The sequence below is a fragment of the Lytechinus variegatus genome, chromosome 4, assembly GCF_018143015.1.
Source record: "Lytechinus variegatus isolate NC3 chromosome 4, Lvar_3.0, whole genome shotgun sequence".
NCBI classification, from domain to species: Eukaryota; Metazoa; Echinodermata; class Echinoidea; order Temnopleuroida; family Toxopneustidae; genus Lytechinus; species Lytechinus variegatus.
In genome coordinates this window covers 21,903,902-22,048,080 of record NC_054743.1, presented here as the reverse complement: position 1 = coordinate 22,048,080, position 144,179 = coordinate 21,903,902, and the positions used below count along the sequence as shown (strand labels likewise).

Below are 144,179 nucleotides of genomic sequence, written 5' to 3'. Positions count from 1 at the left end.
ACAAAAATATGAATTACAAAATAAACAAGTACGCATAAACTGCATAAATAATTGATAAATTAATTCATTGATACACCAATAAATAAATCCATAAATAAACAAATAAATGAATGAAAATGAATTAAATCAAACATAAAACCGAAGAAATCAAAACAAAACAAATTAAGATATATACCAAAAAAACTGAATTGTCTCCTAAACTATTCACATGCGCATAAAGTTTATAAAAAAACAGAATTCTAACGCCTACCATGACATTATACTTTTTCCTAGATGAAGAAATGACACTCCTTCGTCTGAGCTACAAATGCTGTACAATCCGTTTCCTGATTCTGGATGTCAAACATTATGCCACCTCTTGCGCTGACACGTGAAAGTGGATCTTTTGTAAACTCTTGAATACCTGCTTCCGTCTTCCTCTTTGCTCCACTTAGAATGCCCCAATCACACGATTCCAGAACAACCGATTGTATACCATTCGATGTAATGTAATAGTATTGATCGGCCAGGAATCTGGTTCCCCGATGTGACGGTAGCTTAAGTGATGCTGTCATGATAAACTGTTGTCAGTTGACAGCAAAGATTTCTGGGTCAGTGAGATCGACTTACCCTCACCTATGCAAGGTAGGCTGAGCCTCACAAGTACCTGTATACCCAGAGGGATGGGGGGGTGGAGTGGTAGAAAAAAGGATGGAGGGGTAGGGAGAACGGAAAATAATATGAGGGGGGATGAGAGAGAGAGTATAGGGATTTAGAAAGCAAGAGGGAAGAGGGGGCGAAAGAGTGAGAGAGACAGGCAGACAGAGAGGGAGAGTGAGGGGTCAAGATTGAAAAAAGTGAAACTATACCTTTGTATAGAAGAGAGAGAGCGAGCAAACACAAATGTTAAGTATATTTGTAAAACGTAAAGAAGGAGCAGGAAGAAAAAACGATCCCCCCGGAGTCTGGTAATTCTCAATTCACAGAAACTTTTTCCTTTTCAATTATTTAAGAATTTAGGGGGATCTGAAAGAGTGGGATTTAACACAACTTTCTTTTTATATATATGCCATTCAATAACTGAATGACACAATTAAGGGTTATACTAATTAGTATAACTTTCTTAAAAAAGCCTAAAACACATTTTGGAATCACAAACGTTTCGTATCAACTCCTATAACAAATAAATCAATTCTAGGAAATCGAATTGTGACAGGTAAATGAGTTTTGACAAGCTTGGCAATTCTTGTCCTCATCGTTTAATTCATTGCGAGAATTTATTTTTATACAGCATTACAACCTGGAATAAGCATTAACCTCGTTCTGTAAATGATTTAGGTTGGATAACACTTCACATTGGACACGTTGAAAAGGTGTCATCGTTGATATCTTGGGGAATTACTCATTATGAGTTTAGAATTAGGTCTAACTTATTATATCTACATATGAACACGAATTATTCTGGAAAAGGTTATTACGTGAAGCGACTTTCTTGTTTTCTAATAATTTAACACACATTTATGCACTGTCTGCATCAACATCCGTCCTTTCTGATTGAAGCAACTCTTGTTCAGTAATAGCTGTAGTTCATTATTTAACATTCAACGTTTCAAAACATCAGAAACACTAAAATATTAAACTTATTCAAAATATTTATTTCCTTGAAACCAAATCACACAAATATAAGTTTACAAAACAAATTAAGAAAAGAGTCACTTTATTTTCTGAATTTTAGATTGGATCGTATATCAAGAGTTATAATTTTTTTTGCGATGACATACATGTATTTTGAGAAGACAATTAGAACAGACACCATGATTTATTGATCTCTCCCTACCACACACACACACACACACACACACACACACACACTCACCCACACCTACACCCTCCCTCGCACCACTACCTATCCCCAACACCACCACAGCAACACATAATTAGGTATTGTCATACATTCTACTGCGTTCGCCTCAATGTATCCATAATGATGCCTATTAGTTTTATCGCCCCGTAAAAATCTGTAAGGAAACAAACAAAAATGCATGAATATTGCACAATTCAACCCATATTTTATCATAATCATAATTCAGCGAAAAGCTTGAAAACCACAGTCGACCGTACATCGCGCTAATGTACAATTCCAGAGGACAATGACTTCTGGTAGAAAGAACATCATGGTTTTATAGCTTTGATTTTCCTGTCATTAAATTCCATACCCATCTCACGATGGTAAATGTTCACGACCAAGTTAATACATTGGTATGTGAATTTGGTTTTAGAATGGCCCATTTGCGTACGCAAATCAATCCGAGAAGTGGGGCAGGGTGAGATTTGGCATGGAAAGCGCCCTCACAGTCTTCGTACCGTTCTTTCCACACCCTAAAATGTCTCCCACACAGTGATCTTCCTTATTTATCTGTTTATTTCAATGTTCAGAAGCTTTGTCGAACATTTTTTTTAACCCCCCCCCCTCCAATTTTTTCCAAAACCATGTACAAAAAAGTAAAAATGACCATAAGATTGTGATTTTGATTGTGGTCAGCCTCCCACTTTTGGCTCACCCCCCCCCACTTTGAAAACCGTTCCGCGGCCCCTGTTGTAAACCTCTTTGAGGCCTTTTCCTTCCAGTTTCTGTATACCTTTTTTCCACTAAAGAACCAACCTGTCTTGTTCAAACTTTGCAATCAATGGATGCATGCCTGTGTCTCTGAAATTGATGACATGTATTTATAAAAAAATATATTTAAAAAAAAAATTATGGAATTTTTTTCTGTGCCTCTATGGTAATATTCATAATTTAGTAGGGCCGGAAGATAGAAAACCAAAATTATGTTTTATTTTCAAATTGATGACAGAAAGCAAGCAACGGAAACATAACGTTTTTCATATAATCATAATAATACTCGATTAATTCGTGGCGAAGTTAAGAGTTCTTTTGTGTTTGAATGGAAATTAAATGTATTTTCCATTGTGTCTCTGCAGAGGGAATGACATAATCTCATTAAACAGACCTAGAATGGTGTGAATTCATTAGTGGTTTTGGGTAACAAGGTCTGATGCGTTATTATTTTCTTCACGGAGGGGGGGGGGCTACACTTCCCAAAACCCTGAGGAATAATCATAATGTAATTTATTTGCTCTACTGATACTCACCAACCGATTTGCAATGCATACGGTTGAACGCAGATGTCAGCCTTTATACGCATGCACACGTTAAAGCAATACAATATTTGTCCTGTCGCTGGAAGAAAAAGGGCGGGAAAGGAACGTGTCTCGGTGCCCTCGAAGACGATCAAGCAATTACCATGGTAACGGTGACGTCAAAAAGTAAGAAAATATTTAACAGGTTTGATAAGAGCCCAGTGGTTTTAAAGAAAATAGACATAATTACAATCCAAGAAAATAGACCCAACCGGGTTATTACAACAAACAACTACATAAAACAAACAGGGAATCTCTTACATGATATAGTGTGCGGTTTAAATCGATTTCTCGCCGTGGCTTTGGGTGATCTGAGGCAATAGCTATCATTTCATGAAAGGCAATGCCTCTGTTTTGATGATCACACTGCCTATTTTTTTTTTTCTAGATAATAGGCTTAATAACTTCGCAGCTTGCGTGGATTTTAACCTTTTTATTCATTTTTTTGTATAGGCTTAGCCACTTTTATTCCGTGAAAGTGATTATTAAAGTTGATTGAGAGCGGTTCATCTTGCTAAGGAATTATTAGTGATCTGGCAAACAGATTTTCAGGTGTGATCATTTATGACCTACATATATAACCTGATTTCGAGAGTGCTATTTACATTAATCTTTGTTCGAATATCAATCTAGATCACCATAAACATTTGCTTTTTCAGTTAACTTTGTATGGTAACGCTGTTAAGAATGACCTATGGTGTGATTCATATTAAAAACATGCCTTATTTAGATTTCAGGTATCTTTTTTATGCTAGTGATTAACATAATTCTTATTTTGTTCATCATAATTTTGATGTAATGTAAATATAGTCCTATCATGTTAAAGGAGAAAACTGATGTCTATGTGAATATATTATCAAACGATAACTAAGCCCAGTCAATATCATCATTACTGCCTGAAAACACGACGAATGTGCTGATTTTAGTAGAAATCATCGTCATTCACATACTAAAAGGTACATTCAATAAACAATTTCGCTTCCTTCGTATCCTAATGACCAAAATATTCAGAACCATATCGCCATTTTCATCACCATCATTACCACCTCCACCACTACCATCATCGTCGTCACCACCACTACTACCACCCCATCACCATCATCATCGTCATCCTCATCATGTGTCCATCATTTTTAGTCCAACCTTCCAAATCTCATCCCATGATTACCTCTCCCGGACCCTTTTTTAATCTTCCGTAATCTTCCTATTACATGTATCGTCCTCCCCTTCCCCTCTTGCTCGTCGTAAAATCACCATTCTATCACTGTCATAAAAAATGTGGTATACCTCACCCATTATTATCCAAATCATCATCCCCATTTCTCTCCTACTCATAATGATAACCCTCACCAGTATAGAGATAGACTGCTTGGGCCCATGACCCTCCCCCCACAACCAAAAAATAAAATTAAATAAATAAATAAACAAACAACAACAAATAAATAAACAAATGAATAGATAAATTACTTAATAAATAAGTGAATATATGGGGTAGGGGGTGAACTTTAATTGTTGTTATCTTGATATTATACATAAAATACAAAATTAAATGTTTGAATTAAAAAGGTTAAAAGTGGCGCTCGCCTGATTCGCTCGCTCGGCGCTTTTTAAACTTTGCCCCATACGCCATATCTGGTCCGCTCATTTTTTGTGTATGTTCGTTTGTTTTGTCTACACATAATAAGCATTATCATTCGAGTATTATCAATATCAATATCATCGTGATAAAAAAAATTAATTGTGGAAAAGGAGGGAAAATTTAGAAATGAATTTTTCTACTTATTTCCCCGAAAATATGGTAAGTTAAAATTGGTGAAGTTCCGTTTTCTTACTTTAACGCACCCTCCCCCCCAAAAAAGTACATGTTAGTCAGGTTTTGCATGCAATGGCTATATTTAAGGTGCATGTACATACGGACAAACCGGAGCTGACAAACCTTTACATGCATATTTGAAGATATTATCACAATAATGAAGCATAATAATTGCTCTATAAACGGGAAATAAATTCGAATGTAAATGAAAGTGAAACCCATAGTTTTCTATTCAAAGTATGAAAATTTGTATCAAAAGAATTGCTACGAGGAAAGTCTACAAGAAAAGGATACGAAAATCACAAAACTATGATCATGCTGATGGATGGTATGAATATCTAACAACGACAATGGTCTAATTCCATCAGGAGCTTTTAGCCATTCTTCGGAATTTTTTTTCTGACAATATTTATTTCAAATATGTTATAGAAATGGACCTCCCTTTTTAAGTATTTAGTTCGAAGATAAAGCTTAGTCCTATATAGATCCCAACACTTGATTTATACTCATCAGTATGCTGTTAATTTCCGTCAGGACTTTTTGTAACTGCCATTTATAATTGTTTATTATTGTTTCAAAAGGCTTTGATTCTAATTTGTCCTCTCTGATCCCTGGTTCGTTATGTCAATAAAATTAGTATAAAGATGCTTCTAACATTACGAATTGCGTTGTTTCATCTGCATTAAACGGCAATAAAAACAGAACTAGAGTAATCCCTTGGTAGTAAAATGGACTTGTATATGCTGAAAAGACATTTAGGAAATGGTGAAAGCATGCACGACTCTTCAAAAGGCTATACTCGATTGAATATCATTGCCGATTTTTGATACAGGAAACATATTGCAACGTCAGGTGAAAAAAAGTTGTCAAACAATTATTGCTTGTACTTTACACTTTTCGCGCGATGCGTCACTCTTAAGAGATTTATTAATGGACTCAAGAGTAAAAGAAAACACACACACGTGAAGAAAAGCTTCAACTTGCTCAATGGAGCGAGGAGTAACGAGCAGAAACAATGCATACTTTGCAGTAGGGCTATACATAATCGAATATTTTCAAATGTGTAGGAAAGTTATCGCATCCAGCACAGACAAGGCGCCTGATAGGCGCCTTTCAAGCTATCATGTTAAATTGCATCATTGATTGGACATATATTTACATTTATAGTTGGGGAAATTGCCAAACAAGATATTATATACAGTCAAAAAGTTTGTGGGAGGGGGCAAGATAATAAAAAATAAGGATCTTGACTTTATTCTGTCCACCCCTCGCCATCTTTCCCAAATTAAATAAAATTGTGGGTCAATGAACATTTTCATTGAGTATGTATAGGCCTCCATGTGGAGTGTATTGCAAAGCTACGATCACGGTGTTTTGATTTTTTTCAAGTTGTACATATATATATATATGCATTTATTACTAGGATAGTAGGATTTTACATGTTATCATTTTTATCAGTGAAAATCATTTCCTAAATGTTTCATGAACCCCCCCCCTTTATCTATGTAAGATGTGGGGCCTGTTGCAGAAAGAGTTGCGTTTAAACGCAAGTTAAAAAATCAATTGCAAGTCAAAAATGCGCGCTGTTGATTGGTTGAAAATCAAGTTGAGCGTGATTTTTAGAGTTGCGTTTGATTGCAACTCTTTCTGCAACGGGCCCGTGAAGGTGTTAAAACTTTTGTGGCTTTGCCATCATTGTAACTACCATGAAAACATTGACTATCATTGGTTGATGCACCCTGTAACCATGGTATTCGGTTTTAACGAAAGCATCGTTACCAAAATTTTAAAGTCTTTATGAAACGGGCCCATATCTATGTTAGATGTGAACATGCTAAATACTTATTTTGAAGGACTTTTGTTTACACATTCACTTATTTTGCTATAAAAGGCCAATCAAGTTCTTATGTTTACCTGCATGTATGAACACAGCGTAGCCTTATCGATATGCTTAAGGTCTAAGTACCCGTGAAGCCGACTATCATGATTCAGAATAGAGGAATCTACCAAGAGCCATAAATTATACCCCCCCACGTTGCCTGCTCCAGACGTCCAAAATATACACTGTCACACACCAAGTGTAAGATTACCACTGCAAACCCTGGCAGGAGCCTATTCTCATGCAAGTTCCCAATCAGTCACAAATGACAGCCCAGTAAAGTCGGGTTTTGTCAATACGAGGCTAGTTTGGCTCTCTCCATGTTCATGGTCGCCCGCCGCTCGCCGATATAGGCACTGCTCTGCCACAAATTATGACGTCATCGTCGACATACCTCGACGATGGGCCGAATTCCCGGCAGGCGCAGCAGCCGCACCAGCCCCGTAACACTAATCAATATGGGATATGCTCCTCTTCCTCCTCATCTCCTATTCTCGATGTCTTTCCCTTCTTCTCTCTCCCCTTCTCCTTCTCCTCTCCCCTTCTCTCCTCCGAACGTCGAATCTCTTTCATCCTCGTATACATTACGGGGGGTAGCACGAACGCATCTCAAGACATAGAGCTTGTATCGGTATGCTGGCGAGTGAGTCGCAATCCTATATCCACCGACCATTTGGAATACAATTAAACTACGGCGGACTATGCAGGTCCTTTTTTGTGTGTTTTCTTCAAACTCGCTACTTTAGGAGTAATAGAAAATGACCGCCGGAATCGGAGATTAGTTTTATCTGGTTGGGTCGATGTGCACTTGACGTGGAATGAATTATTTTGTCAGGAGTTGGATATGTTGAGCTGGAAATTGCCGAAGGATACTGGAAGGATCTAAAGAATTGGTGAGTGATAATGGTGCAGTTCATAATACAGTGTATAATCATAACAAACTTGATCTCAAGACCTCAGTGTATTGTATACAGTAAGACAGCAGTGTGACTAACATATCCTTGATATTTCCGTTTATCGTAACCTTATTTCATTTAGCAATAACAATGATTTTTTTTATCACCAATACTCCATATTTTGGGGATAATTATGGTCATGTTATAATAATACAAACTTGTCTCGCGTAACGTTCATATACTCTAATATTTTCAATGTAATTTAAAATGAGCATCATGAGCATAATAAACTTTTTACCCTTCCCGGATGTTCTCTGTTAAAATAATAAAAAAATCTATTCAAAATTGTTATACATATCCACATACTCATATCATGTTTGTACGTAGGTCTTATAGATACATCGAATTCGTATCATCAATACTATGTTCTATTTACATAACTGTTTACTTTAGCATCAGGCATTGGCCTATACCTACATGTAATTCGCTTTACAGAATGCACATTTATTGTACACTGTTTGATACTCTCGGTTTCATATTGACAAGAAATATTTTCATCCACAGTAATAAGGATAATGAGTGTTGTAAAATTGAAACCCTGTGATATATTGGAAGCACCTGAACAGGTTGTTTTGCTAAGTCACTACCGCAACATGATAGCAATTGTTGTACACAATGATCCCAACGTACCAGAATTTCAGTTCATTTTGATAGTTTCCCATTATCAAACAGAACATAATTCAGCCAACTCATCGATGAATTATGTAAAAGGTTTAGATTAGCATTATCTAAAAATAAATACTTGCATATTTCAAATAATCCTTTGTTCTCTCATCAATTTCATGAAACATCATCTCAATCTTGCAATTTAATGTAACTAACCAATGAGTATTGATATAAGTAGTCAAATCATCATGTAAATTATGCCCCTATTTTTGTACGATCTTCATAAAAAGAAACAAACAAAACGTAATGTTTTTTTGTATACGAAATGAAACTACACATAAGCTTAAATGAATTCTATATATAAGGGTTGGTCAAAATAACCAAGTTTTATAAACCAAAATTCTGATTTTAATCAATAAATAATTGTTGGTTGATGTTCACCATTTAAATCGGTCGGACTCGTATTCAAAAACCCATTGGCTATTTGGACAAAAAAAATCTGGTTTATTCACACTTTGCATTTGAACACTTATAGAGTAATTTTGAAAATAATTATTTTGGTTCTGTATTCAATTTCTGCATCTTGTTACATAATCATATTTCATTGAATTTTTCTACCAGTGCAATCGAAATAAATAAAATCATTAAAACAAATGCAGTTGCACGCCATCATGGTCTTTAGTAGCCGATACTGTTTGTTTTTCATTTCAATGGGATATTTGTTCTCAGTTAAACCACCCTTTGTTAATCAAAATTTATTCTGTCACTAACCGAAATTCCATCTTTCAATGAAATCTAAATTCAGATGGGGCATCCTTTAACTTATCGCTTCATGACACGGGTCAGACATCGATCCTTTATCCGTATCATCCCGTGGGATGGTTTAGCGTAAGGTCGTGTGTGAGAAGAGAGTTCAGTCTTTTGAGATGGAGTGTGGCGCATGATATTATTCACAGCGTACATTTCGAGCAGGTGCTTTGAATATTCTATCCATATTTATGTTGTATATACTGCGTTCATTTCGACATTTTGTGGGGTACATTTAGCTTGTTGATTTCGTAAATTTCCATTCATCCATTAGCCACGTGCTTGCCATTCATTAACTGACTGAATGAATAATGTTGCCATTTTACAAAAAACACACACTCACACACACACAAAGAGAAAATAATACAAGTGTCAATAATATTGTTGTTGATTGGCTTTTCAAGGGCTCACATTAAAAGAGAACATTCACAAACAAAAGAAAATCCTACATATTCTTCATGTAGCAGTTTAACATGCATGTAGCCTATGAAATTAAAATGAATTTATGAAATCTGAATACATTCAACCAATAGAAATAAGAAATTGATTTTATTTATCGTAAATTGTGCATTGGTTTATTCCTCTTTTTCATAAATCTGTGCCTTTACGACATAATGGCGACACTTATACTTGTTGTACAATGAACTTCGAGTGAAGTTTCCCTATGGAAACCGACTTCTTATAGTTCCATTTTGTTTCGAATAATTACGGTTATTAATATTACATGGCGTGATCTCGCAGATTTGATGATTCGCTTTAACACTTAGTCTACGTCTAATCATCTTATCTGATTAGAAGTCTCCAGACCAGTCCCCTGTGCGATGTAAACTGATTACTTTAATCCCACTTTTACAAAGGAAAAAACGACCCTGCAGATTTATAGTCAGTTCAGAAAATGTGGCATTGTTTTGGTAGATTACATAACAATATTATTCAAATCGATTATAAAAGGGGAAAAACAATGCGGGAAAATGAGTATGATAGAAATAATACTGCAGTATTTCAACAAATTTGCCTTAAACCTGTTGTTTGCCGTTCATAAATAGGTGACTGAGTACCCTTTTTATTTTATTTCTTTTCAAATATTTCGGGGAAGAAAAAGCCCAATCCTCTTTTTTTTGGAAATTCCTGGATCTGCTAATGATCTCCATAATGCAGCCACACCAAAATGCCTATTCTAAAGCGACAGATGATACACCATTCGAAATAATGTAATGGTTTTGATCGAACTGGGGTCTCCATGGCCGTTTCTTTAGTGGTGTTACTGTATCTTTGCCCATCATGCCTTTCACAGACGAATCAAATAGAGCTTCTTCCGCCGTTGTGTATGAGCAATGTGCAGTTTTTATTATAACTCACCCAAGGTCTCGATTTGGTCTATATTTTGTGATATATATACGGATCTGGGTGATTTGCCCCAAGAAAGACTCATGCTCCTACGCGGTCCAAGTAGCAATAATAATTATTATTGAAGCGTATCTTGCAATTTTATGAATTGGAATAAGATAGAGATCAATTCCGCTGGACAGATGGCGGCAGGCTACCTCCGCTTCTGGTAACGATCGCAATGGAAGGTATCGATTAATAGACAAGTCTACCGAGATGCACCTGTATCACGAGATGCCCTGAGATGAATCACGTGACCTTTCTCAATGAGAGGGTCGAATGGGGTGTCACTGTAGATGATGAAGTTTATGACATGAAATTTCATGAGACCCCATCTCGCCCTATATCCTCCTGAAGCAAACAAATATGATCCTACTTTTGACATGTTCGACCTACTTTGTGCGCATAATATGCGTTGTCGAAATTGAGAATATACATTAGTCCATGTGATTTCCTTTAAAGTATTAATGTAGTCAGTGGGGCAATGAACCAAAACACTGGCAGGGGCACAGCCTGGCGTATGAAACGAAATTGACCCCTTAAAAAAAGAAGAAGAAAAATGATGACTTAGTGAATTGTGTTTGATCTTATTTGTATTCTTTTTTTTGTTAGTTTATATGGTTCTGAAACTTTTTTTCCGGAGGGGGGATCCATTGTCCCAAGCCCGCAATCTATTCTCCAGTTTCAATCACTCAGCCTTTTCTCCAAAACATTAACAATATAAGCATATACAAAATAAAAATTGAAAAAGGTGCCTCTGCATTTACTACTTCGTTATATTCAATTGTCTCTCCCCCCCCCCCCCCCATTTTATCCAACAAAATGTATTACAACGAAAATGCATTAAGACATTTCACTTGGTCTGGCATTTTTTTTTCTGCACATGAAGCAGAAGCAGAGACCGAATATACTTCCTCGACTTTGAATGTCACGAATTTCTTTTTTGCCTGGTTTCTCTATTTTCTCGTCAAGGATTTATTGATGCGGTGTTTATTAATGCAATGAAGTGCACGAGCGCTCCGGAATATTGAGATGGAGCCAACCGTGTGATATAACCGTCAGTTATTTAACACTTTTTTTTTACTTAAAGCTAAATGAAAGTAGTTGCAGTAAAACATTGATTTTGTGAGAAAGTCTGTAAAACCAAGTTACTATATCATCGTGGATCTTGATCTGGTACAGTTATAAACTGAACTTTGTGAAATCATAAAATCTAAGCTGAAAAACGATTACATTGAAGATCGCCAACACAGATAGGCACACGTGGGACAGTGTTTTATTATTGCTGGAATAGAGACCCGACGGAAGTGACCGAATCCGCGCTTATTTTGCTTATTTCTCAGCAATATTACACAATTTCTTCTAGAATCCTTTGGTACATAATTTTTATACATACAAACAGACACTTTGGTGGTTATTATATTAGATTCTGTAAAAAGTCATTTCGAGATCGTTACCACAACTGGCATTTATCTTTAAGGTAAATTCATTAAATGGCTAGAAGCTCTTATCCTACAATCTCAAACTAGTTTAACCACCCAGAAAGTTTGTTCTAATATGAACCTACCATCATCGGTTAAGAAATCCCAACTCCATTTGCATGCAATTTTGTTAAACCAACGGTCATACTTTAATTTTTAGCTCGGTTAAACTTTTCCAAGGGTGCATATCGACCACTGATTGCAGGTAAGTGTTTCATAAAGCTGTTCGTAAGTTTCGAGCGACTCTAAGAATGACCGGTGAACCTTCCTTATGCGCTAAATAATCATCAATGCAAATTAAATGGTGAATATCATTCACCACAAGAAAAAAAAATCACCAGTCGTTCTTAAAGTCGCTCTCAACTTACGAACAGCTTTATGAAGCGGCCCCAAAAACTTGAATTGGACCCGCATGTTGTCACCTGTTAGTTTGTTGGGACCATAAAATTAGTTGAGGCGTTCTTATTGGAGTGGGGGTAGAGAGTTGATCAAGATCTTCGTTTTGTATTACCGAGGGTGTGACATCTCTAACACTAAGTATTTTTTCAGCTCGACCTGTGACAGACCTCTCTAAATCGCCCCTACATCCAACCAAAACAAACCTGTAGATCTCATGCTCCACTTTCACCAAAGATGCCGGCCCCATGCCGACCGATCAAGTTGAGGGTAAGAGCAATATAATCTTAGTCGGTCTGCAGTCGGTTTCCACGATGATTGTAAAAGCACTATCAGTATGGTCTTTCTGAAGGTTGACTTCCACCTACTTGTTATTTCTAATCTTACACTCCAAAATCCACTACCACCGTGACCACCACCATCCCACTGACCATCCCTGGACACACCCCCGCCCCTCCTGTACAGACCTCTCTATATTCGTAATACCCGATCTCTGTTCACAGCCCAGTCATGAGTGACCTATACTTAATGAGGGATAGTATAGTCATGCTTGTCATCACATTACCATTACGCTTGTCTTATCATGATCTCTGTTTTGCTAATGCATGGAAAGGATGGCGTCTTAGGTTTGATTGAAGATATGCATTGCAAGACATGCTAATTTAGCGCACGGGGTGACCAGGATAGTTGGATTTTAAGTTACTTTACTATGGGTGGCGTAGGGGGTGCACTTGGTGCACGTGTGCCCTCCCGCTGAGGCAGAGGAGTTCCGACACTGGCAGAAAAAACGAGATTTGTACCCCTTCTCCTGTTTCCAGCAACTGATTTTCCAAACTTTAGTTCTACCTCCCCAAGATGTGCACCCCTGTACCACTTTAGTTCCACTAGCTCACCAGGATGTGCACATTCCCGTGCTCAAACCAGCCTATCACCCTTGGCATGCTTGGGTTGGATATGAATTGCCACATATCTTTCAATATGATCAAGATCACATTGAGCATGATGAACAAGAGAAGTTGCAATGAGCTGAATCATCATTATTTTAGTAAATATGACTGCAATTTAGAAGAGATGTCTTAGAATAGATTCTGATTTGTTAAATTTTCCTTTGAAAATAATTATGTTGGGCTCCAGTTGGCGCTTCATAGTCTTGACAATCGATCATGGCTGCGTCGCTCGAAGATCTGGGATCAGCGTATGACACGGACCCAGGAGTTTGTTTGTTTGTTAGTAGTTGCAGTAAACACTGATTTCATGAGAAAGTCTGTAAAACCAGGCTTAATTGTCAGTATATCATTGAGGATCTAGATCTAGTACAGTTATAAACTGAACTTTGAGAAATCTTGAAATCTACGCTGTAAAATGTTCACACTGAAGATCACCAACACAGATAGGCACACATGGGACAGTGTATTAATATTGTTGGAATAAAGACCCGACGGAAGTGACCGAATCCGCGCCTATTTTCCTTATTTCTCAGCAATTACACAATTTCTTCCAGAATCCTTTGGCACATATTTTTTTATTCATATAAAAAGACAATTGGGTTGTCATTATATTAGATTCAGTCAAAATCATTTTGAGATCGTTACTAAAACTGGAATTTATATTTAACGGACACTTTAAGATCCTTTTCAGTTGACTTTGCTCACGTGGTGTATCGGGTAACCCTGCTTAACAGCACCTTGGTGCTGTCCGTTGTCACAACTTAACAAGACTTCAAGTTAAAGTCTGCCCATCACTTTTAAGACAGACTGTCTTTGTTTTGTGACATATCATTGCCATGTCCTTGACTTAAAAGAAGTTTTAATTAATTAAACCAGTCCTGACCACGGGGAAGCCGTCGATATCACAATGTGTAATACATGTATGAGAAAAAGCGAAAATTACCGTATAGTTTTTATAGCAAAATGAGCATGCTTATTACACAAACCAATGCACAAGTTAGAAAACCTTCTCATGGACATAACAAAAATGTATCAATGATGCCATGGCTGGCTTACTGTATTTGAGATTGATTGGATCGAACGCAACTTATATGTGAGATGTAGACCATTTTTTATCACCATCAGTTTTCATAAAATTGCTCGTGATACAATGCAAAAACTGCTGTGTTAATCTAACACCAGTCCGGAATCTATATACATGATGTACGACCACACCAGAGAAGTGTTGAAACAACACTAAGATTAAATCGTTTTTAACACTAATTGGTGTTATATAAACGCCTATCTGTAATCCAAATCCAAACTGGCGTTGTTACCACACTTCTTTGTTGTGCTCATAATTCCGGACTTGCATTAAGTCAACACTGCAGTATCTGCAGCGCAACATGCATACTGCCATAGGATAAAAGGCATTGCCTAGATCTTAAAGCTCGTGTATAGTTTTGGTAAATCCACCAAAATGCACCTATCACTATTCCAATTCATTGCTAGCTAATATGAATCGATATGCCCTATAACAGTTATGATGTGGAGGATATGAAATGAAAATGTGTTTTACAGGATAAATTTGGCGATTTTACATGGAAATTTAACTTGATCGGGTCACCCGATCAAATTAAAATATCTGTGTGTTTTTGTCTTTCAATTAAATCCTATTCCAAATCATGGAATGGGCTGAAACTTTCAAGATATGTTCTTTGTCTGTAACTTTTGAATATCTAATCACTAAATTTATAAGATAAGTGCTTGAATGCCCATTTTTTTAATTTAAAACAAGCATCGCCGAGAGAGGGCGCTATATATCCAAGATTTGAATATTTGAAATTTTCTCAGAGAAGTGCAGTTGGAAAAATATCTAACGGTCTCTACGCTTCAGTAAGACTGTCATATTAGATGATATTCGATTATCAATCACATTATTGACCCTTAACCAAAGCTTTACACAGGCTTTAAGAAAGTTTTGAAACGCATTGTAAAGACAACTATCGTGCTTTTCATCATTTAGTTTTAAATAATATCTATTAAAGAGGGGTTTCTGTTAAAACATTCGAAAGGTCAGGTCACTTTAGCTGAATCCATCACGTGTAATAAAGATCGGTATAGAAATAGTCCTATACAAGTCATGTAGTCACTGGCAGTGGCTTGAGAATCCAAGATGCCAAGTGTTGTTCTAATTATTGTTGATTTTAATACTGTTTTATCTCCATTATTCCCCTTCACCCTGTAAAAGCATGATTGAAGTGGGTGTATATACGTCACCGAGTGGGCGAGGAGGGATTTATATAGAGAGTGTCTAAAATCCGCTTATTTTTATGGGATTTTCTTAGAAAACTGGGTGTGAGCCGATTTGCTGTGCTTGCATGTGTATATGATAGTATTATCTGATTGATGTGTCTTATTAAGTTTGAGAAAGTCAATTACTCATTTAGCTGAATCGAGACAATTATTGATTCATAAACAGTGAACTGCTGCTTATATAATTTAAGATGTTGTCCACTTAAAAAGATGTTAAAACACGGCAAAATGGCCAAAACATTTTTAAAAGCGATTAAAATGATGTTGTACATGTATTACCTGATCATTCAGTATTTTGAAAGATAACAAGAGCAATTTTCAGGGGTAAATACCTGATAACCCTGTGTTTATGAACAGTTTTAAGCAGTAAGGTAGTTGGAATTCATATGGTGCCTTACAGCTATCATTTTAAGAATAAATTTCACCAACCGGCACAAACTATCGTCATCACCTTTATGTTAATTAATATAGTGTAATAGAAATAAGGTGAGGTACATTATTAATATTAACGTCCGATATTCATAACATCAAGCCAACCTATTCTCGTAGCCATCTATGTTCTCTAAACATTGTCTTTCTGAGGTATATACTACTGCGTATAATTAAAATGTATAGCGAGACTATAGGTCACCCCTCCGGGCAGTCTCTTCACATCTACGGCTGATCAGCGGTCAGTCAAACGGTCCGAGCACGGGCTACTTTCCCGCCTGCGGTGGTCAAGCGTGCTTCAGTCGTATACTCCGACCACTGACCATTTGTACCAGTGTGTTTACTCACGTAAAGATAACAGTGATTATTTTAGACGCCTTGTTTCGGCTGCCATATTTCTCTGGATGGATCGTGCGCTGGCAGCTGGTTAGGTCGCGTGTTTAGTGAGAGGTCAACACACTCTCCTTGCTGAATAGCTAGCGTTACAGAGCATCCATCACGGGGGCTCATCCTGCAAGTTAGGAAGATGCGGTGCGCCCCCCCCCTCCCCATCCCCTCAACCCTTACCATTCTCTTCTCTATTTGCCTGGTGGGGCGGTTCTGATGTTCATGTTGTTCTCTGTAACCTATTCTCGGGTGAATACGGTGATCGTGAACCTGCATTGATCATGTTGATCGAAACTACTTGAGTACCTGGAAAGCTTATATACTCCCCTTCCCTGCACAGTTTTGTAGAACTGCTTCTAGACATCTTATACCGTGGGGTGTTCGTGTTGTGTAGCATTTGATCAGCAGTGTGTTGAATATTCACCTCACTCTTTATACCTGATCCTGTCGTGGCATAGACGGCAACATTTAAACAGCGCTGTGAGGCTAGGAGAGCTTCAACATTAAATCCATCAATGGTTTCTAATAACAATTGACATGGTGGCGGATTGCACTTGACTATATTCAAAGTGTGCCAAACATACCTGTCATACAGGACATGACTGTCAGAGGGAATGTTGGAGAGATAGAAGGAAGGAGAAGGTGGTATGGACAGGAGAGAGAAAGAGAAAGAGAGATAGAGGGAAAGAGAGAGATAGAGAGGGGGAGAGAAGGGGGAATGAAAAGGAGGGATTTGGTAAAGAGAGATGGCTTGTTTAACAGGATTTATGTTCTTAATTTCCCAATACTACCACCTCATATCCTAATGCACCACCACATTTTATAGCCAAATACACCATAGAACACATGTGCCACAAGGACAATTTGATAAAATAAATATTCGACCATACGTTTCTTTACGAAATTGTGTTCATTTTGGATTGACCATTATCATGATAACTCACTTGCTTATTTCATCAATAATTACAGTATGTCCCGCGGTAACATCAAAGTTTTCAGGGCGAGTATTTATTTCATATCACTCTTGACGTTTTCCATCGTTCTTTATTTATGTAATAACCATTATACGGTGCTTACCGAAATTTGATGATTGTACTATATAAACTCCATTATGAAATTGCTCTGTTCAATTCCGATCGAGCATAGATTCCTTGTGAACAAGACGCAATAGAGTCAGGAAACCTAAACCTTCTGCACCCCAACGGTCCGTACTAAAGCCTGGAATTATTCCACTCTCCCCTGTTATTATGCCTGCTTTCTAGAGCACTTTCTGCAAATGTTTTATTGACTTAACCTTTCATTGCATGTTTCATCCCTCCTGCGTCCATCCCTCCGAAGATACATTGTGTTTATGACATATATGTGGATGACTACTTGTCCTGGTTCTTTTCTACTAGGTGATCCAGGTTAGCGTCTCCATGAGGGGTGGCTTGGATATTCAGGGTAATGCGGTATACTTAGCGCAATGAACCACAAATTTAGTAGGGATACAACTCGGGGCAAAATTTATAATCATAAGATCGGGAGCGAGTGAAGTGCAGGAGCACCTTGTTTAATGCAAATATACGGTAGTATTGTAATGGATTTTTTCTACATGATATTCAGATAATTTTCACCCTTTACCTTTTCTTTCTTTCCTTTCCCACTCTTTTTATTATTATTATTCTTATTTTTTTTTTTTTTTTTTTTTTTTTGGGGGGGGGGGTAAACTTTGGTGTGTTTTTTGGCCCATACCCGCTGCAAGCTATACTGGGGTAATGTACCATTTTTTTTTCTGGAGTGTCACTCCTTCATTTATTATTCTCTTTCCGGGAGAACTGTAGCTACATGTACATGCATATAATTTTCAGCCTTTCCCAGACGATCTACACAAATGCGCCCCCCCCCCCGAACTGCATACAATGTGCATGAGATCTAGACGCACCACCTTTGTGAATTATTTTGCGAATGTTCATGATACCCAGTCCCTCTCTCCATTCAAACCCTCGTATTTCAAAAGGTATGTTGATAATGCTACCGATGAGGACTGATGAAGGGGGTGTTTTATTTCATCCAGGCTGTTCAAAATGTCTACCGGATACGTGTGATAAACTGATCCGTTTGTTTACTCCATACTTCAACATGCCTACAGCCAGGCGGTGATTGCACATTTTCACATTCATGATTTAGTGGGATACATGGAGGTAGTGCGTTTCACGATCATCAGTATAGTGGGATACATTAGAGTGGCATCCGATGAGGAAAGTCATTCATTAAGATTTGAATATTTCACGTGTGTCTGAATATAAAAAAAATATTGCTTAATGTTGCTAGTTTGTAAAAATACTTTTTTATGGTTTAATATTATATATTGCACAAAGAATGGATGTCCTCTCTATTATATATAATATTATGACAATGTATAGTCAGGGATATAGTCTTGCTGAAAAGAACACAGTGTCATACAATGTGATCACAGTGTGTTCACATAGAGGACCATGTCAAAATATTATTCACACTGTTAAAATTCAACAGTCTCTGTGGACACCTACAGTGTGACTGTTCACGTGATCGACAGTGTGAACATCTGACGGTTCAAATGCTCAAATTTAACAGTGTGAAGGTGATTCCACAATGTGTTCCACACTGTGAACATACTGTGGACACACTGTTGGACACTGTGTTCTCTTCAATAGAGATATGTGTATGGAGTGAAAGTGTGTTGAAATGCTTAATGTGAAGGTGATTTCACATTGTGTTTCACACTGTGAACACACCGTGGACACACTGTTGGGCAGCGTGTTCTGTCCAGTTGGGATGTGTATATGGAGTGAAGGTGTGTTGAAATACTCCAATGTGAATGTTAATTTACATTGTGTTCCACACTGTGAACATACTGTGGCATACAATGTGAGACACTGTGTTCTTTCCAGTAGGGATGTGTGTATGGAGTGAATGTGTGTTAAAATGCTTAATGTGAAGATGATTTCATTGTGTTCCACACTGTGAACACACTGTGAACACAATGTTGGACACTGTGTTCTCTCGAGTATGTATGTGTGTATGGAGTGAAGGTGTGTTGGAATGCTCAAATTTATCTATGTGTAGGGGATTTCACATTGTATACCGCACTGTGAACACATTGGACACACTGTTGGACGGTGTGTTCTCTTCAATAGGGATATGTGTATGGAGGGAAGGTGTGTTGAAATGCTCAAATTTAACAATGTGAAGGTGATTTCATATTGTGTTCCACACTGTGGCACACATAGCGGGACACTGTATTTTTTTTTCAGTATAGCCTATAGGGAGAATCAACACTCTAATATAAGGTAAGGATATATAAGGATGCAATTCCAATTTAATGTGATATTTGATATTAGATGAAGAGAAAACCAAATAATCAGAAATGGCAGGGAATATTCAGTAATAAATACATTGGTTGAATGAATGGTTTTTATATTATCTTTGCATTACGCTGTTTTTCTCATATTCATAGCCCAACATTGCCTCCAATTGCATTTGACCTTTTTAGCCTGTAGCGTTTCCGAAATCCACACAGACGTACGTGGATATATATAAGCAGGTCTTTTAAAGGGAACGATGCTTTGGGTTAGATATATGTTGTTTCATTTGTGTGGTAACTTCAATGCCTATTTTATGTCATATGAACTCATGTTTTACTATACAATTATCCAACCCGTGTTTGTTCAATGGATATTCTGAAAGGCAAATTACAGCTGTGAATGTTATAGTGAAAGAATTTTCAAAATTACTTCGTGAAAATATTAGACTTTGTAAAAAGCGAGTAATTTATGATATACATGTACTTGTATAAATGTAAATATGCATGCCTAATTGATGTAAACAATACACACTTATTATCAATATTCATTCATTAATATTCAAGCCAATACACAATAATGACTTAATGATGGTCATCATTTTATACACAGACATACATTTTCGTAAGCTATACAGAAAAATACATGTACTAAGATTTTTCTACGTCTAGATGACGCCCCGCCCCCGCCCTGGTGTGCAATTGTGAAGGAATGCTCTCTTTTTGTATTGATAATATTGTGACTAATTAATCGACTAATCAGTTCAGTGCTCTTTTTCGTATATCATTCTCCTTCAGTCTGATTAATAGCCGGAAAACTATCAAAAAAAAAACAACACGTAAATGCAAAACCAAACTATATAACAATTTTCAAATTATACCCAAACTCGATTCCTATTTTCACTTTAATATCATACAAGTAAGATTGAGAAATGCATCATTAACATTGATTATCTATTAATAAATAATTATGATGAATCATTGTATAAAGATTATTCATAGACCTTTATAAAAAAAAAACAATGGAGAATCGATATAGCCAAGTTGACTAGGCAATCGCTCAAAAATTCAATTCTTATTAAGCATGTTTTTTCTTAATCAAAAATAAAATAAAATGAAAAATGACGGGGCTGAATGCCGACGGGAAATGAGTTCTGATTGTCACTCGTACATGATACGGTTCAGACAAGCGTGAGATATTTGCGTTTCAATACTACTGATGCATACAATATAAATGACATGTAGGGGAGCTACAAGGAGTTTTATAAGTAAACATAGTGAAAACGAAAAGAAAAGATTTTCCTTACCTTAATCTGTTTAAGGATAAGAAATATCACTTATGTGTTTCCGTTAAGTGTCCTTAAGTGTCGATGGCTTCGATAAGAAATGTATATGTTGAAAAAATGGCTTCCATAATATTTGTTTTATTGGAATATCAAACTCATAGACTGCTTGATATAAGGCTCGTCATGCAGATATGTAATTTTGTATAAACAGTAATATCCAATGCTTAAATACTAATGACTTTGTGTTTATATCCACATGCAAAAACAAGTAATAGTAGGGAGTCACGTCTGAAATTTCTGTGGACATGTTAGATGTTTTTGTTAATCAAAGCTTTCATACGTTCAAGACTAGATCTATACTGTAATACTGGTATTCGAGATATTCACCGTTGCTTTTCCCAACCAACATGTAGTAGGTTGCTTTCCGCATAATCTCACTCAGCATCAAGTCTATAATCAGAAAGATACCTCGGGCAATGAGGTGCCAAGTGGGGTGTGTTCTTAATACTCATTACAAATATGGAATACCTTGAATTCGAATTTTATAATGTAAGTCTCAATACATTTTGACATGCGCGAATAGTTATGGTTATACAGTGTCACTATGACAGCACATGGTCAAATTGTTTTAGATAATGCAATGTAGAAATAGTAGTAGTAGTAGTAGTAGAAGTAGTAGTAGTAGTAGTAGTAGTAGTAGTAGTAGTGGTAGTAGTAGTAGTAGTAGTAGTAGTAGTAGTAGTAGTAGTAGTAGTAGTAGTAGTAGTAGTAGTAGTAGTAGTAGTAGTAGTAGTAGTGGTAGTAGTAGAAGTAGTAGTAGTAGTAGTAGTAGTAGTAGTAGTAGTAGTAGTACTAGTAGCAGTGGTAGTAGTGGTAGTAGTAGCAGTAGTAGTAGTAGTAGTAGTAGTAGTAGTAGTAGTAGTAGTAGTAGTAGTAGTAGTAGTAGTAGTAGTAGCAGTGGTGGTAGTAGTAGTAGTAGAAGTAGTAGTAGTAGTAGTACTAGTAGCAGTGGTGGTAGTAGTAGTAGTAGTAGTAGTAGTAGTAGTAGTAGTAGTAGTAGTAGTAGTAGTAGTAGTAGTAGTAGTAGTAGTAGTAGTAGTAGTAGTAGTAGTAGTAGTAGTGGTGGTGGTGGTGGTGGTGGTGGTGGTGGTATTAGTAGTAGGAGTAGTAGTAGTAGTAGTAGTAGTAGTAGTAGTAGTAGTAGTAGTAGTAGTAGTAGTAGTAGTAGTAGTAGTAGTAGTAGTAGTAGTAGTAGTAGTAGTAGTAGTAGTAGTAGTAGTAGTAGTAGTAGTAGTAGTAGTAGTAGTAGTAGTAGTACATGTAGCAGTTGTTGTTGCTCTTGTTGTACATGTAGCAGCAGGCGTTTTTTTTGTTGTCGTAATTATTGCAGTATCATTGTCATCGATATTATTGAAATTTGGCATCATGATCAAAATGGCATTAAAACGAATAATCTGCATTAGCATATACCCTCTTTTAAACAAAAACATATTGAGTTTATGTCATTCATCGCTAGGAGAGCTGCTCGCATGTGACGTCTCAAAACCGAAACTTTGAAAATCCAAATTTCTGTTAATTATAATGATCTGTTGTTGTTTTCTCCCTACTTTCATTGAAAAAAATACTTTACGCCAGAGTGAAATTCCCTTTTAGTGATACTTTACTAGGGGTGCCTTAAGACATACATTTTCCCCATTAATAGTTCAAAGCACAACATTCGAAGCACACTTCCCCCCCCCAAAAAAAAAAAAAGAAGAAACAAATTGAGCGTACAACAGCAACATGATCATCAACAGCAAGATCGTCAGTCTTGTATTCTATGTTGGTATGAATCATAAAGAAATGCGTGTCTAACCTATCTTGCACTGTATTGCTGTAACATTGAGTATCTCCATGTCTCGTCTGCATATAATTATATAATTATATTTCATATATGTCTCATTCTCTCGTATACCTTCAAAGATCACGTAAAGCAAGAGCAAATATCGCATGCAGACGAGATATGGAGATACTCGATGTTACAGCAATATAGTGCAAGATAGGTTAGACACGCATTTCTTTATGATTCATACTATTATATTTGCTATAAGCTATGACCAGATTATTTAGTGAGGCAGGATAACATTCTAGCATAAAATACAAGACTGACTATCTTGCTGTTGATGATCATGTTGTTGTTGTAGGCTCATTGTGTTTCTTCTTGTCTGGGGGGGGGGGTGCTTTGAATTTTGTGGTTAGTTGTTGAACAGTGACCTATAAAGGAATCAAGAAAATAACTAAACAAGTGGATTACATATTTGTGAATGTTGTTGTGACTATTTATCCGTGTGAAATTAAGAATGATTTAGTTGAATAGAACATGAAATAACGAGCTTTATTACACATCATGCACATATGCCTACTCAAGTCTTGCACAACCTTAGCATAATAATGAAGAAAATAAATTATACTATGCAGAATTCCGTGGAACGCTAGAATGATAAATGTCACTTCAGACGTATACGAGTCATCCAGTCATTCACGTTCGCAAGAAAAATATCATTTATCAGAAATTGAGTGAGGGAATTGTCATATTTTCATATGAAATGAATACATTTTCCTCATCATTAAACTTCGCTTACACCAAAGGAAATCATGAAGGAAGTCTCCATCGCAACGAATCGACAAATGAAATATTTTCGAGATATATGATCTGAATAGACGATATCATGACGCTGTACACAATCTTCACTTGCCGGTCATAAAAGAGGTGTCGGTCATTGTTGACATCTCACAACTTTGTTATTTAATCATGTATTATCATTGTATTATGATTCCTCATCGCTTACATGAAATGTAATAAGTGATCGATGGTTGAGCTGAGGGGGGGGGTGAAGTGGCAAGCACTGAATGAAGGGGCGTGGGGCGGGGCTGGGTCGTATGGCCCGATGAAGTTCCGGGGATGTCTTATTGCATATGAAAAAAAAAATCAGCTTAGATTTCTGATTCATTATATCACTGTATACTAGATCTACATCTATGATGTTATTGATAGTTAACCTTGATTTTACAAGCTTCCATTTGTTTATCTTTATTTTTCAGTCAAAATAACCAACGCAAGCCAGTTTAATTCGCAATGAAATACCCCCCCCCCCCCAATTACACTTTACTGCGTCAAAACTAAGAAACACGACTGTCTTAGTCTAGCAATCCTATAGAGCAGAAATCTCTCCATTATCCCTCCCCTTCCATTCGCCAAGACTTTGTGGTAACATAATTGTTACACCTTATGAATCCCACGTCAAACCAGAGCGTTGGTGAGATAACACTGGTTATATCAAATAAAACCAATGCGTACGAACAGGAAAATGTATCATTTTTGGTATAATTACATTTTTCCGGCGTCTAGTCTTTGAATCCGTCTTCCAATTATTCCGTAGATTGGAATCGGCTGAAAATAGAAATGTGATCAAAATGGCGATCTCATCTCATTTCAGAGGTTAACACAAAATGAACGATTCGAATTATATATGGAACATGGAATAGATGGGTCAGTCGACAATTACGGAGACACTGTAAAAACTCGCGTGGGTAAAAAAAATATGGACTTTCCAATTTAAGCCCCGAAAATTATTTTGTTTGTTTAAATAATCAATAAAAAGTTACTTTCATGACATTTGTGATGTCTGCCAAACCATTGGAAAATCAACGTCTCCTTTTTAATGTTCTAGTGCTAAAAAACCTGCGAAAAAGGAGGTTTGAAGTGATGCTTTAAAAACATTTTCTGTTTCTATACTTTCTTACTTTTGCTTTTGTTTTTATACAAATGATGTATGGAAACCTACTAGAACATAAATTTTTTTCGGGGATTGGCTCAACGTAACAATACATTAACTTTAGCCCCTCTCCCAAAGTATCAAAATCATCATAAATTTTGGTAACCAACTAATCAATCTTTTCCAATATTTTGTTCAGATATATTATATTCACCGACACTTTTTGTGTGGGTGTGCAGTATTGTAGTTGTTCGAGTTTAATTTATAATTCGTAAACTTTTTTTTATGAAACCTCTTTTTTAATGCTTTATAGTGTCATATTTTAGTGAAATATTTGCCCGACTGACTTTCCTATTTTTTATTTTAAAATCCAATGATGTTTTATTACGTTCTGTTTTTCCATATCCATCCACACATCTTGTTATTACCGATGTGAATTCAACTGTTGTACTGCAAACCTGCCGATTATTCTAATGAGGGAAGGGCAGACGCGTGGGCGGCAATTAGTGCCACCCTCTCTCCCCCGGCTACAACCGCTGAGATGCAATCAAAAACTTACTTAAAGTTAATGCAATGAACTTTGTCTTCCTTGAATATATCAGCATATTTCAGAATGTTAGGTCTTGAAGACTTAACTTATACTTCTGATGGCTTTGCCCTTTTTACCAAGTTACCGGCCAAATTTCCCTTTGACTGTACGGATTTTATGAGTGATGTTGTCGGTTTTGTACGAGATAATAAATTGTGAATCCGTGCCCAGGTGTATAATACGGAATCTTGAGACACTACAACACTCATTGAGTCATCTTTGTACAATTTTAAAAAAGTCCTTGTTACTGTAAAGTAAGAAAGTGTCTAAGTGAGAAGATCTGCATGTTCTCGTCACTTTCTGTTTTTTTGTAAAAATAAATCTTCCCGATTACTGTCAATTAGTAAGTGAGAGAATCTCCATCGTCGCATCAATTTCTATCCCTCCTTTTTTATGCGCGACGGCACACTTTATGATACCATGTTAAGTTTGAACATCCGTTTTTACCTCCATGGTTTAAACCTTCTCAGTCTGTCCACAGTTTGCCTTCAATCAAGAAGTTGACACGGATTGACAAAAAGGCCGGAATAAAATTTACCCAAGACTTTCACGTTAAAGGCGTCAACAAGAACCCTCGGCAGCACACCGCTAATCTATAGTCAGGAACAGGTAACGCTATTTCGAGTCTTTCCACACTGCGTCACTAATTACGCATGCTGTGCCCGGTCGGACACTGAAACATCACGCGTCGACAACTAAGACAACAATACAGTCTTGTAAGATTTCGAGTGTTCGTCGCCGCGTTGCCGATTGAAGGAATCGCTCAATTGGAACGTCGTTTCCGATTGTGAATAAAATGGAGAGAGAGTCAACAGTGGGCGATTCCCAAAGGGCTGTATCGGCCAGACTGCCCATAGGCACAACGAAAATTGGAGCATAATGATACATTGTACCCTTCACAATAACAACATGGTAATAAGTTATTTGATCCCAACGCCGGGAGCAATATGTCCCAAGCCCGGTGACATAAATCCTAACGATTGATCGTACGAATGACATCTACGATTGATTACATTGATTCTTGTGTATGGTCAATCATACAAATCAGCTCTACGATCAATTGCTTAGTTTTGTGTTGCATGGCCCTGATCTCCTTGTGATGAACTCGGCGCTAAAAGAAAAAAAAAACTTGATTTTTGGACGGCGACGACGAGGGAAATCCCGAAGGAATGAGTTCATATCTACTGCCGATCGTACTATTGATTCCCTTCAGCAATGATTAATACCTCAGTCACATTTGCTCTACAGCGGCCGAACTGCGAGTCGAAAACAGTCTTTAAACATTTTTTGTGTGTAAAAGAGCTACATTTGGGTGGTTTGAATAAAAATGAATGGAAAGGCTGTTTTCGACTCGCCGTACAGCTGCTGTATAGCGAATGTGAATGAGGTATTAAGATCAAAGGTAATGTCTTCGTTATCCATTCTCTGTGCAACTTCCGGATGATCACATTGATGAACTGATTTTATGTATATATATCTCAAAGATACCATCGTTTATTAACCGAATGAAAATCCAAAATTCCATAATAAGGTAAAATTAAATGCGCTGCCAATTTGTAAAAAAGGAAGTGATGGCAAATACGTGTAGTTTATATTGAAACATTGCTCGAGGAAAATGAAAATTATTTCTGTTCATTAGTTTTAATACATTTTACTCTGTTGTGTGAAAAATGACATTTATTCCTGTTCATTAGTTTTAAAACATTTTGATCTGTTGTGGAACAATGGATTAATTGTGCAGGAATAGTAAAATATAGAGCCTGTTCAGTGTTGATTTGTATTTTGGTTTTTAAACCCAATATATGGACTTTGAGGTGACATCAATTGGGATTAAAAAAAAGTGCTTTCCCTTGGTCTTCCCATTGGAAATTTGCAGAAATGCTTTCCCAGCTTAGCACCTAGAATTGGTCTAGATCACATAAACTATATATAATCATAGAACGACTGCTGTCTCATCATACCCTGTTGAAAATTTAGTTTTCATGCTTATGTTTCATTTTCAATTGTCATGAGAGAGGCAGTTGAGGTAGGATAGGGTTTCTCGTGTAGAAGATGTTATTGTCATCATAAATTGGTTATGGGTTTTTTTTTTTTTGGGGGGGGTGGGGAGGTCAGAAAAGCACGATGATGTATCTGATGTACACATAGTTATTGTAGAGTAGGCCTACATCGTCATCATTACATGACCACGGTCAGTTGAAGGCTACTAATCTGATCCCGTGGATACCCCCCCCTTGACATGCCTGAGATAAGCACCCCCCTCCCATGACCACATCGAACAAAAAACACCAAGATCCTCACTTCCGCGCCGCTCCATTCCACATCTACTCCCACGTCCATCCAAAGATGCTAAAAACATAATACCCCAAATGTCCGCCTTACACCAACTGCCACCCCACCGCTGGGATTACAGGACGGAGGGCGCTTTGCTTGGTATGGGCGAAAGTGAAAGGTTATTGCACTCTAATCCAGCTTTCCTCGAGTCTAAACCCTTCCTATGAAAAACAAGTGATTTCGTTGCTCGTCGGATGTTAACCTTCTAAATTACAAGACAACTGTAATAATGGCAAGCAGAGTTTACTCCCAACCTGGTCGGCTTTGATTGGCAGTTGTGCCGCTAGCAAGAAGAGTGGTTTGTTCAGCTATAAATCTCCCTCATTTCCTAAAGCTCTGTTTAGTAATTATGGAAAAAATGCAACGCTCCACTGTCGATCACGCAAAGACGTCTATCCGAAGCCACTGAGCCGAAGTGTTAAGAAACTCGTCAGCTATATTATGAGTTTTTTTCTTATGAAAATAACGGCTCTGTGTTTAAGCGAGGTACTGATTACTGATTTATAATTTTAGAGCTCTATCGCTTTCTCCTTTAAGGAATCTTAACAAGAGGGATTTTATTTCTCTCCGATTGTTACGATGACGGTGTTAGTGAGCGTATAGGCCTATATATTCAGATCTGTTATTTCTTGTTAATTCCGTCAAGATTTTTTTTGTTGGCTCTAACATGTCTATTGCATCAAATGGACTTTTACCATGGAGTTAAAGGTAAATGCTAGTTTTGGTGACGATATCAAAATGAGTTCGTACAGAATCCAATGAAATGGCCACCAAAGTGTCTGTTTATATAAATAAAACGAATGTGCCAAAGGATTCTGGAAGAAATAGTGTAATTGCTGAGAAATTAGCAAATAAGCACAGGATTCGGGTAGAGCGTCGGCCCGACGCTCTAAGCAATAATTATACATTGTCCCACGTGCGCTTATCTGTGTTGGGGATCTTTGGTGTGAACATTTTTCAGCGTAGATTTCAAGATTTCACAAAGTTCAGTTAATATAACTGTACCAGATCTAGATCCTTGATGATATACTGACAATTAAGCCTTGTATTAAAGACTTTCTCATGAAATCAGTGTTTACTGAAACTACTGGAATTTCTCTTTAAGGTTACTATTATTATCATTGTTATTACTATTATCAATATTATTGTTATTATTATTATTACTATTATTATTATTATCATTGTTACAGCAATCATAATTTTAACTTGAGTCAGATCATGAACATGATGGAACGACACAATATGTATTCTCCTGTCGTTGTAAAGGGTTAATCATGTTAATAATTCATTTTGGTTCAATATGACCAATGAATGACGACGATGATGACCACCCGTGGTCATGGTTGTCGGTCAAGCTGCGTTGGTGACCGAAGCCCTTGGCCGGGCTATGATGACCTAAGATCTATGACGACATGATGATAACAAACGTCGTAGTCGGTAGTAACAGTTTGAAGAGGGAGCACACGTTCTACATTATATTGTAATTTTAAGTGGAAGAAGATAAATGAAGACGCAGATCCAGGAAGGGGGCGTGTGAAGGATAGATGTCCCTGGACCAACTTTGAAGAGCATCTTTATTTATTGTTTTGTCTTGTAAAATTTGAAGGGGGGGTATGGACGTTTTTTTCCTTTTATGTGTGCGTGCGCGCGTGTAAGGAGGGGGGGGGGGGAATCGTCTCATGTCAGTATGATGTAGCATGTATGATCCGTTTTCAAAAAATTCAAATTCATTTTATTCTTGATAATAATAAAAACATCATCAAACTGTACATTCGTATAAAGAAATATCATTGCAAGAAAAGGAGGACAACAAAAAGTTTACACTTGAAAATAAGAAGCCTCCAAAGAATACAAAAAATCAATATAAATTATGTACACATCGGATGAAGAGGGGGGGGGGGCGAAATATGCTCATTCACACACAGACAAACGAGAAACGTTTAAAATGTGTATACTGATAACTGTGATTCTGTTGAATATAAAGTCAATTATGCTCCGTTTGTTCATTATATGCGAGAGTATCATGAGCATGTCTAGAATTTCTTTTCTCTCAAAGACCCCCCCCCCTCCTTCTCCTATTGCATCCCTTGACTAGCTCTTCCTAACGTCATAGCTAATTACCTGCCAATACATCGTAATGGATTTGGAAAGGGCTGCCCTGGATAATTAATTGTCTTCCCATTCAATCTATCCATTCATTAATTCCTTAAATGACTGAGACAAGTTCTTGCTTTGTTGTAATATCTGTGTGCATACCCGTGTAATCCTCATGCGATTCGATCATGTACAACAATCATAATGTGAACAGGACAAACAAATGAAATGTTAAGGGGGGCTTTCACCTTTGCTCATGCGACCATTTGCAATCATTTGGTCACAATACATGTTGCACACAATCACAACTGTTACAAGCGGTCGCACCGCCAATCGTGAAAGGGGCTTAACCGGTTTTAATTTCTCTTACATGCTGTATCTGTAAAGAAAGTTTAACCAATATCGTTTAAAATGGGACTATACAACTTTTGGATGCATATATTTTAGGAAATATTATGAGGAATTCATCAATATATCCTCTTTCCCCACTTTTACATATAAATGAACACCCCCTTTAAGATCAATATTTGGTAAACTTTACTCAATATTTCAAGAGGGCAAACACGGTAGAATCTATTAAATCAATCAAATGTTTCCAGAGCTTGCTGTTGATCGTTGTGATAAAAGAGTACGATTTGTTTTAAAATCATGTTTTTTTTAATCAAGTTCGATAAATGCCAACAACTTGTAACAGAAATTTACACAAGGGAGTGACCGATAAATATCTTTTCCAGACGAAGATGCCAACATCAACCTTGTGAGATGTGTATCACTGATCTAGCCGAGGTCCCAGAAACACCCGCGTAATAAAAACACTCGCTTCTATCCTCCATGAAACCCCATTTACGTCACTATAAATCGAAATTGAATTAATATTGATGTCTCATCTCTGTCTATATACTTCATAATTCTTCGAAGAGAGATGACCATGACCGATTTGGCATGTTTGTGTGCTTGAGAAACGACGGAGCATTAAAATAAAAAAAGAGACAAGTCTCTGAAGTCAATAACAATTGCATATATAGCGCTTGCAATTAAAAGCATTGACAAGCGGTATACTTAACAGTCGCAAAGAGGTAGTGCATTATTCTAGTTCCAGCAGTTTATTTTTGAAATAAACTCTGTTAGAACTAGAATAATGCATACCTCTTTGCCTCTTATATATATATATATATATATATATATATTTGTGTGTGTGTGTATGTTAATAATATAATGAATGAAGAAGTGATACCTTATTTGGCCAAAAGATCTATTTTTCATTATAAAGCTAATATATGTTGTTTCAATGCTATTGTTTTCAAGGTTTGCTAGGAAAATATTTACAAACGTTCATCATCTTAAACAACTATTGATAATCGGTCATCGGTATCAATCATCACAATGATAATGACGTTGATTATTGCAAGGATAACTATAATAATATTAGTAATAAAAATGGTATGTATCATGAATAATAAATATCCCAATCACAGTTATAATTATGAAATAATTTCATTGTGGGTAATGACTAGACACTACTTTGAATCCAGTGTACTAGCTGATACAAATGGTATTGAAAAAGTTTATTACACTGCAAAAACTCCTGTGTTGATTTAACACCAGCCTGGAATCTATATATACAAATTATGTTTACACCAGAGAAGTATTGAAACAACACCAGTTTTGAATCAAACGGATGCTGTTTTAATACTAATTGGTGTTGTTTAAACACATTTCTGGTGTTAGACCAAAACGAAACTGATGTTGTTTAACACTTCTCTGGTGTGGACATATATAGATTCCGGGTTGGTTTTAAATCAATACCGGAGTTTTTGCAGTGTACTTTGTTTTATAATACATTTTTTTCTGAATACTTATGAATAGAGATGAACATAGGGCCTTTAAATTAATTTTTAAAGAAGCATCATTGACCATTTCCATTATACATGTAGAGCTTGTATCTGGAAACCTACTATCAGTCGACAGAGTCAGTTACTTTTAGTAACGAATAAACATAGTGCTTATGTATAATGTATGCTTACTAAATACAGCCTATATACCCTAGGGTTAAAACAATGAAAATAACACATGTGACTATGACGTCATTCCCCCTTACTACGATTTGAAGGGCATCATAGCGATGTCTACTCTAATCAGCCCGGGGAGAGTTTATCAAACTAGACTTGCTCCAAGACTCAACTTGATTTTTATTTCCCAGCCTCTTTCTCCCATCGAATGTTAATTTATAATGATTGGATAAGTAAATTTAGAAGATTAAGTTACGAAAATCCAATCAAATTAGAGCTCGTTTCAATAGTGTTTACGCCTTCTCCTATGATTAATAGACGACCAGCGGGGAAAATGACGTAGACTGCGTCATCGTGTAATGATAGCGAACATGAATCTGCAATTTAAGATTTTTGGACTAATCTACGATATTAAACTAATACATTTTGATATTCGAGAAGATATTATTCACATAGCCATCCATGTAAGCGGCTGAAACGTCTCATTCTCAATAAAGAAGAAAAAAAATAGAATTCATCATGCTGTATTACGTTATACCATTACCATGGTTATATAAAAAAAATATCCTAAATCAAGCAAAACTTTCTCCAAAACATTATTACCGTAATTATGAATCTGGCAAAAAACAGACAAACTCAATTCAGATCAGAAGTTATCTATCATAAAGAGTTACACTCTAAAACACTGAGTAAAATTTTACCCAAATTGGGTAGAAAGGGAACATGAATGTTTGCTGGGTGTTTTATTTGTTTACCCAAAATATGGCTACACGTATTTCAACGCAACATTGCGTAAAATTTACAACATATTGAGTATCTTTCTACCCAACCAACATGCATGTTCCCATTTTACCCAATATTGGGTAAACCTTTTTTAGAATGTAATCAGGGTGATAACTGGTCATCAAATCGGATATTTACTCTTGGTTCAGAGGCTATCGGCTGGGGAGCAAGCTAGGCCGTTTGAACGGTCTACTCCTCCAGACACTTGAGTCGGGTCAAGTCGATGACAAGTGCTTATTTTGACAGGCAAACATGGCGGCAGCTTTTTAATTGTTCTCAGGGCTTGTCCATGGCATGGCAATATGACAAAGGGATGAAGGTTGGCCGAGAGGTTGCCTTGCCATTAATAAGTTTGCCATTTGAACAGAAGACCCGAGACGATAAACTTAAGTTTACACTAAAAACGGCAGTTGGTCGTGATTTTGTAGTTCAACAGCAGCTTTACAAAAATGGCGACATTGACACCAAATACCTGAAATATAGCCTTGTCTGGAACTATAGATTCACCTTTTAGAAAGTACCTATACAAGTTGTGCGATGGGGAATAGCAAGAAAATTCCCTATTTTTTATAATGAGTGAAAATCGGAAAATAGTATTACTGAAGCTCACTTAACAAACGACATCTTATCAATATGATCAAAGCTAATGAAACGCCGCATTTCATTAGTTTATTGGAAGAGCATTTTTTGCACAAATTGTACAATCATCGATAACAGGAACGCGGATCTTCAACTGCGATGGACCATGGAATGAATAAGAAGGAAAAACGTGTAAGAAATGTGGATTTAATAGTGTCTGACGAAAACAGTGCGATGGTACTGATTTGAACCTCGAAGCCGAAGGTAGAGGGCCATTGCGTGAAACAATCGCACTCCGGATAAAAAATGGCAATAGATTTCAGTGGTGCAGGATGGAATCGCGGCGATAGTTATCCATCATTACCGCTCAACTTTCTTCAGAATATTCCTTACCTGTTTTTTTATAAAAAAATTATTGTAGGCCAGGAATCTATTATCACAGAAAATGTCATAACCTTTATGCCATGGTCACATTTGTTCTGCGGCGGCCGTACGGCGAGTCGAAAACAGCCGTTTTAACATTTTTTGTCCAACTACATGTACATATAGATGGTTTGAATCAAAATTGATAAAACGGCTGTTTTCGACTCGCCGTACGGCCGCCGTAGAACAAATGTGACCATGGTATAATCCACCCTGTACAGCATGACGAAAGTCTTAGTTTATTTCGGAGAAACAACATTCTTGAAACAAATAATTTTCATGCAGCTATCAAGCCCAAGGTAAATCTGCCTTCAGACAACACTTCTTAAGACTTCAAAATGCAGCAAACTTTCTTCCGTAAACAACTGCGAGCGAAATCTAACCTTTAGAGGCTTTAAAAAGCATCGAGGGTCCGTCACATTGGTATTATTTAGAACCAAATCTTCTTGCATTTTCATCTTATGACGTACGCAGGAGGGAGATAGGGGAGTGGCAGATAAACAGGGACGAATCGAGAGTTAGGGAGGCAGAGAGCAAAAGAGAAAGAGAGAGAGAGAGAAGGGGAAAAGGAAGGAAAACAGAGAGAGAACGAAAAAACCCAGAGTAGGAGAGAAAGAGGGAGTGGGAGATCAAGAGGGAAAGATAGAAAGGGGATTCATTCAAGTGTTAAACACATAGGGCGCCAGGACAATTCAGAAAAAGAGTTGCGTGTTGGAGCACGATGACTCGTACATCCTTATAAACATGTTGGAATTGAATTTCGAACATGACGTCTGAAATTTCCTCTTCGATGTACAGTAAACATTTTACTTTGTTTTGCCTGTTATATCATCATATCTGGATGCCTATTGAAAGCATTATTGATTTTCTGCATATATATTTCTGTATAGGCCTAATAGTATTTTGATTTGACCGGGCGTGGTGCGTATACAGTCAGAAATGCTTGGAGTAAAACTTTGAAGATCTCAATCATGACCGACTTCATAATACTGTATTTGTATTACATAATCATTGCCCTGTCCTGATATCGGCATCATGATCACCCTCGTTTTTATTATGAATTCATTTTGTATATTGACTTTTTCAAGATAAAATTCTCAAGATTAAAATGACTATATTTTGTACAGATATGATAACTTGCAGAGGTATTCAACTCACAATGAACATTGTGTAAATATGGTATACAATAACAGTTCCGTGTTGTAGTTAGCAGAAACAAACACATTGCTCCCTTTAGCCCTATACCTATTATGTTGGTACACAAACTGCCGATTTAAAATTAAATATCCCGAGTTATCCTACAAGTATATTGTTTTTGACTAACTTTTAAGGTTAAGATTTCTAAATTTCGTCAGACCAATGCCATACATGTACGTCTTCATAAATCAGTAGCGTATGTTACCGATAACGCGTTTTGTGTAACATGGTCCATTTATGCAAACTGAAGTATATGATAATCACATCGAACATGTTGCATCTTCTCTGCCCTCTATTCTAAGTTCTCACACCTGTACACATACACTCTCCTATCCCCTTTCTTAGCTTCTCTAGATTTTTTCAAAGCATGCTGGGGGAGCTGGATCGAGAGAGGGAAAAAAGGACGGTGTTGCCTCACCACCCGTTAATGTTGTCAAGCAGCTAACTATGCGTAGGATGATGGTAATAACATAGATGAGAAGATGAGCTTGCCACATCGTTTCTCTATTCCATAACCTGACCATGATCTAGGCATCTCCCGCCAAAAACGAATAAATTACCATCACCCCGCTTGGCGCTTAAAAGAACAGTCGAATTTTCGATTAGGATGAAACATTAAAATGTAAACCTTTCAATCTGACTATGGTGTTGGTGTGAAATACCGTCACTTGAAACCGACTTTTGCCCTCCAACAAGGATCAAGTTGTTGATATCAGGGGGGGGGGGACAGGAAGAACATAGCCACTCGAACAATTGTGTTTTCGTAAACATCCTATCTATGTAGTCATGCATGTGCTGTCAAACCATGTGGTTAATATCTTTAGTGTTATCTTCATTAGTAATCAACAATTGATTTTTCTGTCATTTGTGATGTTTCCCCTCTTTATTTAGATTACAAAACATACTTTCATGACTTTCACGTTATCAATAATGAAATGTAAGTTCGAGTCATGAAGGGTAACGCTGATCAAATCATTATGACCTTCTTGTTTGAATGTTTCAACCCAGACAGATAATTAGACTGTGAAACAAAATAATGCCTACATATTTCTTACAACTAACATGGCTGAAGGTTTATTGTCTTATTGCTGGCGAAACCCTATAACTCAATTTTCTCTTTAAGGAACCGTGCCTTGAGACACACTGACGCGATCACAATCATCCAAGCAGATTTGCACAAAATCAAAAGTGGTTTTCATAACGAGCATATGCATCAAAACAATTTGTGATATGTTTGCCATCATAATAACAAAGATGACACCCCTAAACAAATATAAAAAAGATAGTTGAAAATACATATAAATGAAATATAAAATAATTGAATGAATCTAACCTAAATAAATGAATATATGAATAATAAATAAACAAATAAATGAATAAATAAATCAATAATGAATGAATAAATAAATAAAAAAATGTGTAAACGAATAAATAAATCCATCCGTTGACTCTAAAATCACTCTCATATCACTCTTAAAGGTATTTGATAGACACATTTCCATCTTTATGTAGAGTATAGGGAACATTTCGTTGAGCTGTGTGAAAGGACCCCTAAACACAACACAAACGTAGATAAATAAACACATACGGTTTACACACACACATACCTTGACAAACACAGATTTATACAGATTTATACTGAGACTCATTCTCAATCCTAGATATCTATGTATAGCTTGGATTTCTCAGGAATATTAAGAGATAACATTTTAGACAAACTAGGGTATTGAAACTACCAATTGAAATTAAACAATCCATGGTAATTAATACGTATATATACTGTACATGTAATAGTTCTGTATGCGTGACATAGGGCCTTTTCACACGTAAATTTTTAATCATCATTGTAATGATGATTGCTATTGTTATCGTGACTGTGATTAGCGTTCGTGAATCTAATCATGTTCTAGTTTGGTTTCACACGTGCTAAATATTCGTCATTAGCCTTATTTTTCACTGGAATCATCACTGTGGAAGCGCCGTGGTGTAGCGGTTCTGACTCCCGCCTTGTAATCAGAGGGTCGTGTGTTCGAATCCCACCATGGTCTAGCGTCCTTTGGCAATACGTCAATCCACACTTTGCCACTCTCATCCAGGTGCTAATATAGGAAACATCAGTCATTGTGGTTGCTTTAGCAAGTTTGCGCCTAACTGGCTGCTTGAAATGCTATGAATCCAGTGACCGGGTAATAATAATTATGAAGCGCTTTGAACGGTCGTAGATTGATAAAGCGCTATATAAATGTCAATTATTATTATTATTCAAATTACGATTTGTTTTACCATGTGAAAGGGCGGTTGATCTTTCAAATAGGGCATGGATGACACTGGAACATGAAGTAGAAATACACTCAAATAGAGCCTTGAAGGACGGTCGATGTTCCATCATTGGAATGTAATTTCCGACTATCCACGTTCTTACCTTGTACATTGTGATACATGTAATAGAGTTTGTTAATTACATTTCTCTCCTTCTTCATGTACAAGGTTATATGGTTTGAACGCTCGGATGACGTGGGCGATAACGCAATTTGTAATATCTTAAGAAAACACCCAAGTCATATTCTAGTAATGATGGCTATTTTTGTATATTATGATGGACTGTTTTCAATTCGTGTCTTGCATTTACTTTTTTTTATTTCTCGGTCCTATTTTGTTTTCCCTTCTCTCCACATAAATGATGAATATGAAATAAGATATAAATAATAATAAATAATACGAAATGTCAATAATCATAAATCAGAATACCATCCCACAAAATCATTTCATATCGACTTTGCTTCCTCTAAAAAAATGACATAATTATTATATTCGAAAGGGGCAAACATTCAAGGTGGCTAAGCAACAAAAAGAAAACAACAACAGCGGTGCGCTTAAAAAGTAGCAAATGAAGTGAGTGACTCTAATATCAAAATTGTAAACGAATAATTGATGTTGTGATAGCTTTGGGGTGTTAAACGTCAGATAGGTAAGACATCAAAAGAGATTTGATGAAAATTATTTGATCATTTTGATGGATTAAACAATATTTCCACAATTTATTCCGAGTAGGCCTATATTAACTCATTGTTGCGTCATAAACGAGCACATGCGTATATTGCAACTGCGCAAGTCATCATAGTAACTTCAAATAAAAAGGAGCAGCAAAACAAATTAAATTATCATATTACTTTATTTTTCACATACAGCTCTATATGGATTATACTTCTTCAGATAACCTCATGTCCATGTACATAACTTAGAGACTGGTATCGAATCTTATTAAAAGGTAAGTGTCATTAAATAAACTTTATTTTAGGAATGATATTTTTTAGTTACTTGCAGATTTAGGTGTTTTACTGGAATAAAACAAAACAGCGTTAAATGGTATGCAATTTTATAGCGATGATATTTTTTAGTTACTTGCAGATTTAGGTGTTTTACTGGAATAAAACAAATCAGCGTTAAATGGTATGCACTTTACACGCTCAAAAAGCCTTGTTTCCAATACACCACAGCTGTCGATTTAAAGTAGCTGTTTTACCGTTTATGGAGAGCTTGACTGATTTCGGTGTTTTTCATCTCTATTCTCTTGCGTTTATGATTATTCATGCATGCTCCTAGTTTCGATAATTTATTCTCAGCCAGTACAGGGTCGACGCGCGTCCATCTTTCTTTGTGTACATGGATGCATTCACACGCGGATAAGTTTTAATAAAAAAAAAATGACAGGGGGAGGCAAAAGGATGTATTCAAATATTTATTCGTTTCACATTAAGAAATAAAAAACTAACATTATGTTACATAAAAAAGTCAACATATTGAATATTTCAACCACTGTAGAATAGAAAATCCTTTATAAATACTGAAAAAAATGTCCTTCAATTTTGAAAAACAATGGCCATTGCGAAATTTTGCCAAGCTATAGGAGAAGGGGTGGGTTGATCCATTAATTTCATGTGTGTTATGATAACGCTCTGTAATTGCATGCTTCTGGACTACCGGTAAAGGGGGGCTGCCAATTATTAAATTGCGATAGATTTGCAACCAGTTATTTTTATGTTGCTTGCAGTATGAATCTACATTCTTCCACGTCCTCATGAATAAAATCATTCAATCTAGAGCTCTGTTTCACGAAACGTACCATGACAGGATATCAGGCCACTGCCTAACCCTGTCATTACGGGGTTTTCACTATTGCTCGTGTGATTTTTTGCGATCACTAATTTGGTCACAATAATGTGTTGCACAGAATCCCAACGGTTGTGAGCAGTCGTACCACCAAATGTGAAAGAGACCTCATGGGAAGCCCAAAATGTCGAAATAGTGTTAAAATCTAGATCATGATGTCGTATAAAAACAGCCATTGCATGTTTCTCATACTCACTCTGCACTTCCATCCTGATTCAAAGGCGAAGGAAACTGGTTCAGTTATTAATCCTGGAAATTTATGAATGACCTGACTATTCAGATGAGCTGATAGATTGAACCTGGATTGGTAAAGCTTAGTGTTACAATTGGTTATGTATGGTTAAACCACATCCTTAGATCAGAGTTTAATTAAACCTGGGTTCAGAAAACGGGTCACCGAATGCCCATGATTTGGTGTCGGCAGAATACTAACTTTCATAATTATCATGATAAAATGTTTTGTGGAACAGGGTCCCATAGAACTCTTGTGATGTCGTTCAGCTACCTATGCGACGTCTATTTGGCGACGAGGAATTCCCTCGAGCACTCAAATCTCAAGGACATTTTTATGAAATCATGTATGGGATATCATTCAGGCGGCAAATATGAGACGACATTTTAAAGCGCCCTTCAAAATGTTCTGTACCCACTTCGTGCCCATGAATACTATCTAGTCATGTAGACCTAAGTGCTGGTACTGTTTGGCACTTTCTTCTTCTTCTTCATTTTCTTCTTCTTCATCTTTTCTTCTCTCTTCATCTCCTTCATTGTCTCCTCCTTCGTCGTCTTCTTTTTTTTCTCTTGTTATTGTCATGTGTTTCAAAAATTGCATTGGAATTTTGAACATAAATGTCATTTGGAGGAGGGGGCGCTCGAATACACTCATTGCAGCATTACGCTCTGCCAGTTTCCTCGTTGAATAATGATATCGAGACTTATCAAATAACCCTGGCCTTCAAAATACATAAATCACCAGTGGCGCCAATACACTTTTCTTGGTTTCACGACACGAATATGTTTTCCCTTCAATTAATGTTTTCTCTTCCGACAACGTATTAAATTTTATTTATTAAATACAATCAATCCATTTGCGTTGACACACTCATCCGTCTCCCGATCATAATTATTCATACTGCCATCCGCGCATTTTACTCAATACAAATACGAAGAATTGCCATGAATATCAAATGCGATTTCAAAACCCTATTTACTTTGCAATTTCGACCAACTCTGTGTACAAGTATTTTCCATCACCGATGTTATGAATATAAATGTACTATTTCTTTCCCTGAAATGTACAAGTTAGAAGACTGTATTGTTACTTCAATTCACCTGCAGTAAAATTTAAATTTGGTTTTAGTTTGTTTCATTCGAAAGTGAAAGGGGAATGAATCTTCACTGCAATTAAGTAATTAGAAAGAGAAACCCCTTTCACGTTCATATTTATTTATCTATCTATATATCTTTTTATTTGTTTATTCATATATCTATCTATGTATTAATTTATTTTAGTTATTTCATATATGGTTTCATAGATTTTGATATTTCAGAAGGCCCGATAGACATCATTGCAAAAATGATTAAAATATCGTGTTTGTACATGTATAACATTTTCGAAGAATGTATTGATTGCACCAAACAGGTCTTTATCACACTTTTTTTATACCAAGCCTGTGCATGGCAATGATTTGAAGAGGTACCTGGTTTCACAACGACTCGAACATATGAATTTCATGAAAGTAGCTTCCATTATAGACATGGTGAATTTTAAAAAAAATTAAAAGACCACCGACCCCCCACACACACACACACACAAATAAGACATGAAACAATGACAAGTATTAAATATGCTTTTTTTACGAGGGACTTGATATTGCCCTTGATTCCATACCTTTTGAAATATTAGTCTATACACATTTGCAGAGAGACACTTGCAATGTTATTGGATTCATGTAAACATTACTAGGTTATAACATTACATTGTTAATAGTTAATAGATCCTTTCTTTTGAACCAAAAACATCCAATTTAAATAGAAATTATGATAGGAGACATTCTGACAAGGTACGATTAAAATCGAGGTAGATGATTTTTATGCGTTAGTACCTAAACTATAGGTTTAAACCTTTTGAACTTTAATGTAAAGCTAAAAAAGATTTTAATTAGAATATTATGAAATATGATATTAGTCCTTTGGATTAAAAATTATTTCCAATTTTCGTCTGATCACTATTCGAAGCCGATGAGGATTTATTTAAAATCCTCGAAAAATTCCTAATTTCGTCACCCCCAACATTTTTAAGTTCGCTTATCACCTATAACCCGAACCCCGGCCATACGGGAATGATTAATGCTAGCCATTTCTCGATTGAATCAATTCCATCTATTCCCTCACTCATCACCGATATTGCCATAAGGCTGAATAAAACATGAGGGTGTGGTATAAGGAGATGAAACAGAGAACATGGTGAAGAGAGAGATAAAATGAGGGGAAGGGGATGGTAAGAAAGTGGATGCAGAGAGAGGGGAGGGGGGGGGAGAGCGGGAAGTAATTGAGAATAATCGGCAGATCTTAAACATACTGAATATTGTCCATTTGTGTTCCTTTATAAGACATTCAATTTTTCGGATGTCCGTTTCAATAACCATTCAATCAAGAACTCGTACACAACAAAGGGATAAGTTTATAACGCTGTTATCGCAGAATCATGAGCAGAATCAGATGCATAAGCACAACAAATGAGCATAGGTTCAACAACAAACTTGCATAATCATGGTATTACAGAGTGAGCATAATTCTTGCTACTACAAACAAACATGATTTCCGCCATATGTATAAAAATTGTAAGTATAATCATATCTGTTTAAGCATAATCTGAAACATAAGGCTCGCTATACTATCTAAAGCGCCACCTTCAAAAGTCCCTCATTCAAAATTGCAATAACCATGTGGTTACGCATGCGCGGTCATGCTAATTAGCAATGGGCAATGACAACCAATTTCATGACCCTTGGGTGTCGCATATGTCACGTACTTGATTAATCTTGTGTCCATCTCTCATTACATATGTCCAACACACTTTAAAGGTCACTTCTGCCTAGTAGCTGTTATTATACATTGCAGTCAATAATTATGAACTAATAATGTACTTAATTTGTTTTTCTATAATAGTTTGGTAGATTTCAAATATGTATTTTACTTTTTAAGTTATACCCTACTTTATGTCCATCTCCGTATGTGATGTGCGGTTATTTTTTGAAAGCTTGATTTAATATTTTGATTCATGTGATTTTAAACACGTTGAAGAGAAATTTGAGCAATAAAGACGCACCCCCCCCCCCTCTCCCCCTCTCTCGCTGTGCCCAACATATCTTCAAATAAGTTTTCGCTGCAGTCCTAAATACATAAACCTTATTGGTATGTTTCGTCAAATAATAAGTAATTTTATGTAGTGTATATTTCCGTCCACACAAACTATAATGTCCGATAGTCTATTTCCAAAGAATTCTGGTCAGTTAATTACCTTGCATGTAATCCCATGAATGACCATCATCCGAAGAAGGTGTCAGAAGTCTTCCCTGATGACTTGGTGATGCAGAAAAGTAATGAATTCTAACACGTATCCGATCCGACATCAAATTTGTGGGACGGTCATATATTTGAAGCACCTGTTAAGTTTAAATCATGAAAAACTAGTGTAGAGGTGAAGGACTAATGTGTTGTCTCTTTGATTACCTCACGATTCCCCTTTGTTTGATTTTAACCGTGTTAACTCAATAGTTTACCTTTTAAAGAGTTAGATTGATTGGAATATACATGTATGTCAACTAAAAAATGCCAGCAACCACTCCATTAATACAATCACTTTCATTATTATTTTTATGATTATTATTATTATTATTATTGGTATCGTCATCATCATTATCATTTTTATTCCTCTTCTTCTTATTATTATTGTTATTATTTTTATCATTATTATTATTATTATCATTATTATTATGTATAAGAAGAATTGTAAAAGCAATTACATTCAGTTTATTTAGTTATTTCCTCTTTAAAGATATTTATAGAATAGAATGATCAAGAATGTTCCAGGAGGCTCTATAGTACAGCTTTGTTACACATGAGTAATCTTTGAATAATCTTTGTTATCTCTGGTATGTCCCAAGAGAGACAATACAGACTGCTAAACAATAGGGATTGCTTTACAATAGACTTGTATTGGTAGTGGAAATGAACAATAGGCTTAGCTATTTTGTTGACATGTTAATTTCACTGAGGTCATTCAAGAGTCTTCCAGAATGTGATTACTCCAGAAAGAAGGAGAATGTTCTTTTTAAAGTGAATACTAGAAGTATCTAGAATAGTTGAAATGTGGATATTTAAGCTGGCAGTTTCATCATATCATCATAATCATACCAGATCACTTCATCAGCTATGGGTTTCACGCCAGACTTTATGTCAGAGTAGACTTTATTTCCACCTGGAATATTTATCTTCTGTGGAATTATTTACACACCATCAATGAACGGTTTGCAGTTATTTTGAGAGAGGAATTCTCAGTTATTATTATTATTATTACTATTACTATTATTGGTATCATCATCATTATCATTGTTATTCTTCTTATTATAATTATTGTTATTATTATTATTATAATTATTATTATTATTTACCATTGTCATTATTATGTTTTTTTTATTATTATTATTATCAATATCATTATTATAACCTCTCCATCGCTCTTTTCCTCTTCTTCATCAAAATAATCCTAGTTGCTTTTTTTAACTAAAAGTAAGAAAATAAACTCACTTCTCTCTCACAATGCAATATGTATATTGAACCTTTTGCTATAGGCATTTGTTTATGATGGAGTGTTAGTCGTTATAAGTCTATATCCAGATAACCCCTGTTTCACATTCCATAGAGGTCCTCTTTATTTACTTCACATTCATTAGCAGGGCAGTATACTGTGACTCATAATGGTAAATGACAACAAGCATTGCACGTGTTACCGTTACAAACCATGGTATAGTAATCTATATTGCACGTGTCTGTGTGCATCGGACATTATTACACATTTTTCTGTTATATCTAATGGAGATAATAAAATGAAAACTTGATGACAAATTTCTTATTCATTAAATTCGTGGTTTGATGTTAAGAAAAAAGAAAGTGGCTCAAGCTCCATTAAACCATTGTAACATGTGCTAAGATTTGTTTTGATTTACTTTCCATAACATCCATACGAACTTTCAAGTCTATTTTACCCATATCGGTACGAGAAATATGCATGTGAATGGATCATGTCAATAATAGAACCAAGCTGGATCTAAGATCGACAATGCCTGATTGTTATCGAAGATGATTTTGTATGATAGTTATACATACATTATCTACCCCAAAATATGTTGTTTTATATGACTGACCGTACGTACAGAAACATACTGAGAAGAGTGTTTTATGTTTTAATGGTTCAGGTGGGTGTTTCATAAAGATGTTCGTAAGATACGAATGACTTTACGCACAACTGGTGATCCTTTCTTATGCTATGTGATATCTCTATATGTAATTGATTTATGACCTAAGAACATGTTCCAGTCGTGCGTAAAGTCGTTCGTAACTTTACGAACAGCTTTATGAAACATCCACCAGGTGCGATTAATAGATAGTTACATGAGGTATGTATCATCTGATCAATCAACAAAAATAGTTCCTTTGATTGATTCATATCAGCCCATTACTGGATCAAGCTCGATCTTAACAAAAAACATGTGTTTAATTTTAAATTATCAATTATTGACACCTATACGCCGGTGGCATGTACAAAAATGCTTATTCCAATATTGGCTTAAAGTCAGGTAAAAAAATGCTGTTATCTGTAAGTATCTACATGTACCACGATAATGATCACCAGCAAAGATGAACTTTATCATTTCATTACGCATCGTTTCAATGTACTAATCGTTTTCTCAAGAATATCATTTTCGAAAATCATAAAACGAAAAAAATGCACATAAGGGGAAATTGAGTGGGGGTACAGTGGGGAAATTAGAAAAGTGAAGAAGGAAAGAAGAGACGGATAGAGAGGAGGAAAATAAAAAGGGAGATATGAATAGAAAGAGGAGAGACAGAGAGTGTGGCACAGATAGAATTTGTATTATGTTCTATTCGGAGAAATTGAATTTAGATTAGAAAATTGGTAGGCTCATTTCTTTATACGAAAATTGTTTGGTTTAATCTTTGATAAGTCCTGCATGGAATCCCAAGTGGAAAATGTCCGTAAAATTGAATTTTAGATTTAATTATTATTTTTGTCCTCGTTTATTTCAAACTTGCAGTCCTGCCTCAGAATTGAATCATGCATAGGAAATTGATCAAACAATACCTAGGATTCGTATAGTTTTCAGATTTAATTGAATAGCATTGCCCACTTGAATTGTTCCACAACCGACATTGTCATGCAATAATGGTCAAAGATTAAAATTTATTTATTCATGTTTAAGTCTGCACGAAAAGCGGTGTAGTCTTTAACAAGCTTTGGGCGTAGTAGTAGTAATAGTAGTAGTAGTAGTACAGTAGTATATTAGTAGTAGAATTAGTGATAGTAGTAGTAATAGTAGTAGTAATAGTAGTAGTAGTAGTATAGCAGTAATATTACCATTAATTTATTTGTTTTTATTATCATTAATACTACTTTATTGTTTTATTGTTATCATTATTAATATCAATGTTGTTATCATTATTATCAGTATTATTGTTGTTGTCACCATCATCATCAATTGGGATGTCAGTGCGCTTTACAGGCATAATATAAACAAAAATAAAACCACACTTAACGAATTTGAACGATAGAAAGAGCCTAATACAACACCTTAAAATACCATCTTGAATTAATCAATTTATGAATTATACATGACTAATCTACATTAATTTCATTTCATGAATTTTCATGACTTGTTTGTTTAATCGGCTCAGATAATAACCTTTAATACAAAAGACACATTCAGTCGACTGACCTAGTAAATACGGTTACACTTCGTAATTCCGAAGGTTCGTAATTCCGGAACACTTTAATTGCCTATACCTCGATATTCATTCATCCGAAAACGTAATAGGGTTTGTTAATCCGAACATTTGTGGCGTAATTCCGAAGATTCGTTATTCCGAAGGTTCGATAATCCGAAGACGAAATAAGGTTCGATGTTCCGAAGGTTCGTTAATCCGAAAACGAAATAAGGTTCGTTAGTCCGAAAACGAAATAAAGTTCGTTAATCATTTCGTTTTCGGACTAACAAACCTTCGGAATTACGGCCCTCATTTTGTTTTCGGATGAACGAACCTTCGGAATTACGAACCTCATTTCGTTTTCGGACTAACGAAACTTCAGAAATACGAACCTTAGGAATAACGAACCTTCGGAATAACGAAGCATCGGAATTACGAATGTATGCGGTAAACACAGTGTTTATTGCGGTAATGAATATCCACAAACACCAGCAAACAGTCCTTCATCTCCGCCTCATTCCACTTGATTCAATCTAATCTAATATCAATCCTCCAATGCAGAAAATGTGGTTAGCTTTTCCTCACATACAAAAAACGAGATGTCATAGCATTTTCCGGCATGCTCCTTTGCCAGTGTGTTCTAATAGCATTCTGACGATGTATTAATAACATCACTTAGACTGTTCTGGCGAAAATCACATTGATCGGCATTTGTTTTATCGATATTATAAAAATATCAAGCGAGTATTTGAGGATGAGAAATACGGGTTTGGCAACAGTTCGTGCAAGACTCCTTTCAATATCTTTATTTGTATAGTGTAGATCACCCAATGGTCGATGATTGATTGGGGGTCATATTTGTCTCGCCTGCGTAGCAGAGCAAGACTATATAGGCGCCGCTTTTCCGACGGCGGCGGCGGCGTCAACATCGAATCTTAAACTATGGTTAAGTTTTTTAATAACATCATAACTTAGAAAGTATATGAACCTAGTTCATGAAACTCGGACATACGGGTAATCAAGTATTCCTGGACATCCTGCCTTGGTTTCAGGTCACATGACCAAGGTCAAAAGTCATTTAAGGTCGATGAAATCAGACCATGTTCGGGGAATCGATTTCGAAATCTTAATCTAAGGTTAAGTTTTTGAAATGTCATCATAACTTACATGTAGAATGTATACATGTTATTAGACCAAAAGCTTCGGTCTCTGTTATGTTGGTTGTTCAGCTGAACTGCGTTGGCTTCACTCACCAAATACAGAGACCGAAGTTCTAGCGCGATCTGTACAGGGGACTCAATGGCCATATGTTTATGTACTTAAGATCGGATAAAACGGGGAAGTGAATTTGCGCGACAGCCGAGGTAAGTCACGGTTTTTGTTCCTTTTAACTTGATTTTCTATGTTTTTTTGGCAATTAATGCCAGAGGGAATATTAATTTGCATTTTGGTTGTGTTAACTTTCAAAATTTTTATTCATTAAAGACAAAAATTGAAGAGCCCCGACGGGGGGATTTTGCATTGCAAGTCCCCTAAAGGTGGCTGCACGATAGCGAGCCGTCTGTGTATAAGGAGAAATAAAAAAAATTAAATGTAAAAAAAACTCCTCGAAACAGACGGCTGCCAGCTGTCTAACATGTTATGTGCACCTAGTTCATGAAACTTAGATATAAGGTAATCAACCATTACTAAACATCCTGCCCGAGTTTCAGGTCACATGAACAAGGTCAATGAACTTTGGCCATGTACATAACTTTGAATGTTTATTGATCTAGTTCATTGATCTAGTTCATAGTGGCTCAGTGGTAGAGCGCCCGCCTCATGGACGGGAGGTCGTGGGTTCGATCCCCGGCCGAGTCATACCAAAGACTTATAGAAATGTGACCTTCTGTCTTCTTGCTTGGCGCTCAGCATTTAGAAAGGAGAAGGGTAATAATAACATATTATGTTATGCAGGGCCCGCTGGAAGAACAGCTTACAGCTGAGAGTGGCTACCCTGGGTAAATAAGAGTTATTATTATTATTATGAAATATGAACAGAAGGGTAATCAAGTATCACTAATTTTCTTGAATCGCGCAATGCAGGCGAGACTGCCAGAGGCGCTCAACATGATTTTTGTTTGTTTGGGGGGGGGGGGGTGTTGGTCCAAACCAATATACGTAAATCTTTAATTTGTTAAGACTTTACTTTTTTTGTAAAAATTAAATTATTTGAAATGCTTTTAAAACATTTTAATTTGGAGTGCTCAACAATCAAATATAATCGGCTTTGTGATTCCTTTAAAAGGAAGTAAAATATTGCCAATCGATAACCCTCCCTCAAGCAATTATAGTTTAAACTTTTCAACAACTTGGTTTAATATATAGTGTTCGAACAAATTTATGAATTTCGAAAGATTTACGTTTACAGCATTCCATATAATAGTTGGGAAATCTATTGTATGTGAACGAGATGGCACAAACTTACAATTTGGCAATCTGGTGAAGCTCAGAATTTATTTGTTGCAACACGAAACCGAAAATGTAAATCGACTGTCAATCTCTTGTATTTGTTTTTGTATAAGAAAAATATATTGCTTTTATCCTGACAAATGGAAAAGACCTATATGGGGTCCCGTTCGATAGTTTCAACCACGGAGCTATTATCTCTGCTTTATAGCTCCATAGTTTCAACGACATCAAAATATGTATTATAGGGCGGGAATTTGAGGGTCGCTTGGTCGTTCGAAAGGAATATTTTCATTTCATTAAATTTTTATTGTTTTATATTGTAATATGTAACATTTACTTGTCTTCACTCCTAGCATGCCTAGGAGCTCTTTAAAATGGGGGCACAGTATACGCGCAAAATTTCATTATCGCGGTTTTCAACGAGTGGTGACGTGTTTTAATAGCAAAACAACCTTGCCACAGTGTCAGTCTTCGGCTAAAATGCGATTATCAGAGCTTTTTTTCCAATGAGAGATAATATATGGGATGGCCATTCATTCCTTGACCTGAATAGAACTCATGGCTATCCTTCGATAAAAACATAAGGCTTCTTGGAGATTGGAAACCCATAATCTGCTTAAAGAGAGGAATTATCCCCAGTGGCTTCAGGCAGAGACTTGACCCATTAGAAGTAGATATATAGCCTGTACATGCAAACTCTTGGTATTTGAAAGCGAAAGTGGTTTAGTTTACCTTTACAATATTGTGCCCTCCCTCCATCTACCAGTTATTTTCTCGAAGACAAAGCAATAAGCCCCCCCCCCCACTCTCTATATCCTACCCCCTGGCCCTCTCTCCCACGTTAATGTATCTAATCATTTTCATTTCTATCTATTGACATGCTTGAAGAGTTAACAGGTTGCCATCGATACATCCTTTAACACAAAGGTTAGCGAATGATTGTACGCTTAATTTTGTACATTGAAGTCAATGCAATCAATCGTTAAAAATGTTCTGCGATCATTGTTAAGCTTTGAGTTCCAGTCCCCAGGTAATAAAAATAATATATTTTACACTATACTCCTAAAACAGGATTAGTTGAAATAACCGGTATGGGTTTCTGACTATAGTGAGGATACAGATTAAACGATTATCGATTAGTTCAAATGTTGGCTGGTTCTTCTTAAAGCAGGCCTTTTTCTACGCGTTTCATCAATCAATTCGCGGTAAAGCGTGTAAATACATTAAAGGACATGTCCACCCCAACAAAAACTTGATTTGAACAAAAAGAGAAAAATTCAACAAGCATAACACTAAAAATTTCATCAAAATCGGATGTAAAATAAGAAAGTTATGGCATTTTAAAGTTTCGCTTATTTCAACAAAATAGTTATATGAACGAGCCAGTTACATCCAAATGAGAGAGTTGATGACATCACTCACTCACTATTTCTTTTGTATTTCATTATATGAAATATGAAATATTTTTATTTTCTCGTCATTGTCGTGTGAAATGAAGTTTCATTCCTCACTGAACACATGGAATTCCATTATTTTAACATTTTGTGCTTCAGGCAAGGAGGTCCTAATCGTCAAATTCGTAAAAATTGAAATATTGTATAATTCAAACAATAAAAAACAAAATAAATAGTGAGTGAGTGACATCATCGACTCTCTCATTTGGATGTAACTGGCTCGTTCATATAACTATTTTGTTGAAAATAAGCGATAGCTTGAAATGTCATAACTTTCTTATTTTACATCCTATTTTGATGAAATTTTCAGCGTTGTGCTTGTCTGATTTTTCTCTATTGATTCAAATCAACATTTTTCTGAGGTGGACTTGACCTTTAAGGAAATATACATTTGACTGCATCATTTATTTTGTTGGCTCGTCTTTACATCCTTACCATGCGTTTTATTTTAGCCGTTTATCTGAATATTTGATAATTATGTTATATTATTTTGATGATCGCAAGAGCATATTCACTGCAGAAGTTTAAAAACACACCTGTTTTAATTGCATTAGCTGAAGTTGAAATATGCAGATAGTGATTATTTATAATTCGTCCTTTTAGACAATCATGTATTTCAGTTCAAATTATATTACTTGTTTGTGATTAAAACTCCTTCAAAATAATATTCATGTTTATATTTCATGTAATAAATATGAACAAAAAGCAGTCGTTTGTAAAATCGTTCGAGAACTTATATACAGATTCGTGAATAACGCAGGTTTATTTAACCATGCACAATCCTCTCACCCACGCCTATATACTGTATTGACATTCATTTAATTTTTGTTGTTGTTGTTTTTGCCTTCTTTTTCTTTAGCGCGTGAACGATTCTCCAATTTGGGAGTCATGCCAAAAACGCATGAAATCATATTTAGGTTGGCAAAAACAACGTTACTCATCCACATCCGATCGATTATTTCGGAGGAAAGAGCTCAAAGTAGAATGCTCAGTTTTTCCCCATTTCTTCAAGCCCCATCTCAACCACACTGAGATGGTTGTTTTCCCCCTCAATCTACTTTGGTTAGGATGCATATTATGTCACTTAGGGAATGCCAATTCAAGATGGTATTCTTCATGAGGATGGTAAGCACGTAATGGTCTTAAAGTACAGTAACCTCCCACCAAGAAGCAACAGAAGACGGATGCATGGAGGATCGTTGTTAAGCAAAGCGATCCTACACGCGGGAAAACTTCTTCTCATGTGTGGCGATTTTTCACTTGGCGATCCTACACGCAGCGACGGGACGATGTAACGTAGCGCGATCCCGTCGCTAATAATTGGCGGTTCGTCTTAAGTCACGTGATATTGCGGTGAACTTGAGGCGCCACGGTCGTGAATTAAAGAGTGTGTAAAAGTAATCATGCATTTTCTGAAGGGTTGGTTTGGAAGTCGTGAGCGGAAATGAATAATGTATTTATCGTGTTTACAGTGACATGTCAATGAGTTTAATACGGTTTATTAATTTCATTTATTGTTAAAGAATCTGAAATTTTACTGTTGCTCTGTAATTGTTAATTGTTGATATCAAAATGATTTATTATTTGTCTATTTATTTTTTTATAAATACATAATCTTTTTATTGATTAGTTGACTTTTTGTTTTCATGAGAATGAATTTTCGTACTACATGATTTCTTATTCATGAATTTAAAAAAGCGGGTGTTATCCATAAGTGATAAACCTGCTGAAAATTAGAACTTGGGGTGTGTCGGAATGTGAATAAAATTAATGATATACATTATCGCATATCTACATAAATAACACGATGTCGCTGGACCAAGCCACCTTTGAAATAATTGAACGGGCACAAAAGTCTTAGCAATAACGATGAAAAAAAAACATTTTTAGAGAAACTATGTTGATGAAAGCATAAATACATGTTTGCATGTGATCCTGTCTGATAACTTCGTATGATGTGATGCTTTGTTGAAGTTTTGCCCCTCTCTCTAACAAAAATTAACAAAATAATGAACACTAAAACAAAAATGAACGATCGATTAGTTCTTTGTACAGCGCATGCGCCATTCACATGTACCTTCAAATCCTTATTTAAACCATGTAGTCTGAAGAGTCCCATAAATCAACCTAATCATCATCGATGGAAGCATGTTACAATCTCAATTACTAATCCAATTATAAGGTAGAAGGTGTTTCATTATCAAATTAGGATTGTGATGTCCATTACTTGCAGCGGAAATGAGACTTTAATGAAGTAAGATTTATAAAGCAAATTGGGATAATGTAAATGCTAACACGGAGTGGCAAGGTGGCGCCGGCCTTGATGTTGCGTTTGCGTGGAAGGCGAGAAGGCCTGCGGACTGACTTGATACTTGTAATAAACACGTTCCTCAAGGAAAAGTAGGGGCTCAATACTGAGCCTATTTTATATACAACTTTGAATGTGATATGTTGATGGAAATGATAACAAGTGTGTAATCATGGCCATGGTGATAGTTAGAAGTCAGTATGTGGGGGCGTTTACAGCTTCCTGGTGAAGAAGAAGAAAATAGAAGAAAAAGAAGGAGGAGGAGAAGAAGAAGAAGGAGGAGGAGGAGGAGGAGGAGAAGAAGAAGAAGAAGAAGAGGAGGAAAAAGAAGAAGAAGAAGGGGAAGAGGGGAAGGAGGAGAAGAAGAAGAAGAAGAAGAAAGATGCGACGGAAAAGAAAAAAAATATGAGCAATAGGAAGGCGTAGGATACGGTGGAGGAGGAAAACAAAGATGAGGGAATGGTAAAGAAAGATATAATGACGACCAAATACTTGAAAGAAATATCTAAAGTGTATGTGCGTCTATATTTCGATATGAACACAGTTCAGATAGAGTTTAATATCCACCTTCATCATATTCACTATGCAGTCATCATGTCTTCTAGCCAATTCACCAATGTAATATTTGCCCTGCACTTTAAACTGCATATTAAAACATGACATTTGGAGAAACAGAGGATAATACATCGCATTCCATATGATGTCAAATATTCTCAATCTTCGATTCATCCCGAGTCCAGGCCATATTGTCGTGCATCCCGCCGCGGGTCAAACGGCGTGGACCGATGATTATCGGCATTTCTTTGGTTACGACTCATCGATTTCTGTGGCCTTTCCAACAAAATTAGTTCCAAGTCATGAACAGGCTTGCTGACATCCAGTGGCGTTGTGGCGGGGAGGCTTAGAGAAGGGGGAAAGGGGCGCCGAGATCAGACGGGGAGGTTTGCGTTGATATTCAACGTTACTGGAGGTTGAATATGAAAGTTCTGAGATTGGTCGAATATATGGACATGACTGCTTGAAGGGAGGAGAGGGTGGGACATATATTTTAATTATGATGGAGCCTGAGCAAGTGAGTGAGTGAGTGTGAAAAGAGCCATAAATAGAGCTAGGGGGTTGGGGACATCTGACGAAGAAAGATCTGTCATAGATACCAAACAAGATAAGGAGAGTAGAGAGAGAGACAGAAAGACAGATAGAGAGGGAGGAGAGACAGGGAAAATAAAATACTTAGTCCTTTAAGGGGTAAAGCAGCTGCATGCGTAAAGAGGAAGAAAAAACAATGTGTATATACTGATGACAATAGTGACGCTTAAATGTAGACATGGTAGAGATATTAAGTGTATTTGGATGAGGTTTTTAACTGTTTAAAACATCTTTTTAGATAATAATCGAGGTAAAAGATATTGAAGAACGACAGGTAGGAAAGATGGAAGACCACTTGACAAAGGAAACAATGAAAACTGAGTTCTGTTTAGTTAAAGTCTCATTAAAAACAAGGAACAGTATATGTACATCGGAAGTTACTATTCCATTGCGACTCTGGAGGAAGGGGAGGGGCGTTGAAGGGCTACTTCTACATGATCATGGTATAATGACTGTTAATGTTCATTCGTTTTGATTACTCTCTTCTCATGTATTTTATGGCCGTATGCACTTTTTTCAATGGGGGCAGGATGCGTTTTAAAAAAAATGGAGAAACTGGAAAACGAGAGAGCAAAGCGACCGAGCTTGCAACTGATGCCCTTTGCCTTTTCCTAAAATGAAATTCACCTGCACAGTTTCCGTTCAATTTTGCGAGAATTTTCGGTAAAAAAATGAAAGTTTTCAGAATTCAGGAGAGGGGGATGCAACAACTTCCTGCTGTGTACAGCCATGATCTTGAAAATGCCGATGATGTAATGGACGACAGATTTTATACTGTTTATTTCATTCATTAAGTATTTTGTAATTTTATTTATTTTACCTATGCTGTCTCACTTGCTTTCTTTTTCGAATAAGTTCCTGAAGCTAAAACTAAAAGTCGAAAATGTGAACTCATAATGAGTTTACATGTACGTTCGAACTTCATATCTACTGATGATGACACTCGATATTCACCTAGGTGTTTTCGCAACACCTTCTGGGTGTCTTTGAAGCGTTCCATTAGGTATGTGTTTATCAAACACTGCAGTTTTGAATGAAATCCGAAAATCACTAAGAAGTCAGTCCAAATCATTTTTGTGTTGTGCTGAACACTGTCTTGTCAGATGTACATGTATATATAGCCCGAAATAGATTGGGGATTTTTATCGTATCTGTATCGCGCTAACCAATATACATTTCGAATGAGTGTTTAATAGCCCCTCCCCCCTTGATTATTTTTTTTTTCTTTTTAGTGTACCGATTTATGGGTACTGGCATGGAAAGCATCCGAATGATAAACATTACTGCGGGTGTCCTTTGCTGCCAAACATTAGCTAATGCATGATAATACTTTGTCTATTACCACGTTATACACGCACTAGGTTAGCAGTCAATGTACCAATGGCATGTACCGTGAAATGTCGTAAAAATGTATTGCTCCCTTCATGGTAATTATTATTATTCTATTATTCCACAAACATATTCGAAATACAATAATTAAAAACTTTAGAACATTACATTTACGACCATCTGTTTGAGGTCTATAGAATGAATATAAATTTTCGATTCATTTCAATCAAATGGCCCAAATAATTGGATGGATAGTCTTCGGAAAGTGTAAAACAATAATTAAATCATCACGTTTTGATCTTTCGATCTTAATTACTGTAGAATTTTCTTCCGACTTTTTACTTTCACAAGATCTATACTTTGAATTTGAGATTATGTAACCACGGTGGTTCCAATTTTTCCTCAATGAGGTTGAAATTTCATTAACAATTTCTCAATTATTATGATTATTGATCGGATTTCCATTTCAAAGCAATTTTCAACTTTACGACCAATTCTGTACTACCCCCCATCCCATTCCTCATTTATCAATTAGTGTGCTTTGGCCGAAGCATTGCCATGATTGTCGAAATCTTCATGTATTATAAAGCTACCTACATGTATCACTGTGAGCTTCTCGTCTGATATTCTCTCTCTTTCACATTGAAATCACACTTCATTTATAATTCAAAAGGTTGTTGCGCCTCTTGTATCATTCTAGTTTCCTAAAAATACATGTGGTGTAACGAGCATTTGCTCACTGCGGCGCCATCTTATTCCTTCCTACAGAATATACCTGAACTGCAAATGTGTCAGCACGTCGCCACACGTAGGTAATCGACATAACAGTCTTCTCCCCGCGGTATCCCTCCATCAGCAACGGTGCGGATGAGATCAAATATTCCGTGGGATTTCTGCCGCATCTCATCGCTCAGTCTTCTGCTCTTTTCCACTTTTCTCATCTCTTTCCTTTCCTATATATTTTTTTCTATTTGATTGAAGGGTTTGACATTTATTGCCAGGCAGCTGCCGTGGTATGAGCAGCAGTCGACAACATCATGTCATTAAAATCGATCACTGATTTAGCCTGAATAATTGATTTGCTCATGAAAATTGCATACCTTCATTTCGCAGCGGAAGGTACCTGAGTATCAGATCAGAATAGAAAGCTGTTACAAAGCACTATTCAGCATTAGCCCAACCCCCCTCATTATCACTCTCACTTTCTCTCTCTATATATATATATTTTCTTTATAACCATTGAGCCCCTCCCTCACACACACACACCTCAGCGCCGCCCAAAACATATGTTGTCACCTACATGTATATCTCTCGGTATAGCCCCTCCCCCTCTCTCCCCTTCTCTAACCCCCCACCCCCTCCAGTCTCCCTCTCTCACTCTCTCTCAATATATATATGTATGTATGTATGTGTGCGTTTATGAATGTATGTATGTATATATACAAAAAAAATCATATATGAGATATGTTACATTCTTGTTTATTAATATTGTTAAAGCGCTTCTCATACCAATTTAATTTTTCTTGTAAATTTTCCACGATTGCTGCACTTAATTTTAATAATCCCATTCGCATTATACAGTCTACTTTTGTTTTTTACTCTTAAAAAATATAATCTCACAATGCCATCACCTTTCATCATGTTCCTCAAAAGAATTTCCATTATGGAGATCACCAATACCCCCAACGCACAATGACTAAATGTCACAACAAAAAAGATCAATATGTTTTTCTCCTTCCATCGGGTCAGAAGGTTATCTCTTCAAATTATATTATTGACAGTCTGTTGTCATATTTTCCTCGATGACTGCGTTTCGTCATCACCACCATCCCACTCAGTTTATCAGTTTATGACCGGCGTACTATATCGCAGTCACACTATCGAGTTGAGCCTTGATCGATCAATTTGTTTTATATTATTTTGAATGACATACCATCGGTCGGTTTGGAATCGGTTTTGTCAGTGTAACTTGACATCGAAGAAGTGGTAAACATGACATCGGTATCAAATAACTGATAGCGTCCTATCAACATGATCAAAGTTACTTCCAAGCTTATTGAGTCCAGTTTTGTTTGTTTGTTTGTTGTTGTTTTAATGATTCTTTTGTATAATATTATTATTATTATTATTAAAATCTTACTAGTATGTATTATTTACATATGTTGTTATATTTACGAAATACCAATGCGTTTTAATGGTCGTAGACCTGGTGTATATAGGAGCCGGGCCCGGGAGAAATCCAGACAAGAAATACAATCATGTAGCGTCCGGGGGAGGGGGTCCCCTAAAACAATATCATCACCCCTGCCCAGTCCCCTTTTTTACGGGATGTCAAGGTTTAAATTCAAAATAAATCTAATGAGCGTATCAGGCAATCGAAAATCTTTGTTTTGTTAGGGCTTTTCCTAGCTTAATTTCGATATTTCGGCAAATTGATCCAGAGAGCTTTGATGTTGGGAGGGGGTATAAAGCAGATGAAAGAATGAACTCAGAAGTTTCCTAAAATTTTGACATTTTGTAGTCTTTATCGAGAAGCCATCTTTTAAATAAAATAGGACAGATTATGGACTTAACAAAATCATCGAGGTCTTTTATAAATATTAATCATGTAGAAAGCTTATAGATGTTTCCTAAATTTTTGACATTTTGTAGTCTTCATCGAGAAGCCATCTTTTAAATAAAATAGGACAGATTATGGACTTAACAAAATCATCGAGGTCTTTTATAAATATTAATCATGTAGAAAGCTTATAGATGTTTCCTAAATTTTTGACATTTTGAAGTCTTCATCGAGAAGCCATCTTTTAAATAAAATAGGACAGATTATGGACTTAACAAAATCATCGAGGTCTTTTATAAATATTAATCATGTAGAAAGCTTATAGATGTTTCCTAAATTTATGACATTTTGTAGTCTTCATCGAGAAGCCATCTTTTAAATAAAATAGGACAGATTATGGACTTAACAAAATCATCGAGGTCTTTTATAAGTATTATTCATGTAGAAAGGTTATACATGATGAAGCAATAAAATGTAAAACAAAATGATGACATCATTCTTCGGTACGGCAGATTCAAATAAGCGAAACTCAACAGAAAACCGCATGCTCTGTTTTGAATAACTCTTCACAATGAACTTGCATGCCTTTTTATGTCGATCGAATGTAAACTGAATCTTCCCGTAAAACATGTTGGGCGAAGGGGGGGGGAGGTATGGTGGTATATTACTTTAACATAATTACTGCAGTAGATCTGGGTCCCGTAACACAAAGGTTAGCGATTGATCGCTAATTTGAAAGGCCGATTATGATTGGTTCATAGTCTACTCAGCAAAATGCGCATGCAACGATGATCTTGATTGGTCAGTTCAATTAGCGATTGATCGCTAATCTTAGTGTTACGGAGCCCAGGAGGTAAATTTACCAGTTAAGATAGTTAAGATCAAAAGTTTAATGTCTCTATCTAAGTGCTTATTCGAGGGCAGTGTCCCTCCCCCTATTCGCTTTGAACATTTAGCTTGAAAATACTCCCATCGCTTTTCTTCTTTGGAATCCAAACGTGATAAAGGATTCTTATCGGATTACAACACAAAAAGAGATCTCTAACAAATCACTCTCTGTGAATCCTTGCACTCCTTTCTCTGTATTACTTTTTGGATTCTTTAACTACAAAAAAAATATCTGAATAGGCTTGCAAGAGTTTTCAGAGCCGAAAATCCCAAGTTTGGAGATTAGTTTGCCTATTGTGAGCGCTCACACCCCGGTCACCAAACCGCTCGCTAAACATGCTCAACATGCTTAATGGCATAATGCACTCTTAAAAGCATGGTGTTCTCCTGTAGTTCACTCGCCTTTTCATTCATCTTTCGGATACGATTACAACTAGATCTATGTTCTCATTTCTTCAACAGTTCTCAAAGGATATGCTGGATATTTATAAATTGAGGAGTATTTCTGTACATCAGGCATTTTTACGTGTAATTTTGGTAAGTTTCATCTCGTTTATCCCATCTTTGGCGAACTAAACCTTCATAGATAAATAAAGTTCCTGAATGAGTATTCTCCATTTTATATGCCTACAACACCTTATAACTTTTCAACTAACTGTGTAAACAATGATTACGTTTTACAACATAGACACAACAAAATTTTCAGGCAAAGTTCAGCCAAGGGGCGGCGTCAAAGTCTTTTAATGTGTGGGTATGTGTGGGGGACTACCTAGCCCCCCCCCCCATTGAATTGCACAGGGAGTATAGAGTTCTGCGACCCATACCACTCTTGTTAATACACTTTCTTCTCATCTTTTTCTTATTCCTTTTTATTCCTCCCCTTCTTTTTCCGTAATAGTTGGAAAATCGCCGGGGTGGTTCCTTTTCCATGGCACCGCCCCTGATCCATCTAGATTATATTAGGCAGTGGATAACCCTGAAAAATAAAAGAAGGTTATAATTCGCAAATTATCCTGTATAATCATTATGACTAAAGTCTCCAATATTTGTGAAAATGTGTCAGTTTTCAGACATTTTCACTCTATTGAATTATCATTTAGCAAATCCATAGCAATAATGATGATTTGACTCTTAGAAATATATATGCACGGCACATGATAAACATACCTAGTGATATATCTCAGCCACATTTGCTTTTCGATGGTCGCACGGCGAGTCGAAAACAGCCGTTTTAATTCATTTTTTTGTAATAGCTACATGTATGTGATTTAAATAAAAATGAAAAAAACCCGACTGTTTTCGAATCGCCATATGGCCCCCGTAGAGCAAATGTGACTGAAATATCATCAGATGACATATACCGCAATTCATTTTTTTTATTCTTTTATGTTTTTTGTGGCAATGTATTAGCACGGGTTGTGGGTTGATGAATGAATAAATCAATGAACATGATGCAATTCACCATTTTCTGTAATCTCATAATTCAGACTCATTTATTTTTTAAGTTATGAGGTTATAAGCCTGCGTGTAAACTCACACGCTGTGTTACGTGATCCTGTTCCATACTGCAGTTTAGGATACATCACGATCTATCGATCTAATTTCAGCCCCCTCGGGCGACTACGACCCTGATTTATCAGGGGGTAAATCGATCATTCCGTGAATCCTCAAAACCTCTTCTTATCCACCCCCTCCCTCTTTCAGCCCCCTCTTTATCGCTCCCCCTTCCCCACTGTAAAAACTGTGGTGTTAATACTGACACCAGTTGATGTCGATAGAGGACCACACCCTGAGGTGTTAAATTTATACCCTAGAGATTGAACATAACACCAACGAGTATAAAATAATGTAACAACCAAGGTGTTGTAATAACTATGTTAAACTAACACTATCAATTTAACACTGGGATAAAATAATTGGTGTGGTCCTCTATGTACACCGGTTAACACCACAGTTTTTGCTGTGCACCCATTCTTAAATCTCTCTTCCCCATCCCTGTCTCCCATTTTAGTGCTCCCTCTCTCTCGTTTATTATCCTCTTTCCCAATCCATCAGCAACAATCTGATCAATGCGTAGATTTGGGGGGTTTCAGTCAAGATCTGGCGTAAGTTGAAATGAGGGCCAATCCATTACCCTATGCACATCTTTCATATTCTCTCTCCATGTCTACTCCACCAGACCGCTGGGAAAGCAAGACCTTTCATTTCTAACGCAGACCGATATCATGTATTTTATTTCTCACCCTTACTTCACCATCCTTCTCAATAGGTTTAACCCTTCTTGCAGTGTATCAGAATAATTCCGATACTTCGGCCTAAATCTTTATACCTGGATTGAAAAAATATATATGTAACTTATTTCGCATACGCCCTCTGTCGCATGTTTTTATTACTTTTTTTAATACTGAATTTTTGAAATCTACTATTATCATGTATGTATTTTTTTTGCGGGGGGGGTGGGGGTCATCGCAGGCTGTAATAAATCCATTATGATTGTTTTCATACGCGTCGATAAGTCTTTCTGTCCTGAAATGCGTGAGAGAGATCTTTAAAATGACCAGTCACCCTAGTGTTATGCTACAGCGAAATTGATGGCTGACTTAAAACTTAAGGGGATGTGTGTGTATGGGTGTGCATGATTTTTTTTTTATATATCTTGTTAATTATGACTAAACTGATCACAGCAGCATATTGAAAATCATAATATATTGCCCTTTCCATCAAACATGTCAAAACAATTTAGAACGAGATTCAAACTTTTGATGGGATAAGTAAGCATGTCGATAAATTGTTATTGATCATTTCCCTTATATTATTGTGTATTTCTCGTTTCCTCTACGATTTTTGCAATAAATAATACATATTTAGGTTAAAAGGTGGGAGAGAAATTTGAATGTATGTCAGTAATAAGTGAGATAGTGTTTTTCATAGCATGATATTTTGATAACCTAATAGCTACTGACCTCACCTTTCACTTTCAATTTCCTTTGCGAAATGAAGCGATCAGTAATGAAAATAAGCAGATCACTTCGTAGGTAAATGAGGCATTATTTCCCTACTTCTTAATCCGGTCAATAGTAAACAGATTCTTCATGAGGTCCCCCTTGGGTTGAGCACCACGTACACACTGATTTAGGCCAACCATTTTCACAAGATGTCTTATTTTGTGCCTTAGGGAAATGGGTTTCGATCGAGTATGTGCAGACGCCATTATGTATATCATAGAACATATATCACACCATTGTCAGAAAAATATGTATTGATTTTTGATTCTCCATCACGGATTTTAGTTGTCATGTGCTTTTATTAGACTGGTTTTGCAATATTTTACATGTTAAAAAAATGTTATACATTTTCTAAAAAAATTGCCTGCAAGAGCATTGCCAGGATCTTCGTTAGATATGGACATATACTAGTTTGCCGTTATCAAGAGCGGAATCTATATTTCCAGATATTTGCATTAAGGCCAATTAAATACATTCATTTTGAATGAAATCAATCAAGATTTTATACTCTTCGGAATTAGATACATCACACCTCTTGGATAAATTTACATGAAGCCAGTTGGCATTCTAAGATACATCATTACCAATACTTCGTAATGAATATTTTGAGGGCAAGTTATTTGCAAATGTGGTTTTGGGGTCCTCATAGTGGGGCCTTGACACCTTTATAAGATGACCAATGTCCCTACCATTCAGTATGATATGTGTTTGCTTAGGCCAATATTGAATATACATGTAGGCCTAAAATATAGCATTTTCTTTTGGATCAGCCTTTGCTAAATCACGAATATTATCATTCTATCAGCTGACCCGACTTCCATCATATTAATGGTCAACGATGACTTATAGTAAAGGTGTATTTGTAATCATGCTATGTTTGTGATTTAAATATTTGCTCATCTTACTGATTTTATTTCATCTGATAAACTTAATAGATTTAATAATGTTTAATAGATACTCCTCTTGTAATTTTCACACAGCAACAGCTTGTACTGTTATAGCTGGAGGTTGAATAAGAAGTAGATGGGTTGGAGAACAAATAGAATCACGTGACTGGAAATAGCTTTGGGGTTTTGATGCATCAAAATGTCAAGATAACCTCTAGTCTTTATCATGCACAATTCAATAACACGATTTTTCATATCTATCCCCCTCTATCTCTCATCTCCTTATCTCCATCTTTCTCTCTCGCTTCCTCCACCCTCCATCTCTCTCTCTTCCTCTCTCTACCTTCACATCTCTCTCTTCCCCCAAATCTTCCCCTCGTCCCTCAAAAGCAAATAAATAAGAATTTGAAATTTCTTGTGATTGTCAATATCATTCTTTTCCGATTCTGCTTGAAAATGCAAGGTATCGGTTCTTGATATTTTTATGACATATTTACAACACTGGCGTATTAAGGGGGCACAGCCGCCCCGTGCCCCCCCCCCCCTTGAGAGGCACTCTACAAATTTGTAATGTAAAAATGCCGTTAAAACAGAAGTGTGCCCCCCTCCCAATTTTGAAAGTAAATATTTTTTTTTCTTTCCTTGTTCATCTTTTTCGTGGACGAAATAGCCTTGGTAAAACCCCTTTTTATCCTGATTTATGGTGACTTAAAATAATTGCACACTCTAAAAATGTACTAGGCCTATAGCTAACATAATATCGGTGTTATGCAGTGTCTTCACGACCTCGCGTGACCCCATGACGTCAATGGGCGGGCATGGCCGGTGAACTCCCTGACAATGTAATACGAGTCGGGAATGAACGGGAAAAACACAAACACGATTGCCCATTTCACTGAACGAATAAAAGATAATGGAGCCAATATCTTACATTTTCAAACAGAAGCAGAAGAGATGGATTTTCATGGTGACATTCACATTATTATTACAATAGACTGCACAAGTTTAATGATATTCACATTTCGCAAGAAATAATTTGTTGGTTTTGGTCGGTGGTTAATTTTTACTGTACAACCACGAGGTTTATATGAAATAAACTTAATTGAAAAACAAAAAGGTCTAAAAAAATACATAGTATGTTATGTTGTTGGCTTGATAGTTAATAAAACTCGTTAATGTGAAGATGAAACATCTTCCAAAATATGAAAGATGTAAGTAGAATTATTATTATCATTTTAGTGTATTTATAGTAATTGGGATTTTTACGAGGCATGAACCGCGATATTACTAGACATTTTTTCCTCTCTCTCTCCCTGTCTCTCTGTCCGTCTCTTCCTCTCTCATTCTTTCCTCCTCTCCTTCTCATTAGCTTTATCACTCTATTTATATCTCTACCTCTCTTCCATCACTTTCTCTATATTTCTTCCATTCTCTTCTACCTCTATGTCTTCCCCCATCTTTTTCTTTTTATTTTTCCCCTCTCTCTCTCTTCCACTAATATTCCTCGTTCCCCCTTCCAGCCCCTCTCTACCGTTTACTCGATCTATATGCCCTCTCTTCCTTCCTCATGGCATCACAATATGAAGGACATGACCCCCTAATCTACCTAACTCAGAATGAGGTCCGATCGATCGTTTGCTTTCAAGCAGTTCGATATCCTCCAAGCTCATCTCTCTAACCATCCATCATGGGCTAATCATAAGTTACTTACTTTGAGATTCGTTCTCGAAGGCCACCCCCCCCCCCTTTCTCTACCTCCTTCAATCTCCCTCTAGATATATGTCTTTCTATCTATATTATCTATCATTCTATCTACATTATATATGTCTATCTCTATACCCCCCTCACTTTATTAAACTTTTGTGTGTATTCATTTTATCAAATACGTTTACACTTTGTGCGTTTATTTAATTCTCAGAGGGGATGATAATATAATATTCCTATTTTGTATTATATTGGGGGTTCTTGCACTGACCCCTATAAAAAGGTAGCTGCTTCATCGTTTGATTTGGTTTAAAAGACTAAAAAAATACCGTATAACATCTCTCTAATTTTGCAAGAGATAGAGAGAGAGTAACATTTTATTCCTTACTTTGTAAATTTGTGTTGAATTATGGAATAAAAAAAGAATAAATATGGCTCCATTAGCCTGCGTGGTATACATTCTAATCCGAATGGGAAAGGGATTCAACTCCTCTCTGTCTCATTTGCCTTTCTCCTTCGGTCTCCCTCTTTCGCCCACCCCCCCCCCCCCCCCCCACCCCTCCTCTGCTCCCAACGTTAAATCCGTTTCACAAGGGGAATCTTTACCTGTCAAGGCAGGTTACCCGTTAAACAGTTGAAGGGCTTTTGACTATCTTCGTTGTATCCTCTTGACGTGGAAGAAGCATTGACGTACGTCCCTTGGAATTATTGACTCTCCTCCTCCCCCTCCTTCTTCTCCTTCTTCCCCCTTCTCCACCTCTCTCTTGAGAACTCTCTCTCGCACTCTCTTAAGAATCAACTTCAGAATCTGCAACACTTCACTCTTAATGTACCCATTTAAAGTCTTAACACCACTTTGGTGCTTAATTCTTCATTCTTTGGTGTGCCTCTTAAACGGATCAGGCGTTTATTTTATTCCCTCGGGCTCTTCCAGGTTAGTCGAGTCTACTTCTCTCTCTCCCCCTCCCATACTCCCTCTCTATATCACACACTCTCTCTCTTTCTTTCTCCCTCTGCTCTCTTCTCTTTTTCGGTAAACTTCTTTTCGTATCTCTGACACATTCACCTTTAATCTAGCCGTGAAAATCTGAATGCCACTTTACTTTTTGAGAGTTCGTTGAGATGATGCGTCTATCGCAAGTCCCAGGGGCCCTTTCCTCACAAACATTCCCTTTCGCTCTCTCTCTCTCTCTCCACCCCCCCCCCCCCCCCCCCCGTCATATTTTTCTCCTTTTGCCGAAATATACCATCGTGCTGAGAGCGACTATTCAAGAAACCGGGGTTTTAACACAGGTTTCTTCTTCTTAATTCATTGATTGCTTTTGACTTGAAGATACAAAAAATCAAACGATGATTCATGAGAAATTTTGAATAAATTATCATTTCTGTTCGATTTGGGTTCAACAAATAATGGGGGTAAATTTGGAAATGATTAGACAATTTATTTTGAAGCCCTCTATTTTGATTTAAAATTATTTATTGCAACATATTTTTAACAATAATGCAATTCTCGTGCTTGTTTGTTTCTATTGCATTTTTTTTATTATTATTGTTGTTGTTTGCCCCACACTACTTTTTTCTGGTATTAAAAGTTTGTCATTATACTTCCACGGCTGTTCTCATAAACCTCAACACTGTTTCCTCCATTTTCCCTTTCTCCACCCTACATCTGCCGCCCCCTCCTTCTCCCTTTCTCTATCTCCCCATCTCTACTTTCCACCAGTGCCTCTCCTCCTCTCTCTTTTCTTTCCTCTCTATCTCTCTCCTCTTTCTTTTTTCCTTTGCTGTCTTCAATCGAATCCTACTCTGAAGACGTTGATGGATAAGATGCTTTCAAACAGGTTGGATAAGTTCCGTTGCTCATCGATCACTTAAGAAAGGTCAGGAAATTCAGCAGAATGTCATAATTTCCCGCTCGAACTCGCCACTTGGTGCCTCGAGATATCTCTGTGCCGATTAAGATGGTATATCAAAATTTAAATATTCACATTTTTTTTATTAATCTGCGCCCCGTTCTCGTAGTTTTATGTAAATAACTCTTCGCTAATTTAACTACTGTTGACAGAAAAACACTTAACGAATTGTGTCGTAACCGGTTTGCGATATAGTTGGTATAAATTTGAATTTATGAAGCACTATTGTGAAAGCCCTAGTAAGACTGGTTGACGGGTCTACAAACTGACGCTGTCTCGTTCATGTCATTTGGGATGACACAAAAGTCGTCATTGTGTGCGCATGTGCGTAACTCATCCGAACCAGATTTGGAAATTTAGATTTGATATTCCAACCCCCACCCCCACCATTTTTTCAGTCATAACCAAGGCGCACTAGAATTTATTTAGTATTTACTTCGAATTTATTCACAATAAAATGTTATCCGTAGCTGGTGTTTTCAACAGAAATCAAGGGAGAGTATCAGATTTTCGTCGATAAGCTCTTGTTTTAGAGATTGTTTAGGCATATGAAAAATTGAACGATTTTCGAGGTCTTGAAAAGATAATCCCGTTCACTTTGTTCTGAGGTTCCCATCTGACATTATCCATAAGATATCGTCTCACTGGAAATCCATTCTCGATCTCCAGAATCTCTGCCCGGTTGGAAACCATTTTGTTTTTAAGATTTTGGTTTACATGGTCTAGAAACCCGGCTTATTGACCGATATCGAATGGAGCGATAGCAATCTCCAGTTTGGTATATCTACAGACGATCCGCCACCACGCAATATTGAATGTTTTTGCCAGTGTACGATGATGTTGCATTGTATTGGCTAGATACACCATCGAGTCTCTTCAGGATGGAATGACATTCGCTATGGTGGCTGCGAATCGATAATAGAATTCTTATCTTTCTTCTTCTCCGTCTTCGCTCTTATTTACAGGTTCACTGATTTGTCAACTTATTCATTTTTTTTAAATAATATTTTAAGAAAGTAAACATGCTATTTCAAATCGCATGTTTGGGTTATAAGGTCAAGAGGCTTACAAAATTGCTTGTGTTGAACAAGGTCTGAAAACAGTCCCATATGCATTTACAAAAAATGGCGACATTAATATGATTCTTATTTTCATCGGATTTAAACTTTCGGGGACTGGGTCATGTCATTTCATTTTCTATCAATGGTATCTTCTTGAACTGCAATTCATTTCAGAATTTCTTTTCATTTTCATGTATCGATGATGTTACTGGTCAATATTTGTTAATATATAAAATAAAACGCAGAAAATGGCGCCATGTATTACAATTTTGCCTTCATTTCACTTTTTAAGGTCATGACACTCTGCATAGGGGAGAAGACTGGTATAGACTCAGTTTCTTTACCCCTCTTTGTATTCTTTCCTCTTATCCCATCATTTTCCTTTTCTCTTGTCGTTATCCCAGCTTGCTCGAAGTTTACAATGGTGCTGTTCAAATATTTTGTTCGTCTGCTTGTCACCGCAATACTCGATCCTCGTTCACGATGGCTGGATATGGATATGTATCTTGAAATAGGATCCCTTTATAAAATGTCAGGTGGCTTCCTCTCTTCGTCTTTATTTGAATATTCTGTGCAATCTATGCTTCTCGTTTACCATATTTATATTTCGCCTTGTGTCATAGACAGAACATATATAGTCACGTGTATTATCAATAGGCGAAATTTTAGGCAACAAAAAATTTGACTTTCCTCGTGTTTTATTCCTAAAAAAAGGTTAAGCAAGAGAACAACATGAATAGTAGGATTTTCATAAAGATTCAACTTTGGGCAAATTTGACTTGTGTACAAATAAAAAGTTATACATGTATGTAAATGGAAATTTTCTCAAAGTAGTGTGTTTGAACAGCACTAGACAATGATCACATCTTTTTAAACATGTGAAAATGCGATGCTGTGAAACCCAACATTGCGACAGTGATTAATCCTGTTTGACAATGTAGGTAAGATTTGTTTGACGTTTTATCTGAAAAGAGTTGCTATGCTAATAAAACTACAAATCATCAAAATTTGTCAGATCTCGCAACTTGTTGGACAAATTTTGATGACATTGCTCCTCTAGCCCTTTTTAGCGATATCTGCTGTATCTACCTTTTTTCTGTATAGGATTTTCTTCTACTTCTCTTTTGGTTTTCAGCGGATCTTCACCATGATGATGATCGTCATCATCTGACCATCTACTTCCTCTTTAAATACAATCCGGTCATTTCTACCACCAATCGTCAAGTGGTCCTTATCCTGAGGTGTTAAATTTACACCTCCATTACACTAACATGACTAAAGAGTGTAAAACAACTCTCATGGGTGTTGAACTAACGTTGTAAATGTAATACCGAAGATAAATGACTGGTACGGCCCTCTATGTGTGCGTCAGTTAGCATCACATTTTCTTTTTCTCTTTTTTTTGTTGAGTACGGTATCTCGCAATATGAAAGGCAAATTGTAATAGATCCCCGTTTCTGAACTTTACCCGCTTTGCCTGATCGAAGATACCTTAGTTTCACCTTTACACATGTAATACCCCCCCCCCCCAGCTCTCTTTCACTATCCGTCCATCTGCTAACGAACTGCCAAGGTGTAGAGCACTAATGAATAATACAGAAGCAGGCCGACAGATGTCGGTCATTCTCTAAAAAACAAATAAAGATATTTTTCAGAGACACCATCCATCATCAGCTTTTACTGACCGTGATCTAATCATGGTGATGACATTGTCAATAATTCAGCACTATTCTCATCCGTGAGAAAAACCAGGGTTATTTCGAAAGTTCAGGTGGTGCAACCATAATATCATCCCTTGGGCTGATGCAATCGCAACCCCCTCAAAAAAATAATATAAAGATAATATTAAAAATAATGATAGTAATAAATCAACCAATCAATAAAAAATAATAAATAAAGCAATACAAAATCAAAATAGAAGTGAAAAATGGTAATATAAACTAATTAATTAATAAAAAATAATATTAAGTGAAATAAATAAATCTATGAATTAAGATATATAATATATAATAAAATAAAAAAATAAATAGATGAATAAAAAATAAAACAATAAAAATAAAATACGAAATCCGTTTTCATTAAGAATCATGTCAGTTTGATTTTAATCATTATTTTGACCAAAATAAACAAGTCTATAAAGTAGGAATATAATTTTTAAGGGGGGGTTATTTCTTTTTTTACGAAGAAATCATTTAAAATTCTGTGTAGAATTCACGTGTACAATATCAGCATCGGTATATGACATGTGAGCTCAATTCAGGATCAATATCTGGTGACCTGACTGTTCTAGAAATGCTCGGATTCATTATCTGGTCAACGAATTCCTTACTGATATTTGTTTTTCATTTTCCAGTCAATATTATGTCAGTCGTGTCACTCGTAATCTGGAACCGCTTTTATTTTTACTTTTAAACTGACACTGCTTATTCTAAATCGGTTAACCCGGTGCTTAAAGTCTCATAAATAATGTTATAATGCTAAAATAATGCTAAAGTAATAACTAACTACAGATGATATAATAATCATGATCTTTGTTTTTTTTATAGTATGCATAATTATGTATGTACAATATTGGTTACTATTTTAAACTTTAACTGAATTTATATTTTAAATAATGTTTATTGCATCCGTTTTTCAACGATATTATGAGCTTGCTTTGTAAAGTTTGAGCATAGGTTAGGATTTCAATACACCTGCCGTGCTACATTATTTTTAGCATGTCTGCAAACCGTTGTATGACATGCTACACTGTAAAAACTGTGGTGTTAAATCTGACACCCGATTGGTGTTAATAGAAGACCACACCCTTAGGTGTTAAAATTAAAATTACACCCTAGAGATTGAACATAACAACAAAGAGTGTAAATGTAACGACCAAAGGTGTTGTAATAACACCTATAGGTGTAAAACTAACACCACCAATTTAACACCGGTGTAAAAGAACTGGTGTGTTCCTCTATGTACACCGGTTAACACCACAGTTTTTGCTCTGTATATTTGAGATAATTTAATGACGATTTGCAGGAAATTCTTCATCCTCACTTGTCATGGCAAATAGTTAGCTTCACACCGCGCTTTATTTTGATAGTAAAACTATTTAGATCCCCAGTGCCACTCCCGTCTCAAAAACTCCAGTGCCTTGTAGCCTCACATCCCAAATGGCGTAGTTTGGTTTATGACAACATTCCCGGGGCTTTTATAAATAAACACAAAGCGGTCAGACGAAAATGGGGCATACACTTCGCCCGTCAGGTGGTTGTACTTCCGTTAGGAAAGATCTAACATCCTGTGCCTTGAATTCACTACGAAGTAGTGATGGCAGGCAGCAAGCTTAAAGTTAGAGACAAACATTGATTTGACTTTAAAATAAAATACGAGCTTCAAGGTCAAACTTTTTCACATGTGTCTTTGACATGTTACAAACATAAAGCCCAGAAAAAAAATCTCGTCTGAAAATAATTAGTGCTTCAAAAAAGAGAAGTATAACATGACCGGAAACACCATATTAATTTCATTACATACACTATATGTATTGTATTTACATGTAAGACGCGAAATTATAAAATCGTGATTGCGTTGTACTTGTAGCTTTTCATTCTCTCTAATGGTTATTTTCAGGGTTTTCCATATACAATCATGTTTCATCTTGGTTTGATAATCTGTTAAATCGGCTGTTCACAAAGTAAGCCAATGCCTTTAAGAGGAAAGGGGTCACTCATTTCAAGTGACTCCATCCAGTTTATCTCCTTCGGATTCAAATAGACGGGCCGTATACACTTAAGATTGAGAGGGGATAAAATCAACCCCATGTCCTCATCCTTCATTTTCAATTTTCGTTTGAAATCCCACATCGGTGAGATGTATCAATTTTTGCAGTGTTAGAAATTTATCATTTTCTCTTTCGCAACGGGCTTTTTTTTTTCACTCTTCTCCCTTCTCTGTTTAGGTCTCTCCTTATCTGTTTCTCACCTCCCCTCTTTTCCATTCTTTCTCTTCCCTGTTCTCCATCTCTCTCTCTCTTTCCTCTCTGTTGTTGACATCACCTCCCCCTCCATATGTTTTTCGTTATTATTTGCACAATTGAATCCCCTTAATATTTTTATTGCAAGGCAAACTATCATACACAGATTATTCTAATTAACACAACAGCTTCGCTAACTTTTTTTCAAACCTCTATACGAGATTGGATATAAAATCTCTTGAAAGAAATCGGAAAACATCAATATGTTTTTTCACAAAGTATCGGTAAGACAACTCATCACTATGTTTACATCTACCTTAGATAACTCAATAATGTTCGAATTCATTTATCATTCAGGCAACTTAATCACTACTTTTATATATACCGTAAATTAGGAGGATATTTCTACTCGAAAGAGCTTTTTACTTGTTTAAATCATGTTGATGATTAATTTTGACCAATAAAGATTTAAAGAAGAACAAAAACAATTTTTTCTGATGACAGAAATAAAACAGGTAAATCAAAGTAAATAAGCATGTGTTCGAAGATGACAGACCAGACAAGCTAACGATAGAGGTAAAATATGCCTTTGTTACCAACTTTTAACTTGAATGACAATGAACATAGCCCCTACACTATTTTCATATCTTCCTTAGATTACAAGAAAGATTTAAGTTTTAAGTTTTAGTTTGTTATCAAAAATAGAACATTAATGGGGCAATCGATGTTGACGAGGTTAATAAGTTTTTTTTTCAAGTTTTTGTCACCGTACATGTGAGACAAGAAAGTATCAAAGTAATGCCAAGGGACTTTTCAATACAAGACAAGTGATGGCGCCATTCATGTAGTGCTATTCTAGAGTGTCAAAGATGGTGAGAGCAAATTGAAATAGGAAGAGGTGAGGAGGAGGGAAAAGTAAAGAGAGGGAGGAAATACAGAGGTGGAGATATAGAGAGATGGGATGAATTGCCTGAGGAGATATATGACATTTATAGGAGAGAAGTGGAGATGTATTACACTTTTAGGTATGTTTGTTTTTAAATAATTTTTGTTTATTCATCCAAAAATAGTGGACGATTTTTGTTTTTCCAGTTCAGTTTAAAGAGGTCTTAGACCGTCAGGATTTTGATTTGTTGTTGATTTATTTGGAACTTATCATAAAATATACCTTTATATTCAAACTTGCTTTTCGATAACACACACTTTTAAGGTCTCTCCGCCCAAATCATCTCGAATATTCAGCGCATTTAATGATGTAACGCTGTCATACATCATAAATCAGCATGCTTGGTGGCTGCATTTAGAATAAGACGAGGCTTCGGTACCATTTTATGATTTTCCCCTTCTTTTAAATGCGTGGTATAGTTGTCCCGTCCTCTCGCGATAATGTTTGTTCTATGTAAATCTGCACAAACAGTTTGCGTTTCGTATTACGGGGCAATAGTCGTGAAACGTGACACAAAACGTGATAACTAGTTCATCAGACTTTCCTGTAGGTAGCTACTGTCCTTTATGTCTAATAGCATTTCAATGCATATGCAGCATAGGTTTAGATTATGTGGGCATTGGTGGTCGCACTGGCCACCCCCATGAAAATATTGAAGGTCAACATGAACAAATTTGTAGTGTGCATTGTTTTTGCAAATATTATGCTTAAAAAAGCATTGGAAAGTTTATAAAACAATTGAATTTGGCATAAAAATAAAAATAACCCTACAATGTGTCAACATTTCGGCGCTTATCGAGGACACACCTTTGTTTCATACACATTTGCGCGCGGAGCTTGCCTAAAATTCTTGACATTTTTTGTCACTTTTGCTTCGAAACCTAGCGACGCTTCTTTCTGTGCTATACCTGCATGGTGAATTATGTATTTTGTATTGAGTATTATTATTATAAACGTAGTGCGATACGGCACCAGTAAAATATAGAATTATTCAATTTGCGATGATTATTCGCATTCGCAAATTTTAACACAATCAAAATTACTCTATTTTTGTCCAGCTAATGTCCGTCTGTAAACTTTTGTCTGCACCCGCCCTCCCTCGTTATATATGTGTTTTTTTTTCATTTGTCTTCAATCCTTGCTTCGAGACTTATTAATCCTTCAGACGTCAGAAATATATTGTATTAACACCTCTTCTTCGAGGAAATTGATGTAGATACCGAATTGCGCCTTCAGCAAGGTCTTACTGAAATAATCATATTTGCTTACATTATATATTTATATGTTATCTCACGCTTTACACAACATTCAGTGAAGAAAGGGAAAGTTAAAAAGGGATGATGATCTTGGAGACTTTCTTCTTTTTTGTAAAGTATTCGCTCCCAATAAGCAAACCGATGCATTTCGGCATCCTTTTCTCTGCCAGTGACAGTAATTTTCGAGATATAATAAAATTCAATCTTTCAACCTTTTTCTTCGCTTTCTATGTAATCTCAAGGAAGAGAAAAAACACTGTTCCCTCATTGATTATTGATGCATTAATCTCTCATTCGTTTTTCAGTTCGCAATTTTCAGAATAAGGTAATCTATAATCAAATGGGCATTGATCAGGAAAAAACAGCACCCACCTTTCAAAGTATTATAAACATTGTCGATCATTGGGCAGGTTTCTAGTGGCGCCTGCTTCTTAGACCCGAATAGAGAACCCTCCCGTGACTGCATGTCCTTATCAAATTATTCCTCAGCAGAAATCGAAGTTGTTGTTTGTGCCTCTTCTGACCAAATTTCCCCTCTTACCACCCTGTTCAATCTGATTTCGAGAAGTGCAAGAGCGCGTGGGAGGAGGAGGAAGGGGGTGTTCGTCGTCTTGCTGGTTCACCCTGCGTGCACTCGCGCTGAAGCTTAAACCAAAATGGCGGCGAAATTGACGTATTTAACCAATTCAGGCGTTATCAGCCAACCGCAAGAGCCCTATGTTTATCGCGGTGATCGGTCACACCAACTTCACCGATTCTTAACCGACTGGTGGTATGTCATTGGTAATAACTTTAATCTGTGGTCGGTCTTGAGTTGTTTTGTTTTTCGAACTGGCTATGACCACGGTGACATACATATAATGTAGTAGAACTGATGGTAAAGCATGGTAAATCAACGCTGTGCTTGGGTGAGAATCATCTTCCTCCTCCTTCTCTCTATATCTATCTCTATCCCTCGCTTGTCTTTACTTTTGCCAAGTTAAAGCCCGTAGAATTTTTTAATAAACTCAAATACAAGCCATATTCAATATCGGATACGAATACTATATTAATTAGTAATCAAGAGTTGTAACATTAAACTGTTAAACACAATTTGTAGTTTTTTTAATGTTGTGTAACATCTTCTATCTATACTCAGATTATTTACGAATGAAATTCATATTAAAGAAAGGACATTAAGGTTGATGATACTTTGCATTTTGTGGGAATAGATATTCTTCTTTTTATTGGGAGAGGTATAATAATCACCCCTTTTATTGATGAAGTGTGTATTTGAGGATACAATCTTATCTATCTTGATAGGAGTTCCAATCTATTTTTCAAGAATAATGTTTGCAAAGCAGATAAACATCGCTCAATTTTAGCTTGAGAAGCTTGCAAACTTCATCGCGATTTGGCCTGTATACCACTTCTGTACATTGTGGCTATGATAGAACATACGAGGATACTTGTTTCAGTTGTTTGAATGCTTGATAGTTTGTTTGTTTTCATCAGAGGGCATAATTATAGTCATATTCTGATTTCCGGGATCTTTTTCTAATGTAAAAAAAAGTAATAATCGTTACACTGTAAAAAACGCTGTTTAAAATTTCAAACACGTTGTCTAAGCCCGTCACTCTAACAACTACTGTTTAAACTTTTTAAACAACTGTTTAAACTTTTTAAACAAGTTACAATTAAAAAAACATTTTAACAACCTCTTATTAGGGTGACAGGCTTACACAACGTGCAATTTCTTTATATAAAACAAGGAAAATACTTCGTGGGTTTTTAGTTCGAAGCCTTCCTTCTTATCGAACGCCCCTCCCCATACTGACGAATTGCTTGCTGTACACCTGTTTTCCAAGTACACCTTGTCTTAGAATGGCCTACTCCATCACTGATCGATTTGTTCTCCTGGGTTTGCTCTCTCAATCCTGACACACTTATTAGAGCTCAGTCACACCAAACGAAATCGATATCAAAATCGATACGTTTTTACCAATGACATATCATTCTGTTTGGAGTTGGTATCGTTCGTGTGACCGTGGCCATGGAGGTAAGAATGTAGTAGGGAGCCTATACTATGCTAATTTCAATACGTCGTTACAAGGCTGAGTGTTTGAGAAATAAATGTCTCACCTCATTCTTATCGCTGGTGGCATTGTGATGCTTATATAATGTGGCGGATAACGACTTCACACTAACATGGAATCAATCATTTGTGTGAGGTACCGTAATGCTAATCTCAACATGCGTGTAATTTTCCAATTGTGATACTTGCGGGTGTTCATTCTCATGTTCACTATGTTCAATATTGTCGAAAAGAGTGTCTTATTCGTCTAAGTTTGAAATCAATTCACTCGGCTTCTTGGTTTAATCCGATCTACATTGTAACTTCAGCTTTCCATCTTATAATTTAATGTTATGATATACATTATGATTATCAGCACGTTTTTCTACTAAGTATTCAATTTTGCATGATAATTACCTTATTCTTTTTTTTTCATTTAATGCGGAGAATTTATGTGATATGAATTAACGTGACTCCATATTTCATTCCTTTGGTTACTAGCTTCAAATTCGTGTATAGTAGACTTTTATTGATATTGAATAAAGTCGACGCTTTGATTCCATATCATTTCACACTGGTAACGAACTTGACACGACTGTTTCCTCTCATCTTACCTTAAATGCTCCCACCGAAGATTTTGACGGAATTGAACCTGACCTTGTCGCTTCTGTATGAGGTCCTCTCTGATATCCAGAAATGCATCAGGGGCCCACTGCCTTTTATTAAAGCACCGCCATTTATTGACATCAAACGATGGAGCTTTCTTCTTTAATGTGCCTCATGGATCGATCTACCACATAAACGTCTTAAATGTTAAAAAGCAACGTCAATTATCGAAAGTGATGGATCGAAATGACCGGAGAGAGATCACATTAGTGCTATATATTCAAGTTAAAATCTTATTTCTAGATGGAATGAGGATCGCGGTTTTGACGTAATACTTTCGTTACTGGTTAAACTGGTGTGGGTTGTGGGGGGGGTCTCCTCCTTAAAATACAGTCATTTAGACGAAATAATGTTAAAACTATAAATCCAGTATGGTCTATGTAAAAAATACTTGCTTAAAATCCTAACACTGAAAAGAATGTAAATATAACGCTTTCTTTTCAAATCTAGATTTGTAAGTTTATCATGTGAAATGAGACTAAGGAAGAACAAGGGTGTTGTGTCAGTGCCGCTGAAAATAATGAGCTCTTCACCTTACTTTGTAAAAATTGACCATAATAATACTGACAGGCTCTTCCTGGAAAATGGTGTTATCTGTTCGCGATGAAGGCACATGGTGCCTCATTGCCATTCACACAACTTAGCATGGTCATGATGGTTAAGATGCGGGGAGCCGTCACTCTTTTTTTAATTCATTTCTATGACTCTAATGTGCCAAAGACGGAGATGAATATTTGTCTCAGTGGTGTTTTTTCTGGTCTGGATAACAAGTGTCTCGCTCCTGGAAACAATGCTCGCGGTTTGGTCCATATACCGCATGCAGCTAGCATGTTCTCCAGTATGACATTCGAGTTTCTACAAATTCGAGTCAAAGACCAGGCTAGAGATAAGTACCTGACATAGTTGGTTTTAGTTACACTGTAAAAAATGAAGTGCTAATTTTAGCACTTACAGTGCTTGTATAGTTACTTCTCTACGAGTGCTGATTTTCTAGTTTAAATTTGAAATAGATAATCAGCACTCGTAGTGCAGTCACCATATACAAGCACTGTAAGTGCTAAATTAGCACATCGTTTTATGTCCTATATATTGACACCCTGGCAATGATTAACGACATATATAAGAAAACGGAGAGCAAATAATATCCTGGCCGAAATTGTTTATTTACTATTGATTCTAGATCTGCATCATATCCAAAAAAAAATCTTATGTAAATATATGTTTCCAGATGTATCAGTGGCGTACATATTGGGTCCCCCCCCCAAAGAAAAAAAAATGGAGAGAAAATTAAAATATATTATTTTCTAAATATTATGTCGAAATTTTGATTGTGTTGGATTTTGTTATCAAAATTAAGATTTTTTTCTCGTTCGCTTAGCTCGCTTGCAACTTTTTAAAATGAATTTTACGCGATTCGCCATATAATTTGCCCCTTCAAAACGTTTGACTCATTAACCGACTGCTGAAAAACCTATTGGGATGTTAACATGGTTAATGGAAAGGGTAGCGACACGTTTACAAGATCGCGACTAATTTTCCTTAAAAGTATATCACATGTTGCTTTGATTCTTCAAGCAATCTACCCCTGAGGATGCATAATGCCTCTACTTCGGGTAAAGTTCCACAAACTTCCATGAAGTGGTGCCTAAAGGGCGCTGGGAAAAAACCCTACTTTTTTTCTTGGGGTTAAAATGGTGAGACCAAATCCCTTGCACTCTTTGGAGACATCTTTATTTCTCGAGCGAGTCCATCTCTCTTTCCCACATTAGCTCTCACCACCATGATCTTGAACTGTCTTTAATTTCCTTCTTTATCGCCCCAGACCCTGGATAGAAACTCGAAGCCAGCACATGTTGACATTGATTGCTTCACACGTTCGCACGTATTGATTCGATCGGCGCTCCTCTAAATTCAATAGGGTCTGATCGAAGAGAGCCATCTTGAATGTTAGTCTAGCACTTAGGGTTTTGGCCTAATTGTGGATGGAAAGTAGACGAATTCGACCCTGGCCATGGATCAGGTCTCAAACAGGAGCCACCTGGTTCAAGAGAGATGGCCATCTCGTTCTTATCTTTTTTTTTGGTGTGTGTGTGTGTTCTGCATTTTCATGATACTTCCTGAAGAAAGTCAAATCCTTGAAAATACCTCATTGTAAGGAAATTAAAAAAAAATACATTTCAACAATGTTATTCCCTCTACTTGTCTCTCGACTATTCATGCTATTGACCTACATTAATTATGTGGTTTAAAAAATAAACATTTATTTCTTAACTCTCATATTTACCTTATAGCCTAGTGATTTTTTTAACAGTATGGCACCGTATTGCACTATCATGTCAGTTGAAAAAAAAAGATATTTGACGTGTCCAAAGGACACGGATGCCCCCGCTTAATGCAATCAGAAATACATTCAATATGATTGAACTTAATATCGTGCAGATCCAATGTGCATATATATATAATGAACAAATTTAGACCTTTGAACTAAAGACTCATCCCTTTCCATAATAGTATCTGACAGAAGATATGACAGTCAGGTCATTTGATGTGACCTGGCTGTATTTTGGTGTCATCTACCCAGACACCAAACATTTTTGATATCTGGTGAATATTTCCAAAGTTATCACGCGGAAACCAACTCGTATACATAATGAGCTGTGACCTTTGACCTGCGGACTCCGAATTCTTATTTAGCCTGTATTTTGGCGTCATCTACCTACACACACAAAAAAAATCAAAATTCATTAAATATTTATCGAGTTATTGAGCGGAAACCAAGTGGGGGGGCGGACGGACGGTCTGCGGGGGCACAAAAATCTTAATATTTTAAACACCCCAGATTTCCAAATCAGAATTTAACTTTTTGTTACAAGGAAATATAATTAAAACAGCGAAATGTAAGATTCAAATATTTGAATATCCCTCTACGATATTACTCAGTTATTGACCTCCAGGACCAGCACAGATCGTCCCTTTGAAAATCTAAAAAAAAGCTATTATAATTTAAGAAGTATTATAACGATAAAATACTCATTTCTAGCGAGATCCATGGTGCGTAACCTGTGCGCACCGTAGTGCACTCTACCTTTGTTGCGTAACAATCAGAATGACATCGCGCATGCGTATTTTGCTCCACCAGTTTGTTACAAAAATAACACAATGACCGCGGCGAACTTAGTTTGCAATAATGCTCTCTGCTTCCCTTTTCAGCTCTATGGATATAGGAATATGCCTTCTCTCTAAACTGAGGATAAAGACGTCATTTTAGGTGAGTTTGTATTGCCAAGTTAGTAATAATAGTAGTAGTAGTAGAAGTAGTAGTAGTAGTAGTAATATATTTGTCGTCATGGTGTTTTTTGTTTATAAGTTATGTAGAATCTAATTTTGTTTATTTTGTTTATTTTCTATCTGATATATATCCACCTTGTAAATTTGAAGACATCACTCTTTTCACTTTAATTGTAAATAAACTTCAGGCAAGTTTGTACATTAAAGACAACAGATTCAAAGCAATCCTGAAATTACTTTGGGGTGATTTATCGAACTGTGATGTTCATCATGTTCGTTACGTTGAATTGCCTTGCGTATTTTGATGGACACGTTTACTCTTGGAGCAGACGGTCACTGCAATTCTTTCGATTGCAATTATCGATTTCAAGTGGCGAGGTGGAAGCGTGCTCAATGGGCACATTTCCGATTGCATTGTTACGTCACAATGTGCAGGAAAACAGAAGCGGTTGATGTTGTTTCTTGTCTGTCGAATATGATGAAAAAGAAAATACCTGAGTCAAAATAGAATTATCAGGCATTTTTCATGAGGTGTCAAATCAAATGGATGAAAAATAAACTCGTGATGGTGAAGCAGTAATCTTTTTTTATAAAAAAAGGTTTTTTGCACTGGCTGCAATTTTTCTTCCTAATTTTTAAATCAAATGAAATAAAAAATTACTTTGATTGATTGAATCTAATTCCATTTAAAAGTTGAAATCTTATAGTGATTTTCGCAATAGTTAGGAAATATAAGAGTTGAAAAAAATGCACACATCTGATATATTTGCGTTTATTTTGGTTTGTTTATTTTGTTTCTAAGTATTTTTTAATAGATCTGTTGCTACAACGGACCACACATAACTTCTCTTTCGTGCCATAATTTCTACTGCATGAAAACGGGAAAAATAGTAAAAGCAAGACCAAAACGAAATATTCTAACTATCGCTGATGCTATACAGCCACGCGAGCAAAACTGACTCCGGGGCCCGTTACTGGTCATTGGTTGCTGATCATCGTTACCATGGTTACCACGGGGTGGCAGAGTAACCATAATAATAAGTTTTATGCAACGGGACCCAAACCAACAAACGCTATTACACGATATGCGTCGGTTTGGAGTCGGTTTCGTCGGTCTGACTGTAGCTTTAAACGGGCAAAAGGAAAGTGCAAAAAAGGGACATGTGGGAAGCCAATATGTGACTATTGATCCACATCTAAATCCAAGTTCGTTTTAAAAGGTGAAAGGTCTTGGGGCTTCCTGTCAGACACTCTTCCATTCAAACAATGTATCTTATGGAAAGGCTGGTTAGGACAAGGAAATTCACCATCCGAAGCAGTTTCTCACATCAAATTCACCTGTTTTACTACCCTAGGCACCATCTCAACGTGGGTTTAAAAAGAGCACAAACCTAATGAAATGAAATGAAACTATAGGGCGCGGTGCAGGTAACGGGAACAGGTCTTCTTTAGCTTTCACTTTATCAAATTTAGTGACGTTAGGACAACGTGACACCGGCCCTCAAAATCATTCAGAATCGTTAAGGTTAAAATGAGGCTACATTCCCAGGGCAGGCATTCATGTAGGTAGATGTATAAAAAGGAGTAACCCGATTCTGAAATCTAATGTGATAACTTTTCTTTACATTACAGCTTTGTAAGCAGCAGAGGAACGCTAGGGTATAAGCGAGAATGCTAATTCAACTTTTTCTCTTTTTTTTCTTGAAATCCTTGGATATACATCTATCTGCATTAAGAATATTAAGCATAGCAATTTTGTAAAGTGTCTAAAATGAAAAAATATATAATTCCTATAGAAAAGTAAATATCAACCGAATGTATAGGCATTTCCTTTTATAGCATGTATTGTTTAGTTGTTTAATATATAACAATTATCCCGTGGGTGGTTCGGGTAATGTAAATATGTTTTGAAATTTGATCATTGCTGTATGCTTTTCAATATTATGATATGAAATATATATAACAGTATATAATAATATACTGTCTCAACCGAAGTTGAATATTTTGTAATGAATCCTGAGTACCCACAAAAATAATGATAATAATAAATAACTAAATGAGTGAAAATAGATAAATAAAATACAAAATAAAAATACTAAAATGAATTATTAAAAATATGAAATATAAAATAAAAATACTGCAATTCGTACAATCATGTCAATTGAAATCAAATGCATATTCTTTGACTGATTTATTCTATTCTGCCCGTGATTAGTTCCCTTAACTATAATCGTCTGACGTCAGTCGTTGTTTATAGGGAAAATATTGTCATGATTACGATCAAGGAAAATGTTGGAATGTTGATTATTTATCGATTACGTAACAAGCATTTTGATTCATCAGTGGAATTGAACAGATCAAACGATATAGCTCGTGTTAAAATTCCTTACCAAAGTTGAATGTACATACACCGTTTAATTATATTGCATTAATCTGTTTCCGTAAGATAAACATGTTGATATCTAACGTAGATAGCACATACATTAGTATGCGTGTGTTATTATTATGACTGTGCGGTATACATAAAGGCCACCGCAGACCTTACGGCTGGTCCACGATCCGATTTCGGAACAAATCGCATATTGCTCATTTTCTGAAACTTTGAATGAAAATTACATTTTTGTTTATTTTGGGTTCAAATTAACTGAAAGAATACTGCCATAATTTGAAAGCCTTTATTTTTGGAGTAAATTATAAATTAGTTTCTAATCGTATATAGCCAATCGTTCGACCGCTATGACTTAAATACGACTGGATATTAAACTCGCATTTATTCTTCTCAGGATGATAGCATAGTCACTGACTTGTGTATAGGTATTTATTTGTACGATGAATTTAGAACATTACCCAGTAAGATATTCCATGTCTCAATACTACATGTAGCACCTATTTCTATTACGTTTTATTCCAAAATCGGGTCGCAGACCGATCGTAAGATATGCGGTGGCCTTCAGATAGAACTAAGGTTATTCCTTGATTGATTGAGATCCTCCTTAATTTTGTAGCATCAATTTTTTACTGGGATCCCCGATCGAATTAAATATTTCTTGGTCTTGATCATATCACTTGAGGTCTACATCTGCTGTGGGAGTAATTATTGACATTGAGTTTTTGATAGTTTTCAAAATTGAGCATTTTTTGTGTTTGTGACCTACCACTTCCAAACCAACAAAATTATTAACTTAAACTTAAAATTTGAGAGTTTATTGAGCTTGGAAAGGCACAACCTATAAACTTTAAGATGATTTTATAACTTGTCCAAATTGATCAACACGGTCAACAATAACCCATATAATTATTACTTGGCGGAACATAGAAACAAAATCAGTGCGAGCTGCTGAGAATGAGGAGAAAACAAGGTTTGAAGTTTCGAGTTCACTCAAGCATGATATGTCATGGATGTGCACGTTGTGCTATCTCTATAAAACTACTAAAACAGTCCAGAAAAGGCGTCGAAGAAGCCTTCCTGTCTCATCTATTATTCAATCTTATAATATACAACTTCAAATATTGACATTATGAAGAAGAAAAATATGGGTTTTTGTCTCACCTGCGAAGCAAAGTGAGACTATAGGCGCCGCTTTTCCGACGGCGACGGCGGCGGCGGCGGCGGCGGCGGCGTCAACATCAAATCTTAACCTGAGGTTAAGTTTTTGAAATGACATCATAACTTAGAAAATATATGGACCTAGTTAATAATACTTGGCCATAAGGTTAATCAAGTATTACTGAACATCCTATTAGAGTTTCACGTCACATGACCAAGGTCAAAGGTCATTTAGGGTCAATGAACTTAGACCATGTTGGAGGATTCAACATCGAAATCTTAACCTGAGGTTAAGTTTTTGAAATGTCATCATAACTTAGAAAATATATGGACCTAGTTCATTAAACTTGGACATAAGGTTAATCAAGTATCACTGAACATCCTGCCTGAGTTTCACGTCACATGACCAAGGTCAAAGGTCATTTAGGGTCAATGAACTTTGGCCGAATTGGGGATATCTGTTGAATTCCCATCATTACTTTGAAAGTTTATGGATCTGATTCATGAAACTTAGACATAATAGTAATCAAGCATCACTGAAAATTTTGTGCAAGTTTCAGGTCTCATGATTAAGGTCAAAGGTCATTTAGGGTCAATGAACTTTGGCCGAATCAGGGGTATCTGTTGAATTACCATCATAACTTTGAAAGTTTATTGGTATAGTTCGTTAAACTTGGACATTAGAGTAATCAAGTATCACTGAACATCCTGTGCGCGTTTCAGGTCACATGACCAAGGTCAAAGGTCAATGAACTTTGGCCGAATTGGGTGTATCTGTTGAATTACTACCATCATACCTATGAAAGTTTATGGATCTGATTCATGAAACTTGTACATAAGAGTAATCAAGTATCACTGAACATCCTGTTTGAGTTTCAGGTCACATGATCAAGGTCAAAGGTCATTTAGGGTCAATGAACTTTGGCCGAATCAGGGGTATCTGTTGAATTACCATCATAACTTTGAAAGTTTATTGGTCTAGTTCGTTAAACTTGGACATTAGAGTAATCAAGTATCACTGAACATCCTGTGCGCGTTTCAGGTCACATGACCAAGGTCAAAGGTCAATGAACTTTGGCCGAATTGGGTGTATCTGTTGAATAACCATCATTTATTGGTCTAGTTCATAAAAAGTGGACATAAGAGTAACCATGTATCACTGAACATCTTGTGCGAGTTAGAGTAGTATTCAAAGTCAGCACTGCTGCTATATTGACCTGCGTGATGCAGGTGAGACGGCCAGAGGCATTCCACTTGTTTTTTTTTCTCTCTCTCTCTCTTTGAAGAGCAAATGGTTGTTTTTGGCTATTTACATGTATAAATAGTCTTCTCTTGCTACTTATTGTTGGTTTTGGAGTGAGAGGTCAATTTTTTTAAGACGGGAAAGATGGCCTTTGAGTGAAAGCTCCCCATTAGCCCCACGCACAAGTACACACAGCATCAATAACAACACCAACATTTGAATTGTCAGAAAATAAACCTAATTAACTGTTCAGGAAAACCATGCTTCCTAATTGACTTGCATTTATTAAAGAAATTGAGCAGTTGACCATTCCATTACAAGATATATCAACAAATCAAAAAGCCTATACACGGGACTACACATGCCCGTGATTGGCGCGCGCAAGTCGTTGCATCTGCATCCTCCCCTTCATCTGGGCTGACGAGCGGAATGCTGATATGGGAAGTAAATATTCTTGGTATGTTCAATAAAAGCAAAGACGGCTGTTACTGCCGTTGTTTCAAGAGAGGCTATGCATCATTGGAGGAATAACAGTTGTTAATTTGTGGTCGTTCCGATGCGTTCCCGTGGAGGAAGATAGAACAGCCCTCCTTCGCCTTCATCAGTTCATCTTGATTTACTGGCTCCTAATTGACACTTGGCTTTAATCATGGAATGACAGATCAGTCGCATAGCCAGAGGTATGGAAAGGAATAATTTCCCTAAAAAGTGGCGCCTTATATAAGATTAAAGTACAACATGCACAAAATGCATTATTATGCGCGATGACGATGAAATATGGAACCATTTCTCTTTATTTTTTGCTCCTCTCCAACACCACTCTCTTCCCCACCCGCTTCCTCCTCCAACCTGGAATTGTGCATGGTATGATAAATACCAACTGAGGGGCTGCGGTGGAGCAGTTCTGCTCTCCATTGATAGGGCACTATAACTGCCATTCCCCGCCCCCTTACAAAACACGCTTCGCCGTTATAACAGATGATTACGTCAATTTTCCCCTAGTGAATATAAACATACGAGCTGCTTAGCTCTCCCTATTCACAAGTGTAAATGATCACCGAACAGATCAACAAACAAGGGGGAGGAGAAAGTGTATTGATACAGGGCTTAAACGAGCTGCGAAGACAGAATGACTTATCACTTTGAAACCGGGCACGGGTAATGTGAACTTTTCTATCTATTCTTTTTTTTGTGCTTACTCCTGAAGAAATTTAAAGGGCACAACATACTTTAGAGAATGCAGTGGTCACGACGTGGTTCTTGGATTAGGAAAACATGTTTTTTTTGGGGGGGAAAATCTCCTTGATAAGCCAGCATATCCATTAAGGTTACGATCATGAACATTATTCCTTTTAGGAGCGGATTGGGAAATATATAGTGTTAGTCATCCGTCAATAAATTTATAATATACATTGTCTTTGTGTATTATGGGGTGTGTGTGTGTGTTTGTGGGTGATGGGGGTGGGACTGATCCATCAGCTAAATGAGCATCGCTTGAAAAGATGCTCACATTGAATTATCTTTGTCTACACCATACGTCATTCCTACACGAATCCCATTAGGAGTTGAGAAATTGCTGGCATAAAATGCCAACGGAATGCGGGCTTGCGACATATTTACGATATTATTTCACACATCCCAAACGCCTTTGAGTTGGTTTGATGGTGGTGGGGTTCGATATTCAATTTCCTGGTCGCCTACATCGTGCGCTATCGACATCACACCCGTGCATCAGACAAGATTAATGCCCGTCTCTAACGGGGCGAACGACGATAGTTGTCATAGGAGGAGGTGGAGGGGTATCTACTGCACCCCTCCCACCCACATTGAAAACCAAATAAATCTCATACACAAGCTTTTCGTTGAACATTCTTGTCTTTGACTGCTATGGTGCTGAGGAATTGTGAGACTATGTATCTAAGGTAATACTGAAAATAATACATGTATATGCTTTTTGAGTTAATACAAACGTACAGTATGTCATACGTTATATATTAAGTTCAAAAGCATAAACATTGATGGATACATCACTCATTATCTTTCCGAATTCTTCCCGTGACTTCCTTTTCTAGGGAAGGCTGGATTTAAGATTTTTTAAATCTAACCCACTCTTCTGCTTCGTATATACATTATTCATTCTTGCATTTCTTTTCAACTAATTGTACTTTGTTTGTTGAATGGACGAAATTTTGTTAAAAACGGTAGCTAGCCTACAATACACTGGTGCCTCGATATTTATTATTTATTTCCAGCTCGCAAAGTACGGTGCAATGAACTCGTTTTAGTATTACAACGGACACTTTAAACTCTTTATTCTCGGACTCATCCTCATAAAAATATCTTAAACATGAATTCACGAACTTATGCAGTCCGTTGTCATGGGTTACGCACGTCATGCGGTCAGGCAATGGGTTGATACACTGAATTATTAATTGTTACAAACCTCTGAATCTTTGATAACATGTGATGTTTCTTCTGTCCGTATTAATGACACTAATGGATCATAATTTTTCGAAGTATGTATGGTGTATTGTCGTGTGAACCAGGGTCTTTCCAGATGTGCAGACAATGTTACTGTGCCGTTAAATATTTTTAATCGCCATCTATCGTCAAAAGCATTGCAGGTGGTGACGTAAGATAACATGATGAAACGAACCCTGGTGATTTTTTTTCTTACGTAGAATGAAGTCTAGACCCTCCCCATCTTTCAGTCTTTGTACATCTCCCTCCCATATGCAATTTGTCTCGTGAATGCACTTAATTCATTACCTTGGTGTAATCAAAATGATCAGCAAACACTCTCCTTATAAATACATTGAGGATGAAGAATGATATTCATCGTAAAACAATTATTCAAATTACTGATAAAATGTACAAATCCCGTAATTTCACAGCATAGTTAATTAAATTGGACAGGACTTTTGAGTAGCATGCATCGATATGATTCTCTCTAATATTCGGATATTTTTATTCGTTCTTCGCACCCCTAGATTTTGTTTTATACATGTGAAATAATTATGATTGATAATAGATGGACTCTGCGGTATGTGGCTGTAATCCTCCAATACATGTGCAAATTACAAACTGATTAATATGAGGTTCTAGGTTCGAGGCCTGCGTCTCGCATTTCAGCCGGTGACGCCGAGATCCGTGTTTAAACAAAACCTTATGGCACAGTCACAAGAGGGATACCGACTCCAGACCAACCAAAATCTACACTGTAAAAACTGTGGTGTTAAAACTGACACCAATTGGTGTTAATAGAGGACCACACCCTGAGGTTGTAAAATTACACCCTAGAGATTGAACACAGCACCAAAGAGTGTGAATGTAACGACCAAAGGTGTTGTTATAACACCTATAGGTGTAAAACTAACACCACCAATTTAACACCGGTATAAAATAACTGGTGTGGTCCTCTGTACACCGGTTAACACCACAGTTTTTGCTGTGTATTACGCTTCGTTCCAAATACAGCGTGACTGTATTATCATTACGCTCCATGTATGCGTGCCTTGAGTGGCTATTTACGGGAACTGCATCGTTTTCTTGCTATCTAGTTATCCAAGACTGTATCCTGTGTGGATTTATAACCATCCATGCTATAACCGACTCCACATACAATTTTTTATTGTACTCATGACCTTGGAAAAGATATAAAAGAGACCTTGTTAGACAGTGATAATGCTTCTGAAAGAAAATGTGCGGGTACCTTTTTAATGATGATTGCAGAAACGTGTCTATCGTGAGAAGATAGAGAGAGAGGGGGAGAGAGGCGAAGAAAAGGAGAGTGAAATGAGAAGAGAGAAATAGAGAGAGTGAGGATAGATAGGAAGATGAATTATCTGGATATGAACAAGCATAATAGGAGGGAGCAAAGTTTAGCAGAAAAACATATAGAAGGGAATTGATTAATATATGATAAAATTGCATACCTGTTCTATATAAATATATAAATATACATATATATATATATACATGTGTATATATATGTATATATGATATAAGCTACGCCTACCATTGTTTTCTTCATCCATTTCTTTACAATATTTAAATAAAAAAGAGTTGCCAAAAGCTGTTGTACATGTAAAGCTTCACACACACACACACACACACACATATATATATTTTTATATATATATATATATATATATATATATATATATATATATTTATATATATATTTATATATATATGTATTATACATATATATACTACACGAACACACCCACATACCTGTTACACTAATTCTATGAAAGGAAATTAAATAAACTGATAATAGCATGTGCTTGTAATTAACATGCATGTTTCGATGTTTAAATCTTTTGTCACATATCATATTTACTCTCTGATGACAATAACAATAAAACATGGTGATTGCGATGTAATAATAACAAATCATTCCACAGCATTATCACGATTATTGATCTTTAATACTTCCATGCAGTGTTTTCCCCTCGTCTGATCGGCACACCTGGCATAATTAAATCAATGTCTGCATATTACTTTCGCATACATGGCATAATGCGTTTAATCGAAGCAATCATCATTTCTATATACCCCTCTATCCATAACTAATCCGTTCTGTGAACGGTGCGTATAATAGTGGCGCCCCGCTAAGATCACGTGGTCATGTATTTGACGATTTAATACGCCGATAAACCCATATGGTTTAACGATATCCTTCACACTTGTTAGTGAGAATCAGCAATTAACTGCACGTTCAATTGCAGGTTGGTTACGGCGTGTACATGTATATAGAAGTGACCGTGCGTGGGTTGTGTGTGTTTTTCTGTCTATTACACACTGTGATGTTAAGCGCGAACCGTCAGCTGTGAGGGAGAGATAAGAAGAGAGAAAAGGGGAGGGAAAAGGCGCGCGATTTCACCGTGACATCTTTTAGCATTACGACCACCCTGCCCGAGTCGTCTGCTCGTGTATTTTCTCCAAATCACCTCCTGTAATGCATTCCGTGATCTCGATTTAATCTCAATCGTGGTGTTTTTGTGGAATAATTGTTGGATTTTCTTCTCGATTTACTTTTTTTATTGGAGTGTCTTCGTAAGATGTTAACATCGCTTCGATGTGGATTAGGTTCGTTGATGAACTTGGAGGTCAGTGCGCCGGAAAATTGATCAGATATCTAGCTAGTACACACGCAGGCATGGTACATTGACTGTGCAAATCACGTTTCGTTGTACAGATATAGGGTAAGCAGTTTGGTTCAGGTTTTGACAAAATATTCAAATGTACTGGCAGGCACTGCAATATAGTGAATCAAGTAAGCTGAAGTGTGTTGGAGTAGATCTTTGCTGAATCTCAAATTACTTTTGCATGTTCAATGGCCTCCGTCTTTAGACCTAAATTTTACACGCTGCACAAACGCTCTTTTCTCATCGGTTCTTTCGCACAGAAAGAATGACATGCCATTTAAAAAGATATACAGAAGAAATCAAATTTAAAATGACAGATAAAGTGAATGTTTTGGGGTAAAATTATGGTTGTTTAAATCAGTATGTTATCTCTGATATATAAAAAACAATTAACCATATCAGTGAACACAACATTGTCATATCCTATCAATGAATCTCTTTAGGAAATAACTAAGTATCCAACAACCCCGACGACGTATCCAATAATCCAACACTCTAAAAAATGAAGTGCTAAATTAGCACTTACAGTGCTTGCATAGTGACTGCACTACGAGTGTTGTTTTTTAGTTAAAACTTATACTAGAAAATCAGCACTCGTAGTATATATTATACAAGCACTTTAAGCGCTAAATTAGCGCTTCATTTTTTACAGTGTACAATGTGTCCACAGTGTGGAACACACTGTGAAATCATCATCATCACACTGTTAAATTTGATTATTTCCAACAGTGTGAAACAATGCACTGTCTCCTATTATGAACACATGCACTGCGACCACACAAAATATGGTACTTGTAGTATTCACAGTGCAGAATAACTTTACACTTGAAATTCAGCACTTCACTAGTGTGAATCGCTTCTTTATGTATAGTTAATTATGTAAACACGCTGTCACTCTGTTCTTTTCAGCAGGAATAATTTTTGTTAGCCAGGATGTTTTGCTTATAATTATGGCTTTACCATTATTACTGGTATGCCCGATCAAATACTATTTATTGATAACAATCTTAATAATAGTGTACTTCATGCTTGGTGACAAGCCATGTATAATGTTACCTAATATCATGATACACTCTATAGGTTGAAGACTGGATATTATACATACTTCGATTGTGAAGCCAATACTGTATTACTTCGCATCAGTGTGCAATTAGAAGATACATACGAACATAATGAATGAAAATTCAAATCCTGTAATTAATTTCTTTGTTACTTTGATGTTAATATTGAACAATTCCTTATAGTTAATGTTCTAACTATACACGATATATGACCGACGTGGCGGTTGTATGACTGTAATAACGATAGCACTCCCCTTAAATCGTGCATGATTCCATTTTTCCAAAGCTAGTGGGATGTACGCGAATCGATTAGTTCCATGGAAAAGTGAATTAGCAAGCAGAAGTATTGATCGATTGTACAAGCAGAGATTCCTGACTGATTTTATAAAATACATGGATGTGTTTGCCACGTCTGTGTAACTCCACATAATCACAACATACAACTATTGAGGATTGTGATGTTTGTTGAATATGTGTCTCGATGCAGTCACCCATTATGCAATAATTGGTTTTATGACGTATAGCTAATTCATGAATTAGACTCAATTAATGCATTGATGATGTGCTATGGTAAGACATATTTCAGGAGTACTGATATAGCGATTTTAGGCAGCCATTTTAACAATGCCATTGTAATGTTAGAAGTGTCCATGAAAAAGTACACGTATACGTTTCGAATATATTCCTTGTATTTTCATTACGAACGAAATAACTTAAATTTTGCAAATCTTGTAATCACAAGGAGTTAATACTTATATCAACTAAATGAAATAACTTAAGGAAAGCATTTTGTACTATTGAAGTAAAATATATGTATACTTAAAGAACTCTTATTCTCATCGTTTTGGATATTAATATAGGGAGGAATATGCAAATCGTGACGACCGAAAAATGTTACTTTTCCGTTTGACATGATAATGACGATAACCAATATAACCATAGAGTATATTCAAGAAGGGATGAGGGGAAAGAGTTAGTGGCGTTTTTTCGATACTCATGTCAGAATTTTAGTTCTCTTTCAACTTGATTTATGTCTCACATTTGCTCTAAGGCGGCCGTACGGCGATTCGAAAACAACCCTTTCTTATTTTTTTTTGTACCAGCTAAATATAGGTGGTTTGAATGAAAATGGATAAAACAACTATTTTCGACTCGCCGTACTGCCGCCCTGAAATCAAATGTGACTAAAGTATTACTTTGATGAATGTATATGGTTAGGTGACGCCGAAATATAAGTCTTACGTGACTGTGAATTATGCATGACGTTTATTCCATTATGCCACTTCTCTTCCTCTATTCATAAAAGCTGTGAATGAACAAAAAGGCGACAGGGATCTTTGGAAAATGATAATCATGATTATGATAAAGAGAGAGAGGTGGCGCATGGAGTCGGAGAGTTGGAACGTATAGCAATATTGGGTAACATTTGCAGAGGGAGAGGGGATAAAAGTGTTTTCAATATACATGAAACTCTCGATAAACTTGACAAATGCGATGTTGAAATTGTTTTATATACGCTGTTTGACGTTATCGTCATTCCACATCATAATTATGACTGCGTTGTCCCGATATATTTTGGGTTGAGGCGAAAGCATTTTATCGTTCATGACCGAGTTTTTTTTTCTCGCAAGGCAGTTTATCAATGACAAAATCAACCAACTGTGAAATGAAACGTCACCATCGCCAGGGTAATGCAATATGACGTTAATTTTTAGAATAATTTCGTTATGAAAGTTGTACTGACAAAGACAATATTTTGGCGATAATACATTAGTAGACCTACAAATTGCAAAACCATATGGAGGTGTTTAATACTTGTGGCTACATAGTTATTATTAATATTGGATTGATATCAATGATTGATTGATTATTGATCGACTAGTCTTTCATTAAGCCATTCATCAATATTCCTTTGACAATGATGACCTTGCGGCAAATTTGTTGATCTTGAAGTGTTGCCGTATTGTAAAGCTTTGCACTCCTTAAATAGCCTACATAATGAATAATTGTTATTTTTGACAATATGGAATCATGATTAAAATATATTTATCATCCCTATTCTAAGGTCATAATTAATATATGTATCGTAACTAAAAACATGTACCAATCTCTATTTTGGATATCAACAGGTTGCGAACGTTATGTGATGACATGCGATATATTGATTGAAAAGCAACAAACATCGTTTATCTAATATCTTTTATTTTTCTTCGACCTCCCATTTCATCTTTTTTTATACATATTTTCCTAGAAATATTGGCAAGAATCACTTCCCACACGTATCACATGTCCCTCTGTATTATTTTTTTTCTCCAAATTATATTTATACCTATAAATGATTTGTCTGAAATAAGAGTTAATAATTTTCCTATCAATATTTCACATCTGCATGATCATTATCTGCTTGAAATTCAACAAGGTTGAACCACATTTAGAGATGTAACTCCATCACCAAACTGAATAAATAAGGGTTTACCCGACTGAAAACATGGAAAACAAATGAAATTGATACCTACTTCAGTGTGTGAATGAGTTTATTTTTGGAGGGATGCAGCAAAGAAAACGATTGTGTATTACTTCCTGATAGATACAGAAAAAAGCAGAATCCACAGTTAGCGATGATATTGAAACGTAGTTCAAGCAATAATAGTCAGAAAAGTGAAACTGATTGCAATCGAGTCATTGTCGCAGTGGAGTATTGAAGTGGACTGGAAAAGTGGTACGTTCCTCTGTCTCGACATTCGTGGAGGGGGTAAAAGGGCAAAAAGTGAAAGAGCATGGAGAGGAGGGAAGCAAAAAAAGAAAATAAAAAGACGTGGTCAAATGATGGAGAACAAAATGAAGAAAAGAGAAGAAAAAAGAAGGAAAGCATATTTAAACGACGAAATATTACACAGAACCAAACATGCCAAAAAGTCAAAAGTCGAAGGTAGCGTGAATCCTTATTGCATGCCCCTTGCATCATGTTGAACATGTTGAAATGAAGAAATATTAGGTATTCGCCCGCGAGCGTTGTTTCGTCCTAGTTACGCCACCGATCGGTTGAGAGAGGGTATTTATCTTGACCAACGGGTAATATTGCATAAATAGGACCGGTCATTGACACTTTCATGGCTTACGGGATATGGGTATTTCAGTACTTACCATTGACAGACCAGCGGTCGGCTTGGAGTCGGTTTCATTGGCGTGACTGTTGCACTGCTATTTTAAATAGTTCAGCTTTCAGATTTACAGGTTTGGGTAGATTTACCTATATGTTTTGCATCTGTATGAATTGCAATCACAGGCGATCTCATAGATCCTTGTTGATTTTAACATTTTAGTGCTATTATCATAGTTAAGAACAAACACTATTGACTAGATTTAGACTCTTTTTTGTGCCTTTGAATCTGTCAATATTTTGATTTGACAGTCGATAGAAATTAAAAATATTCGATTTGATGAATGTCTCAATCTGTGGATTTATACCCCTCAATCGTTTAATCCTACATAATATCTAATGCGAATAAATCCAAAACAAATTAGTCCATATCTAACTTAGATATAGATCTACACCTAACGTGTGGATTTTTAACGGTTAAATGTATGGATCATCTACATGATTTATTTTAAGAAATAATATCCATCATTCTAATCCGAAATTTTTAGATATAATGATACCTTCACAAATATTCAAACATCACCCTCGCTTATTACCTTCGACTCACCACTGATGTGTACTTTTGATTTACTGATATAATAATATAATATTATTTGTAATGAAGCAGGCTCGTTTTTCACTTTCTTCGACAAAATAGGTAAAATACATTAAAAGTCAACTTCCAATACTGATAAATAAACTAAGGCATCTATGAAAAGTACATATATTTTTACGCATCAGCGATGATATAAAATGTGTGCAAAAATGCTACTAAAAATTATGCATCGGTTTGTCATTGTTATTTATATCATAACCTTTTTATAGCTCTATTAAAGCTAATTTAGAGACTATAATGTAGAAAGTGTTCTGTGAGAATCGCACGTAGATGACAAAGCTATACACGTCTGCTAAGTGATTATGTCATTAACTTAATTAGAGAAAGAAAATATGTACAAATGGAAGTAGATGGAATGATAATTTGATATGAAGTTATTTGATAATAAAAAAGTTGATTTTTGAGATTTGATGCATTTTTTAACTACATGGAAATTAAGATGTTTATCAGGGTAAGAAGTGGTTGAATATTCCAAACGAGGGACGGATGGATGGTTAAATATATATATATATATATATATATATATATGGAGGGAGAGAGATAGAATATTAATAGATGGAATGAGATAGAAAGATAACACAATATTTATAGAGAGAAGGAGAATGGATGAACACATGATAGATAGATAGATAGATATAGATAAATAGATGGATAGATAGAGGAATTGATTGGAAAAAATACATTATGAAAAGAGAGGGAAAGCGAAGGAGGTCTATCGAGAGCTAGCTAGAGAGATAGAGGGAAATATTAAGAGAGATAGAAAACAAATGATAAAAGTTTTGCCAATAGATGGAGTTATGATGTGAATAAGGTATAAGATGTGTCAAGTTGTCAAAAGTAAAGATACTATGGTACTACGGTGTGTGTTTAGGTGAGAGGAAGGTGTGAGGACGATTCGTGGAGGCATCACGTCATCCTGTCTATACACACCTGTACCTACTAACTTTTCCCTCTTCAGACCTTTCCCTAGTGGCCAAGCTTGTGAAAATCTCCTCTTTATTCCTCTTTTCTGGCGGTGGTGCTGGGGGTACGGATGGTGTACTGAGGTGCAGTGGTTAAGTGGCTCAATGCACCTCGTGGAGCGTTGTAGCCCAGTGGATTAGTCTCCGGACTTTGAAACAGAGGGTCCTGGGTTCGAATCCCAACTATGGCGTAATTTCCTTCAGCAAGAAATTGATCCACAATGTGTTGCACTCAACCTAGGTGAGGTAAATGGGTACCTGGCAGGAATTTATTCCTTGAAACGCAGCGCGCGTAATAGCTGCACTGCTTAAGCCAGGGTAATTATGCTGCATAATACTGTAGAGCGCTTAGAGACTTCTGACAAAGTAAGTGTTAAGCGCTAGCTCGTCTAATTATTATTAGAGACATGAATCTCGTGATTCGATCCCGTCACTCATGCTATTTTCTTGACAAAGTCATTTTTAGTCCACATCGTTCCTTGATCTTTCATGAAATATCATTTGAAATATTTCTTTATTGGTTTCAACATGTATAGGTGTACTTTACATGATGTGTTTCAGAAAAAGAATTGCATGTGTCCTTACAGTCTTTTTATTGCGTATCCTATTATCGAGTCTTTTCTTCTTCAAATTTATGTTCCTAATGAGATTTCATCTGAATTGTGCAGTAGAATTGAATGCCTTAATTTGTTTATATAGTATATTAAAATGAAGCAAACATCGGACAGACTGGAGGAAGACGGTCAAAATGATAGACGGGTGAGCGACGAATTCAAGATTAAACATAAAATTTATGTAAAATAAAGGTAGAAAGGGAAGCTAAAAGATTGATCTTGTATCCTCCTAATATATACACTAAGAAAATTTATCCTTAAAATAAAAGAAGTTCCTGCAGCAGAGTCTCGAGAACAGCTGTAATCTTACCACATTGCGTAATCTTACAGGAAATTGGTATTTGGTGTATGGAATCTTACAAATTTCCTTAAATAAAACACCCTTTTCCCTTTTTAAACAGACCTGTTCTGTTAAACTTCAGAAAAATTCCGGTTATATGAATTTACAGAATGATTCTGTTATTGCTTTTTGCAAAATCTTCTCTTTTTTCTGTAAAATCTCGATTTTTTTTTTAACAGTGTAGGTAATGGTCTCCAATTCAATTCAATTAATGTTCAGTAGTATCTACATCAAACTTGCCACTTTTCCGATGGGAGGATAGTGTCCATCCTCACACTCCTCCCCCCCCCCCCCCTCCCTTCTCTCTCACGTATCCTTGATGCGCATGACGAAAGCGATGATGTGAAGTATGCCATGTCAACATTGAATGTGTGAGCAGCCGTGAGTATGACGTCGGCTCTCCGTGAGCTGCCATGTGTCAGGATTGCCAGTGCGTCGTTCCTGTACTCAAAGTCTCTGGCCCTAGACCATGATTACTGCATCAGCTGGGATTAGACATGTAGTCCTATATTGAGGGATCTTTTTCTTCTCCCTCCTCCTCTTCTTTTTCTTCTACTTCTTTTTCTTCGTCGTTTTCGTCGTCTTTTTCTTCTTCCTCTTCTTCCTATTTTTAATTCGATATTGATTCAGATGAAGCGGTCATCGAGCAGAAAAGTTTGTACTTAATAATATGTGTTAAAATAAATGCAAACGTAAGAATCGCAAGGGAAAGCTTCATTTGGGAAGGGGGGGGGGCTATGTATCAGTGATACAGGTATATGTTTGTGAGTGCTAAATTGTGCAGTAAGATACCAGCTTAATAGCTTATTAAACAAAAATTATTTCCAGAATTACAATGCTCTTAATTGTGAAGAACCAATATTAAAATCAAACTTACATTTTGAAATTTAAAGATTGGGTAGAACGGCTCGGGTATCATTGAGAGCTAGATATTTATCTTTGGATGCTGGCCCTAAGCAAATTAAAAATGGTGATTTACGAAAGATGTCCATGTTCATGTAAACATTTTGGATAGGCTCATTTGGAATGTTTATTCTGAAGTGTAAGCAAATGCCACCGAAGAGTGTAAGCTGACCATAATTTGTTATGCGATATACACGCTGAATGCCTTGAGAACGGGTAGGTGTCCAGTCCAAGGGTGGATAGTCCATGTAGCAAAAGGAAAGGGGGAGTGAGGAGAGAAGGAAAAGGACAGAAAGAAAGAAGGCAGGGGAGGAAGGAAGAAAGAAAGAAAGAAAGAAAAAAAGAAAAAAAAACAGAAGAAAGAAAAAAAAAAGAAAGAAAGAGAGGTGAAAAGTGAAGAATGAAGGAAAGAATAGATAAATAAATCAATGAATGAATGAATAAATAAATAATCAATTAAATAAATATAGGACTCAAAGAAAGAACGAAACAAGGAAAGTAAGAGAGAGTGGGAAAAATAAAAAGGCAAGAAAACAAAAAGCCACCGTAGCAATGAAGGGCCTTCGGTAAAGACCAGCACTCCAGTTGCCGAATGGGGGTATCCTCCCTTATTTCATTTTGTTCATTTCACATGCATTATTTTATTTTTATTACCCCCTCAATGTTTTGGGCAAATTGTCACTGTCTTCGTTCCTCTTATCCTGCAGTGCATAATTATAAAGCATCAAAATATGAATGTATTGCTTAGCTATTTTACCCCGTTCGGGATAATCGTAATAATTATTATGGAATCAAGGACATAAAGGAGTATTCATATCGCATGGATACATTGCATTGGTAAAGGCTTTTATTTCGTATCTGAATCCACTACTGATAATCACAATAATGCTAGTACGTCGTTCCATACGTCTGAATGTCACTTATATACGTATTAGTTTATGCATCTGAAATCAGCGTGATTTTTCAGCTTGGGTTAAAAAATATAAATTTATCATCCACGTAATCGGATATTTATCATAATTAAAGTTTTAATGTTTAACGAAGGTGAGATTATCAATATTACTGTATGATGCTGCTTAAAAAACTGTGGTCACCAGTTGGTGGTAATTGATGACCACACCCTAAGGTGTTAAAATTACACCCTAGAGATTGAACATAACACCAATGAGTGTAAATGTGACAACCAAAGGTGTTGTAAGGACACCTATATGTGTTAAACTAACACCGTTAATCTAACACCGGAGTAAACTTTTGTGGTCCTCTATGTACACTAGTTAACACCACAGTTTCTGCTGTGTACGATGTTGAATTGTCTGAAACACGTTTGTTCAAACATATTTAACAATAAAGCAAAACAATATTCTCATCTGCTATATGATTGTGTAAATATAAAATATACCATACGGTTAGAGGTTCGCAGACATGGTAGAAAGTGATCTCGTCTGTTGTATATTATAATATTGATTTTGCTTTTCCAAACAAGGATTTGAACAACGAGAAAGTTGAACATATGGAAGCAGGTCGTTAAACCAAGCACTGTTGAATTTATAATGGAAAATAGATTATTACCGTGAGAGCCATTATTCTTCACGTGCATGGTACAGGCCCATACATGAAACTTTTGTTTATGAAATACAAATCATTGGTTGTGTAACCATGGATTGATGAAATGTTTGATTTAGTTGGAATGTTACTATAATTTGGTAAGTAAAATGCTATTATTTTGATGATTTATGTTCTTACTATACATATCGCCGTGAGATTTAACGTTCTGCCTTCCGTGATGTTCTGTATGGCTATTTAAACATGACATTATACCTAACACCATACTCACGTTATACCTAAGTGTACTGACGGGAGTGCTTGGTGCATCCCCCCCCCCCCCTTTGTTTTACTTAACAGTGTTGGTTTATTTTTATTGTATACAAAGCCATCTTCAACTTTATTTCTTTGATTTTTCCTTTGATGGTCTGTTTCTTTTCGCTAAGATTTATACAAAGCAAGCTTTAAAAGATTATCGAGTTTTGTTTGTTTCGCTTTGTTTTCACATTTTCGTCCCTCGCTAAATGCAACTTCCGGTGTCCAAAAAAGATAATATTTATGATTTGGAATGGAATTATTTGGGGATCATGGCAGAGAAAAATTGCATGAATAAATGTGTTTCGTTGTTTCGTTATAACACTTAAATTGACTCAATTAGCTGTTCAAATTATAAAAAAATGATAATTCGTCCATCAATTGAATGATGGATATTCAATGAAGTATGATAGGCATATCAGACTGAAACTGACGTTCCGGTTTTTTATGAAAGCAGGAAAAGTCTCGAATGGAGAATTGTCATAATTGTTACGTCACTGTAATGACTGGGCCACCCTCACTCGTCTCTCTTGTAATTTGCCAAGTTATAATTCTTGCGAATTTTGATACATTTTAACCCGTATATATATTATATATATATATATATATATATATATATATATACACACTGTAAAAGATGAAGTGATAATTTAGCATTTACAGCGCTTGTATAGTGACTGCAGTAAGAGTGCTATTTTTCTAGTTTAAACTTGAACTAGAAAATTAGCACTCGTGATAAATTAGCACTTCATTTTTTACAGTGTATATATTTTTTGTATACTCAATATATTTACTTCTCCTATTTTGTGTTTTCATTAATTTTTGATAATGTGCTTTCACACACTTCTATGTTTTCACATCATTATCTGTTTTACTAATTAATATCAAGTTGATATAAACTGAATTATTTTATTTAAAAGCCTTTTATTGGGAATGGCCTTTTTCCACTTGTTATGTGACCCCCACCCTCTCTCTCTCTCTCTTTCTGCCATTCTTTCCCCACTCTGTATATTTCTTTCTGCATCCTATTTTACTCCATGTAATCTCCCTCAATGTCACCATCTTCATGCTCTTATTTCTAGATATCTCCCTCTTTTTCATTCTCCTTCCAAGCTCTTAACAAAATAACTCATAAATATATTTTGACATTTTCTGAAAATGATTGTTTGCTTCATCATTTGAAGGTAGAATGTTTTTTGGCAAGAAATGGAAATCCAATAACTGAAAGTCATCTCCAACCAGATTGAACGTCCTTGTGGTCACATGTTTTATTAAATCAGCATCTAGATTCAATCCGTAAGTGCATCTACATCGAAAACAAAGATAAAAATCAATATGCTAACAACGATGAAATAGAATTATATATTGCCCGGTACTACATATTCTTTACCTGACCATATATCTAACCGAGTGAAATGTCAGATAAACTTCAGATTTTTGAAGATCTCGTTTATAAATAGCAATTTTGCAGGGTTGCCATGGTTGCCAGTAACGTTTTTTTTTATTTTGCTTTGAAGCTTCTTTTGCGAACCTTATCGAACGTTATGTTTTATTTTTCTTTTCTAATAAACTTTTCACAATATTCTGCCCCTTCCTCCTCCAAAATAGCCTGTTATTTTTTTCAAGAAGGGGGAGGGGGCATGAAATTATATGATATGATTTGAAACATAATGACGGTATACGAGTGAGCTCGTGTGGACTTATGCATGCTTCAACGTAAATTAAATGTTACGGAAACTTACCGAATACTATAATTTTGTCGACCTGAAAAAAAGTAATACATACAAGTGGTATGGGCCTATATGTATAAAGTGACCCAGTTTTGACTGCTTTGACGAGCCACAATCCTGTCTCTATTTTTAAATCAAAACACGAATTAGATACTAAAAAACGCAAAGATGCGCTTTTGTTTAATTATCACGACTTTTCCGCGATCTTTTAATAAGTAGGGGAAGGCGGGGTAAGTTGAGCATAGGGGCAAGTTGAGCCACCAGCCGCAGGCCAATAATGAATGAGTCAGACATTGTGGCGGTGTCATGTATTGATGACCCATAGCATAACCCCTAACCCCACCACATTGTTTCCAACTTTGAAACAAAAAGTAGTTTTTTAGAGGGAAAAATGTGAATTTCAGCCAAAAAAGTATAAAAGAGTGTGAAATAGATAAGTGCTTTATAAACACACACGTCTTTAAATATAATAAAGACATGATAACAACATTATTAGTCCAGGTATGGATCTTCATTCTTGTCATAGTCTTTTATATGATGGATGCATAATAAATGTGTGGATACAAAATTATCGCACTAAGTTCGGACTGGGGTAAGTTGAGCCAAAAAGCATGGGGCAAGTTGAGCCATGGTAATTCCTATGGTAATGTATCTTAAAAAACAAACAAACCATAAAAATCGATTGAAATGCAGGCTGAAAGGAGCAAATTTACATGACTGCTCTTTTCCTTTTACAGGATGTTAGTATTTATAGAGAATTAGCAAGTGAAAAGACTTTAAACAAAAAATTGATATGCTGGTTCTCCCCCATACATTTTGTACATAGTTTTTGTGGCTCAACTTACCCCAGAAGGTGGCTCAAACTTACCCCATATATGGGGCAAGTTGAGCCATTTGACATCGGTTTTTTCAAAGGTCACAATGACTTTCAGTGTTGGGGTAGAAATTTATATATAGGTGGAAAATATTTCAGAAGAATGAAATTTCAAAGCAAGGTACTTATTTCGACAAGATTATTAATCATATCAATTCTAACACGCAAAATGTAAAAACTGTCACAACTTACCCCGCCTTCCCCTACTTTATTTCACACGTATACTGTATAATTTACCTTTCTTTACACGTTTTCGTATCTCAGTATCACCCTAGGTATTCAGTGACGCCACCAGGATTTTCCAAACTAGGGGGCAATTAAGGGGCAAAGGCGGACACATTTTATTGGCCATTTGTTTGCACAAAATCGAGCGCGAAACGTGGGCATTTTTTTATATAGGCCTACATATACTCTCCAGAAAGTAACCTAATAAGGCCTTTTTGCAGTGAATTATGAATGTGATATCTCAACAAATAAATAGTCCGAGTGCGAAGCGCGAGGTGGAGAGATGATAACTAGACGTGCCTCTTCCATCCCATGGTGCTGCCACTTTAAATATAATGGTGGGGATAGATAACAAAGTTCGTGTCGAATGATTCGTACTAGGTATAACAATAGACAACATTTTTCTCCACACCCCTAACCGTACTCCTTGTCTTTGTTTCCCCCCCCCCTCCCCTCCCTGTTTCTTTCTTTCTCCTTTTTCTCTGCCCCCCCCCCCCTCCTCTCCACCTCTTTCCCCTTTCGTCCCTTCTTTTCATCTTGCATTGAGATCTGTTCTATTCAGCCGATTCGCGAAAAAAATTACAATAGTAACATAACTAAATGAATAAAAAGGAATATCATTTTAATTTTACGTTGTTTCCACGAGATCATTCATTGCGTCATGAAAGTATAGACATAGAGCGCCAGCCGAAAATGACGCCTCTGATATGTGGTTACACCCAATACGCATGAAAGCGAAAGATAAAAAGGAAAGAGAGAAAGGGTGTACAGCGAGAGGGGGAGGGTTTGCGCACATGAGAGTAGACGGTGTAATGTGGAATATGGCAAGGTCACTCTACTATGTATACCATGGAAACCTTGATTCTGATTGGCTGCTGACCCCTGTTACCATGGTAGTTGCCATTATGGCAAAGTTACAACAGTTGCAATTCCTTTATGAAACGGGGCCCTTATTTTCATCTCAGTCATGTCAGCATTGCCATGATTACATTTCGATTGTGATGCAAACCAACATGATGCAGACGATGAATGTTGCTCGTACTGAATTATGTAAAGTTGCCATGACTACATTATGAGTATTGTATGTTTTCCAATCCAAATAGGCCTAAAGGAAAAGGGTCAGTTGTACTTTTTGTGAGGGGCGGCTAGGATTGTCGCAAAAATATATTGTAGGAATTAGATAATCATGATAATGAAGGGAATTTCCTTTACTTATTCTCGTTCAATGTGTTTGTTGTAATTTAGATTATTGGTATATATATATATATATATATATATATAATTCAAAGACAAACAAAAACTCCGTAATGTAAAGTACTTTTCATTACGGAGTTTTTATATCTCTTTGAATTGTTTATTGGACCAACTCTGAGCAAAACATTTCCACTATATATATATATATATACATATATATATATATTTATTTATTTATTTATTTATATACATAATATATACACACTGATTTCCGACTTCCTGCATCCCCTGCAAGAGTCTGATCAGTGTTCTAAGGAATGAAAGTAAAACTTTTAAAATTCAAATTAAATTTTATTTCATAAACATGACTCACACGTTCAAAGACAATTTTCTATTCTGACTCCTGGGGAGTGTTTCATGAAAGGACTTGTCGGACGTTTTGTCCGACAAGTACTGTTTTATCCGACAGTTACTATGGTAACAGTGACTCTCAGCCAATCATTATCAAGGAAAGTTGTCAGATCTGACAACTTGTCGGACAAAAATGTTGATGAAACGCCCCCCTGATATTCATATTGAAAGGTAGGCTTTCTATTTGGAATCAAGCACAACGAATATGTGGCAAGTGGTGCTAAAAAGTATTATAAAGAAAACTTACTGCTACGTAATCATTACGGAGGTTACCGCTGGTCATTTTCAACATTATCTATTGTTACATAATGACATTTTTTTACTGCTGGTCATTAAAAGATTTAAATAGCTGGTCACTTACAACATTATTGTTACATAATGACAAATTTCTACTGCTGGCTGATTTCAACGTCATTGTTCCATAATAATGTTTTCCTATGCTATAGTCACTTTCAACATACCAACTATCTTACTGCCAGACGAACTTTTACCTGGTTTTATTCAAAGTTTAGACTCGTTCACCGTTCACCTGGCATTTGATAGAATTTCAGCCAGGCACCCGGTGAAAATGATGATTGTTATACATGTACATGTGTAAAAGCTAATTCGGTATTCCTGTTCCGCTGTGCATGTATAAAAGACAAACAGAGCACGGTGAATACACACACAGATTTGTAATACAATAGGGTTTTCAACCTCGCTGCTTCACAATTGAACATTTCAAGGAGAGAAAGAAATGCTGATCTCTTTACTTTTTAGTTTGCCTTTATTCTGTTTGATCTAAAGACGTGAGAGTATTCTACTCCAATATCTACTCTCATATCTTCTCTGTTTTCTTGTTTGTCTTTATAGGGCGCTCGCTGTGTCTGTTTGAGGATGAGGATTTAGCAGCCATGCCATGGAGCAGTTGCAGCCTTACTGGGGCGTGAGTAGGCGTACGGGAAGGACCGTAAAGCAGAATGGCTCGCCGACTAACCAAATACCATTCTACACAAACGCACGACCCATGACTCAAAGTGTGACGTCACCTGTGACGCGTGTGTCGTGTTGTAAGTCGCCAAATCGCGGTGAATTGACTCATTTCTGTTGCTGCCTCCACCGAAGGAGGGCTCTGCTTAAGAGGTGGTCTCGGAGACATCGCGAGAAGGCGACAAGGCTGGTCGCTGGACAGGAAGACGCGGGAAGCACTCAACAGCTTCATATACACCACAGTCGACAGGATGATGAGACGTATCTACATTCGAACACTTCATCTCTCATAGATACTTCCTCTAACTCTTACACGAATACAGAGTCATACAAAGATGATAGATTATTGAAGAGGGATTCGTTGAATATCAGACTACATAGAGATATGGTGTTGGCAAGCGATGCACCTGACAGGCTCTCTCGATCAAAGTTTACGTCCAGTGTCGCGAGCCGTGATGATGGTGGCGCCAAGTTTGAGACGCCACGATGTCAACTACCCAGCCACGGTGCACCCGACGAGAAGGACCATGTTGTGTTCCACACTCGACTGCGTCCAACATTTCCCCAATGGACAGATGTAAGAGTTGGACGTCTCATGTTCAACTTAGTGAGTGGTGTCTCAAGAGCGATCCCTTCCGCTTTTCACTCGGTAAGACGATTAACGGGGGAGGCCCGAGAGGGGAGGCCTCGGGGACGATGTGAGTCGAAGCTGGCTATAAGTCCAGCGGCACAAATGACATTCCACAGGTGGGTTACAGCGCTACTCGTGTGTATCATGGTTCTACCAGTAAACAGCACGGCAGCACCGGGTATGTCCCGGCAAGGCTCGGTTGTCGAAGAGCCCGGGAACGAACCGGGCTTTAAGAACAGCTATTACGCAGAGCTACCTCCGAAGGCAGAGTACGAATCGGTCATTATCTGTTTACTGGCCGTCAGTGCGTTCATAGGACTCATAGTTTGGGTACTCAAATCAAACTTTGAGGAAAGACAGCAAAAACGAATGAGGAGGGAAGCCTCACTACGAGAAAGAACAAGTTCAGTTGCGTTTTTAAAAACATGACACCCGTCAAGCTGGTGTCTCTTTTTCTTCACAACTTGTATCATCAGCACGCTATCTTGTTAAAGTTATGACTGGGGAAAGTCTTGGGAGCTCCTTTTCCGTCATTTTGGCGGAATTTCAAGTAAAGCAACTGTGATTTGGAGAAGGGAACTTGGGGAGGTTGCCGGAGAATAAGGCCATCACATTCGATGTTTTCTACTAAATAACTAGATTTTGTGTCCTATTTTTGTGAACATTCTGTGATCAAATGGAAATCAGTTCTTGGAATATAATCTTTTTGTCAAACCTGTCTGCGTTTTTACAATTCGTCAGTGGTGTCCTTGTGTACAATATCTGGATATTGCCATAAAACAACCAGGTGGAAGTAACAAGTGGATTTTCCAGTAACTGAAATTGATTTCGCCTTGCCGTCTTAATTGGCGTTACATGCACATGGAATGTTTTGTCAATTGGATATTGCATCAGTTTGAAATGTTGGAAACACTGACAACGTCAAACATCTAGATTTTACCTTTGTTCCCCGTCATTGTCAACATTGTTGCTTTTGGAAGATAGATGAAAAGTATTTCACACCTGCATAACCATGCTTGGAATAATATTTGAGCGTTGCCAAGGTCACCGTTTCACAACTTATGCTTACAGCCCACATTTCTTCGCGCAGTACTTGTGAACTTAGGAGCAGCCTCTGTAGAAAATGCAAAAATGTGACGTGCTTTTACATGAAGTTCTTTTCGGAAAAATTTGGATGGAATTTCACTTTTTGGCTGAATTATCAATGTATGATTTATTTTACCGATAGATTGATCTAACTAATTCTCTTGTTCTTTAAGATGAAGTGTCAACACTCAATGTATTGTCCCTCTAACATCTTTACAACGTATTAATATCTCGATGGCCATTTTTATTGAATTATACTCAAACGTATAGCTTTAAACTTTATTTAGATCGAACATGAATAAGTTCGTTGAACCCAATAATCATCAGTATTTGATATAACTGGATACATGTAGTTATGGAAGATGCATGGGTTGTACATGTTTTTCCCTTCCGTGCTTAGATTGTTACAGTAATGACCGAGAAGAGGTGAAGCGAAATGTTATTATGATTATGGCATATGACAGCTCTTGACCTTGTCCCTTCATCTTAGAAAAAAGTATCTAGTATTTCTTCTTCTTTATGACGTGTATCTACTCAAATGAATAAAATTGATCACTCAACCATGTTGTTTGATTCTATTCTCTCTGCATGCACGACACAAATGTCGAGAAATAAGTACCTGGTAGCTTACATACATAGCATTTTGTTCAGTTGTTGTGTGGTGACGTGTTTATCTCAAAAGAAAATGACGGTCGTGACTGTATCAAAAGCGTGCCCAGGTTTATATCGTTTTGCTTAAAAAACCCATCTTGACCGAGTTAGCCCTATTATTACACAAAGAAGATACAGTCCGTAATAGGTTTTAATATTTTGAGCGGTTCTCCAGAGTTCTACATTTAGCATGTTTAGGTTTATGAGCACAATGATAATTGTGATTGCATATTTTATTATTCACCGTTTTCGTTATTTGTAACATGGTCTAATATTTTTATTTTAGCTCATAGCACATCGGTTCAAGGAGCATGTACATCTACGCCATTTGTTTTAAGTCATTCTTGACTAATCGTTCTCATATTTTTCAGGAAATTATTATTTGTAACTCTAATCTTGGGTTGCTATGATTCCCCATTGCCTAATACCATGAATACAGTATTGTTCAAAGCCTATACGAATCACATAATTCAGTTGCCGACTTATCATTTTGAACAATAATTGTCACTCATATGATTTGGTGGTTTAAAGATTATTATACATTAAGAAGCCGTTTAGCAAACACACACTTCTGTCCGACAGATGTAGACATTTTCCGCCATTTACAGCATGTGTCCAGAGCAAGCATCGATTTTGAGCTGCCAATACATACACTTATTAGATTGATCAATAACTCGCGTTTATATTGTGCGTGCCAACTGCTGTTTGTTTAGCTCAGGAATCATTTTCGGAATAATTTTAATTGATCGAAGAATAATTGATTATAGCTATATTCTGTTTGTCTATCCGCAACTGCTGTACAAGGTATTACGGGTCATGAGGATATTGAGTTGGTTTTCATTTATACATCTCCAACAGAAACCAGGTAAGTTACTTCAGTTTACATATGCTATCTGAAAGAAGCACCCTTTACCAGCGGTTATTAAATTGGATCAAATTTCGTACAAATTTATAATCATCGGCAGCAATACAACCATCACCTGTCATTGTCCAGGAATGATACTATTAGATTTCTACCCTGCCAAAAAGGAACCAGAGTTTTTGTAATATTAATTATAAAGTAACTGGGATACATTCAACATGGTCAAGAATACAAAGAGTAACGGAGTATATTAATGACTTCAAAATGTATTGTTTTCATAATGTGAAAGGCAAGCATGTAACAAAAAGAAGATAATAGGGCTTAATGGGAGTCGGCAAACTATCAAATGCATTCCATGGAACAGCCATTTATTATCATGTTTGCATTGTCTTGTCTGATATTTGAAGTATGATAATCCGAAGAAAAATGTATTATATCCCAAACGTTCGAAAATGGGATTCTCCGCTTTCACCAGTTCACGAGACCGTTGAGGCCTTGTTCATTATTAAATCAGCGTTTTCCCACGTGTACCTCCCGTTCGCCAAATAAATATCTGTTTTGATTCTATTTCCCTATTCAAATACTTCTTTTTTTTCCTTTTAATACCCAAGAAGGCATGACGCCATTGATACTGTCACAGTGAAAACGAGTATTTGCATTTTACGGTTGAGCACACGCATATTTGTGTCAAAATGCTGCTGGTCCCTGTTTTGGTGCAATGAAGAAAGAGTGTGTCTATCATTCCAGACATCATATCACATAATAATTTTCAGTTGAATAGTCCCAGAAGCCACGCTGTAATTGACGTAAAAAGAGATCGAGGGTATATCTAAAAGAGCCTAATGGCAAGTTATGACGTCGTGACCATGGGTAGATCGCTCTTGATAAATGGTTCTGTAGTTGAAATACGATATCTAATTGATTAATTCGCTTAAAGGGAGTTACATTAATAGTAGGTGAAACTTCAGATCAGGTTGAGGGTAGATAACATGAATTCAGTGACCCGGCATAGGGTGTACTAACCTCGTAATTCTGTAGACTTTTGACCAGTGAATTCGATTAGTCTGCCGTGCAAGCCCTTCACTCGAGTAAAGGGTCTGAATTGGTGCCTGAATTGAAACAGCAAGTGCTAGTCTTTGCGCGGAGACACACTTGCTGATCACAGTTTCAATCAGGGTCTGTGCCTGCAGACTAGAATTCGATCGTGATTCTTGTCCTTGCCTGCTTTCGAATTGAGAATGTGAACGCAATCGTGATAACCATCCTTTTTTTTCTTTGTATTCCCTTAGATTAATCTAGTGACAAAAAGAACATTGATGACATTTTCCTACTTTACACACCCAAACCCCTCTGTAATGGCAAAATGTTGCAGTTCAGTTCTTCAAGGAAATCAACATTTTGGTCATCATTGAATTTTTTCTGCAACTTTATATTTTTTAAAGATATTACATTAATAGACGTGTTTAAAGAGATCCAGTTGATATTACAACTGTTTGCTGTTATTTGTACATAGATTTAATTGGACTTATCATGCTCAATGTTGATTCTGCAATCGATTGTATTTTTTGTACAAGGCTATAGCAATTAGGCCGTGTCGGATTAGACATGTAGAATCGATGATTGTGTACATTTTGCCATCATAATCCACCATGCATAGTAGCTAATAATAAACACGATGTCATGCGTTACAATGCAGCAAGCGTTATGTAATAATCCTTGGATTTTGTATGAATCGGTTATCTCTAATCATTTCCATCACCGTGGCCTGATAATAAGGGTATACACCACCATGAGTATCGGGAAATGACGCAGAATGCAACAAAAGGATAATAATCTGATGTACTACTAATATTTACCCTCCCTCCAATGCGAATTATTGGTTACATTTTGGGCTCAAGTCATTCGGCGATAGATCACTGAAACAAAGATGGACGCCCACCCCCCCCCCACAAATAACATTCTCGTTCCACCCAGCGCCCCCATGGAATACCATTTCCGCTCGCGACTGAAGATCGCTGACCAGTCCATCAATGCTGGTGATGCGATCCAGTTGCTATGGGCTGCGGTACTGTTGCTATGCGGATGCCTGTCTCCACCCTCCCATGGCGAGAGTAAATTGTGCGTAGCTGGACTTCGCCACAAGGCGCGAGAGTCTTCGTTAGAGCAAATTAGAAGAAATCGAATGCTTTTGAAGATGCAAGAGGCGGGTTGACCACACGAGTGGCGATCTCCATGGGTCTGGGGAAAGGGAATCAGAAAAGTTTGCCAAATGCCTTCATCTGTTCATTCGGAAATTCCTCGCATCCGACTGTATTCCAAACCAATTATCCAAAACGACTCCTTTCCCAATGTTGGCAGTTTCTGCTTCGAGCATAACCCTTTACACGTTATACTATCTTGAAAAGAAATTTGGATTTGAAGCGCGTGAAAAGTACACTTTATTTATCTATGGAACCATCAACGTAGGCCTACCCCTCCCACCCACCTTGCCCAAACACCCATACACACACACACACACACACACACACACATTAATATACATGTACCTAATCAGAATTTCTTTCTAGTTTGAAACAAAAAAAAAAAAAAATTATTAATATGATATATTATAGCTGTAGGCTTTCAATGAAATGTTATTTAGTCATGAATTATTTTGTTGTTAGAGGTCTCCCCTGATACTGACAAGAATGTAAATTTGTCGTCGTTATGGGTCTAAATAAAATACACAGCGCATACGTCCAAGCTGGCAAACGAAAATTAACATGAGAAATTGGAGTAGGGTTTCGTATAATTGGACAATTTGTCAAGAACTAGGGGGTGTGATGACCGCCAAGAGCTATAGTCGTCAACACACACCTATGATAAGCATCCAGGCACGCACGTCATCCAGGCAAGCCGATAAGTTTAAAGGGCCGGTCTCATATTGTGACATATATTTACCGGTCACATGGCGATACTGTTTCTGTCTGACAATAAAGTAAGACTTAGTGTTCGCAAATTCAGTTTAAACATGACCAGAATTTAAAACTTGTTGCACCACTTTTCAACGTACATAGTGGTTATCACTTGGCCTATACACTCATGTTGGACTTTCCATATTTCGGTCTCATTCCACGTGTATCAATTCTAGTTCGCCTACACCGTGGCCGCTGTGCCATTTACAATTTTATATTTCCAGTTATAGGCTATAACCCATTTCGTCAAATATCTAATTAGCACATAAACCTTAATTTGTCCATGCATATATGTAATTATGATCAAATGGTTAATATTCATCAATGCGTGAGCAAAGTCAATATAAACTTAGTGTAAATGATGCCATTTGGGTATTTAACCAAATGTACACTCTTAAAATGTTGGGCAAGATACTGTCCACACAACAATTGGTTGAAACTCTATCAAATTCTGGGTAGTTTTAAAACCGTTCATGTGTGCTTTGGGTGAATACTACACAGTAGTGGTTGAAAACTAGCCCCTAGAGTTGGATTAAAAAAAAATAGCCAATCGTTGTGTGGACAGTATGTTGTCCAACTTTTTAAGAGTGTATAACCTAAGTGAGCCTTCGACCAATGATGGTCGAGCCAGTTGGCCATTACATGGTTCAAATTAAAAGAAGATCATGTGGGTCTTGCCTCGATGATGTCAGACAACATTAGAATTAGATTATCTGCTAAAAGACCAAGTGAATGTTAAACAGCTATAAACCAGCTGACAAAGAATTTGAAGAAAATATAAAAACCAACGTCGACACTCGTTTCTCGGACGGTATCACGAAGCATCAGATTGGGGCATGGACTTTAAAGTTCTGCGCATGCTCAGTTCTCAGAGTCCCCAGGTGCGAGAATCGAATCCAATTTCATATAAAATTGGTCATTTGCACTAATAGCCTTCCATGGTAAAAATGTTTAAATGCCAAGTTATGGCCTGTATGAATGGCCAATACTAAAAAAAAAATGTATGAAAGTTATTTATATTTGTTCCTTTTTAAATTATAATTCTATATTAATACATTTTGATGATTAGGGAACAGTCGTAATGTCATAGCATTCAGTGAGCGAAATTAAGACAAACGACAAATGGTTAAACTGCTTTCAGCCGGTAGGCTGTTTTTAAGCAAGTCGGTAAACATATACAATAATATTTTTAAAAATACAAAACAAATCTATACTTGATTGGATAATACAAGTGAAGTAAATGCAACATTAAAAGAATAAAACATTTCAATAAATGATTACAAACGGTCACATACTATACAAAAAAAAACCCGGATGCATTGTCCTCTGATAATATCTATAAAAAAACAGTTCAGAATTTCAATGGGAAACCAAAACCCAAGGAGGGCCGATAACAAATATAGAGAGTCGGGGAAGCCTGAAATATTGTTTTTTTTTGTGCACTTTCCATGAAGTCCCCTTACCGGCAAACGCGCCCCTACACGACCGACCCCGCAGACCGCGTGCTCCCCACCTGCCTCACACACAAACCTTCAAACTTTATTATTCAACATTTTGTTAAACTGAGAAAACAACAGCGTAGCATGGTAGCTATGTTGTGGATAGCCAAAACAATGAATATGGTGAACAACGGGAATCATTTTCGATTCTTCGACGTATTCATGTCACGGACAGAGCAGCTTTTTAAGATGTTCATCACGTTCTTGTTAACAAATCGCACCCCGAGAGCGATTAATGGATTGCAACCTCGTAGTCGAGTATTCAGCTTGAAATCGATTTGTTGGACGATTTCGGGCATGGAGCGAAAATCGTTTAATTAATTTCGTATACAATATTGATGATAAATGGCTCACTTTGTTTATTATTTTCATTTTGGTAAGGGAAATTCACGACAGAATTCATTCTTCATATTACTATGCCCCGTCCACATCTGCACATACTGTACTACATTTTTTTTTTCAAAAACAACTCGTGGCATTTCTTATTCTTTCCGCCACCATATTTTTTTTCCACCCCCCACCCCTTCATTTCAATCGTTTTCATACAGTTTCACTTCATGAATCAATTTCATATTGTGGAGCCGAAATTGAAGAAAATGAAAATTATAAATCAATCATCATCTCTAATATTTTCGCAATATTTTAACTTGTCGACGATTGACTTTGGCCTATTCTTTGACAAACTGGACATTTTGGTCACTATTAACTTGTATGTCGATTGAACTAGAAAAATTTTCATTTTATTCATACATGCACTGTGTCACGAAAAATAATGCGAGGTTAAATTCAATATGGCGACTGGAGAGACCAGATGGCTTTTTCCTCTTGAACAGCAACCATTGATTATCGATTTACTAATGCAACATAAACAGCAGTTCTCTCGACACATGTACTGAAATTGAAATTCACATTTGTTTTGCAAACAATGAGCCAAGCTGTGTACAAAGAGAAAAAGTTTGATTGAATGATGGCAACACATGATGCTATTCGTTATGATGTCTTCGCGTTTTGGGGGAGTGGGTAAGCGAAAATGTTTACAGATCTCCAAAAAGTGCCCAAAAATGTTAAGGCTGCTTTGTGTGTGTGTTTGGGTGGGTGGTTTTTGGTCGTTGTTGACGACTGAATTATGTCATTCACATAGGCTCTTATACAGGCTGATTTTAATGTATACCTTACGTTGTATAACGCAAACCTGGGATCCCCATCGAGTAGTGAACATTGCATTGTACCGCGCCCCTCCCCCATACGCTGAAAACAATTAATGTTGGGTAAAAATGCTCCATGGGGGTAATTATGTGTCCAACCAACATTGTGCATTTCTTTAAGGCATGTTTATTCATCTAGTGTGATGAAAATTTATCCCATTCTAAAGTAATTGCTGTTTTTTTTTCTTTTTTTTTTTTAGCTTACTAGACAATAAGCAAATACTGCCCCAAATTGGTTGGACACATAATTACCCATGCATGTGCTGGTTACAATTTTTTTACAGTGTACTCACTCCGATCTACACCCCTTTTTACATTTTTAAGTATGGTTTCTGGGATGCAAATATTAAATCAAATATCCAAGGGAAAATACATTCATGAAATTATTCGTTTGAATAGTGTAAAAAGTTACATAAAATACCATTATGTCTATGCTACATTATAAGAAAAGTTGTCCTTTTATACAGCATATCAATTGCACATTAACACTATTAGGGAACCGTTGATGTCAAATGTTAATGGTAATCATCGAATGGTCTTCACTTAATTAGTAAGGATCACAATGTTTGCTTCAGATAGATATTAATATTTTAGCAAAGAAATCAATATTATGGAAACAAGAGGCTTTGGATTGAAAGAATGTATTTGTAAAATCTTATGTACAGTAAGTTCAATGAACTCATTTACAATATTCCACTGTGATAATAGCATTTCATGTTCAAAGTTATGCTTGCATGGATTTTGGAAACAAATATGATTTTAACCTCTTCTATCGAAATTTACATTATTTTTTCTATTTTACTATTGAGAAAATTTAATTTCGTAATGTTTGCGTGGTATACTGGATTTTACAAAAAGTAGCATTTTCTAGATAACCCATTTACAAATATTTCAATTAAATGTGTGTAAATAAGATAAAAGCGTTTATCGATGTGCCTTCAGTACTGTAAAGTTATAAAAAAAGGTTTACCCAACATTGGGTAAAATGGGAACATGCATGTTGGTTAGGTAAAAATATATTTTGAGTGGAACCCAATATTTTGTAAATTTTACGCAATCATGGCAATGTTGTGTTGAAATAGCCCAATATGGGGTTAAGAAATACCCAACAAACATGCATGTTCCCTTTCTTCCCAATATTGGGTAAAACTTTACTCAGTGTTTTTAGAGTATATAATTTCAAATTGCTATGTATTCATCGTGCAGTTGTCATTTTTATTTGAAATCTTTCTTTAGTAATGTTAACAATTTATCTTTACTTACTTCAGTTGACGTACTTTGTAAAACATGTAAACATCGTTCGATTATAACAGTAAATACTCGTTTTCATGGTATTATACCATAGTAATTGCGGGCTATTTTGCTTTTATCACGCTCGTATGGTGTGCCATCTGCTGCTCATTAACCCACGGTGTATAATGAAACTGATTATTTCGCTAAATCATCCTTGTCAGTAATGTTAAATAACGGAGAAAAAAATTCTAGCATTCCGTATAGCATTAAAATTCTTTTTCACAATAACCAACTGACCAATCAATTTAGTGAATGTAATTAAGAAATGTTTATCCCAGCAAATTATTGGTTAAAGTCCTGCTGTCCGATATTTGGATGCAATTGACAATTTCTCCCAGTGGAAAATATTTGCTGAAAAGTTATATTCTTTGGATGAGTCCTCTTTAAGAGTGTGCTTTATAAAAACAAATTTGGTAGAAAGTCTGAATATTCGTCAACATTAATATTATTTTTTTCAAAAGTATGTTTATTGAGAACTTATCATGACTCACTCTATTCCTGTCCTTCCAAATCAACTTTACGAAGCGCCATATTTCATGTGATACCCACAATACTAAACATGGCTTGAAAGTCCACATCGTGAATATCTCTCGTACCTTAACCTTTTTTCAAACGTCAGTATTTCATGATGAAATGTGAAGTTTCACAGAAACAAAATGAATATAGAATCGGAGAGAAAAAAATAGGTCTTCCATTAAATGCAGTATCGAAAGCAAACATTACGTCAAGAATTTATTGTGTCATTGTATTGGTGCAATTATAGGTAATGGTTGAAAAATGTATTTTTTTTATTTATTACCATAGTATTTCAATTGCGAGACAGTTTTTATCGGTTGCACCATTAGTTTGATGTCTTGGTGTATTGACTCTCCACGAGGAATCATGAAATATCAGACCTCGGTAGAAGTGTCTTCAACTTTTCAAAAATTTTGATTTCATTTCTATCATCCAGCACACACTAGACTACATATTCTCTGATATATAGACCTTTACGTGAAGCAATGTCCCTTTATTTTCCCCTTTTCAATTATTGCTTCTATCATTCTATCAATTTATCCCTGTGTTCTCAGTTATCATGGTTATAGGAGTATGTTATAAAATTGATAGTCAATGTCGTTGAGCCATGGACCTATTGGTTGAACATAGCACGATGTGGTTTTTGTTAGGCTAACCTGATGGGTTTTTATCATTATTTTCCGGCTCCACACCAATCCTTATGATAGACATTGACTACGTCGAGGTTTTGCTGTGTTTTGAAAAAAAGTAGTGACAATCAAGATCCGAGGCTGCCAATAGACGGAATAACATGTTCTTTCAAAAAAATGTAATGAATGTAAATTTTTTTTTAGTTTGCTTTTCTTTTTTTTTATCGCTGATAACAATTCTCAATATTTGAAAGTGATAGGATTGTGATAATGATGGTTATATACATATTAATTGCCATATTTTGATGCATAATATTCTAACTAGTTATTGGTTTGATAGAGTTTACGATTATTATACGCTCATTACAGTGATATTGCTATAGTCTTTATCGTATTTGAGATATAATTATATTTTAACATGTAGAAGAAATCGCTATCTAGGTTTAGCCGGATAGTTTTATTTCAAACAGTACTGTAGATATTATATACCATATCATTATTCTTTCTTTGCTAGTAGAATGCCATGCACAGTTATCGAATTGTATTTCTTTGTCATGTTTTGTACTTTTATTCCACGCCAAATTGTCTCGATTTTGTTTTTTTTTCTTGTGACTAAGACGCTGAACTGTACAGAAAATATAAATGTATGTAAAAATTGCGTACAAGGTCGCATGCATCTGTGTATTTATACTGATGTTGCCCACGAGCAAGCGGAGCACGAAATTCATGGAGTATAATACTAGTCTGTTTTATATGCAAAATCAAAATGGTATAATGGTACAAATTGTTCACGGGTTTTATCCAAAGATATATCTCCAGTGGGCCTGCTATATCGTGTATGGTTTCTTTTTTTGCTTTCAGTGAGCTGATGAATATTCATGAGGAGACTATGTGAGTACAATAAAATCAAAATGATTTTGTTTTATTGGTACCAAATTAATTGTGATTGCTTTTTTCCCTGGTTGTTTGTTTGAGTGTTCGTGCTTATGTTGTTTTTTCTTCTTTATAAATATTTTTATACATAAGTCCTCCCCTCTCCATCAAACTCTCCACTGTATCTCAATAACATAATATATTCCCTCTCAGAGTATTTTTTTTTGCTTATTGATCTAAACAAATATATTCAAATTTCGTACATCCTCTTCCCAAAGTCACATCAACTTCTCATTTTCACAATTTTCTCTCTCTCTCTCTCTCTTGAAGTTTGTAACAATGCATTGAGGAGAGGTAAAAAGGGGATAAGAGAGAGACTGAAAGAGGAAAAAATAGATGAAAGATGTGAGAGTAGAGGGACGAGGATGATTCGGGATGCTTGGATGGAATGGCCTGCCGGAAGTCACTCTCCAATCAATGTCAGCTGACATGTCACATGACAAAACGGGTGAAACCTACTCAAGACCAAGCAAAGATCTTACTTTATATCCAATTACATACCATCGGTCGGTTTGTAGTAAGTATTCTACTAGGACAAACAAAAAGAAAATATAATGGCAGAGGTAAACTCCGGTGCTAAGATTATGGGATGTAATTTTCTGGTAAAATCATGACTTGAAAATAAAGCTTCAATCTCCAATAAGATGTTCTGGCGTGCAGTCAGGTTGAAGGCGGGGCACATGCATCCCCTAAAACTGTCAAGACCACTAAGCATGCTAAGTAAAAAGAGGAAAGGGACACAGAAAAGGTGAAATATGATGGTATTTTTTATAAAATTGATGCGTCAAACTTTATTTTAAAACAGATTTTTATAATACGAGGTTTAAGATTTTTGTTCGCGCTTTTCGTCCGCTCGCACTTTTTTTTCTTAAGAAGTTTTGCCCCGTACTGCATGTCTGCCTCCCTCAATTTTCAAAAAATGGACTCTTTAGGTTACTGACAGGATAAAAATATTACATGTTAAGTGACAAACTTTCTCTCTTTAATTCCTGAAAACGATTGTAAACAGTATGACTACTGGCTGAAAATTATTAGATCACTTCATTATTTACTTTTTCGTGAGGTCAAGCATTAAGTCGTGGCAAATAATGGCACTCTGATATATTTTCATGCAAAGTCGGAAGACATCAAGAATGAGTGTCGAGTAAATTCAATCAATTTACATGAAGGCTAAAGAAAATAGCTAATTGAAATGGTAATGGTGTACCTAAAAGAGGGAATAAAGGTTTCCATCTATGTATGTAGCATTTTCTTGGGGTAAAAGTTTAAATCAATGATAAATTTCTCCTAAGGTAGTATCCATTTCAATTCACACTTCAGAACCTCCTATCCCTCTCCCTCTCCTCTGCCCCCTTTCTGCTCTTACACCCCCCCCCCCCCTCTCTCCCCCTTCTTTCTCTCTCTCTCTCTCTAATAATGATGGCCCTGAGAAGCAGTGTGCTGAAGCACCACTAAGATTCACCTGGGGGTGCTCAGGTAGCATCCCCCTTTTTTTTTGGGGGGGGGGGTGGCTTTTCAATTTCAACCATCGCTCGCTGTTAACAAAATCATTTGAAGGGACCTGTCTCCCCCACTCCCCCCTCACTGAATCCCATTATCTTCCCTTTCAACTTGCCCTTTTTCGTTCGCCCATCGTGTCTGTTTAACACGACTTTAGTTTTTCTTCTAATCTATACCTAGATAAGATGAATTTAATAAAAAAAAAGTTTCCTCTATGATTACTTACCGGGTCACCTGTATCTGCACGAACCTCTTTCCTTGCGGTTTGACTTTTTGCTCTGCTTTTGTATATATTGACATCTCGTTGTATTCATTTTCCTTTCACTAACATTGTATAGGCCTACACGTTCCCGACGCATCCCGATGATGTATGTTAATGATACGTTGCCCTTGTATCATTCAAATAATAGCAAGCATTGGAAAGTATGTCAAGGCCCAAAATTTGACAATTGAATTTGGATGAGTAAGCAGAAATGAGGGTCAATAGAGAGAAAGGTATTAGGATAGGAAAAGTAGGTAAAAATGTAATATCATGAGATAATGAAGGAGAGCAGAGACGTGAAAGAAAAGAAGAGATGAGGGAGAAGAAGAAGGAGAAGAAGAAAAAAGAGAAGAAGAAGGAGGAGAAGGACAGGAGAAGAAGAAGAAAAAAAGAAGAAGGGGGAGGAGGAGAAGATAAAGAAAATGAAGAAGAACATGAAGAATTAAAAGATGAAGAAGGAGAGGAAGAAGAAAAGGAAGGAGAAGATGAAGAATATGCAAGAAACAAAAATAAAGACAGGAAGATGGAAAGGGGAAGAATTAAATTGATAAATGAAAGAACGAGCATGAAGAGTGAATAAATGAAAGAATTAGAAAGAAAGAAGAATGCGATGGAATACAAAAATGACGAGAGGAAATAAATTATGAAGATATGACATAAGAAACATTTTTAAATGAATTTTGAATAAAGGAAACAAAAGAAACATGCAAATAGGAACTCGATAAGAAGATTGTATTTCACTGCCTCCCACTAGGTCTACGCAAAGTACTGCGTGTACATGTGAATAAGATCTTCTTATTTTTTTCATAATCATTTGTAAAATCCCCTCATGCGTTCATGCTTTTGACGTGTTTGAGATCCAGTTTTCCGAAAATCTGGGTTAAGTCTTCAAATTCTACGACACATAAAATAAAGTCAGAAAAATGCAATCCAATTTCGGCACGGAAGTATATTTTTAGTCACTGCTTTCAAGTATTCATTATATTTTTTTTTTCTTGTGTAAAATGTATTTCAGATTTATGGACCCAGTACGAATTGTACTTTTAAACACAATTAAAAAATGATATCATCATGATCATCGGACAAAGAAAATGTTTTTTTTTAAATCAAGATTGTATGTATTGTGAAAGGACCCAAGATTTTTAATTTGATCTAGCTGATTGACCAAAATGTATGCATGTATATAATTCGCCATCAAACTTTTAGGAAGAGCAATCGCTGAAAGTTCCTTAGCCCAAATAATGGGGAGGATATATATATATGTGTATATCCTCCCCATTATTTGGGCTAAGGAACTTTCAGCAATAAAATAGGCCCAATTTCCCCTGTTAAGAAGTTCCAAAAAAAAGATATATATATATATATATATATATATATATATCTTTTTTCTTTTGTAACTTCTTAACAGGGGAAATTGGGCCTATTTTATTGTTTCAAAAGATGATCTCACCTACAGATGTTCCCATACAAGTTGATTTATTTTCAAAATGAAGTGGTTAACAATTGCTTTGATGGTCAAACATGGAGTTTCAAATATATTTCATTTACAGTGGTAGAATTAGTAACATTAGTCATCCAGATTAATTCCCTTCTTATAACATATTTTCATTGTTTGTTTGGTTGATTTGTTTTCTTCTATTCAATACGCGTGTATAGAGGTGAAAATATTGGCACATAATGAGACACCTGCAACAGGGTGACCATCACAAAATGTTTCAAATATTGCTATACAGAGGGCAGTATTCTGATACATGAAAAAACACGAGAGAAATGTACTTCATTAAGGGCAGGTTCTTCCTCATGTATTCGGATATCATGAAGAAAAAAAGAATAGCGCAACATAATAAGGCGGGTGTTTTTTAACTTTGCTATTGTGACGTCACATGAAATATTCATCAAAATAAGAGCTATTCACAGAGATCTAACATATTTTTTTTTATTGTGTGCAAACCGAATAATGCAACTGAACAAATTGCTTCAAACACTCTTCTATAACATGTATAAGACAACAAATAGATTCAATCATATATGATTACACAATGGTTATTTAGGCGAAGGGAAAACTCTCATCTGACGTCACGATGTCTGAGTGGTGCTTTAAATCCATAATTCGATTATTCTATATGTGTTTTAGCAAAAACTTCATAACTATTTCGACCTCATTTTTCTGGTTTTATTAGAGCCAATTTGACGTCAGGGAAAGGCTTCCATTTAGAAGATTTCCCAATAGCGACTAGAAAACTCAAGTTTGAAATAAAATAGCAAAAAAGAAGAGGAAATAAAGTCTCTATCTTCCTCATTCCTTCCGTTGAATGTTGTACCATCGTGCCGAAATGAAGATTACACAGAAGTTCAAGAGAATTTATGCCGCAGAGTCGAGTAACCTTATCCTTTAGCAAACCTTAGCTTTCGTTTACTGATTCAGACTTATTAGATTTAAAAGAGAGAAGGCGAAGATGGTACTGGAACGACAAAATTACGATTGATGCCATCCAGAACTTCACCAAGTAAAACCGCATGATTCATTTTAACATGAAATCTAGGTCAATTATACTTTATATCAAATCTTTCTTCTTGTTCCCTGCTTTATTTCTTTGGGTATTGCAGATGAGGAAGAATATAGTTGCAGTAGGTAGACGCCACAAGGCGATATATAATATTTGGTTTTAACATTGTTGTTAGAGAAGAAAAAATATTTTGAAGATAACAATAATTCTGATAAAAGAAAGCACGGAGGAAAGAAAAGGAAACATAAATAAAATGTGAAGTCATGAATACCTGTGTGTTATCAGTTGTTGCCATCATTGTTGTCACTGTTATTCTATTGTTATTTTCGTTAGCATGATTATCAATAATCTGTACAGTGTTATTTTTATCATCATCTTTATTCTTATCAACAACACCAATTAATCATATTTTATCAATAGGCATATAATTACCAAAACTATTATTAATATACAGTAATTATTATCATTAAAATTAACAGTCCATTCCAAGGGGTCTTTTGATACTTATAAACATATTTGTTTAAAAAATAATAGTAATAATTGGGAATAATCATCATTAAATTTTAATGATAAGTGAATTGGGTACAGCAGGGGCTCAAAATAAGCATAAAGGTAAAATCAAAGGGGTTTGTTCGGCATAGTCAGCCTAAGCATATTCCGTCCTCTAACGTTAATCTCCAGAGAAGGCATAATTACCCTTCTGTCCGTGTGTTTGTCACGACAATGAAACGGCGAAGCCTCGATCCCTTTCTTTTACATGTATATAAAATTCATTCTTTAGGGGAATACAGTTTTCATACAGATGAAAGAGAAATATAACCATCGTGATTATCCGTTAGGACGACTCTCGGACAATTAAACATCGATTGCCTTCAGGTGTTTCCATGGCAACGAACATGTTAAGGTTGGAAATACATAGCGCGAAGAAAATAACGAATTGAAGAAATAGCGCGCGTCAAATTCGGCGGTGGAACCGTCCAATTATCAAGAAGAGAATGGGGACCAAGGATGTTTCGAGGAGGTAAACACCAACGAGGGTCCCGCGAGGGTTACAAGGGTCTAAATAGGTATCATGAAATGGCAACATTGATACGTTTTCTCATAGAAGCTGCTTTCATGCTACGTACCGTTGGAGAATATATGAGGTTAAGAAAGCTTTTCGAACACTATGCGAGATTATATACATGTTAGTCCTAAATCAAAGAGATTTTTATACAAAAATTGTGTGGGAAAAGCAAAGCGAATAATGATAAACTGCCTTCTATTATACTCTTCGGAATGTGATATGCCTTTTTTTAATACAAGGGGTTATAACTACCTTTTGATAAAGAAAATACGAGGTTAAGAAATCCCTTTTTTCAAACACTGCATTAAGAAATCACCAACATGTTAATCCTAGATGTAAGCGATTTCGAAATATGAGAAAAGCAAAGCAAATACTGACAATTACCAATGCTGCCCTCTGTCACTCTGTATGGAACGCTAATGGAAAGAGATTGGTCCATGCTATACATGTGTATATTGCGATTTTGTAGCCACTGGCCCTTATTTATCTGAGACCGTAGCTCTAATTTGGTATCAAAATTATGGGAAGCCAACATAAAAAATTAAGTTTACATGGTATGTTCCATATTTTTATTATGCGCCCCCCCCCCCCATGTTTTAATGGTGGAACAAAAAATAAGTAATTATTTCTAGTCTGTTAAGAACGACTTGAGCACCATTCGTGCTGACAAATAGTACCTCTTTTGTGAGAGACTTGTGTCACGACTGGCTATCCGTAGTTAAACCATAACTTTAAACCAGAGTTTAAATTAAACACGAATTCGTAGAAGGGACTGCTGGCTATAGAAAGCAACATGCAAGTCATTATTTTTTGTGTCAACGTATCATTCCTAATTAATTCAAGTTGCATTTCTGAATATTGATCGAATGACCATGAATTCCCCCAAGATAAAGAGAAAAAAAGTCATATTCCTGATAATCTTCTGCAAATGCAGATGCATGCGAAAAACCATCCCGAAAGCTTATACCCGCGCTTCTTCATCCATCTTGTGAGTTTCCCTCGACATGAATAGGTCCCGTTTAATCCCTAGAATATGAATATGGAAATTGATAGGATTATTGGTAAGCTTCTAATCGAGATGTTTACGAATTCTGCTTGATTCCATGGCTTGTTGCTTTTCGTAAACGGCAAGTGAAAGTTTTAATGATTGGAGAATGTAATTGCAATCGAGAGGAGAGGGTGAAGGACGGAGAGTGTGACAGATAGAGAAAATATAATATATTTATGTAAAATGATTGGATTGATGCGAGGCGTAGCCTTCAAATGAGATGTTATTCGACAAGCTTTCGGCCTCGAAGAACAAAACATATGCAAATAAGATCATAATTTTAAAAAGTAAACAGAAGGGTAACAAAAATATAACAAAAGAAATGGTATTTGAACAGAACAGAATTGTTCTTATTAGCGGATCTCGGTTTTTAGAGGATAATAATATTCAAGAAGAATTCATGAAATATTCTCTGTAAAATCTCATAGTCGTAAGACGTTACCTGTACACTCGAAGAAATCAGGAAACAGAAGGAGAAATAATGGAAATTATATGCGAGGTTTTCCGTCAGAAGCTGTCGTAAATCCATTAGCATTTTGTGTCTTGAAAGAATGAGAAGTGATGGATGTGTCAATGGGACATGGGTTTAATGTTTCGTGAAAAAAGATCGAGAACATTTCATGACTGTAGAAGGAGGAGAAATGGATAGAGATATGTAGAAAGGGGTTGAGAGAGGGGGGCTAGGGAAAGGGAGAGATAGGGAGGGAAGTTAGATGGAGAGAGGGAGATTTAAAGTCCATTATGTATCAACAAAACATGAAGATTGCATTCAGAGTAAATGAACATACTTGGTAAGCTGTCCAACCATGAAACATGTCGAAATTCCCATAAACACTCTTATCCATGTTGTACAGTGAATGTGTGAAATAATGATTTCACAGCACTTAAAATCTTCGTTTCACGAAGTTATGCTTTTCCCCCATTATTTTGCATAGAAATAGAGAGAAACTAATCTCTAACATCTGCACATGGAATCGGAGTGGGTAATGTGGTTATAGTTATTATGTTTCAAGTCACATGAATAGCCAAATCAATTTACATGAAGGTAAGGTCAAGGGTTCGATCCCCGGTTGGGTCACCCCCCCCCCAAAAAAAAACAGGGGGACTTCCTTCCCTTCTTGCTTTGAATAATGGATAAAGTTAATAAATATCATGAATTAATATGTAGACCCGTTAGAATATGAATTAATAGTTCAAGTTCCCACCCTAGCTGGGTAAATAGAATTTATCATTATCAACATTAACTCTTTCTAAAAAAAAAACGTTTCTGTCAACTCCCCTAAATAGCACAGTGGATGGGGGGAGACAAATAATATTCCCTTTAAAAAGGAAAGATAAAATCATACACTAATTACACCTGTCTATATCTCACATGTTATCACTGTTATCATGTAACATGCAATGTAAACACATTCTTCGTCATGTCTGTCAATGTGTATCCATTCCACTCCGTTTTGTTTATGATACAGCTTTCATATGAACAGCCGTCAGTGTAACGTCAAATAAACCAAAATTTCGATTTTTCGCTCGTCGCAAGACTAATTCAAAGTACATGGAGTACTAGCGCTTGATAATCTTAAATCTGGTTTAAGCTTTGTTATAAAGGACAGGTCCACCCCAACCAAAATTTGATTTGAATAAAAAGAGAAAAATCAAACAAGCATAACACTGAAAATTTCATCAAAATCGGATGTAAGATAAGAAAGTTATGACATTTTAAAGTTTCGCTTAATTTCTCATAACAGTTTTATGCACATCCAGGTCGGTATGCCAATGAAGGGACTGATGACATCACACACTCACTATTTCTTTTGTATTTTATTATATGAAATGTGAAATATTTCCATTTTCTCTTTATTGTCATGAGAAACAGGTTTCATTTCTCCATGAACATGTGGAATTACCATTGTTTATAAGTAGTAATATATATATTGTTTCCCTTTTCCTTTTTTTAAACTGTACCTATAGCAAGAATGTCCGTTCTTATTGATTTATTTCCTGTTTAAGGATAACTTATGATTATTACATACTGTTATTTTAGGGAACTTGCCTTGTAACAAGCTTTGCTTTTTTTGCATGTTCCCCCCATATCCAAATCTGTTCATTATTATTATATGCTTTATCGTTCAGTAACATCAATTGTGTAATTTGTATGTATGAGTTATATTATATACTTTGTGATATCATGGATATGGAAATAAATGAAATGAAATGAAATGAAATGAAGATATTGTGGTCCAACCAAGAGGGACCTTATTTTCAAATCTGAGAAAATTGAAATATTGTAGAATTCAAACAATAAAAAAAAGAAACAGTGAATGAGTGACATCATCAACTCTCTCATTTGCATACCACTGAGTTGTGCATAATGCTGTTCTGTGGGAAATAAGTGAAACTTTAAAATGTCATAATTTTCTTATTTTACATCCGATTCTGATGGAATTTTTCAGTGTTATGCTTATTTGATTTATCTCTACTTTTTTATTCAAATCAACATTTTTCTGGGATGGACTTGTCCTTTAAAGAGTCAATAACATGAATTATATTACCACCATAAATTCCCATCGTACATAAGTGAAATGGCTGTACCTAATTGTATGGGATCTTTTTATCCAACTGTAAACATTCGACTTTGGTATTGTTTCGTTTCTATTGCCCTCTCCTGATGATGTTTTAATTGTTCATAGTAAAGATAAATTCCAGTATTGGTAATGATCTCAAAATGAATTTTTACAGAATCTAATATAATGACCACCCAAGTGTCTGCTTGTATGAATAGAAAATATGTGCCAAAGGATTCTGGAAGAAATTGTGTAATTGCTGAGAAATAAGCAAAATAAGCAAAATGAGCGCGGATTCGGTCACTTCCGTCGGGTCTTTATTCCAGCAATAATAATACACTGTCCCACGTGTGCCTATCTGTGTTGGTGATCTTCAGTGTGAACATTTTTCAGCGTAGATTTCAAGATTTCACAAAGTTCAGTTTATGTAACTGTACCAGATCTAGATCCTCGATGATATACTGACAATTAAGCCTGGTTTTACAGACTTTCTCATGAAATCAGTGTTTACTGCAACTACGAGAATTTCTCTTTGAGGGGATATTTGAGGATGTTTTATTAGTAATAATAGGTATCAGGAAGATACAGACAAAGCTTTTTATCACATAACTTGAAATTTTCAGCCCATTCCAATATGTCTATATTTCTTGTTTTTATATCAGATTTCACATTGAAGCAAAATCAGAAATGAGGCAACACTGAAATCGTTCACTGCTTCCTTTTTCATTTTAAGAAAATGTATGGGGAAACAAAAAGTATATGTGTGGATAATCATAATCGTTGGACAAGCGGATAGGGGAGTTCTAACACCAAAATAAAGTTTGTCTTAAGAGACGACTTGGGTTTTCTGCCATGAAATCATCATGTTGGGCTAAACCTCAAATAATAAGCTTATTCTGGGGAAATATCCAGAAGTATGATCAACGATCAACGATCAACGTGGAGCGTTGTGGCCTAGTGGATTAGCCTCCGGACTTTGAAACAGAGGGTCGAAGGTTCAAATTCCAGCCATGGCATAGCTTCCTTCAGCAAGGAATTCATCCACAGTGTGCTGCACTCGACCCAGGTGAGGTAAATGGGTACCGGCAGGAAGTAATTCCTCAAAAAGCTGTGTGCATCTGAGTAGGTATAGCTTAGCCGGGGTGATGATAATAAAAGCAGGGTCCGCTGGGAGAACAGTTTTCGGAACTGAAGTGGCTACCCTGGATAAATATACCGTTATTATTATTATCATTATTATTGTTATTATTATTATTATTATTAATATCATTATTATTGATGCTGCTGTTGGTGATGTTGTTGTTATGATTATTGCTGTTGTTATTATTAATATTATTGTTATTATTATTATTATTACGATTTTAAACAGCCTTGTCCGCAGATATGAGGCTGACGCATACTGCCGAGGTCGCTCTTCTACCTCTCATCACGTTATGTACCAATGACTCCCCTTACGATCGGGATACATTATGCATGAATGCTTCAAGCGATGGTTTTTGTATAAATCCATGTTGTGAGTTATCCGCTGATCCACCCAATAATCTTAGCCGTGTATTCACCTGCCCGTTTCCATAGAAACAACAGTCCTTCTTCTGCCTCTAGTGGATAAAGCAGATTCCTTCGACCTACTTTTCTTTTTAAATTTACTTAGGACAAAAAGAAAATTAAAAAAATGCTCTGAAATAGTTTGATTTTGCCCTGCTGTCATTCCATGCCACTTCCCCATTCTCGGGGATGTCCAAGATAAGTTTCGAAGGAAAGAAATAATCATAAACCTATTATATATTGCAATGCAATAGTACACACTGATACACCTGGATATATATTTTATTTCGATTTGTGTGAAAGGAAGCGACCAAAATTGTTTACCTTTGTATTGCAAAAGTCTAATATTGTGATATGTTTTGACATCATACTTGGGAAATAACTTATCATAAATCCACCCTTTTTCCTTCACTTTTAATTCATTTTCTCCCTTTTTCCCCGAGTCGAGAAAATCTTGGGATCCATGCCCCCCCCCCCCATCAGATCTGTACGCCAGACGTTTCAGGGTAGAGGGCGACGATGATGTATAGCTCTTAAAAAATAATTGAGAGATTGATTAAATTTGGGTTAAGTGTCATGACTAAAACTATGCTCTCTCTCTCTTCTAGCTCCCCTTGAGAAATTAGCCCAAGTGGTCTTGGAAACTTTGGATTGTCTGGTGCCCATCACTTGGCGACTCAAACCCTCCCATTTCACTTCAATCATCCACTCCGCTCAATTAGTTTTTGTCTAATTCTTCTTCGCTCCCATATCATTGCCCTACAATATTGAGACTGATGAAATTAAATGGCAAGGTTTTGTGACAAGCTTCTGAAATCGTTTAATCTGATTGGTTGAATGCTACATTGTCGAAGAATATTTATTTTTTGTGTCTCTGCTAACTTTCTTTAAAAACAAGGGCCAGATTTGACTATGATCGATGAAATCCATTTCATTCAAAACTTGATTTTCATGGGACATAGTTTCAAAATAAAACCTAATGATCCTAATAAATAAAGACCTAAATCACCATCCACGTTCAACTTATCAATGATTAGATAGATAATTTTCTTACTTTCAAATTATAAGTTATATTGATGCCTTCATGATCGATGACGTCATAATCAACTTACATCACTTCCAGATTCGATATAATCACGTGATTTTGAGAGGCTCATTCCTCTCATATGCTAGGCCTATACAAAGTCACACCTGCCATATCTGCCAAACAGTCCAAAAATTTTACGTTATTTTCAATGACAAGTTGAATTTGGAGTCGGTTCTGTTGGTGTAACTTTATAGCCAGTGGCGCTATCTACCAGTGGTATTCTTTGAGAGGCACGTTATGGCGTATTATAGAGCAAACTTTCTTAAAATTCGCGACCGAACGAGGCGAGTGAGCCAAAATTGTGACCTTTTTTTTGCTGATGAAAATCTAATCATAGATTAGATGTTGACGCAATATTCTATTAAAAAAAATAATGACATCGTACTTTTCCCTGTCCTTTCATTTTCCTAATCACTTTCTCCTCCCATCTTCTTTTTATTTTTTGTCTAAACGACAGGGACTGTAGCGTGAACTTGAGTTTCGTACTGTCTGCCCTTGCGCGCCAATCTTCTTGATCGGAAACTGATGTGTGCTGTGCCAATCGATCGCCGCTTAATTGGGGAAAGACCCAACAAGGCATTGTAGTTTGACCTTTAATCACGTTAGATGACCTCATAAACTTGTTGGGGTTTAATTGGCCATCATCTTTATACAGACTTTGTGTTTACTGGAGCGGGATGACGTCAATACTATAGGCCTTCTCGTCAAAAATAAGGTCAAGTTTGGTTTGATGGAATCAGAGGCCGAGCAGACGACTAATTCAAAGTTGGTTTGTACACGGTACAGTGAGTTTAAAGTGACAAAACACTCTGGAAATCTGTGGATTGATAGTTATCTTATTTCTGCTATATCAGGCATGGTCAGGTGCTGGTATTAGATGCTGGAGGCCTCAATCCAAATTTGTTACAGAAAATGTCATGCTACACATATCGTGATTGCTTCGAACAGGGTCCGGACGCTCGTGGCCTCGTCCCACTTTCAAATTCGTGACCAAAAATGTAATGTCCATTTTTTTTTTATTCACAAACCTTCTCCCTGCCCCCCCCCCCCCCCACACTCTGTGTTGTTTTTTCTATTCCATTCAACACCTTTTTTCCATTACCCTTCCTCTCTTACTTTTTGATGCCTCTCTATCAATGTCTCACCATATTTCTGTCAGATGCCCCTCATATCTCTCTGTCTTTCTCTTTCTTTGTTCCTCTTGCTCACCCTCCAAACCCCTCCCTCCCCCCCCCCCCTCTCTCTCTCTGTCTTTCAGAGTGACTATTAAAAAGTGATTTCCTTCCGCCCCAAAATGTGAACCATTAAATTTCAATCTAGATTTTTTTTAAAGATCAATCATTAGCTCGTTCGCTTTGCTTCCTTGTTTCTAATTTTGCACCCCTTGCGACCCGATAATTTCATGCGTACAGCAATGCTCTCCTTGATTCCTGTTCTCTCCCACTGGCCTTTCATTGCTGGGGAAAGTTTCACTAAAGCACAATTGTCACACGTTTTATTTAACTGTATTTAAGTACTGTTTTATCCGACAGTTACTATGGTAACAGTGCCACTCAGCCAATCATATCCAAAAAAAGTTGTCAGACCCGACAACTTGTCGGAAGAAAATGTTGATGAAACGCTCCTAAAGTTTTAAGGTGACTAAAAAGTAAATCACTTATATCAGCAATGTCGTAAATTCGATTCGAATTCCATTTTATTTCCGTTTATCGTTTGATAGACACCATACATGAAGATGAAATGATAAATTAGTGATCAGTGCCTCATTGAACAAGTTGAATCGTGATAATGGTGCAAATGCTATTTGTACCAAAAATCATAACGTTTGAACTGAAATTATCAAATTATAGTATGATATCGCAAAATATGCATAAATTTGCATATATTTTTTTTTAAGAAATAACAAATTTTCCCGAACGGTACACGTTATGTATGCAGAGTTTTACATTACAGTATCCGTGATTATAAAAGCGAATACCGGAATCGGTAGACTAGCTTAGCAGGGGTAAAAAAGGGCGTCTTGAGCACCTACCAAGGTAGATACGTCGTCGCGCTATGCAAATCCTATATATATTTTTTTTTATTAATATCACAAAAGAATAGTGTATGAATATTATTCTGAATGGTCAATTTGGCAGCCATTAAATTTATGCAAATAAGGTGGCCAAACATGAGAAATCAGCTTGGGAACCGGTCTAATGACAGATTCAGCACATTTACATTGTGTGAAATAGCCCGGTTCCCAACTTTTATCCAATATGCTTGTAAAAGTTTGAATATACATGTACCTCTTTTTTTCCAGAATGGCTCTAGTCTATCATGCCTATTAACAAACCTTGAATACACAAACATTTACCATGATAATCATCGTGTCAATATCATAAACTGATTTATTATCGGATTCGAACGTTAATGGAATGACTTTATGCTTAGTGTAACAAATACATAGAGCAATAAATCTAAACTCCAAAGGTCTCGCGGGATAAAAATATATTGCGAAAAAGAATTTATGTGATACTCTATACCATCAAATAAACATTGCAATGTTTATCATAGTCCATATCCCGGACTAAGGAAGTTGAAATATTAAGTTTCTTTCAAAAAGATATATATTAAAAAAAATGCATGTCAATTTAAAGTTTTTATCTATGACGTCATAAGGTGAACTGCTTCCCCATATATCATGCAATATAAAATCCATAAATTCCAATGTTGTAATCGAACATGCTGGGGAATGAAACTATTTTTTTCTTATAAAAGAGGGTGTGGAATTATATTATGTCTGATCATACATCCCCGCACAAATAAGATAACTTTGATTTCGTTTATCAGGAAATGTCATGTTTTTTTTTTATTTATGTCGCATGGCGTGATATAGAGGGGATGGTCTTCTGTGACGTCACAAATTAAATTTTGGAGATTAATTACTCCGTAATTCTTTAACGCATTTTATAAGATTTTCACTAATAGTGTTTTTCAAAATTTTCCACCTTTATTAAAACCAACATATCATCAGGGTGAACTTCCCACTGAACTACTCTTTTATCCATTGTTCAAGTGATCTGTTCGGATGGATATTCTCTCAAGGATTTTGCTGCACCAAACTGTTAATGGTTAAGTGGACTAATCATATTTTCAGACTGAACAACAACTAAACGATGAATTTCAGTAATTTTCCTGAAACGACATAGGTAAAGCTTGGTGGACAATAGCTCAATTAAACCGATTCGTAGAACTCTGGTCCAGAGTCTTAATTGTGAATAAACTAGTTTGACAAAAATCTCGATCAGTACAGATTCGATTTATCAGCAAATCTATTACCAAGGTCATTCATAACTGTCTGGCAATAATAACTGCATTCGTTTTCTTCGCTGTTAGAAAATGAGGAAAGAGCACAATGAACAAAATAAACATTAATGTTAACACAATGTTAACATTTTCGGCTTTCCGAGATTCTAGCACAGAGTTAGACCATCGACTATAGGTAAAGCTGGATTTCAGAATGTGTGCCGATTGATTAAAACTTCGCTTTATACAGAAAAGCCACTATTTCGGGGTTCTATGATGGGGGTACGTACGTTGCAATGGTTTGGGGTAATAGGTGAAGGTGTAATTCAATTTCGATACAAATCTAAAAAGTATTATTATATCGGCTTTCCAAACCTCCAAGTATTGGTTACAAATATGCAGCCCAATAAAAATGCGTAGGTAAACTGTTCGAGATTATATTACCCTACAGCGGATGCTCACCAATGACTGGTTAGGGCATCAAGACTTCACCTACACTTAAAAATAATTCAAACAACGATGTTTACTATGTGAATCGCACAGTAGTTGTTTAAAATATTAAAGAACAAAGTTTAAATTCAAATACTTGAAGGTTTAGCCCACCCCAGAAAATTGTTGATTCGAATCGATAGAGAAAAAGCATAACGCTGAAGATTTCATCCAAATCAGATTTAAAATAAAAAAGTTATGACATTTTTAAGTTTCGCTTATTTTTCACAAAACAGTTATATGAACAACTCAGTCATATGCAAATGAGATAGTCGATGATTTCTTTCATTCACTATTTCTTCTCTTTTTATTGCTTGCATTATACAATATTTCATTTTCATAGAGTTGACAATAATGACCAAGTTGACTTACCAATAAAAAAGGAAATGACAATTCCACAGGGAGGAAAACAAAAATTGTCCTGACAATCATGACAATGACATGAATGAGGAGAAAAAATGAATTTTTCATATTTCATACAATCAATACAAAAGAAATAGTGAGTGGGTGACGTCATCAAACTGCTCATTTGCATACCGACCATGCATTTGTGAAATTAAGCGGAACTTTAGGATGGCACATCTTTCTTTATTATTTTACATCCGATTTTGATGAAATTTTCAGTGTTATGCTTGTTGGATTTTTCTCCATATATTTAAATTAACTCTTTGTTGGGATGGACTTGTCCTTTAATTATCAATAATTTAAGCATGATTGTTTAAGATTTGTTTAAACTGTGTAAAAAAAACTAAACTGTGTGATCCACATAGTAAACCGCGTTGTTTGAATTATCTTTAACAGTGTAGATTATTGTTATACGCCAGACCAATCGTTTCACCAAATCTTAATAGAAAGGAGAATTTGAAAATTTGAAATCTCATAAACTATTTTAACGAATATCTGGTCACATTCACCGACACTGTATTTTGATTTGTCAAATTAAAGATTGATTAATTGCATTGGCTCGTTCTATTTAAAATGCTGAGTATACAAAACAGAATGCACGTTTTAGAATAAACATGATAAAGTGTGGAGATAGAGATGATACTCAATACTAAATAGTGACAACTGGATCAGAGAGAGGGTTAGTCTTTGTCCAGTCACTTCAATAAATCAGAAATAAAATTATTGGGTATTTTTTTTTACATTGATTGATATCGATCGGTATCAATCAAAGAGAGAGGGGGAAATGCCCACAGGCCACATCCAATGCAACGCTTTGTACCTTCTCAATCGTCAAATTTCTCAAACCACCCCATTCCAGTCTTCACCTAAACTTCATTCCAGTTCTCGCGGGGTGAAAATATTTCTCTCCCGTTTGCGACGCGAATTTAAAAGCTGTACATGCAGGCTGCATCAACACTTCCTTCTCAGAAACCTAATTACCAGACAAAAAAATCAGGGTGTAATTTCATTTGAAGGCAACTGAAGTCACATCTCCTGGTGGAAGGGTGACATCGTACTGCTCGCTGGAGGGGGAAGAGTCACCCGTAAGGAACTCTGAGGCACTCGGTGAAAACACATGGAAGCCTCTCTCGTGACCTGGTGACTGTGTTTACGGAAGGTGATATAGGGGGAGGAAAGCAAGAGAAGAAGGCGGGAGTAGTGGTGATTACGCGAGGGTGAGGAAAGCATCACCCGGGAAGATTTCCCTTTCTGTTTTCTCTTCTCCGAATTTGAGGGGGATTCGTCGAACTGGGTCACGCCGTCGACGAAAATAAATGTAATTGATGAGCAAGACGTGTTGCTCGCATTTAAAGCAGTCATATCATGTGTCAAGTCTCGAGTTGGAAGAGCTCGGTAGGCTTCAGCGAGGTTGTTCTAACCTGTGTTGTGATATCCTTGATCACACTTGAACCCTGTCACCATCTCATCTAGGTTTTTTTTAGGAGTGGTGTGATGGAAGGTTTAGCTTTAAAAAAAGAAAAGCCTGTCGCGTAAGGTTATAAAAATATCCTCCCACGTTATCATCACATTCAAGTCTTAGTATATGTCAATCAGATGTTGTGGACGACACTGTGCATGGTTAACAAGTGAATATGTTCCTTACACTGTGGTCACTCTAAAATTTAATTTCCTAGACATTTCTGGTAAATACCATGAGATTTCCATTATCACACAACACGATTTGCAGCGATTTGGTGATGGCCATCGAAGGCTGCAGAAGGTGGTGTGGTGTCTCATTGAGCTTCAGAAAACAATCCTCAAGGACTTCCCCGGTAGGCAGTACTTCCATAATTCTCCTTCGGTTGTCATCGTCTCTTCGGCTGTAAGCCACGTAGAGAACGTCCTCTGTCGGATGGGCAACACAAGCAGCCCACGACCAAGCATCGTTTGTTATGGTATGAACGATCTCTCCGTCGCGGATGACGTTGAACTTGGCAATTCCTGACTTGATGACGATGTACCCTGATAAAGTGACAGCAATGGCTTCTATCTTACAGTCCACACTGAACGAAGATATGATTTTTCCATCTTGCGGGTCGATGATGAAGATTTTTCCATCGCGCACTCCAAAAACGATTTGATTGTCCTTATCAACTGTCACATGGTACATGTGGGTAGATGGGCGATGGGTGATGGCTATTGTCTTTATATGATCGCCCTGAAGATTGCAAATATGGACAAGTCCAGACTTTGAGTCACAGTACACCATATTGTGCTCTCCAAGTAAAGCACAGAAGAACACATCACCCCGAAGTTTATTGACGAATGCCTCTTCGGTCGTTCCATCATTGAGGTTTGTAAAATGCAGTTCATCCGACCAAAGATCCCTGATCAAAGTGCCACCGTGTATCGTACACCCTGTCAAGAATGGTAACGAGACAGGGGGTCGAATCACAAACCTCTGGCTTTGGTGCCATGTTCGCTGTTCGCCTTCCATTTTTGGCATATCTTCAGTTGTTGTAGACATGGCAGATGTCGAATCGTTTCTCTTTTCGCCTTCCCGATCGGGGCTCCGGTCTCGCGCATGGGACACATCTAACTCACCCTTCATTTTATGTCTTTGGCTTTTACTCGTTTTCTTCTGCTTCCTCGTATGATTAACCCCTGTTGTCTCTCCACTCCTTCCCTCACTTTTGAGCTCTACTGATTTCATCTCGTCCCACAAAAAAAAAATATTTCCAAACAAAAACTGAAAACGAATCCAAAAAAAGGATTCCAAGACTAGATAAGAAACTGAGTCAAAGGTAAATAAGTATATCCTCGCATCCGCTTCACGTCTTCAAATCATAACTCAATCCATTCATTTCCTGAGCACTCTCGACGACTGAAACCCAATGCATCACATATCAACCGTGTACATGAAACCACTCCGAGACGTTATTTAACTCTAAACAATACCATGTTGATGTCTTGTTCATTACTAACAGAGGTGGCAGTGTCAGTGGGGCATAAGTAAACGAAGATGCCGATTGTGATATTGAGCTTGTCTGCAGAGGTGATGATTTACATCGTAATACAGAGACCTTTAGACCTGCGGTTTTAGAGGCAAATAGTCCTTATCAGACATTATCATCAATCCATTAATCCTGCCGTTCCTCTTCACTAGTGCTTGAGGCTATCTGATGACACCTCGCACAGATATCGATATGTGTACAAAGGTCCCATACACATTGACCCCGGTCTAGGATGGCTCTCATTTGTTTTAGTGCCGAGACATACCCTGGGTAATGAAAGAGCAGTCGGAATACATGTAAATGTAATCATATCAATGTACATTCTGTGATAATAAATAAGACCGTTTATTTATTGCTAATTAAAACGCATTTATTTGCAAAGAAGGGGCGTATCTCTAATACAGAACCCCCCTCCCCTGTCGGCAACGCATTAAACTACACACACACACACACACACACACACACACATATATATATATATATATAAATATTGTAAGAAATGGATGAAGAGAACAATGGTAGGCGTAGCTTAAATCAAGGTTCCCCTTGATTTAAGCTACGCCTACCATTGTTCTCTTCATCCATTTCTTACAATATTTAAATAAAAAAGAGTTGCCAAAAGCTGTTGTACATGTATAACTTTACACATTTATATATATATATATATATATATATATATATATATATATATATATATATATATATATATATGTATATATATATATATATTGCAGAAGGCTTGGAGCGCCGTCGGTCGATCAATTCAACCTCTGTGTACCCCTTCATTGCTTTGTAGAACATGACTACCCAATTCATATATTACAATCATGCAGCTAGTCCGTGATATAATATTATCATCACAATCATTACAGTGGCATTGTACTTCGAACTTTTTACGTAATGGAGTCGTGTCTATAAGAAGATTCCAGTCATTTATTTCATTAAATAAAAGTGATATCAATAATGAGAATACTCATCTTAATATCATGAATATAGATAATGCATAGAACTGTCATTTCGTCTAGCGACAGAATAATTGTAAATTTAGAGTCATTTTCTGCAACTGATTAGGAGAGAGAACAGCTTAATGTGACAAAACAACAATTTACATTTGCCATCCTCAACACAGGTGATACAGAAAGCATGAAATTATTTTAACATGTTTAACGCGACATATCTCCATAGCATTGCAAAGTCCAAATTGTCTTCGTTCAGACATGAGGCGAGTCTGGACGGACGTCACAAACACTCGCTTTTTTCAAATCAATTCAAATAAACATTTATTTTCTTCCATTTCATTACATTTACATTTACTTTTGTATGACATAATGTGAATATAAAGAGTAAGCATTTTTTATGTTAGCTCACTGTACACTTATACGGGAATTACCCCCGCCCCCACCATATCTCCTTTATCAAAACAACTCGTTCATACTTTTAGAAAGTTCGGGAGGTCTACAAAATCATTGCATCGTGGATCATTGTGTAAATATAGAAATGCGAATATCCGTTTGCAAAAAGTTGTTAAGGCCCTTACTTTAGGAGAGTTAATGCCTATTTAGTAAGCTCTTCGCAAGTGCCATTCATGTACAATGCCAATGCAAACACTGCATGGGGTCCACTAATATTTGAATATACCCAAATTTACAAACATGACGAGAAATTTAGGAGAACATTTTTTCTGATTGATAATATTGACTTTGCCATCATGTCTGTCTGCGATTTCAGTTTCGACCCTCGTAAATAGATTTTAAGTACATCATAAATGACTCCGGCGTGCAAACATGACTGAACATTATGATTATTATTATTTCCTTAGAGGAAATTTGACGCCATTTGAGAAGTTAGAGACTAATAAATGGAAAATGAATCAAGGTCAAAGGTAAATATTATATTTCAGTCGAGTCACAAGGAAAAAAGAAACATTAAATGTAACCAGAAATAATATATGCACCCCTCACAATTAATATACACTCTAAAAAGCAAATCAGTCAAAAATGACTAGTCAACATGGTCAATAGGGTCAGATGGGTGCAACTGTTATTCTAGTCATATTTGACTATTTCAAGTCATATTTCACTAGAAAAGAGTTATTTCTAACTAGAATATAATGTCAGAAATGTGACTATTATATCAGTTGCACCTGGCTGACTACTTGTCTTGTCAATATGACTGATTTGTTTTAAGAGTGTACACAAAGAAAATAAAAACATTATATTAGAAACAATGAATGAATAAATTACGCTGTTATGAAATAACTTTTTTCAAGTATGAATCAATATTATATCAAGAAATATGATAGGTGAATAATAAATTAGGCAATAGAGCATGCAGTTGAGAAAATGCTCTATAAAAGGCATGTAGAACAGCACCATTAACAAGCCATTCGGCAGTTTTAATGTTTTCACAGTGTATTGATACAGGCTTCAACTGTTTGATTGACCTGGATAATGCCGTTAATATGTTTATTCATTAGTTTTTAATTAAAAAACATCACTCCAGGCTCTGCTGTAAGTAACAACGAGGTCCATTGAACAGTAGTTACAAGAGAAACGGTGAATGGTGAATGATAAAAACAATGATGATATTGGAATTTGACCTTGGATCTTACCATATTTTCAGAGGAAAGGCAGGAACTATCGAGAGCGTTTGGTGGTGCTGTACTCCGTCTTCAAAGGTTATGAATGGGGAACATGCCTTCGGAAGAATTGAATGATGGTAAATCAGAGTGCCTTCATTCTTTAGGGAAGGGGTGTGATTATTTTAAAACAGGTTATTATTGTTGATGAGTCATTTCAATAATTAAAAAAGGTTGTAAATACGATACAGACATAATTACAAACAAAGTATTTTACAATTTGATTGACGATAAGCCTTTAATCATCTGTGATTATGTTAGAAAGTAAATTGCCTCCGTACGTTAATGGAAGGGTCCGTCAAATTTTCTCCGAAAAACTCTTACTCATTCTTTCCAGGAAAGACTACTCGCCTCTGCGTCACAAAACAAAGCATTAGTGGATGTTATTCGTTTATCAGTGATCACTGGCTATATCAATCAGTTCTTTAAGGATCTTTAAATTCCATTCTTTAAATGTCAATCCATTCCATTCTTCAAAGATCTATCCGTTCAATTCTTGAATGCTCTATCCATTCAGCTCTTTAATTTCCATCCATTTCATTATAAGCTCTTATCTCACCCCCAAACAACAACAAAAAACACACCAAAAATGACTAAAATTAAACATTTTGCATTTTTCAATCGATGAAATGGCCATCTATTTTCCATATTACCTTGAAATTGTTTTGATTTAGTTGGTATCTACCAAAAAATATAAAGAATATTCAGCTCTTTCTTGACTTTGATTTATGATGATGTTACACTCAGTATATTTTTTAATTGTTACTATAGTCCCACATATAGACTTTCATGGTGTTGACCAAGTGCAAAACAATAAAAAAAAAACGATCAAACGATCAACGATCGTTTTCAGTTAATTTTTTTTCGTAGTCAACTTTTTCATAGTCAACATGGAAATGCTTTATGCATTTTTGGTAACTAGGTGTGCACTTGTTTAAAAAAAAAATGTTGCAACACCATGAAAGTCTACGTGTGGGACTACAATAAAAAAGGTATATTGACCGAATGCAACATCATAAAACGATTAAGAAAATACAAGAGAGAGGTGAATGTTTTTAATTTTCTTGATAGTTTCCAACTAAATCAAAACAATTTCAATGAAATATGGAAAACAAATGACTATTTCATGGAGTTAAAGATGCAAAATGTGAAATTTTAGCCACTCCACTTTTAGTGAAGGTGTTTTTATATGTAACTTCATAAAAACGATCTTTTTCATAGTCAAGAAAGACCTGAATATCCTTCATTTTCTTGATAGTTTCTAAATAAATCAAAACAATTTCAATGAAATATGGAAAACAAATGACCATTTCATGGAGTTAGAGATGAAAAATGTGAAATTTTAGCCACTCCACTTTTAGTGAAGGTGTTTTTTTTATGTAACTTCATAAAAACGATCTTTTTCATAGTCAAGAAAGACCTGAATGTCCTTCATTTTCTTGATAGATTCTAAATAAATCAAAACGGTTCCAATGAAATATGGGAAACAGATGATAATTTCATGGATTTTAAGATGCAAAATATTAGATTTTAGCAACTTCTAGTAAAAGTTTTTTGTTTACCTTAAACGCCCATTTAAAATAGCAAAAAACAAATAAAAAAACCTAATGATTAAAAAAAAGAATTGCAGAGGCCTACCATTCTTTAAAGCTCTATCTATTTCATTCTTTAAAGCTCTATATCCATTCAGTACTTTGAAGCTGTATTCAGTCCATTCTTTAAATCAGTTCAGTTCTTTAAAGTTATGTCCATTCCATTCTTTAAAGCTTTATCCATTCAGCTCTTTAAAGCTCTATTCATTCCACTCAAAGTTTTTATTCAACTACGTTAAGCTTTTCCCTGTCTAACGATATCTGGTGTGTTTTATCTGCTTTATTAGTTGTTATTTCAGCGTGTCTGATAATTTAGGAGGGTGATAAGCTTTTAAAAACAAACAACCATATTAATCCAAAGAAACATCACAACACGAGTGCAAGAAAAACAAAATGTAGTTATTCCATTCGAAGGAAAAACGAAAATGAGTTTTGAAATGTTTTCATGGATGAATTCATGAAAGTAGATCATGTTATCCTTCATGAAATTCATTCGCGAGGTCACTCTTTCCTCATTCATGTAGAGACGCCTACCGTCCAAATATTAAAAATGATTGTTATGAATAGGCAGGTGTTTTGGGACCACTAATGGATTGGTGCCCAGAGCAGTAAGGGCTTTTAAAGATCACCTTGTCAAAGACTCTACGATGACACGATTGCCATCACCTCTCCCATCCCTACAGCCAGAGATAAGAAGACAAAGAGCATCAATTATATTCCTTGGATTTCTCATTTGCAAAAATGTATCTATGCCGATGGAAGATGAAATGATTTAAAGACATACCATGTTTGAAATGGCTTAAGATTAATGATAATTTTGGTGTTACATTTCCCTAGACGAATCATTATTTTATCTGTTGCTTGTGTTTCTCAAGTTCAATGTATTACCAAGTTTTATTTGTATTTTGTTTTGCTGTTAGGAAGCACCTTGCAAACTTTTTTAATATTTGAAGTCTTTAAGTTTATTTATTTTCTGTACACCCCTTTCGGAATATGATTAAACAAAATAGACTGTAAGAAGCACAAGGTGATTATTTTATTCAGAGATTCATCATGTTGATTGATTGCAAATATTTGTGTTAGGAAATCCTGATTTCTAAAAGGATTTATTGTATTATTGTATGTATTTTTTTTAATAATATTTTCTCACCTTTTTTACTATTAAAATAAATGAAAATGGGTTACCTCCGCTTTTTAGATCAATACGCTATAAAGACAAACAAGAATTTTATGCATGCGTTAAGGCTATAGCCCACAAAATAACAACAAAAAGGGATCCTAAATATAAAAATTTGTAATCATATATTGAAATAATAAATAAATAATGCAACCGTGATTGTTAAAGGATAAGTCCACCCCCAACAAAAAGTTGATTTGAATTTTTAAAAAGTCCACAGTTAAACTTAAACACTTAAAATTTCATCAAATTGGATGTAAAATAAGAAGATTGTGAAAATGGGAAAACTGAGGACATCATTAATTCACTATTTATTTTGTATTTTATTGAATGAAATATGAAATGTTTATACTTTTTCCTCATTGTCCTGTGAAACAATGTTTGATTTCTCTTTGAACATGTTAAACTGCCATTATTTAACATTTATGGTTCAGTCAAGTCGGTCCTTACTGTCAAGTATTGTGTAATTCAAACAATAGTGACTTGTTTGTTTGTTTTTTTAAACAAGTGCACACCTAATTATCAATAATGCATACAGCATTTCCATTTATTTGAAAGCAGGATAAAAGAGCATTGCAGATTATATGCCTTGCTCACGGGCATAGGTGCCAAGGCCGGGGATCGAACCCCGGACTTTCTATGTATAGCCAGGCGCCTTAGACCACTCGGCCACGGCACCTTCACATGAGGAACATCATCGATTATCGCATAATGTGACTAAATTGTGCATAACGTTTGTGAAATTAATAAGCGAAGGTTTACTTTAAAAAATCATAACTTTACTATTTTACATTCGATTTTGATGATATTTTCAGCATTGTGTTTGTCTGATCGTTTCTATTGATTCGAATCAACATTTTTCTGAGGTGGATTTGACCTTTCAGTCATTTTTTTCCTATTACAATTAGACCTCCTTTTTTCCAAGAGATGAAACATCCAAATCAATATACCAAAGTTCTCATAAAGGAATATTGTATAAAAAGAGTGCATATTATCATGATTATGGATAATGTATACATTTTTTAATAGAGAAGTGATTGGTGAAGACAATCTATGAAAATTGGATAAGGATTCAAGAGCTATCATTTAAACAATTTCGATAAGTTGCGATAGTTGTTTGCTTCCACATGATAACTTCAAATTAGTGCAGTCCCTCAATTAGTTTTTACTCGTCACTTGGAGTGCACTTTTACTCTTTTACGATTTAAGATTTGGTACTCGAAGTTTAAACCTATACTTCTGCATAATGCAGAAGGCATATTAGTCGACTCATATATAGGGTTTTTTTATGCATGTATTCTTGCTGGCAAAAGAGAAACGTCTTCAGAACAAGTAAATTGCAAATATGCAAAGAAGAAAAAAAAGGATAAAATAAAATAGAATCAGGAAAGATAGTTCGATATCCATTGCTCACGCCTAGCAGTCAACCTCTCCGTTGCTATGGCAACCACCATCCCGCGAATCCATCACTCTCCCAGGTGAGTAGTCACTTTTTCCTCCCCAGGATGCATCGGATGAGGTAGGTCTAATACCCTCCTCTTCGTTGTCGCCTCGAAACACCCGATTATTTGTAAGATTTTTTTTATCAGAAGGAAGGAGAAATGAAGAAAAAAATGGGATGAGATCTGTCTGGCCTATATTCTTTGTAGCATCCCGAAACATCAAATACAGGAGGATTCTGATGATAAAAGGAAGAAAGAAGATTCGAAGAAAATAAGAAAGAAACTGAATATACAGATCTTTATCCCCTCCTGACCATATTACAAGTTTAACGGCAATGCTGGGCACAAGACATTCACTCCTTAAAAAAACATGTGGAATCCCTCGTAATGCATGCAAAGACCATCATGATCATAAAAAAGCTTGACGGTATTATGGTTTTTCCACGATTTGCATGGTATAGGATTGATTTCCATTTTGTAAACAATCATAAAGAAAATAAAACAAGATGCGGGTGTGCTGTACAAATTATTACGAAATCGCCCCCTTTGAATCCCAGCAAATGTCTATCAGGTAATTCAATTTTTCACCTTACATGTAATTCTGAAAAAAAAATGCTCAACTTTCTTCATCTCATTATTCTGTTAAAATCAACTTTCAAGACGGGTATTTTATTTAGATAGCGCTCCCTTTTGTATTCTTTTAAAAGTGCGCAAAGAACCCCTGTCATCTGAGGAATGTTTGACCAGTGGAAAGAAGGTTCTTAATTGACTTCGTTCGACATTGCAACAGACATGTCGCGTAAAATTTTTCCCCGACCATGAAAAAAGAGAAAAGGAAAGAAAGGAAAGAGTTAAGGGTGAAAATATATCTCGAAAAAGGTGATGCCAAGCGCAATCGCAAGGTTCTACTAGATAACAACCAAGGTATCACAATTTTAATATCATGGCCTGGTATTTTTTTCTGAATATCATGTCAAAATCTATCACAAAAATGTATTTTCATAATTAAAATGTTAAAAATTGTCCTGTACGCCATACGGTTACACTTCGTAATTCCGAAGGTTCGTAATTCCGAAAGTTCTTTATTCCGAAGGTTCGTAATTCATGTAATTACGAAACACGTAAATTGCCTATACCTCGATGTTCGTTAATCCGAAAACGAAAAAGGGTTAGTTAATCCGAACATTTGTGGCGTAATTCCGAAGGTTCGTTAATCCGAAAACGAAATGAGGTTCGTAATTCCGAAGGTTCGTTTGTCCGAAAACGAAATGAACAAGGAACGTCATTTCGTTTTCGGATAAACGAACCTTCGGAACAACGAACCTTATTTCGCTTTCGGATAAACGGACCTTCGGAACAACGAACCTCATTTTGTTTTCGGATTGTCGAACCTTCGGAACAACGAACCTTATTTCGCTTTCGGATTAACGAACCTTCGGAATATCCGAACCTTCGGAATAACGAAGCTTCGGAATTACGAATGTATACGACGCCATACATGGCCGCCTTAATTTTTTTGTTGGCTCAGTACGCCACTGCAGACACTTGTTAACACGGTGAAGATGGACGAAGAACTTGAAGAATGAATAGGGATACGAATGATTGCAGTTTGTAGGTATTATTAACATATCATTTGAATTAATGTAAATCAATATTTTCTATGATATCCCATTCTTCTTGCCGGTGTCGTTGCCATTGAAAAGAGATTCTCCTTGTCTCAATTTAATCACTTCATCTATTTCTTTGCATAACTTTAAATGGATTAGGAGGGGTGTGAATATCCTTTTAATCACATGTTAATTAGGAAATGATTACCTTGTCTACCAGTGTATCCGAAAGCTAATTTTGATTGTTTATTGATTAAAACTTTTTTTTATTTTAACGTTCGATAGGTGTTTAATACTGAGAATACGTAATATGATAACTTGAATCATATCTAAATCATCGAACTAATCATAAAGCAAAGAATTAATAACTTTTGGTGAGATTGAGAGGGGCAAATAGAAAAAAAAACCCTCAAAATTAGACTAGGATGTCACAAGTACAAAAAGTGTGGCATTTCTTTGGTTAAAAAACAACACAAGATACACACTGACGTGTAACCGTGCGTGTGAACATAATGAATATATGGATATCAATTTGTTTTCGTGTGATATCATGGTCCAGGTTTCGGATATGATATTGCAAGGTGCAGTATAGCAAGTTATATCGACCGGATGGTTTAAATAAGATGGCTTGTTTGATGATAATGATGGAGAAGAATAGTAGCCGTCGGGAATTCGTGAAAGATCAATGGATCTACGAAAGACAGGTGAAAAGAAAATCCTTGTTAAAAAAATCAAGAAAACCTTAAAGATCTCCATCCCACACGCCTCGAAGAGAGAAACCTTTCATTTACCATGGCAACGGTATCTTGAGAATCCATCACGCTTTTTCTTTTTTTAGTTTACAGAGTCTGATAATCACAAAAGTCGTCCTCACTCGCTGTCATC

The 144,179-nt window shown here is 36.2% G+C and overlaps 1 protein-coding gene across 2 annotated transcripts; it reads left to right on the top strand.

Moving 5' to 3' along the window:
* Positions 1–38,120: 38,120 nt before the first annotated feature.
* LOC121413629 lies at positions 38,121–105,435 on the top strand. 2 transcript variants are annotated; one of them, XM_041606535.1, is made up of 4 exons: positions 38,121–38,201; positions 58,710–58,784; positions 78,910–78,967; positions 103,709–105,435. In XM_041606535.1, exon 4 carries the CDS (start codon positions 103,755–103,757, stop codon positions 104,883–104,885), a length of 1,131 nt encoding a protein of 376 aa, XP_041462469.1. In that variant the 5' UTR covers positions 38,121–38,201; positions 58,710–58,784; positions 78,910–78,967; positions 103,709–103,754; the 3' UTR covers positions 104,886–105,435. The 2 variants fall into 2 exon arrangements, with proteins under 2 accessions (XP_041462469.1, XP_041462470.1); XM_041606536.1 differs by lacking the exons at positions 38,121–38,201; positions 58,710–58,784; positions 78,910–78,967 and adding an exon at positions 88,835–88,987.
* The last annotated feature ends 38,744 nt before the right edge of the window (positions 105,436–144,179 follow it).

Excerpts from the sequence above, each read along its gene's own strand:
- LOC121413629 (XM_041606535.1), top strand. The coding sequence starts at position 103,755 with ATGGAGCAGTTGCAGCCTTACTGGGGCGTGAGTAGGCGTACGGGAAGG.